At 43.7% G+C, this 106,083-nt stretch overlaps 2 protein-coding genes across 3 annotated transcripts in view; one reads left to right on the plus strand and one right to left on the minus strand.

Moving 5' to 3' along the window:
- The first annotated feature begins 4,340 nt into the window (after positions 1 to 4,340).
- Positions 4,341 to 76,771, plus strand: LOC121552921 (adhesion G-protein coupled receptor G6-like). Its single transcript, XM_041866027.2, has 26 exons — positions 4,341 to 4,583; positions 8,950 to 9,038; positions 31,311 to 31,658; positions 36,515 to 37,117; positions 38,332 to 38,379; positions 41,317 to 41,382; positions 42,868 to 42,936; positions 54,653 to 54,741; positions 56,517 to 56,569; positions 56,698 to 56,745; positions 56,943 to 57,085; positions 57,392 to 57,503; positions 60,964 to 61,052; positions 61,356 to 61,557; positions 61,813 to 61,978; positions 63,087 to 63,233; positions 65,214 to 65,330; positions 66,973 to 67,018; positions 67,112 to 67,218; positions 67,359 to 67,486; positions 67,651 to 67,919; positions 68,094 to 68,196; positions 68,426 to 68,715; positions 69,043 to 69,144; positions 69,613 to 69,768; positions 74,299 to 76,771. Coding segments are annotated over exons 1-26 (3,777 nt in total). The 5' UTR covers positions 4,341 to 4,581; the 3' UTR covers positions 74,484 to 76,771.
- A 21,679-nt stretch (positions 76,772 to 98,450) lies between these two features.
- LOC121552923 (endothelin-1-like) overlaps positions 98,451 to 106,083 on the minus strand; it is an 11,983-nt gene continuing 4,350 nt past the window's right edge. The window contains exons 2-4 of one of the 2 annotated variants that reach the window (XM_041866030.1): positions 105,959 to 106,083; positions 99,457 to 99,585; positions 98,451 to 99,355 (exon numbers count right to left, since the gene is read on the minus strand). The exon at positions 105,959 to 106,083 is cut by the window's right edge and continues 41 nt beyond it. In XM_041866030.1, the coding sequence (XP_041721964.1) occupies positions 99,247 to 99,355; positions 99,457 to 99,585; positions 105,959 to 106,083 (363 nt within the window). In that variant the 3' untranslated portion in view covers positions 98,451 to 99,246. Of the gene's footprint in view, positions 99,586 to 105,958 lie in introns of both variants that reach the window. The other variant, XM_041866031.1, reaches the window with a different exon arrangement.

Raw genomic sequence — 106,083 nt, forward strand, 5'->3', positions numbered from 1 at the left:
ATGAACAGGGATGTAAACAAATTTGTGCACAGAATTTGAGAGAAATAAGCTTTTTGTGCGTATGGAACATTTCTGGGATCTTTTATTTCAGCTAATGAAACATGGGACTAACACTTTACATGTTGCGTTTTATATTTTTGTTCAGTATATTTAACTAATTTGCTCTGTTTATTTACAGTGAGGGGAAAAAAGTATTTGATCCCCTGCTGATTTTGTACGTTTGCCCACTGACAAAGACATGATCAGTCTATAATTTTAATGGTAGGTTTATTTGAACAATGAGAGAGAATAACAACAACAAAAATCCAGAAAAATGCATGTCAACAATGTTATAAATTGATTTGCATTTTAATGAGGGAAATAAGTATTTGACCCCTCTGCAAAACATGATTTAGTACTTGGTGGCAAAACCTTTGTTGGCAATCACAGATGTCAGATGTTTCTTGTAGTTGGCCACCAGGTTTGCACACATCTCAGGAGGGATTTTGTCCCACTCCTCTTTGCAGATATTCTCCAAGTCATTAAGGTTTCGAGGCTGACGTTTGGCAACTCGAACCTTCAGCTCCCTCCACAGATTTTCTATGGGATTAAGGTCTGGAGACTGGCTAGGCCACTCCAGGACCTTAATGTGCTTCTTCTTGAGCCACTCCTTTGTTGCCTTGGCCGTGTGTTTTGGGTCATTGTCATGCTGGAATACCCATCCACGACCCATTTTCAATGCCCTGGCTGAGTGAAGGAGGTTCTCACCCAAGATTTGACGGTACATGGCCCCGTCCATCGTCCCTTTGATGCGGTGAAGTTGTCCTGTCCCCTTAGCAGAAAAACACCCCCAAAGCATGATGTTTCCACCTCCATGTTTGACGGTGGGGATGGTGTTCTTGGGGTCATAGGCAGCATTCTTCCTCCTCCAAACACGGCGAGTTGAGTTGATGCCAAAGAGCTCGATTTTGGTCTCATCTGACCACAACACTTTCACCCAGTTCTCCTCTGAATCATTCAGATGTTCATTGGCAAACTTCAGACGGGCCTGTATATGTGCTTTCTTGAGCAGGGGGACCTTGCGGGCGCTGCAGGATTTCAGTCCTTCACGGCGTAGTGTGTTACCAATTGTTTTCTTGGTGACTATGGTCCCAGCTGCCTTGAGATCATTGAGAAGATCCTCCCTTGTTGTTCTGGGCTGATTCCTCACCGTTCTCATGATCATTGCAACTCCACGAGGTGAGATCTTGCATGGAGCCCCAGGCTGAAGGAGATTGACAGTCTTTTGTGTTTCTTCCATTTGTGAATAATCGCACCAACTGTTGTCACCTTCTCACCAAGCTGCTTGGCGATGGTCTTGTAGCCCATTCCAGCCTTGTGTAGGTCTACAATCTTGTCCCTGACATCCTTGGAGAGCTCTTTGGTCTTGGCCATGGTGGAGAGTTTGGAATCTGATTGATTGATTGCTTCTGTGGACAGGTGTCTTTTATACAGGTAACAAACTGAGATTAGGAGCACTCCCTTTAAGAGTGTGCTCCTAATCTCAGCTCGTTACCTGTATAAAAGACACCTGGGAGCCAGAAATCTTTCTGATTGAGAGGGGGTCAAATACTTATTTCCCTCATTTAAATGCAAATCAATTTATAACCTTTTTGACATGCGTTTTTCTGGATTTTCTTGTTGTTATTCTGTCTCTCACTGTTCAAATAAACCTACCATTAAAATTATAGACTGATCATTTCTTTGTCAGTGGGCAAACGTACAAAATCAGCAGGGGATCAAATACTTTTTTCCCTCACTGTACCTAAGCTCTGAAGATGACCTCCCTCTCCAAGTCATTATCCCATAATGTCTCTTACTGCTCCTTGGATAAAGGTAATTTAACAGCCATTATTAAAATGTGCTGAAACTCTAACAGCAGATAATTGAGTGGACCTCACAGTGAAATATTCACTCTGCGGGCACATTAAAATAAACGCTTGAATGTGCAATTTGAGAAAATGAGACAAAAGGTGTGAACAATAATTTAGAATATTTATAATATCACCAGGCAGTCATTCCAAGAGGCATGGAAAATAAACCTGTAATGAACTACATGATTGCTGACTGACATTTTTGAGTCCTGCATTTCCAAAATACCACATATTTACTGTTTAGCCCACTTATACCTCTGAGCCCATTTTGTTTACTAAATTAATCCGGTTGCAGTGTTCCACTCCATTTGAGTGTCCTAAGCCCTTTACTTATTCAGGAAATAATCAATTAGTCGTCTGGGATCACATTTGGGTTTGCTCAACCTGTTCAAAGTGATTGTCATACCTAGTTTCTTGATGTCATCACGCTCATTGTCTTATCTTCATTGCCTGCCTATTGCCTTAAGAGTTATAGAAAGGGTATTGGCCTATCACCACCAGCATGTATTTTCCTGACTCCCTTCCTCCTTGTTGATGGGCATGGTGTTGATACAAATGAAAATCAGGTGGATTCCTTACACCTCTATTCTAGCTGTAAGGTTAATAGGGGAGAAAAGTCACGCGTCAGTTGAAATAGGTCATTCTCTCTCAGTGACCGTGAACAACAGTATCTTGAATCTGTGCACAATGTCATGTCACACATGGCAGTTTGTCCTCTGTAGTTTCTTGCATTAAGTATTGAAAGTATACCCCCCTTTACACACACAATTAATTTACATGAGATCAATACTGGCCCTACTGAGCTCACATGTGACAGTACTGTGTGGAACGTCAGCTGGGTTTGATAATCCCTTTCAGTCATGATTCATTGTTATGTACTGGTAGGAGAACAGCCACTTCTTTGGCTTTTGTGAAAGTTTAAAGCCTCTCCTCTCCGCCATATAAAACAGCTGTGCTGTCCCAGGCTATACAGGAAACCCACAACTGGAAATGGAAGACTCACACTTTTTGCCAGGCTATTGTTCATCATTCAGGGAATCAGACCAACCATACTTTAAAATTAGTTTATGACTATTTCGTCACTCCATAAAAGAGTCAATGTTCTATTCTTTTTTGGGATGTATTAGAAGATGGGATAAAATGCTTCCCATTAGTTTCATTCAAAGATCTCTCATGTCCATTCATCTTTATAGAACTCCCAACCCAATTAAGGAGCTGATAGAACTACAGTGACTTAATTGTAGTTCTATATACAATAGAAGACATGTCATTTTGTCTCTTGGCTGTGAATAAACCTCATCTACATAAAAGTGATGGCTGTGGAGACCAAAATGCTGAAAAAGTGGATAAGGCATGCAAATTCAGATATCCAACCCTGGTGAGAGTTATCACAAAGGAAGATCATCTAAACTGACATTGGAAGCAAATGATGGATCAAAGCCTACAAATCAAAGTATGTTTATTGAACAGACTACAGTCCAAAATATAACTTGTTTCAGTCTTGTCCTCCTCATTTCAATTTCACAATAGTTTCCAATAACAATAATATGTTTATTTCATTGTGGCATACACAAGTCATGGGCCTATTGTAAGCCAAACTTGTGCTGTAGCAGCACTAAGCACAGACCGAATACAAAAAATTAAAATGTCATGGGGCTAATACAGTGGTGGAAAAAGTACCCAATTGTCATACTTGAGTAAAAGTAAAGATACCTTAATAGAAAATGACTCAAGAAAAATGAAAGTCACCTAGTAAAATACTACTTGAGTAAAAGTCTAAAAGTATTTGGTTTTAAATATACTTAAGTATCAAAAGTAAAGCTATAAATAATTTCTAATTGCTTATATTAAGCAAGCCAGATGGCACCATTTTCTTGTTTTTTAAATGTATGGATAGCCAGGGCCACACTCCAACACTCAGACATCAGACTCAGACATTTACAAATGAAGCATGTGTGTTTAGTGAGTCCCTAGATCAGAGGCAGTAGGGATGACCAGGGACATTCTCTTGATAAGGGAGTGAATTTGACAATTTTCCTGTCCTGCTAAGCATTCAAAATGTAAGGAATACTTTTGGGTGTCAGGGAAAATGTATGGAGTAAAAAGTACATTATTTTCTTTAGGAATGTAGTAAAGTAAAAGTTGTCAAAAATAGAAATAGTAAAGTAAAGTACAGATACCCCAAAAAACTACTTAAGTAGTGCTTTCAATAATTTTTACTTAAGTACTTTACACCACTGGACTAATAACTGTTAATTTAAATGTCATTTATCCATTTTCAGTGTGATGGAGAATTCTGAATTCTGAATGATTTTGAGCGCATTTTCTTAAATGTTCTTAGCCCTAGGGGCTTGGTCTGGGGTGGGGCGCCAGCAGGAGAGAGACCGTCCTCCAGCTGTGTGCAAGGACACGGTCCTTGAACGGTAAAACTACTTTGCTGCTGTTTCAAGCATCTTGCGCGACAGGGGAACAGGTTCAACAAGCGATTTGAGGTTTCGACTTTGGGATAAGAGCGTGTTTTGCGTTTATACACTGAATGGTGGTTACCTGAATTAAGTTTTGAACCATCGGCTTGGCACGAATTTGAAGAAGTTGCCAAAAGTTTTCAAAAACTGAAAACTCCAGTCGGACGAAAGGGGAGTAGATAATATGATTATTCAAGGAGACCAGCTCCCTCTCCAATAAGATAATGTAAGTTATAAATGTTTTTGTTTTTTGTTGCTCATGGCGGTATTGTCAAAGGCTTTACTTTTCCATTGTCTTAGAGATGATTGACCTGAGTGTGACCAGAGGATCAGTGAATGTCACATTGTTACACTCAGTTTATGTGTTTATTTACAACGTTAGCCTATTGAATTTGAGAGTGGTCAACAACTTGGTCTATAGTTAATCCATTCGTAATGTAACGTCTCTGGCCATATTGCTAGGGTTTTCATTATGGAATGTTCAATAGCAGTATATCAAGACATGCTAAATTATTACATACTAAATGTATGTATGATACGACACAAAGTAAACTCAACTACTTTTGAGGTAGGCCTAGTGAAAGTAGCCAACCTTATAACGTTAGCTGAGGCACGCTAAACTCTTTTATCTTAAATCGAACAGAGTTAAGCGTTCCTCAGCTAACGTTACCTACATTACTGAGAACAGTTTTTTAAAGGGATTTTCCCCCTAGCTCAATTATTGAAGACACTATTGAACACTCCATCTTGTGAAATGCTTGTTATTCCATCTCTTTGGCTGCTGTATTGGTATGGGGTAGCCTATACCACATTTTTAAGTATCATTAAGCAATTTTACCTTAAATGCCATGAAATGTGTTAGCTTCTGAAGTGCAGTCAACGTGTGAGAAATTGTTGTTGAAAGAGTGGTCTTACTATGTGCTTACTTACTTGTGTTACACAACCTAGAACATGTTCATCCAAAAGTTGAATAATTACAGACTAAATTTACATTCGCCAGCCAGTTTCATCAGGTCCTAAATGTGGAACTTCTGACAGGACAGAAAATATTAGGAGATGTGAGATGAAGTCATAGAGAATCTGTTGAAAGGAAGATGAATAGCCTATACCTGCCCCAGGTGGCTGAAATCAGACACGCCACTAAACTGGGGGATTTAATGAAAAACAAAAGATCTGATGGCCCTCATATTCTGAGAACAGCAGCTCATTGATGACACTATACCATGCCTCCTGTAGCTCAGTTGGTAGAGCATGGCGCTTGCAACGCCAGGGTTGTGGGTTCGATTCCCACGGGGGGCCAGTATGAAAATGTATGCACTCACTAACTGTAAGTCGCTCTGGATAAGAGCGTCTGCTAAATGACTAAAATGTAAAATAAAGCATCCTCAAAGGAGAGCTATGTGAAGGTTGAGAAAGACAGGCCTTTACATATCATAAAGCATGTGTCTGAAGATGGTTCATGACTCCAACCATCTGGACAACTGGAGAGTTCTCTACAATGACTAATCAGTTATTATCATTTTTGTAATCCCAGTTTGAATATTGGTAATGGCATTTGTTAGTATGAGTGCCTGGCATCAATGGGTTTGATGGATATACAGTACAGTCCATCCACCCTAGCTACCAGATGAATCAAAGTCTTTATGTGGTCTCCAAGGGACTCGGAGAACTGACCTCTGCTTGTTTTGCATTCATATTAACATATTTTGAGAGAAACAACTCAACAAAGACCACATTTTTTCTCATGTCAGATATTGCATACATTTATGAATTTATGTAATAAGTGAGCGATTAATTGAGTTTGTTCTCTCAGCCCTAATGGTATAAATGATGTATAAAGTTGTAAATAACTTCCTTATGCAAAACATGTTCTAGATTGTGAAATACTGCTGTCTACTCTAATCTTTAGGCTACTAGCAAATTAAAAGAAACAATTGTTAGAAATTTACTTTTAATCCGTCTGTCTGGATATTTCAAGACAAGGCATATGGGGGTGTTGTGACATACCCAGTGGGCTGGACGATTCTCTTCTCATCACGCATGTTGAAAAAACATATACGAAAAACCTGGAAATCAATCAATCCACCATCATTAACACAATGGAAAAATCTAATGATTTATTATTGAAATAGCATGGGCGAACGAGAAAAACAAATTGGTACAATAAAGGACGTGGCAAACAATAATGCAGGCACTAGGGAAGGGGGTGTGAGCATGCGGGTCTGGGCAGATGAGATCTATTCGTTGTTTGTGTGCGTCTGTAAGTTGTTGTTTGTTTCTGGTCTGAAAAAAAATATGATAAAAAATTAATTGAACGTTTCTTTTTGAGGTTTCCATCCTCTGTAGAACACACAATCATGTCCAATCATTTCCAATCATTTCCAATAACCATATAGTGATCTATTTGAATAGTCCAAGAAACAATGGATGAATTTACAGGTATGAGAAAGTATAGCCTATCTGTGGCTTTTTTGTGTGAAATGTGAATAGAATATACATTGCTGTATTTATACTATTTATACTGAGTCTGTTTAGCAAGAATAATTACTTTGAGATAAGATTGTGAGTTATAAGGTCATGGAGTCGCAAACATGCCAGTACTTCACTACTGAGTATTGTTTTCTGAATGGCTATAAGGTTTTCCTTCCTTATCTCCATGAGGACAATGTTAGCTGGACTCAGGTTTCTCTTGATGAGAGCACCTCTCTTGATCTTTGTTTCCTGACAGCCATGATGAACATGATGAGCTAAAATACTGCTGTTGTCTGAATAAAATATGACTAGTGTTCATGGCCTTTGTGTATGGCCTATTCATAGCGCCATATCACTTCTCTCAGTGCTTCTTGTGCTTGCGAGGAAGTTGAAGTTGAAGTTGTCTAAGTTTGTGAACTTTGGAGGGCACACACTGAACAAAACAGAACAGGGATCAGACATGCAGGCCTATCATTATTCAATGGATGAAGTTTAGTGAATTGAATTATGTTATTGAAAAGTCTGCATAGAGGAGAAGGAGAGGGTCTGATATTTTTCCATACTCTGACGCTGTCGCTGCGAAGATGCTCCAAGTCATCAGGTTCACATTAATGTCAGGAAATTACCATCCCTTGAGTACAGTGATTGTTTCTCTTGAGGAATCATACAATGGGTGATACCTACTACCTTCTGAAAAAATGCAAATTAGAAAGACTGGGAAGCTGTGAAATGTTATTTTTAACCTTCCTCCAGCACCACTCACGGCTCAGGCTCAGGCAACACCTAGAGTAATTGGTATCAATTAGGCCCAGACCAGATGTGGCTATTGGCTAATGAAGGTAGTGTTTGCTGAAGTGGAAAAGCTGTCCGTCCAGTTCCCCTCAGTGTAGTGGAAATGAACAGAGGAGGCCCTCTCCTCTGTTCTCTAAGATGGAGGAGGAGAATAGGGCCTCTTGGCAGACTCTCCATCCAGTCCATATAGTTTGGGCCCACAGCAGCACAACCATATGATTAGCTAATAGCTCTGTGAAATGACTTGGGTTTGGAGTATACTGTAATTTACTGACTAAGAGGCTTGTTTATGTGTGTGGCCTTGAGTTGATTGGGAGACCGCAATTACATTTTGTGATACAGAAACGTTAGAACAAATTACTATTTTGATTGAGAAGCAGATTCAGATGGGGTCATGATCACGTATGAATTCAGAGGAAAATTACACCTAGAAACCAATGACAAGATGTTGACGAGGTTGATTTTGTATTATCTCTGTATTAACCCCACATAGATGTATCTGGAATGCAGAGACCCAGCTATAGAAATGTGTTGATAAGAGTGGATTGACTCTGGCTGCTATTTTTCTCTTCTCTATTCCCATCCCATAGAATTTTTCATTCCGTATTCTTACTGTAAACCTATTTTTAGATTTGTACTGTTTGATTGTTTTGTAAGTGATTTCTCCAATTCACTTGCGTAGTACAGGTTAGATAAGATTACAGGGAATTTATCCTGACTGGCTTCCATGTATCTATGCTGAACTCCACCCAGACAGAATTGGATATCAGACAATGTTGACAATGTCGTAGACAAGGCTTTTATCCAAGCCTAGTCATGTCATTAATCAAATTATATTCTTGGACTGTAAAGTCTACAGGCGAGGGGGTTGTATGTATTTTCCCAGAGATCAAAAAGACCACATTGGTTATTATGGAGGCATGACTAATCGTGGTAATTTGTATATTTTCCTTCATTATAATTTACATTTTTATGTTAGATTCAAACAAGGAGCATCTCTTTTAAGTCATTGTATGAACCACACTGATGTAGTCTGTCGGATACTCACCACCGGTGCTCTCTAACTCTGGAAGTCATTACAACTGACATGGGAGAATGATTTATCATTATATAACAAAACTGCATTTGCTTCACTGTGGTCCCTCTTTGTGCAGAAAGTATGTTTCCATACCACAAATACATCATTCAAACTTTCAAAGTAGACCCAAATTGCAGACACATCAGTATGAATAAATATGCTGTATTTGTGTACTTTGTGTGTACTGCATGTGTAAGACTGTACTATAAGACGTAATCTAGTATGTCTCCATCTTAATTGTGATTGACAGGGAGTCTTACATCCGCGGAGGATGGTGGCAATGGAAGTTCCGTAATGTCCTGCCAGTTGCCCTGCTGTGGATGACCCTGCAAAGACAAGGTACACAGTCTGATTTAACTATTGGCATCGATTGTGTTTTATTATGTTTTGAATAGTATGAATCATTAAATAAAAAAAGACAAATGGATATGAATTGAAAGTTTCATTGTTATACTGTATGCCATTGCTTTCTCTCAACATTGTGCTCCTTTTATTCTACCTCTTTCTTTCTATTTCATTGATTATGCTTGTTGCAACCTCTGCTTTCTCATGTCTGTGTTTCAGTTAACACTAGCACTCATTGATTTACATATGCACATTCAGAATGATTGGACACCTGAAGGCGGTTGTTGTCCTAAGTACAATAGTTTGATATCAAAGTAGGCCTACTTGATCAATCTGTGGCAAGTAGAACTACTCTCTGGTCAGAAATATTGGTGTTACCTTTTTATAATCTGTGATTTTGTAATAACTGATGGTAGATGTAATGAAAGTACAAGACAGTTTTGATAGCTGAACAAATGATGGTTTACAATCCATGAGAAATATATGTAGCAGTACCAGTGATAGATAAATGCAGTCAGTATACAGAACTGGATAGAATCACTTAAACAGCGATGAAAAGCCACTTTCAATTTACCACCACCAGGTAATCCCGAGAGGGGATTTAAATATGTGTTTCATTACACCAACAGACTCTGAAACAGGACGAATGTTTCCCAAATTACATAAAGCAAATCATTTTTAAGGACTTTGCTTTAGTTATTTTTTTCGTTGTGTGCCATTTTTGACAGCAAAAAGACAAACACATTAAACAAGCACACAGAACCAAAAAACTTCAGTTTTTATGATGTTGCCCAAGGGTGCCATTGGACGTTCTGCTAAGAGAGTTTTTAGGCTCAGCATGTGTTATATGTACTGGGCTAATGTGTTTACCACATGAACTAGCCCTCTTGAAGCCAGGAAAAGGCTTCTACTCTGGTCCAGTTCATACTTCATAAAGCTCGCACCACTTCTCTCACCTAGGAGATATAACATTGCACGTTTTGTGCATGTTCTATGCTTAACTTCATGTTGTAGAAAGCCTGACCGACTGACTGTTCTATTTTATGCAGTTATGTAACTGATGTATGTTATGTTAGTTTATTTAGAAAGCATAGTCTTTTTTTCTGTTTGTGATATGCCATTGCTGGCTGTGTTGGTTGGTATTGGCAGGCAGACCTGAATCAGAAACATTTATAGTTCTGGCTGGTGTTCAGATAAAGCTTGGATCATAGGAGATTCAGTGCTGGGAAACAGGGCAATTTTTAAAGTGTGTTTAGTGCCAGAGAGAGAATCAACAGAGTAATCTCACACTCTCATAACATGATTCTCATAAAATGCTGCCCCATTTTGACAATTAACAATAGAGCCTCTTATCACAAGAAAGAGGGCAGGTATGATTATGAATTACTGAGTAGAAGATTGAGATTGCAGGAGTGTCAGTACAGGACATTAGAAGGGGAATCCTCTTGACTCAGATACAGTTGAAGTCGGAAGTTTACATACACCTTAGCCAAATACATTTAAACTCAGTTTTTCACAATTCCTGACATTTAATCCTAGTAAAAATTCCCTGTCTGAGGTCAGTTAGGATCACCACTTTATTTTAAGAATGTGAAATGTCAGAATAATAGTAGAGAGAATTATTTATTTCAGCTTTAATTTCTTTCATCACATTCTCAGTGGGTCAGAAGTTTACATACACTCAATTAATATTTGGTAGCATTGCCTTTAAATTGTTTAACTTGGGTCAAATGTTTCGGGTAGCCTTCCACAAGCTTCCCACAATAAGTTGGGTGAATTTTGGCCCATTCCTCCTGACAGAGCTGGTGTAACTGAGTCAGGTTTGTAGGCCTCCTTGCTCGCACACGCTTTTTCAGTTCTGCCCACAAATGTTCTATAGGATTGAGGTCAGGGCTTTGTGATGGCCACTCCAATACCTTGACTTTGTTGTCCTTAAGCCATTTTGCCACAACTTTGGAAGTATGCTTGGGGTCATTGTCCATTTGGAAGATTCATTTGCGACCAAGCTTTAACTTCCTGACTGATGTCTTGAGATGTTGCTTCAATATATCCACATAATTTTCCTTCCTCATGATGCCATCTATTTTGTGAAGTGCACCAGTCCCTCCTGCAGCAAAGCACCCCCACAGCATGATGCTGCCACCCCCGTGCTTCACGGTTGGGATGGTGTTCTTCGGCTTGTAAGCTACACCCTTTTTCTTCCAAACATAACGATGGTCATTATGGCCAAACAGTTCTATGGACATTTCTTCAAAAAGTACGATCTTTGTCCCCATGTGCAGTTGCAAACCGTAGTCTGGCTTTTTTATGGCGGTTTTGGAGCAGTGGCTTCTTCCTTCGTGAGCGGCCTTTCAGGTTATGTCGATATAGGACTCGTTTTACTGTGGATATAGACACTTTTGTACCTGTTTCCTCCAGCATCTTCACAAGGTCCTTTGCTGTTGTCCTGGGATTGATTTGCACTTTTCGCACCAAAGTACGTTAATCTCTAGGAAACAGAACACGTCTCCTTCCTGAGCGGTATGACGGCTGCGTGGTCCCATGGTGTTTATACTTGCATACTATTGTTTGTACAGATGAACGTGGTACCTTCAGGCATTTGGAAATTGCTCCCAAGCATGAACCAGACTTGTGGAGGTCTACAATTTCTTTTCTGAGGTCTTGGCTGATTTCTTTTGATTTTGCCATGATGTCAAGCAAAGAGGCACTGAGTTTGAAGGTAGGCCTTGAAATACATCCACAGGTACACCTCCAATTGACTGAAATGATGTCAATTAGCCTATCAGAAGCTTCTAAAGCCATGACATCATTTTCTGGAATTTTCCAAGCTGTTTAAAGACACAGTCAACTTAGTGTATGTAAACTTCTGACCCACTGGAGTTGTGATACAGTGAATTATAAGTGAAATAATCTGTCTGTAAACAAGTGTTGGAAACCTTACTTGTGTCATGCACAAAGTAGATGTCCTAACCGACTTGCCAAATCTATAGTTTGTTAACAAGAAATTTGTGGAGTGGTTGAAAAACGTGTTTTAATGACGCCAACCAAATGTATGTAAACTTCCGACTTCAACTGTATATGTCAACATCTTCTGATTAAATCCACTTGGGTATGTGGCTCCACAGTGCAGATAACTCCCATTTCTGTTGTGTTTTTATTGTGATAGGATGCTTCTTTCAACCACAAATGAACAGAACATCAAGCTTGCCCCCATCAATAACATTTTGTGGAATGATAATTGATGGGGGCAAGCTTGATGTTCTGTTCATTTGTGGTTGGATAAGCTAAACTGTTGTGTCAGGCTCATTGCTTAAAACAGGTTTTTTTATGCTAGTGGTTGTATTAATTTGGGATCTATCGCATCTCACAACTGTCCCAGACTATGTTTGGAATATTTATTTCTCGCACAGAATAGAATAGGTCTACTTGGGGGATAGTAGATTGACATAGGCTAGTGCTTTTGCTGTTAGTTAGGCCTACTCATCTTGTTGGCTGACGAAAAGTAAATGTGGACAGTTATTATAATATCTTCAATTTGCGCCTCGGAATTGGATAAGGATGCGCGCAGTTGTGTCCCAGATGTTTCTGTCTTCATTTAGCCTGTGAAAAAGACCCGATCACTTGATGGAGAGCCATGTGAGTGAGTGGTGCTTCGGCAAGCAGCCGGGAGAAGGGAATTATAATTATTATATTCAGCCCAAGGGCACAATGGCCACTGGCCGCAAAAGGCATGGATTGGTTCGGGGGCATTACGGCCACACAAAGGGGATGTAGCCGGGAAATTCGAGGCATTATCAATTGCTTGTCAAACTGATGAAGAGTGTACAGCCTGCGCAAAAAAATACATAGCAGAGCAACTTTTTAGAGTCGCATCATGCAACCTTAGAATGTATTAAAAATCAAAACATATAGCCCAACATTTGTATCACAATTAAATTTAGCATATAGGAGTACCTGTTTCTTTGTTAACCACTCAACACAGAATAGCCGCATGTGCGCACTCCCTCAAATAGTTTATAGAAAATATCCTTTCTATTTTATTCAGCTATGTTCAATTGTATTCTTCATGCTATAAAATAATTCCACGGAATTCTAAGCAAATCTTGTCTGCTAAATGAACTAGTGTAGCCCACAGCCATATGGTATAGCCAGATCAGGGCAACTCAGAGTATGCTTATCTGTTCTTCTGAAATAGACTACATTTTCTTCATATCATGTTTCTTTAGACCTGTCTAAAATAAATAATGGATTTATTGTGATGGTGTAGGGTATATTAAATGCATTTATTATACTTTTTTCAATGTATATTGTAGGCTATGCGTGGAAGCCGGGAGATGCTAAATGTGTTTATGTTAATTAACAGTCAATTACCGTGAGTCCAGCAGTTATTTGCTTGACAATCACCGGCTGACAAAATGTCATGACCGCCACAGCCCTAAACACAACTCCTGTCTGTTAAAAGATGGGGTCATATGCGATTAAACAGAAAAATGTAAATTAATTAAATTAATTATGGTCATCAACCCCCCTCCCTTGCCTTCCCTCCTCTCCCCTCCTAAGGTATCACCTGAATGACGCACTTAATTAGCCCTCTCATGAAAACGGGTGTGACAGATACCTGCTGAGAGACAGGTAGCTGGTGAGCTGCCAAGAGACCAGGAGGGGGCCTCTTAAAAGCAGTAGAGTAATCTGGAGGATTAAACCTTCTCAGAGGTCCTCTATCTGAAATGGTCTCCTCTCTTCGTATCTGGCATTCCATCCCCTGGCACCATCCCACTGCAGCCTGCCATGCCGCCTTTCAAAGGAGCTTTCTGATCAAACCCTGTTTTTAAGGCACTCTCTTCACTGGCACCCTTCACATTTTCAGTCATGCTACAGTAACAACAATGTGAGAATTTCATTACAAGTCGGCGTCTTGAGGTTTATACAGCAACAATGGGGTTTTGTGTTCTTATGTTAATGTCTCCTTCAATACTTTTAATCACAGAAATATACAGTTTTCCATCTCTTTGACAGTTAAACGTATACACATGTTGCTCTTTTTCAACACTGTACTGTACACAATCACTTTTTGTAACCCACAATAATTGAACACATTGCCAGTCAGAATGGAAAAGGCTTTGAAAATGTAAAAACTAAATATGTATTTTTATTTAACATGAAATAACTTTCCATTAGTTGCTGAAGCTAGTTATTCAACATGTAGACTCTCACATGTAATTACCAGAAATTAGTTACAGTGATTATGTGCATTGACTTGTTTCTTAAACTGCATTAACTTAAAAATAGATACTTCGATGTGGGTCTAATATGGATAATCCTGAATGAATTTTGAATAATGATGAGTGAGAAAGTTACAGAGGCATAAATAGCATACCCCTCCCAAAAAATGCTAAACTCCCCTGTTATTGTAATGGTGAGAGGTTAGCATGTCTTGGGGGTATGATTATTCACGATTAATTCATGACTATCTGTAAAAATGGTAGAATCCACATGAATGTAGAAGTGTTTAGAAACATATTATATTCTTATTTACAATAAAAGTGACTCCAAAATGACACAATACATTTTTTATCATTCATTTCTATTGGGCACAAAATAATGAAACACAACCAAAACAAACAGCAAATGCATCCAACAAGTTTGTAGAGTCACAAGCAATGTACCCTCTAAACTGCTAAACTGCTAAACTGCACGCGTGTGCGGCCACGCACCTCCTCCAGGACTGCAGCGCAGAAGAAATGCTAGGCTGGGCAGAGACGCAAGAGATTGAACTTCACTGAGTTCGCCCAATTAGTTTGCACTATATAGATCATAGTTTTTTCTGTGATTGAGTCAACATTATATCAGCCCCTTTTCAATGCAACAAACCAAAAACAAATCTATCTTTGCAAGATCGAGTCTGGGATTTTGTTGAAGGCAGAGCCAGAGCGCAACGGAGTAGAATTCTATTTGTGGGGGTAGCCAACGAGCGATTGCGGTTTTCAGATCAGTTCATATCAGAGAGCAGAGTCGCGTGTGTACCCATTTGTTGATGTTCTTTGCTAGTTAGCGAGTTATTAGCCAAGTTATAGATAAGTATAGGTCAGCAATGGGGAGTTACTGCTTCCTACAAGAGCACAAAACGTGTAGGCTACATTTCAAGCTGTCTTTGAAAAGCCAGTCAGGTAAAAAGCATATGTCTTAATTAAAGGAGCAGTGTTTTAATGTGAGATAGGCTTGAATATGCAAATAAGCCAATAGGCAGAGGGGTAGCCTACATTGTCTAATTCTCTGTATGGTAATAATAATTAATTATAGTTTGCAAAGTGGTTTCTTGCATCATACAACATAATACAATGCAGTCACCTATTTGGCCCATGGTGTTACAGACCAAGTAAAAACTCATTAATTAATGTCAACCCTTTATAATGTAAAAACTTTTTTAAAAGTCTCATGCAATGTAGGCCTTCATTGAACACCCCGTATAGGCTACTGTAGGCTATATCATAAAACTATTTCCATGTGAACATTTTATGGGATTTGCTCCATTGGTTTTGTTGGTAGGCCTACATTATTCTATAGCCACAATAGCCTATTGGCTACTGTCTAAAACTGTAAGGGTACAGCCTCCGTGTTAACTGTAAACGCGTGCCGGAAGTGTCACGATCGTCGTATTGAATAGACCAAGGCGCAGCGTGATGAACGAACATGGTAACTTTATTATCTTTAGTGATAATAGAAACAACAATAAACAAAACAAGAAACGACTCGTGAAGTCCACGGTAACAATGACCAACACGGAACAAGAACCCACAAAGGGAAAACAGACAGTTTAAATATGGCTCCCAATCAGAGACAACCAACGACAGCTGACACTCGTTGCCTCTGATTGGGAGTCTCTAGCCAACATAGAAATAAACACAACTAGAACTACCAACATAGAAATCTAACACATAGAATGAACACACCCTGGCTCAACATATAGAGTCCCAGAGCCAGGGTGTGACAGTACCCCCCCCCTAAAGGCGCGGACTGCGACCGCGCCTCAACTAGAGCAAAACAGGGGAGGGCTGGGTGGGCATACCTCCTCGGCGGCGGTTCTGGCTCCGGCCTTGCCCACCACCCTCCAATAAACCCCCCATAGCGCCCCAGGTCCGGTCCCGCTGGCTGGAGCTGAACTGGACGTAGCAGGAGCGGTTAGCTTCAGCTCCGTAGTGGAGCAGTTGACCGGTACCTTACCAGGCACCGGTGACCCAGGCACGGGTTGTGCTGGACTGATGACGCGCACCCCTGGCTTGGTGCGTGGAGGAGGAATGGGCCTTACCAGGCTGACGACGCGCACCCCTGGCTTGGTGCGTGGAGGAGGAACGGGCCTTACCAGGCTGACGACTCGCACCCCTGGCTTGGTGCGTGGAGGAGGAACGGGCCTTACCAGGCTGACGTCTCGCACCCCTGGCTTGGTGCGAGTAGCAGGAACGGGCTGGACCAGGCTGACGACTCGCACCCCTGGCTTGGTGCGAGTAGCAGGAACGGGCTGGACCAGGCTGACGACTCGCACCCCTGGCTTGGTGCGAGTGGCAGGAACAGGCTGGACCAGGCTGACGACTCGCACCCCTGGCTTGGTGCGAGTGGCAGGAACGGGCCGGGCCGGGCTGGCGACGCGCACCGTAGCTTTGGTGCGAGTGGCAGGAACAGGCCGGGCCGGGCTGGCGACGCACACCGTAGGCTTGGTGCGAGTGGCAGGAACAGGCCGGACCGGGCTGGCGACGCACACCGTAGGCTTGGTGCGAGTGGCAGGAACAGGCCGGACCGGGCTGGCGACGCACACCGTAGGCTTGGTGCGAGGGGCAGGAACAGGCCGGACCGGGCTGGCGACGCACACCGTAGGCTTGGTGCGTGGAGCAGGGACAGGCCGAACCGGGCTGGCGACGCACACCGTAGGCTTGGTGCGTGGAGCAGGGACAGGCCGGACCGGGCTGGCGACGCACACCGTAGGCTTGGTGCGTGGAGCAGGGACAGGCCGGACCGGGCTGGCGACGCACACCGTAGGCTTGGTGCGTGGAGCAGGGACAGGCCGGGCCGGGCTGTGGAGACGGATAGGAGACCTGGAGTGAAGAGCGGCCACAACCCGTCCTGGCTGAATGCCTACCCTCACACACTCTGTGTGAGGCATCCGCACAGGACGTACAGGGCTGTGTACCCGTACTGGCATAACAGCACGTGACACTGGAGCAGGATATCCGGGACCGCGGAGAGGCATTGGAGACCACGAGCGTTGAGCCGGCACACTCCGTCCTGGCTGCATACCCACCTTCGCACGACACGTGCGGGGTGCTCGCACAGGACGTACAGGACTATGCCGGACCACTCGTGGTACAGTACGCCGCTCCGCATACCGCGGAACCTGCCCCGTCCCATGCTGCCATGCCTGAGTACGGGAAGTTGGTTCCGCTCTCCATCCAGGCTCCGCCAACCTGCCTTCTGGCCCCCCAAACCCGGTGGCCTCCTCTCCAAATCGCCCTGTGGCAGCCTCCTGCTGCCCAGCCGCCCATGCCGTGTGCCCCCCCCTAAATGTTTTTTGGGGTTGCCTCTCGTCCGTCCGACGATGACACTGCTGACGCCGCTGCTCCTCTCTCGCCAGGGCCTTAATCCTAGCCCATGGTCCTTTTCCCCCGAGCATGTCCTCCCAGGACCATACTTTGCCCACCTGGGCCATCGCCAACCTCTCCATCTCCTTTCCCGGCGCTTCCTCCCATGTCCAGTCTGCCTGCTCCTGGACACGCTGCTTGGTCCTTGTATGGTGGGTTCTTCTGTCACGATCGTCGTATTGAATAGACCAAGGCGCAGCGTGATGAACGAACATGGTAACTTTATTATCTTTAGTGATAATAGAAACAAATAATAAACAAAACAAGAAATGACTCGTGAAGTCCACGGTAACAATGACCAACACGGAACAAGAACCCACAAACACAAAGGGAAAACAGACAGTTTAAATATGGCTCCCAATCAGAGACAACCAACGACAGCTGACACTCGTTGCCTCTGATTGGGAGTCTCTAGCCAACATAGAAATAAACACAACTAGAACTACCAACATAGAAATCTAACACATAGAATGAACACACCCTGGCTCAACATATAGAGTCCCAGAGCCAGGGTGTGACAGGAAGTTGCACAAAATTCTCACAACGTTCAAGTATCCGCTCACAAGACCTCAAATTTGCTCAGTGCCCCAAAAAGGTTGAGGGAACATTGCTCACAAGCTTGATGTAATCATTACGTGCTTGGAATATGGTACCAAATTCTAAACTTTTGACTACTTTAATACCATATAAGTGAATTTGTCCCAATACTTTTGGTCCCCTAAAATAATAATAATAATAATATGCCATTTAGCAGACGCTTTTATCCAAAGCGACTTACAGTCATGCGTGCATACATTTTTGTGTATGGGTGGTCCCGGGGATCGAACCCACTACCTTGGCGTTACAAGCGCCGTGCTCTACCAGCTGAGCTACAGAGGACCACAAAATGGGGGGACTATGTACAAAAAGTGTTGTAATTTAACCCAATATGGATGAAAATACCCTCAAATTAAAGCTGTCAGTCTGCACTTTAACCTCACAGTCATTGTATCATTTCAAATACAAAGTGCTGGAGTACAGAGCCAAAACAACAAAAGATGTGTCACTGTCCTAATACTTTTGGAGCTCACTGTACAGTATATAAACCCATTGGTGTGTGTGTCCATGTGAGTGCAGGGTGGTACAGTACATAGGGGCCTGGTCAGGCCCATGGCAGCGTTCAGGGCTTAGTGTGTCTCAGAGGGATGTGAACAGGGACATTCAAACTGAGTAAACATCATTTGGCATGTTGTTTTTCCTCTTGCGCACCACACACACCACACCAGTGGCTGACAGCATCACACACACACATGTCTGTAAAACAGCAGGATATTCCAGTAGCATGATTCCGTCCAATAGTGATTTCACTCTCCTTTGCAAAACAGACCCAGTCCAGTTGTCAAACGTTGATCCCATGACTTGTTCATTTAAATCCTGACCATGAAGGGAGTTTGTTCATGCTGTTGTTTTTTCTCCGGACCCTGCCATATAATATATGAAATTGCCACCATTTTGTTGGGAGGGATTCTAGTTGACTCCACTAAATGGTAACCACAGCAGCACAACCACAGTTATGTTGGTATGCTTGTTTCCTTTAGTCCTCTGTTTAACTGTTGTATAAATGCTGAGGCATCACCCTTGTTGTTATCTAATGTATCTCAATGTTGTGGAAGTGAAACAGAGCTGGACTGTCGGGACATCCAGTCACTCTCTCCAACATGTGTTCACATTTTCAATAACATGATTTAATAACACAGAGTGTCTGTTTTGCATTAGCTCTGTTAATTCCTTATAATGAATGTTCAGTGTCTATTCTCATAACATGGAAAAAGGAAAAAAACATGTTCAAAGCAGAGTGGATCCAGGTAATTAATTTTATGGCAAACCACTGTGTTAGAACTCCCTACTGGTTGCAGAATCAGGAAAGATTCAGACTTTCCAACATGCTAAGTGGTACATTTAGAAACAAAGGGTAATAAAACAAATTACCTTTATTCTTTGCAGTTGTACTCGTTCCAAGACCGTCCAAAATCAGTATTTTCATATTTACTCACATTGCTTTTCTAATTCAGTCGTATTTTAATCTTATTCAAGTGCTGGCATGACATGCAGAAATAAATCAAACTGATACTGCATGTCAAATGTATTATTAAAGTGGGATGATTCTCATTGGCCAGTCTCCTATTACATAGAAATGTAGGGATACCAACTTTTTTACCTAGTTAGATACTGACAAGGCCAATTGCTTTGTGCAATTGGAACCACAGCAAATACCAATGCCTACATTCTGAGAGTAAATTTGCTAGGATACATCATTGATAATTGTTGGATTAAATGCTTGTGGGACTTAAGACAGACATTTACATTCAGATTTGTTTTTGTTTGGTTTACGAAAGAGATCATGGAATTTCATAGGGTTTAGAAATTATAATGAAGAATTAAAACGTGTCATGACAATGGTGTTCCCTGAACAATTACCTGCAGACACTGATCTGTCAGATAGCGATGGTGAAATGCGGTAGGCGAAGTCAAACGCAGGACACAGAGCTTACTGGAAACGTACTTTACTCGAAAGTAACGAGAGTAGAAAAACAATCTCCACATAAGGAGGAAATAAACAACCCGCACACGAACACTGCCGATGACGAATACAATAACACACAACACACAATGAACGACAGAGGGTTAAATAGGGAATACAATACAACATAATGGGGGACAGGTGTACACAATCAGGACAAAACAAGTCAAACACCGAAACATAGATCGGTGGCAGCTAGTACTCCGGGGACGACGAACGCCGAAGCCTGCCCGAGCAAGGAGGAGGAGCAGCCTCGGCTGATTCCGTGACAGTACCCCCCCTTGACGCGCGGCTCCAGCCGTGCGCCGAACCCGGCCTCGGGGACAGCCAGGAGGACGCGGAGCAGGGCGAGTCGGATGACTCCGGTGGAAGTCCCTCAACATGGAGGGATCTAGAATGTCCCTCCTGGGGACCCAGCACCGTTCCTCCGGACCGTACCCCCTCCCACTCCACGAGATACTGCAGGCCCCCCGTCCGATGCCTCAAATCCAAGATGGAACGGACTGAGTACGCCGGAGCCCCCTCGATGTCCAACGGGGGCGGAGGAGCCTCTCGTACCTCACTCTCCTGGAGTGGACCAGCCACCAACGGCCTGAGGAGAGACACATGGAACGAGGGGTTAATGCGGTAATTAATGGGAAGTTGTAACCTATAACATACCTCGTTCAATCTCCTCAGGACTTTAAAGGGCCCCACAAACCGCCAACCCAGCTTCCGGCAGGGCAGGCGAAGGGGCAGGTTTCGGGTCGAGAGCCAGACCCGGTCTCCCGGTGCATACACCGGAGCCTCACTGCGGTGGCGATCGGCGCTCGCCTTTTGCCGCCTGATGGCCCGCTGCAGATGGACATGCGCAGCGTTCCATGTTTCTTCCGAGCGCCGAAACCACTCGTCCACCGCAGGGGCTTCGGTCTGGCTCTGATGCCAAGGTGCCAGAACCGGCTGATAACCTAACACACACTGGAAAGGCGTAAGGTTAGTGGACGAATGGCGGAGGGAGTTTTGGGCTATCTCTGCCCAGGGAATATATCCCGACCACTCCTCTTGCCGGTCCTGGCAATATGACCTCAGAAACCTACCCACATCCTGGTTAACTCTCTCCACCTGCCCATTACTCTTGGGGTGAAAACCTGAGGTAAGGCTAATCGAGACCCCCAGACGTTCCATAAATGCCCTCCAGACTCTAGAGGTGAACTGGGGACCCCGATCAGACACTATATCCTCAGGCACCCCATAGTGCCGGAAGACGTGTGTAAACAGGGCCTCAGCAGTTTGTAGGGCAGTAGGGAGACCTGGCAGGGGAATGAGATGGCAGGCTTTAGAAAACCGATCCACAACGACCAAGATCGTAGTGTTCCCCTGGGAGGGAGGAAGGTCCGTGACAAAATCCACCGATAGGTGAGACCACGGCCGTTGTGGAACGGGTAGGGGTTGTAACTTCCCCCTGGGCAGGTGTCTAGGTGCCTTACACTGGGCGCACACCAAGCAGGAGGAAACATAAACCCTCATGTCCTTAGCTAAGGTTGGCCACCAGTACTTCGCACTAAGGCAGTGCACTGTCCGACCAATACCCGGATGACCAAATCAAATCAAATCAAATCAAATTTTATTGGTCACATGCGCCGAATACAACAGGTGCAGACATTACAGTGAAATGCTTACTTACAGCCCTTAACCAACAGTGCATTTATTTTAAACAAAAAAGTAAGAATAAAACAACAACAAAAAAGTGTTGAGAAAAAAAGAGCAGAAGTAAAAATAAAGTGACAGTAGGGAGGCTATATATACAATAGAATAAAGTGACAGTAGGGAGGCTATATATACAGGGGGGTACCGTTGCATAGTCAATGTGCGGGGGCACCGGCTAGTTGATCCACTACGATCTTGGTCGTTGTGGATCGGTTTTCTAAAGCCAGAGGAGGGTGACGTGTGAGCCCAGTATATCAAACGTTCGCGAACCTCGAGCGGCACGTACCTCCGACCCTCTGGACACTGTGGAGGAGTAGGGTCGGAACGTAACGCCCGCTCGATTTCCGCATCCACCTCCCACACCACCGGTGCCACTAAGCAAGACTCCGGGAGTATGGGAGTGGGCTCAATGGACCTCTCCTCTGTGTCATATAGTCGGGACAGGGCGTCTGCCTTAGCGTTCTGGGACCCTGGTATTTTATTTATTTAATTTTTTATTTCACCTTTATTTAACCAGGTAAGCCAGTTGAGAACACGTTCTCATTTACAACTGCGACCTGGCCAAGATAAAGCAAAGCAGTGCGATAAAAACAACAACACAGAGTTACATATGGGGTAAAAAAACATAAAGTCAAAAAATACAACAGAAAATATATATACAGTGTGTGCAAATGTAGCAAGTTATGGAGGTAAGGCAATAAATAGGCTATAGTGCAAAATAATTACAATTAGTATTAACACTGGAATGCTAGATGTGCAAGAGATTATGTGCAAATAGAGATACTGGGGTGCAAAAGAGCAAAATAAATAACAATATAGGGATGAGGTAGTTGGGTGGGCTAATTTCAGATGGGCTGTGTACAGGTGCAGTGATCGGTAAGGTGCTCTGACAACTGATGCTTAAAGTTAGTGAGGGAGATAAGAGTCTCCAGCTTCAGAGATTTTTGCAATTCGTTCCAATCATTGGCAGCAGAGAACTGGAAGGAATGGCGGCCAAAGGAGGTGTTGGCTTTGGGAATGACCAGTGAGATATACCTGCTGGAGCGCAGACTACGGGTGGGTGCTGCTATGGTGACCAATGAGCTAAGATAAGGCGGGGATTTGCCTAGCAGTGATTTATAGATGGCCTGGAGCCAGTGGGTTTGATGACGAACATGTAGTGAGGACCAGCCAACAAGAGCGTACAGGTCACAGTGGTGGGTAGTGTATGGGGCTTTGGAGACAAAACGGATGGCACTGTGATAGACTACATCCAATTTGCTGAGTAGAGTGTTGGAGGCTATTTTGTAAATGACATCGCGAAGTCAAGGATCGGTAGGATAGTCAGTTTTACGAGGGCATGTTTGGCAGCATGAGTGAAGGAGGCTTTGTTGCGAAATAGGAAGCCGATTCTAGATTTAACTTTGGATTGGAGATTCTTAATGTGAGTCTGGAAGGAGAGTTTACAGTCTAACCAGACACCTAGGTATTTGTAGTTGTCCACATACTCTAGGTCAGACCCGTCGAGAGTGGTTTCTAGTCGGGTGGGCGGGTGCCAGCAGCGTTCGATTGAAGAGCATGCATTTAGTTTTACTAGTGTTTAAGAGCAGTTGGAGGCTACTGAAGGAGTGTTGTATGGCATTGAAGCTCGTTTGGAGGTTTGTTAACACAGTGTCCAATGAAGGGCCAGATGTATACAAAATGGTGTCGTCTGCGTAGAGGTGGATCTGAGAGTCACCAGCAGCAAGAGCGACATCATTGATATAGACAGAGAATAGAGTCGGCCCGAGAATTGAACCCTGTGACACCCCCATAGAGACTGCCATAGGTCCAGACAACAGGCCCTCCGATTTGACACATTGAACTCTATCTGAGAAGTAGTTGGTGAACCAGGCGAGGCAGTCATTTGAGAAACCAAGGCTATTTAGTCTGCCAATAAGAATGCGGTGGTTGACAGAGTCGAAAGCCTTGGCCAGGTCGATGAAGACGGCTGCACAGTACTGTCTATTATCGATCGCGGTTATAATATCGTTTAGGACCTTGAGCGTGGCTGAAGTGCACCCATGACCAGCTCGGAAACCGGATTGCATAGCGGAGAAGGTACGGTGGGATTCGAAATGGTCGGTGATCTGTTTGTTAACTTGGCTTTCAAATACTTTCGAAAGGCAGGGCAGGATGGATATAGGTCTGTAACAGTTTGGATCTAGAGTGTCACCCCCTTTGAAGAGGGGGATGACCGCGGCAGCTTTCCAATCTCTGGGGATCTCAGACGTTATGAAAGAGAGGTTGAACAGGCTAGTAATAGGGGTTGTGACAATTTCGGCGGCTAGTTTTAGAAATAAAGGGTCCAGATTGTCTAGCCCAGCTGATTTGTAGGGGTCCAGATTTTGCAGCTCTTTCAGAACATCAGCTGTCTGAATTTGTGTGAAGGAGAAGCGGGGGGGGCATGGGCAAGTTGCAGCGGAGGGTGCAGAGTTGGTGGCCGGGGTAGTGGTAGCCAGGTGGAAAGCATGGCCAGCCGTAGCAAAATGCTTGTTGAAATTCTCGATTATTGTAGATTTATCGGTGGTGATAGTGTTTCCTAGCCTCAGTGCAGTGGGCAGCTGGGAGGAAGTGCTCTTATTCTCCATGGACTTTACAGTGTCCCAAAACTTTTTGGAGTTAGTGCTACAGGATGCACATTTCTGTTTGAAAAAGTTAGCCTTTGCTTTCCTGACTGCTTGTGTATATTGGTTCCTAACTTCCCTGAAAAGTTGCATATATAGGTGAGCTTAACTACAAAGCGGGAAAGAAACATTGACCACCTTGCCTGGCGAGGATTCAGCCTCCTCGCTACCCGGATGTACTCCAGGTTACGATGGTCAGTCAGAATGAGAAAAGGGTGTTTAGCACCCTCAAGCCAATGTCTCCACACCTTCAGGGCTTGAACCACAGCCAGCAGCTCCCTATCCCCCACGTCATAATTGCGCTCCGCCGGACTGAGCTTCTTAGAATAGAAAGCACAGGGGCGGAGTTTAGGTGGCGTACCCGAGCGCTGAGACAGCACAGCGCCGATCCCAGCCTCGGAAGCGTCCACCTCCACCTGAAATGCCAAAGAGGGATCCGGATGCGCCAGCACCGAAGCCGAGGTAAACAGGTCCTTCAGACGTTTAAACGCCCTGCCGCCTCAGCTGACCACTGCAGGCGCACCGGACCCCCCTTTAGCAGAGAGGTAATGGGAGCTGCTACCTGTCCAAAGCCCCGGATAAACCTCCGGTAGTAATTGGCAAAACCTAAGAAGCGCTGCACCTCCTTTACCGTGGTGGGAGTCTGCCAATTACGCACGTCAGAAACGCGGTCAATCTCCATCTCTACCCCTGACGCGGACAACCGATGTCCCAGGAAGGAGATGGACTCCTGGAAGAACAGACATTTCTCCGCCTTCGCAAACAGGTCATGCTCCAACAGTCTACCAAGCACTCGACGCACCAGGGATACATGCTCGGCTTGTGTAGCGGAGTATATTAGAATGTCATCAATATATACCACAACACCCTGTCCATGCAAGTCCCGGAAAATCTCGTCCACAAATGATTGGAAGACTGAAGGAGCATTCATTAAACCGTATGGCATGACGAGGTACTCATAGTGACCCGAGGTGGTACTGAATGCTGTCTTCCACTCATCTCCCTCCCTAATGCGCACCAGGTTGTACGCGCTCCGAGATCCAATTTTGTGAAGAATCGCGCCCCGTGTAATGACTCCGTCATACTAGCAATCAGAGGGAGAGGATAGCTGTATTTTATGGTGATCTGATTTAGACCACAGTAATCAATACACGGGCGTAAACCCCCATCCTTATTCTTCACAAAAAAGAAACTCGAGGACACAGGGGAAGTAGACGGCCGTATGTAACCCTGTCTCAAAGATTGGGTGACGTAGGTCTCCATAGCGGCCGTCTCTTCCTGAGACAGAGGATACACGTGACTACGTGGAAGCGCAGCGCCTACCTGGAGGTCTATCGCACAATCCCCTTGTCGATGAGGTGGTAATTGAGTCGCCTTCTTCTTACTGAAGGCGAGAGCCAAATTGGCATACTCAGGTGGAATGTGCAAGGTGGGAACTTGGTTCGGGCTTTCCACCGTCGTTGCCCCTACGGAAACGCCTACACACCGCCCAGTACACACCCTTGAGAGCTCTCTGCTGCCATGAAATGTTGGGGTCATGAGCTGTTAACCAGGGAAGCCCCAACACCACGGGAAACGCAGGAGAATCAATCAAATACAAACATACTATCTCCTCATGACCCTCCTGCGTTTTCATCCGGAGAGGCGCCGTGACCTCCCTAATCAATCCTGACCCCAACGGGCGGCTATCTAGGGCATGAATGGGGAAGGGCACATCAACAGGTACGATAGGAATCCCTAACTTATAGGTGAACTGGCGATCGATAAAATTCCCAACTGCGCCTGAATCTACTAGTGCCTTATGCTGGGAGTGAGGAGAAATCTCGGGAAACACCACTTTAATACACATATGATCAGCAGAGAGCTCTGGGTGAGTTGGGTGCCTACTCACCTGGAATGACTCATCAGTGCGTCGCCCACTGCCTCGATTCCTAGGAGACCCTCCCCAGCACCGACCAGCAGTGTGTCCTCTGCGGCCACAGTTGGTGCAGGGGACGGCCTCCCTTCTGGTCTCCCTCCTGGTCTCCCTAGCACCAGCACCCCCGAGCTCCATAGGGGTCGGCTCGGAAGTGCTGGGGGATGGAATGGACGGCCCCCGAATCCGGACGTCCGCGGGTAGCCAACAGGGTATCCAGGCGAATCGACATGTCCACCAGTTGATCAAAGCTGAGGTTGGTGTCCCTGCAGGCCAATTCCCCGACGCACGTCCTCCCTCAGGCTGCATCTGTAGTGGTCGATGAGGGCCCTCTCATTCCATTCCGTGTTGGCAGCTAGCGTCCGGAAGTCCAGCGCGAACTCCTGCGCGCTCCTCCTCCCCTGTCTAAGGTGGAATAGACGCTCACCCGCCGCTTTACCCTCTGGGGGATGATCGAATACTGCTCGGAAGCGGCGGGTGAACTCCGCATAGCTGACCGTAGCGGCGTCTATCCCACCCCATTCGGCGTTGGCCCACTCCAGCGCCTTGCCGGACAGACAGGAGATGAGGGCGGACACGTTCTCGTATCCCGAGGGCACCGGGTGAATGGTTGCTAGGTAGAGTTCAACCTGGAGTAGGAAACCCTGACACCCGGCCGCGGTGCCATCATAAGCCCTCGGGAGCGAGAGCCGAATCCCACTGGACTCCGGAGATGGAACGATGGGTATGGCTGATGGTGGTGGTATCGTAGGAGGAGGTGTGGGCAAACCTCCACTCTCCCATCGCCTCAAGGTATCCATCACCCCTTGCATGGTGGTGCCCAGGTTCTAGATCATGGCCTCTTGGTGGATTACGCGCTCCTCCAGTGATCCCCTTGGCACCGCCGATCCTGCTGACTCCATGGTGGTGTGTTATTCTGTCAGATAGCGACGGTGAAATGCGGTAGGCGAAGTCAAACGCAGGACACAGAGCTTACTGGAAACGTACTTTACTCGAAAGTAACGAGAGTAGAAAAACAATCTCCACATAAGGAGGAAATAAACAACCCGCACACGAACACTGCCGATGACGAATACAATAACACACAACACACAATGAACGACAGAGGGTTAAATAGGAAATACCATACAACATAATGGGGGACAGCTGTACACAATCAGGACAAAACAAGTCAAACACCGAAATATAGATCGGTGGCAGCTAGTACTCCGGGGACGACGAACGCCGAAGCCTGCCCGAGCAAGGAGGAGCAGCAGCCTCGGCTGATTCCGTGACATGATCACACTTTTGTTATGGCAAGTAATGAAAAAATACCGTTCTGTCATCAATGATGCTTAAAAACTCAGCTGTTTCTCCTTAGATCAATCTAGGAACCATTTTGCAAACCCGACCACAACTCCTGAGCTCAGAAGTGCACACCATTGTAACCTTAATTCTCTTTTGACATGTCTCCTATCAATGGTTATCACGGTCATAATTTGCCTTGGTGTTACTTCCTCACCAGTGTTTGCTCAGAGCCTCTCACTGTTCCTTTTGTCTCAGTTTTTCTCATTGTAAAACCATACATATGTAGGATCTTAATTTGATCACCCTGTTGCAGGAGAACTTTCCAGCAATGCAGGACATTGAAAACTTGTGGTGTATATGAGGTTTAAAAAGGCTTCTAAAGTTTGTAATTTCCATTTTGACATTTCAAACTTGATTTTCCCTTACGAAAAATGTATCAACCGTTTTCAAAAATGTCCATTAATTATAATCCACATAATAATTCACATTTCCTCATGCTGCAGGAGACTGGCTCAGATTAAGATTCTACATCTGTATCACATCACAACACCCAACGTCCTCCCTCGTATTTCTCTCTGTTTGCACATAGATGGTAAATCACTAGCGATTCTAACTGCTTAAAAGAAGATACCCAGTAACTTTATTACACCACATATCTTATATTTGACCATGTGTTGCCCTGGGCTGTAGAAATGTTCTGTGTCTTTTTTGGACTGGGCTATGGCCCTGATAAATCATAGAGGCAAATGAGAGGGGCTGTCGCTCGCTCTGCGTTTCATCCTCCACTCAGACACTCCTAATGAAACCAGTGCACAGCACCAGTATGCCACACTCAATTATGTCTAGGCCATTAATTGGACTGTTTGGTAATCCCTCACATCCATAAGAGTACAATAGCTTTCACTTCGAGTACTATAATTGTATTGATCTATGTTTATTTTTGAATAGAAGTGTGGCTGTTACTTAGAATAATTTGTTTATTTTTGATGGATAAAAAAAGACAAGTGGATAATGTGTGCAGTTAGCTTCATATTTAGATGACAGGTGATGTGGCATGTTATTGAGTGCAACCTGAATAGAAGACTGTGCTGTTAATGTTGTATGAGAGTTGCTTGTCAGTAAGGACATTCCCCATAGGTAACTCCAGACACTCTCTTTCAATAGATTTATTATATCTAAAGGTGGGATGTTTGCAGTGGTGGAAAAATTACCCAATTGTCATACTTGAGTAAAAGTAAAGATACCTTAATAGAAAATTCACCCAGTAAAATACTACTTAAGTATAAGTCTAAAAGTATTTGGTTTTAAATATACTTAAGTATCAAAATTAAATGTAATTGCTAAAATATACTTAAGTATCAAAAGTAAAAGTATAAATCATTTCAAATTCCTTATATTAAGCTAATTTAGAGATAGCCAGGGGCACACTCCAACACTCAGGCATCATTTACAAACGAAGCATGTGTGTTTAGTGAGTCCACCAGATCAGAGGCAGTAGGGATGACCAGGAATGTTCTCTTGATAAGTGTGTGAATTGGACCATTTTCCTGTCCTGCTAAGCATGGAAAATATAACGAGTACTTGTGGGTGTCAGGGAAAATGTATAGAGTAAAAAGTACATAATTTTCTTTAGGAATGTAGTGAAGTAAAAGTAAAAGTAGTCAAAAATCTAAATAGTAAAGTACAGAACCCCAAAAAACTACTTAAGTAGTACTTCAAGTATTTTTACTTAAGTACTTTACACCACTAGATATTTGGATAGTTGACCTTTAAATTGTACACTGTCTATTTATAAACTTCAGGTTTGTGATGAGGACATGCAAGAGATCAGTCATTCATTCATTGGTATGGTCATTGATCTCCTGAAGAAGATATCGCTTTTCCTTTCTTTCTGTGCCCCCAAATGTTTGGATATACTTGTAAAGTTACCAGGTTGTTAGCTAGCTAGCCAATGAGGTAACATGACAGAACAAGGTGTAAACAAATGGTTAACGACGTGTGAGTAGTTTTAGAACGGCCCATGAAATGGTTTATGAAAGTAAAATCCAGTCCTGGCTATCCGCTATAGGAAGATAAAAATGTTGCGCCGGTAATATGGGTCAGATCTTTTGACCTGGTTGGGCTAGAAGCAAACCGTTTTCGCTATCGAATCTGCATTATTTTTTTTCTTTAGGGCTCTAGGAAACAAATGTACAGCGAAGCCTTATCATTACAACAATAATGATCTGGGAGATGTTTTTCCAAGTCGCACGGTGCTCCCAAAATAAAACTCCTGGTCGCACAGCAAAGTATTTAATTGCATATGCTACCAAATTGGTCGCACTTTAGAGCCCTGAATATGTATGAGAATGCTTGAGACTCATGTTGCTGGCAGTAATAGTTTGTTCTTTGACTGGGCCTCACATACAGTATTAGGCGTTTTTGGACCAGGAAAAGGAACAGCCACTCTAAGCTGTAATTCGGTCAGCTTGAGTGAGTGGATTTAGTTTTTAAGGCCCTCTTGACCCTCTCGGCTGAGAAGAGGGCATATGTTGGGAGATATAACAGTGCCACAGGAGGACCAGGCTGTTATCTGACCCTGCATCAGCCATCCATTGTCCCGTGTAGCTCAGTTGGTAGAGCATGGCGCTTGCAACGCCAGGTTTATGGGTTCGATTCCCACAGGGGGCCAGTATGAAAAAATGTATGCACTCACTAACTGTAAGTCGCTCTGGATAAGAGTGTCTGCTAAATGACTCAAATGTAAATGTAAATGTAGTACAGTTCTAGAAGACTGTATTACTTGACTGTGAACAATTCTGAAAGGGATCCCGTCATTATGCCGACTTTGAGTGTTTTCTGGCTACACTAGGTATGTACTTGTTTGAGTTGAGCTTATGTTTAGATGTCTGCAGACCGCTCTCATTACTATTCACATTTAATGTTTATTTATGCTAAATAGAATAGACGGTCTTGTACTTTGTGTTGGATGCCGATCAAGAACGGCACTTAACACATTTTCATTGCTCCGCAGTGGGATTTTGCTCAAATGTTTCTGCCTGACTCCAATGTTTGCTGTGGTTTTGGCTCACACATTAGCCTGGCCTGGATAAACAGAAGTAATTGTTTTCTGAGTGAAGGTTTCTTTCCAGCCCATAAAAAATGTTCTCTGTGCATAGTCTTTAGGTGACCTTTAAATCATAGCTCTGGTATGTTATAATCTCAACATATATTTTTCAACTGCATAAGTAGTATTAGTGCCTTTTTCCAATGACTGACTCATGACTCTTTGCTACTCCTAATCTAAATCTCCTCTAAATCTAAACTTGAGATGGTCCCTGTTGTCTGACTCTGTCTATTGGTCCACTAACACAGTCTCTCTGACCTTGGCCTTGCACTGGCCTTGCACTGTTGCACTACTGACCTGACTCCTCCTCCACTGCCTTACCTGTCCTACCTGTCCCCTGTCCTGTCCTGGTGTCCCCTGGTGTCTCCTGGTGTCTTCCTGTACTCCCTGGTGCTGGGGTGTAGTAGTGACAACATGTCCATGTTTTGCTTCAGCAGTGTCGAGCTGTAGTAACTCCAACTGCGTTGTGGTGCTCACGGACTCCCAGGGTACCTTTACCTCCCCCTGCTACCCCCAAGAGTACCCCAAAAGTCAGGCCTGCAAGTGGACTCTGCAGGCCCCGGCTGGATTCATTGTGCAAATAACCTTCCTCTACTTTGAGCTCGAGGAGGCCCTGGGGTGCATCTACGACCGCGTCATTGTCAACACCGGCAACCAAGATGTGAAATTTTGTGGCTTGACAGCCAACGGACTGACGCTAAACTCCACCGGCAATGTGATGGAGATGTCATTTAACTCAGATTTTAGCATCCAAAAGAAAGGATTCAGTATCAGTTACAGGCAAGGTATGTTTTAAAGCGGGCAAGTTTTTACAGGTATATTATTATGTTTATTATTATTATTATGATTCTTCTTATGTTTTAGTTTTAATGTTTTTACTTGACATTTTATTTTCTATTTTGAACGTGGTAGTTTAGATGTTAGTGTTTAGCCATGCGCTATGACAGTAAGCTTCAGGTATTTAGAAGTCATTTCCCAAGTCATTTTAGCATCAAACATCTCGGTCATTATACTAACCAAACAGCAACAACATGGCTTAGGACAAACATGTCTTCCATCCACTATGCTAACTTAAAAAAGTACACTTTTTTTCTTATTTCTGACACACAGCACTGCTTCTGCCTTTAACATACTCAGTTCCTTTTTCTCAAATACCAAAAGCGCTAATAACGCAAATGTTGAATTCTCAATGTAGTAGTCAGAGAAACCTATGACAGGGTGAGTAAATGATTTATAATAACATTGGTCGTTTTATAATGTATAGCCTATAATAGTGTATGTTCAGTTTATAGAATCCTAGTCCCAGCCTTTATCTAGGCACCACATGTAAACCCTGCACATCAAAGAGTTACTGTAAGTGTATTCACACATAGCTCCCACCACCCCGTTATCCCTTTAAAGAGCACTAATCCATCAAAATCTATCCCAGCTTGAACAGAACCTCTGATTTACACGAGTCCAAGTGTCAGGGACTGGTGCTATAGCTGTCCAACGCCTTCACATTATTTAAAAACATTTTCACAAAATTCTAGAGACCAATTTTACTGTGAGAGACCACAGGACAAAAAGTTTCAGCCAGTCATGTTGGAACATGGTATGCTTTGTAATATGCAAGCAATCTTTCTGTTGCTGCTTCCACAATGCTTGGTTCTGGTTGGCTCCTTTGCCGTCCTCATGCTTTGGGTATCAATTTAACGCATGGCTGTCAGATGAGCTAGAGTTGTCAGCGTCTATCATTTAAATTGAATAATTCATACAGTGCATCAGATGATCCTTTATTCTCCAACATTCATCAGTCTTGTGGTCTAAGCTCGTATTGGGTTTAAGCTCAAGGTGATATTCCTACCGGCAGGCAACCTATTGAACTTGGCTTTCAACTCTGTCGGCAGCCCAACGTCCTGCCTGGAGCCCTGGAATCATATGATGGTTTCACAGTAAGCCCTGGCCTTTCTGTACGGCTCGCAAAGCAGATCGGAGAACAACAACACAAACAGAGCCCTGCAGGATCTATCAAAAGGGCCTCTCAACTATGTCAAATACTGATACCACATTCAAAGCTGAGTTTTTCCATTCCAAATTGGGTGTCACTCTGGCAGTGGGATGGCCAACAGCAACAAACCCGCCGACCAAATCTGAGCTTCATTAAAATGAAACGTGTCAGAAAGTATGGAATGAACATACAGTATACAGTACATTTAAAAAGAACAGAAAACCCTTTTTTCTTCCTGAAAAGCCTCATTGATTGGTTGGAATGTGGAGTGATAGTTGACATTTAATCTTAGTGATAAGAGGTAGGCCTGAGATGTTACCTGCCTAACTGGCACTGTTCATCCTCTGGGCTGTGGAACACTCTCTGCAGTCATATAATGATGATGTGGAAACGGTGTCTCATTAAATGAAAAAAGTGAGTAACGACAGACAGTAGGAGAGTGACACATGAAGATTATTCAATCTGTTAGCCTATCATTTAGATGTAATAATTTATACAGTGCATCACAAGCTTTTATTCTCCCACACTCATCAGTCAATGAATTAGCCTTCAAGCATTCAAAAGTCAGAGTATGACTGAATAGCAGTAATGGCAGGCATGAGTCAGGTAAATGGTGAGTTTACCCAGACATACAGTACCAGTCAAAAGTGTGGACACACCTACTCATCCATGAAAAGGATACATGAGAAAAGAAAACATACTGTTATATGCTGAAAGGACACACTAAATCAGATACAGTACCAGTCAAAAGTTTGGACACCTACTCAGTCAAGGGTTTTTCCTTATTTTTACTATTTTCTACATTGTAGAATAATAGTGAAGACATCAAAACTATGAAATAACACATATGGAATCATGTAGTAACCAAAAAAGTGTTAAATCAAAATATATTTCATATTTGAGATTCTTCAAAGTAGCCACCCTTTGCCTTGATGACAGCTCTTGGCATTCTCTCAACCAGCTTCACCTGGAATGCTTTTCCAACAGTCTTGAAGGAGTTCCCACATATGCTGAGCACTTGTTGGCTGATTTTCCTTCACTCTGCGGTCCAACTCATTCCACACCATCTCAGTTGAGTTGAGGTCGGGTGATTGTGGAGGCCAGGTCATCTGATGCAGTACTCCATCACTCGCCTTCTTGGTCAAATAGCCCTTACACAGCCTGGAGGTGTGTTGGGTCATTGTCCTGTTGAAAAACAAATTATAGTCCCACTAAGCGCAAACCAGATGGGATGGCATATCGCTGCAGAATGCTGTGGTAGCCATGCTGGTTAACTGTGCCTTGAATTCTAAATAAATCACTGACAGTGTCACCAGCAAAGCACCCCCATACCATCACACCTCCTCCTCCATGCTTCACGGTGGGAGCCACACATGCAGAGATCATCCGTTCACCTACTCTGTGTCTCACAAAGACCGGCGCAGTGGTCTAAGGCACTGCATCTCAGTGCTTGAGGCGTCACTACAGACCCCCTGGTTCGATTCCAGGCTGTATCACAACTGGCCATGATTGGGAGTCCCATAGGGCGGCGCACAATTGGCCCAGCGTTGTCCGGGTTTGCCTAGTTAAATAAAGGTATAAAAAAAAAAGACACGCCGGTTGGAACAAAAAATCGCAAATTTGGACTCATCAGACAAAAGGACAGATTTTCTAATGTCCATTGCTCGTGTTTCTTGGCCCAAGCAAGTCTCTTCTTATTATTGGTGTTATTTAGTAGTGGTTTCTTTGCAGCAATTTGACCATGAAGGCCTGATTCACGCAGTCTCCTCTGAACAGTTGATTTTGAGATGTGTCTGTTACTTGAACTCTGTGAAGCATTTATTTGGGCTGCAATTTCTGAGGCTGGTAACTAAATTTCGAGTCTCATAGCAAAGGGTCTGAATACTTATGTAAATAAGGTATTTGTTTTATATTTGTAATACATTTGCAAACATTCCTAAAAACCTGTTTTCGCTTTGTCATTATGGGGTATTGTGTGTAGATTGATGAGGAAAAAAATAATTACATATATTTTAGAATAAGGCTGTAACGTAACAAAATGTGGAAAAATGAGAGCCCATGAGCTCATGTTGCGCAACATTTCAATAGGCTATGCAATTGCGTGAGAAAACAGAGTGATGGCCTCTATTAAAAAGAGGAGGATCCCATCAGCTTTCTATAGGCTAGGCCTACTATATTTATTTCTCAACTTTCCTAATATTAAGCACATTGCTTCTCTTTACAACAGGAGTATAGCCTACCTGGCTGGCATGAAAATGAACCACGGAAAAAGCGTCCTCCATTCGCTATTTAAGTGCATAGATGACATGTATTGTTTCGAGACAGGTGCGTGATAATGGTCCATTATAAATGAAAAACAAATTTCACAAATATATGATTTAGTATACACTACCAGTCAAACGTTTGGACACACCTACTCATTCAAGGGTTTTTCTTTATTGTTTCTTGGCCCAAGCAGGTGTCTTCTTCTTATTGGTGTCCGTTAGTAGTGGTTTCTTTACAGTAATTCGACCATGAAGGCCTGATTCACACAGTCCCCTCTGAACAGTTGATGTTGAGATGTGTCTGTGACTTGAACTCTGTGAAGCATTTATTTGGGCTGCAATTTCTGAGGCTGGTAACTCTAATGAACTTATCCTCTGCACGAGAGGTAACTCTGGGTCTTCCTTTTCTGTGGCGGTCCTCATGAGAGCCAGTTTCATCATAGCGCTTGATGTTTTTTGCGACTGCACTTGAAAAAACATTCAAAGTTCTTGAAATGTTCCGTATTGACTGACCTTCATGTCTTAAAATAATGATGGACTGTCGTTTCTCTTTGCTTATTTGAGCTGTTCTTGCCATAATATGGACTTGGTCTTTTACCAAATAGGGCTATCTTCTGTATACCACCCCTACCTTGTCACAACACAACTGATTGGCTAAAACACATTAAGAAGGAAAGAAGTTCCACAAATTAACTTTTAACAAGGCACACCTGTTAATTGAAATGCATTCCAGGTGACTACCTCATGAAGCTGGTTGAGAGAATGCCAAGAGTGTGCAAAGCTGTCATCAAGGCAATGGGTGGCTACTTTGAAGATATTTTTGATTTGTTTAACACTTTTTTGGTTAATACATGTGTTATTTCATAGTTTTGATGTCTTCACTATTATTCTACAATGTAGAAAATAGTAAAAAATTAAGAAAAACCCTTGAATGAGTAGGTGTCCAAACCTTTGACTGGTACTGTATGTGCTATTAGTTGACGAGATGTTCTGTACAGTTTTTTTGAGCTGACAGTCATCTAATGCAGTGGTTCTCTAATGTAAGCATTTCACTGTAATGTCTGCACCTGTTGTATTCGGCGCATGTGACCAATAAAATTTGATTTGATTTTGATTTGATTCTCAATTGCAATCCAGGAGACCCACAGTGCTGGTTTTTGTTCCAGTCCAGCACTAACACAACCGATTCAACTGATCAAAGGCTTAATGATTACTTGATTACTTGATTAGTTGATGACTTGATTAGGCAGGTAACATTTTTTATTCTTGTATTGGAGTCAGCTCTGCCCCGAAGGAATAATTATTGTGATTGTTTGACTCAGCAGTTGAATTAGGCCTTGAAAAAACGTTATTCTCTAATGCTCTTCTTTCTACTTGTGTGCTGTAGTTGCTGTGGCGCTGAGGAACCAGAAGGTCACATTGCCCAACGGCAATGGCAAAGTGGTCAAAGTCTCCAATTCAGTGACCATACCAACCCTTCAGCAGTTCACCGTGTGCTTTGAGGTAGCCCGCTCCAACCAAAATAACAAGGAAACCATCTTCTCTTATACCCGGCAAGAGGACAGCAGCGGTGCCGAAGCCCTAAGTTTCGGAAAGAACCAGGATGGAATGGCACTGGTCATGAGTAACGAGACATGTCTGGTAGACTCTATCCTCAACGCTTCAGACTTCACCTCCACCATGAAGCCATTCTGTCTCACATGGGACTCCACCACAGGCAAGGTGACCGTCTACTACAACAGCAACTACCGGGCCAAGACCTGCTCTAACACAAGTGGGCGCTTGGTGGGGGCCGGGGGCCTCTTCAGGCTGGGGGGCCAGAATAGCTTCGATGGGACCATCTATAACTTCCGCCTGTGGGATAACGCCATGAGCATGACGCAGCTGGCCGCCCTCACCTGTGATGCCGCTGGCAACGTCATTGACTGGGACAACAGCTTCTGGGACATCCCCTCTTTGCTGGCACAGACAGACAGCACTCTGAGCTGCAGTGAGTATCCCAATAAAGTAATATCCTTTACACACTGGTATGTTCTATTTATGATGACTGATTTCCAGTCAGCAGAATTTCAAAAGAGTTTGACTGACAGAAGTCTGTATATTGTTATTGGGACAATTTCCTGGTTCATTAGTATCAGTTCATGCAATATTATTCCAAGTTATATACTAGTTATGAGAGAGCCTAAAGTGGCGTCAAAATCCTAAGTAACTCAAACAGTCCAATGTTATCCAAACTGCTTAGGAAGATGAAAGCAGCAGCAGCAGGACAAAGATATGCTCAATGTCTCTACCTATGAAAGTATTAGGAATCTGTTTGTAGCGATAGGAGCGTAGCCACAGCGAAGGAGCCAGGGGTGTCGGGAAATGTCTGCCGATCGCCCGGTGCCCACTAGAGAATGGTGCTGTGTGTGGTTTAGCTGTGGAAAGTACGAAGTGCAGAATCATGCAATTCTCCAACCCATTATGAGTCTCACAGGAACACACACACAGGCCCCATGGCTGAGGAAACTCTTTTTACTTAGCCCCATTCCTGAAACACTATCTGCTCTGCTACAGCTTGGGCCTGAGAGCCTGTGAAAGAGAGTTTAGCTCAGAGGACTTTTAAGATCAAATTGTAGGAGTTCCCTTCCTGACGTTCTCCCTTTCACAGAGGTGCACAGAGAAATATGTCTGTCTCTCTGAACATTCCCCTAACTCGTGTGTTAGTCTTGAAACTGCTCATGGGTGTGGATGATCTGGAACAACCAACTCTCCCTTGGGTACTTCGAGCAATGTTTCTAAATTTCATAACCCACCACACCACAGTTTGAGTTAAGATCTCTGCTGCTGCCCCAGTTCAAAATCATACATACCAGATGTTAAAACAGATAGAGTCTAGCTCTACTATACTGTAAACGATTTAGAATAGGAGTATGGTAGACAATATAATGTTGTTCAGAAGTATATCATCTCTGTTATATATTTATATGTCCTTGTGTTCTTTTTTGTATTTACATAAACACACCTCCATGTTGCATTGTGGTCCATTAGATTATTAAATGTTAATTCACTTATTAATAAGTAAATATGTTTGTCAAGACAACAAATGCTTTGCTTTGCCCACAGGAGTTTGTTTCCATGTCACTGGCTGATGCAGCTGCTGCTAATTAAATGCCCATGGCTGACTGTTGTGATACCTACTCATGTCAAGTCTTCTCCTTACAGTCTGTTTCCCACATTGCATACACTTAACAACAGCTGCTCCATCTAGTGGTGAGTGTGCTGCTAACAACCTGATTGCTTTGTGAAAGTTGCTTGCTTGAGTGCTTAGTGCCATGGGAGATGATGCATGTGAAATACAGTGTTAACTAATATAACGTTTAAACTAATGGTTCCAGGAAACAGAGAGTTGTATCAGTTATATTATGGATGAACTTTCTACCTAGACTCTGGATGTAACATGTCAATGATAAATCAGGTCCCAGTTTGAGTCATCTACGGTCAATATGCCAAATTTATACACAGATAGATGATTATTAGTCTTGCGTCATACATTGAAAGCCTCAACTCAAGACCAACCAGGTAAAGTTATTTTTCTGCTCACAGACTTTGTGTCACGAGATAACGAGACTCTGCATGACGCAAGTCTGTCCCTGCTTTGAATAACATTAATGTATCTGTCAGCCTCGTCTGTCCAGGGCTTCTAATGCAGGAAGCACATTAAAGACCCCCTGATGATGTTGTCAGGAGGCTGAGGGGCCCAAACCTTAGGTAGTCTGGTAGGTAGTCTGGTTGGTAGTCTGGTAGGTAGTCTGGTAGGTAGTCTGGTTGGTAGTCTGGTAGGTAGTCTGGTTGGTAGTCTGGTAGGTAGTCTGGTTGGTAGTCTGGTAGGTAGTCTGGTAGGTAGTCTGGTTGGTAGTCTGGTAAGTAGTCTGGTAAGTAGTCTGGTTGGTAGTCTGGTAGGTAGTCTGGTTGGTAGTCTGGTTGGTAGTCTGGTAAGTAGTATGGTAAGTAGTCTGGTTGGTAGTCTGGTGGGTAGTCTGGCTGGTAGTCTGGTAGGTAGTCTGGTAGGTAGTCTGGTAGGTAGTCTGGCTGTTACTCTGGTAGGTAGTCTGGTTGGTAGTCTGGCTGGTAGTCTGGTTGGTATTCTGGTTGGTAGTCTGGTAAGTAGTCTGGTAAGTAGTCTGGTTGGTAGTCTGGTAGGTAGTCTGGTTGGTAGTCTGGCAGGTAGTCTGGTAGGTAGTCTGGTTTGTAGTCTGGTTGGTAGTCTGGTTGGTAGTCTGGTTGGTATTCTGGTTGGTAGTCTGGTAAGTAGTCTGGTAAGTAGTCTGGTTGGTAGTCTGGTAGGTAGTCTGGTTGGTAGTCTGGCAGGTAGTCTGGTTGGTAGTCTGGTAGGTAGTCTGGCTGGTAGTCTGGTAGATAGTCTGGTTGGTAGTCTGGCTGGTAGTCTGGCTGGTAGTCTGGTTGGTAGTCTGGTTGGTAGTCTGGTTGGTAGTCTGGTAGGTAGTCTGGTTGGTAGTCTGGTTGGTAGTCTGGCTGGTAGTCTGGTTGGTAGTCTGGCTGGTAGTCTGGCTGGTAGTCTGGTAGGTAGTCTGGCTGGTAGTCTGGTAGATAGTCTGGTTGGTAGTCTGGCTGGTAGTCTGGCTGGTAGTCTGGTTGGTAGTCTGGTTGGTAGTCTGGTTGGTAGTCTGGTAGGTAGTCTGGCTGGTAGTCTGGCAGATAGTCTGGTTGGTAGTCTGGCTGGTAGTCTGGCTGGTAGTCTGGTTGGTAGTCTGGTTGGTAGTCTGGTTGGTAGTCTGGTAGGTAGTCTGGTTGGTAGTCTGGTTGGTAGTCTGGCTGGTAGTCTGGTAGGTAGTCTGGTTGGTAGTCTGGCTGGTAGTCTGGCTGGTAGTCTGGCTGGTAGTCTGGTAGATAGTCTGGTTGGTAGTCTGGCTGGTAGTCTGGTTGGTAGTCTGGTTGGTAGTCTGGTTGGTAGTCTGGTAGGTAGTCTGGTAGGTAATCTAGTTGGTAGTCTAGTTGGTAGTCTGGTTGGTAATCTGGTTGGTAGTCTGGTTGGTAGTCTGGTTGGCCAACAGTCTGGTTAAGGCACGCAAGGCTGTAGCTGTAGTCTACCTAGTGTAAATTAGCTCTGGGCTAATTATCAGGCTTGTGAAGAGGACTGGCCCCAGTGAAGCTCTTTGGCCCTTTCATCTCTCTGTAAGGTCAGTGGGGGAGTGACTGTCTGCATGGCTACACTATGTTAGAGATCCACTTTCCACTGAGTCCTCAAAGTCCTCACAGTCCTGGCCCAGGCATGATGGAGTTGTTTACTCTTGTTAGTCTACTAGTCTAGATATGTGGAATAGCACTAGCCATTCATCCACATCACCTATGGCACAAGGCTTTTTGGGTGGGCGTTATGGGTACTGGCCTGGGAGTGACAGAAGAGTCGTTTCTGAAGTTTCACATCTATGATTTGGACTCAGCAGTGCATGAGGTAATTGTTGAAGACTGATTATTGGAATCCACCAGCCGCCAGAACGATGGGTCACTGGACCATAGGACAGTGTCAATAATGACAACTCACATCCACTAAATTATATTAAAGATGCCCTCTCACCTCTGACATGTCATTACTTTTCATTGCCAGCGATTATCATATTGATTAGCCATGTCCATCAAGTCCAGATGGGCCTGTCTCGCTGTGTTCTCCTCTGATCGCTCTTCTGTATAACAACATTAGAAAATATGCGAGGGGTGCAAACAAAGCAGCATTCATCACTGTATCACAAAGTACTGCATGTTTTATACAAGAGAGGAGGTGTTGGCGGTTGGACTGGGCACAGCTTCAGAACAGTGGGGAAAATATCAAAATCGTCGCCCTTTTCAACAAGATGATAAGTATTTAGGCTTATGAAATTCCAACATTTATTTGGCAGATCATTCTGATTATTTATTGACATTTCTGGGTCCCATACCAGCCTGAGAGCATGTAGCTAGCTGAGCTGAGCGGCTGCTGGGAAAACTGTCAATCCTTTTACAATGGAGGTGCTTAATACCCAGCCCGTAGTCGTGCCAAATATTAATTTTGTATGAATGTATAATGTGTGGGACTGTACTGAAATTAACATAATACTGCATAGACTTGTTTGTGTTCTTTTTAATCACTCACCATGGGAAATGTTGTTGATTATGGTGATTTAACATGTTTATTTCCAATCCGCTTTGAAGGTACCTCTGTACCCGTCTATACATCACAGACCACCAGCTGTGCCTCTCCTAGACTGGACTGCCCAGGTAGGAAACCAATGACTGTTACACATGTCAATCATTTACAACAGACAGTACAATGATTATCAAGCATCACACAATAATACATTATTCAATTTGGTTGAATATTGATTAACATACTTACAGACATACCATTTTACCCTTCTTCCATGTGTTTGTGTGTAACCTCCCTGTTGTGTTTTATTCATGTAATTTTTTTGACATATTTACATACTGCCAGCATTTTAATAGGCACACAGTACTTCACTCTTTCTACGTCACTTTGCATTCATGACCACGGTATCGAGTCAATGCAGATTATGGCGTAATTCCTCTGTGGAATCACATTAAAAACTATACCTCTAGTGCATAAACCATTTATCCCATGCATGCAGTAGTGTGTACACTGTAAACATACTCCCTTGTTAAGGGAGCCCCAAACCTTGTCGTTTACCATAAAGCTTCCCAAATCAACTGAAGAACCATGAGAAGTAGACCTTCCATTCCATGGGGAGAGAGTGAGAGTAGCGGGGAGGAAGGGAATGGGGAAATGGGTGTTCCTGTCCAGTTTGACCCCTGTTCTGGATAAGATGATGCAGGGTTAATATGGCCTCTCCTCCCCATAGACATCAGCCACAGCTAGATGTTGACTGACAAGTGACACTTTACAAAATGTCAGTTCTCACACTGTGAGCAAACTGTCTATGGTGGATTTATTTGAAGGTCAACTCTTATATACTTTGCTTATAAGAAACACCTGTAGCACTGTGCTGGAGAATCAACAAGGTGATTGGATGAAAATAAATGAGACACGGATGAAGCCCATCAAAGGATAGATAGCCTCCGTGGCATGTGATGGCTTAGTGCAGGGTTTCCCAATAGGCGGTGGGTGATTTTATTATTTGGCCCACCAAGTTTTATGAAGAAAAAAAATGAAAGACTGTAAAATCATCAGGAAATGAGCTCAACGTGATTTTAATCTAGGACATCTGTCCAAGTATTCACATGCATAAATAGAGAGACATATGCTGTCGTATCCCAATGTAATCAAGGTTTGAAATGATTCTGTTTTTCTCAAATACTATATCTGTTTGGGATTCTTGCGGTCAATTTGCAGTGTACAAATTATTTATAACTATGTTCCAGCCCCCCGACCATCTGCTCAAGGAATAATTGCCCCACGGCTGAATGTAATTGGGGACCCCTGGCTTCATGTGTTTGTTTTACAGAATAAATAACTTTCAACTCTAAACCTGTTGATCCTATCCTGGTAGAATCCGTATGTTTACTGAGTAAATATTAAAACTGTCTTTCATAGGCGTGCTAATCATCGCTTCTAAAGCTACTGCATTACAAAACTGTACAAGATTTCTCTGCATATTTGTATTTATATTCCTCATGCTATGCTTCATTGCACCATCAGTCATCTTTTGTGGCTGGTGCTTTTGTGTCGTCTCACTTTACATCCAATTAATGCATATGTAACCTTTCTCCATCCATCCCTGCAACCAGCAACATTAACTCCTACCAGCTCATCCATTGTCACCACTAACATGATTGCTACTAATTCAACAACCCACGGTAAGCATCCATCCCTCCTCCACATTATTTGTAAAGAGCACATGTTATTTTCAGCCTGTCTGTTGTTATGAAGGTAAGCCAATACTATCTACTTAAAGGTAGAATCCTTAGTTGCTACATCCATTTTTTGACTTATAAATGAATGATTCTTGAAGAAAATAACTTAGAAATGCCTCATAAGCTTAGTTCAACTATCATACGCCATTAGAATCCAAAATGTAAGCTTGATTTACTCCAATGTTTGTAAACAATGTAAATGTAGACAAACACTGGATAGCCTCACAACATGGTTGAAACTATAATCTTGATATCATGGATGGTCAGTCCTTGCATCCATAGCTCTGTCTATGAATTTGAGAGTGGTTACATTTCTCCAGGCCCATCCCTCAGCTTTTTTCCAAAACAGAGGCGGGTGACCTGCTTTGTTATTGTTTAAATTAAGGACTCTAGCTTTAATGCAGTTTGCAGCTGATGATTCACCCCTGTTTTAATCAATATGGAAAATGCCACTCTGACTGGCCGAGGGGATATTGACAGGTGGCCCATTAAACTAGAGTGATTTCGGTCTTATCCCAAAATGGTCTCTGTTATTGCTCTCATGGCTCCCTCTCAAATACTGCATAGCCAATTCCAATCTATTAAACCCACTTAATACTAACTCCACTGTTAGGCATGGAGGTGCATTCACCGAAACTTCTACCTAACCTAAGAAAATTAGTTTATAAAGGAAGTTTATGATTTGATTAACTGTCAATGGCACATCTGAAACGCTTGGTTAATTTCTGAAATAAAATTAATTTCCAAGCCCCAAAAAAAGAAAGATTTGTGAAAAGCAGCCACCAGTTTAAGCAAGTAGGATTCTGTAATCAATTTTTAACATTTGTTTGTTACACACAAAAAAATATTTTGCATCTTCAAAGTGGTAGGCATGTTGTGTAAATCAAATGATACAAACCCCCAAAAATTCAATTTTAATTCCAGGTTGTAAGGCAACAAAATAGGAAAAATGCCAAGAGGGGTGAATACTTTCGCAAGCCACTATATATTGTCAAAGAAGTGTGGATCATCATTATTTGGTCCGTAAAGGTTAATGAGCCATTTCTGTTTATGGTCCAATAACATATTTAAAATCATCCATCTACCTTGCGGATCTGTTTGGACAATTTGCACATTTGGATCAAAATTACTGTTAATTAATATCATCACCCCTTTTGAGTTTCTTTGCCCATGGGAGAAGTTTATTTCGCCCTCCCAGTCCTTTTTCCACACAACTTCATCTAGAATTGTTGAATGAGTTTCCTGTAAACAATAGATATTATATTCCTTCTCTTTGAGCCATGTAAATATTGTTCTTCTTTTGTTATTATCTGCTAAGCCATTACAATTTTAACTGGCTATACTTATTTCACCACTTACCATAATGAGATACAGCTTTCAAATCTATTTATCATAATATATCATTGTAAATGTACCTATAAAAAATACCATAGTGATTGAGTGTCCATATACAGTGGGGAGAACAAGTATTTGATACACTGCCGATTTTGCAGGTTTTCCTACTTACAAAGCATGCCAGCACTGAAACTACCTGGGTGGGGGTACCCCACCGGAATCCCCACCGGCTAGGTACAAGGTCGTCAAGGTTCTCATTAGCAGCTTTGAGAATTTCCTTGTATATTATGCTCTCCCATCATGGGGCTCTGGCTTTGTTGGACCAACCCTGCCAGGCAGGCTCAGAATCTTGAGGGGGCAGCGCTGCTCTAGTAGGTCTCTGACTGCATTTATCTTTCTGTTTTCGCTGCATATAGGTAACTTACAGCAGGGCCATAAAACAGATGGGGACTTTTCTTTGGTGTATGGGTTGCTCAGGTGGGTGTCTAGGATATAGGGTGGGGGACCGTTCCATCATGATAGGACAATAAAATAATAGATTAGATGTATACTTTATTTTAAAATGTATATCCCTCATCTGCACAAAATTGAAAGCTCTCTCTCACAACCCCTGCTCACAGACACACGTTGGTTCTGGGATATGCCACCATTTCCTTTCTCATTCACTTAACGCCACACTTTTCCAAACACAAAAACGCACACCACACCTTCCATCACAATACATCCACACATACCCACATACTGTGCCTTCTATGTCTTCTGTTTACTATGTTTTTATCTCCACTATGTTGATTGAGTATTTTTTTCATTTTAGCAGACATTCTTATCCAGAGCGACTTACAGTTAGTGAGTGCATACATTTTTTCATACTGGCCCCCCGTGGGAAAGGAACCCACAACCCTGGCGTTGCAAGCGCCATGCTCTACCAACTGTTCTAATTAGTTATATTTGAAGATTTATTATTTTGCTTGTTATCCTTTCTTTTAATACCGTCTTATCCCTTTGTAAAATACTATAAATACTATAAAAGTGTTTTATTATTACAATCCCTACCATGGCTAGTATTGGGTGTTCCATTATTTGACTCCTCTATTAGAACTTTCAGAATAGCCATGGAGTAGTCTTTGTGTCGCAGAACATTTGGTTGTCAATATACAGTTTATCCTTTTTAATCTATTTTCCTTGAAGATTGGGTACAGAACTTTGCGCCGTTCTGCAATCTCCCTCGTCTTTTACCTAGGCTTTTAACCATTACTTTATCCTTAAAGAAAGCAAATTTGGCAACGATTGGACACTCATACAGTGGGGAAAAAAAGTATTTAGTCAGCCACCAATTGTGCAAGTTCTCCCACTTAAAAAGATGAGAGAGGCCTGTAATTTTCATCATAGGTACACGTCAACTATGACAGACAAATTAAGGAAAAAAAATCCAGAAAATCACATTGTAGGATTTTTAATGAATTTATTTGCAAATTATGGTGGAAAATAAGTATTTGGTCACCGACAAACAAGCAAGATTTCTGGCTCTCACAGACCTGTAACTTCTTCTTAAGAGGCTCCTCTGTCCTCCACTCGTTACCTGTATTAATGGCACCTGTTTGAACTTGTTATCAGTATAAAAGACACCTGTCCACAACCTCAAACAGTCACACTCCAAACTCCACTATGGCCAAGACCAAAGAGCTGTCAAAGGACACCAGAAACAAAATTGTAGACCTGCACCAGGCTGGGAAGACTGAATCTGCAATAGGTAAGCAGCTTGGTTTGAAGAAATCAACTGTGGGAGCAATTATTAGGAAATGGAAGACATACAAGACCACTGATAATCTCCCCACGATCTGGGGCTCCACGCAAGATCTCACCCCGTGGGGTCAAAATGATCACAAGAACGGTGAGCAAAAATCCCGAACCACACAGGGGGACCTAGTGAATGACCTGCAGAGAGCTGGGACCAAAGTAACAAAGCCTACCATTAGTAACACACTACGCCGCCAGGGACTAAAATCCTGCAGTGCCAGACGTGTCCCCCTGCTTAAGCCAGTACATGTCCAGGCCCGTCTGAAGTTTGCTCGAGTGCATTTGGATGATCCAGAAGAGGATTGGGAGAATGTCATATGAAACCAAAATATAACTTTTTGGTAAAAACTCAACTCGTCGTGTTTGGAGGACAAAGAATGCTGAGTTGCATCCAAAGAACACCATACCTACTGTGAAGCATTGGGGTGGAAACATCATGCTTTGGGGCTGTTTTTTCTGCAAATGGACCAGGACGACTGATCCGTGTAAAGGAAAGAATGAATGGGACCATGTATCGTGAGATTTTGAGTGAAAACCTCCTTCCATCAGCAAGGGCATTGAAGATGAAACGTGGCTGGGTCTTTCAGCATGACAATGATCCCAAACACACCGCCCGGGCAACGAAGGAGTGGCTTCGTAAGAAGCATTTCAAGGTCCTGGAGTGGCCTAGCCAGTCTCCAGATCTCAACCCCATAGAAAATCTTTGGAGGGAGTTGAAAGTCTGTGTTGCCCAGCGACAGCCCCAAAACATCACTGCTCTAGAGGAGATCTGCATGGAGGAATGGGCCAAAATACCAGCAACAGTGTGTGAAAACCTTGTGAAGACTTACAGAAAACGTTTGACCTGTGTCATTGCCAACAAAGGGTATATAACAAAGTATTGAGAAACTTTTGTTATTGACCAAATACTTATTTTCCACCATAATTTGCAAATAAATTCATAAAAAATCCTACAATGTGATTTTCTGAATTATTTTTTCTCATTTTGTCTGTCATAGTTGACGTGTACCTATGATGAAAATTACAGGCCTCTCTCATCTTTTTAAGTGGGGGAACTTGCACAATTGGTGGCTGACTAAATACTTATTTTCCCCACTGTATCTCTGTCCTCTGTACACATTCCAGTTGGATTTTATCGACAGCATCGAGTTGGATTTGAAGCGCTGTAAGAAATAAGTCCTTCACAATTTTTTCGGTAACCTCTCCTTATTTTTCTTGGATACCCGTAAGTACTAGATTTTCTCTCATCGATCTAGTCTGTATGTCTAGTAAGGCTTCTCTCAGAAAGTTGTTCTCCCTTTTAAGTTCCTTAACGTCCGTTTCTATGTTAGTGACTGTCCCTTTTAGCTTTCTCCATTATCGCAGCTTTTTCGTCACTCATTTCAAGACTCGCCTTCAACTCTTTTACATCCTTACTGACCAACTCTAGTATGCCCAGTTTGTCATTTATCGACTTCAATAGATCGCTTTCCACACTTACCAGTCCCAGTGGTGAAAAGCATAAATAATCTGTATCCGTCGAGGAGTCACGTTTTCTCTTGGAGATTGATTCTCCTCGTTTACCCTCCGTCATGTTTGAGTGTTGCTTGTTGTTGTAATATTTGTCGAACCCTTTTTTATAAGAGTGTAGGTTAGGCCCTATCCAAAACAGAGTACAATGGTTCATTTGACAGTCAAATGTGTAACTGTCCTGTCCTCATGACCAATTCATACCCATCTACATCTATGATCTCAACCTCAGCTGTCAATACTTCACCATCCTTTATTCATCTAATCTCATACTGTCTGCTATCCATCCTTATCACCAGTTCTCTCTGCTACCACTGCATCTGCCACCACTACTAGCATGCCTCTATCTACCAGCTCAACAACTGGTAAGGTACCATCTTTACTTCTCAACATTATTTTCCCTCTAAGAGATGAGAGCCTCAACCATTAACCACTTTGTTATTATACATTATTTTTGCTGTCTTGTGCTGTAAATGTCACCAGTTCAAACCACTACCACGATCACTACTGCACCTAAAACTAATGTGCCAACATTATTCAGCTCAACCACTGGTAAGGTATCTCTCCCAATGGAACTGATCGCAGTTTATGCAAATTGTATCTGATTATAGTTATAGTGCAAATTGCATTTTTTCTGCATGTGTTACTTATAAGCCCTTCATAAACACTTCAATTTGGTACCTTCATATAATATGTCTATTTAGTTTAGTCTGATTTCCCTCTCATAACATTTAGCAAACACATGACATTTGGCAGTCACTGCATTGTCATTTACCTTCAGGAAAAAAGGTAAAGATGAGAGCTCTTGCCAGTGATGTTGTAAATGGCATGGCCACATGTTGACCCATATAACCCCATGCATACTCTCTAGCGCATTGCTTATTGTTTGTGTGTGTGTGTGTGTTCATTTCACTCTTTCAAACAATTTAGTTCACATTTGCTGTCCTTGTCACCAGTTACTCAAATCGTTATCCCATCTGCAGCAGCCACTACTAACAGAACTCTATTCTACAGCACAACCAATGGTAAGATGTGTATTTTTTTTTTCTTGTTTTGTACTCATGGAAAAATCGGCTTGTGGCAGGTTTCTTTATGTGTGGGGAATGGGTTTGAAAGCAGTGCTATCCTTGACCAACTTGGAACTTTCCACATGGATTAGGCTGGGAAAGCAATTGTCATGGCTTCTCAATGGGAGTATGTTTGCCCATGTAGCTTCCTTTAAACAATGGACTCAGCAGTGAATACTGTCTAAGTGGTTCTTGACATTTTGGAAACACGTATAGTGGCGCTGTATCGTGTGTTTTGCCGTTATTGCCTTCCATTTTATTTTCTAACCGTTTTTTAAAAATTTTCCACCCATGTTCTACTAGCACCGACAGCTTCTGCTACAACTATTGTTTCAAACCCAGCTACGACTAACTCACCTACCACTAACAACACAGTGCATGGTAAGACAGTCTACTTTCCCTTTTTGCCTGTTAGTGACTAAGGACTGATTGGGGACAATTCAATATCAACTGTGTATTTTCAGGATTTTTTGTTCCCTTTTTTCTCAAGTGTCTCTCTTAATTGTGAATTTCATTTTCTATCCCTTACTCTTGCTAACAGTGACAACTACTCCCCTACTACTACTAACACACCAGCTAACATCACTACTACTACTAACACACCAGCTAACATCACTACTACTACTAACACACCAGCTAACATCACTACTACTACTAAAACACCAGCTAACATCACTACTACTACTAACACACCAGCTAACATCACTACTACTACTAACACACCAGCTAACATCACTACTACTACTAACACACCAGCTAACATCACTACTACTACTAACACACCAGCTAACATCACTACTACTACTAAAACACCAGCTAACATCACTACTACTCCGAGTAAGACACATCTGCTGCTCGTGGTCTGGCTGTGTTTGTTCTAAGGCTTTGCAGAAAAAAAAGATACTGTGTACCTTTGTTCAGTACACCTTGCCTCTGTCACTGTAACTTTCAAGCACATTGTGCAAACAAATCTCAAAGTGTAGTCTGAAGACATGGGGTGTCTATTTTTCTATGTTTTGCATCCATGATACAACTATAGAATTACTAATATAATCAAGGTAGACTAGCTGTCACAAGGGTTTAGTACGTGTTTATAAGTATTTCAGAAGTAGTTACTATACACATCTTTAAAATGAGACACTTGAGTAATCACATACTATTTCTATCTTCCTCTTCTTCAGTAGTTGAAGCTTTTACTTTGTTGTTGGTTTCTTCTACTATGGTGTCCTCTGTCATTGCACCGATTCCGCTCAGCTGGGTAAAACATACACTTAGGACATCATGAGATGCTCTCTTTGCTGACTTAGTTGTGCTGTCATTCTTGCTAACAGTGTCTGAAGCTACTACACCACCGTCCTCGACTAACCTGTCTTCTACTGGCTTGTCCACTAACATCATTACCCTGGGTAAGACACACACTTGACTTGTCCTTGGCTTGTTTGTAGTGAGACTCAGCAGCTTCCTTTGGCAAGCTGTTCTCTCTCAGCCTGTTTTCACCTGTCCTCTCACTCTCACTCTATCCTGTCCTCAGCCAAGATACTGTTTACAATATTGGGGAAAGATCTGTGTCATTTCTGTCACCTCAAAATGAAGGTCTAGTTAACTGCCGAAAATCTAGGTGATCCTAATACTGTATTCTTCCATGCAGTCTGCCTAATGCCTATGGAATAAGATCATAGGCTACTATTTTGTATTTGTTTATTCAGCTACAGTCTATTCTGGATGTCAGTGTGCATTTAAAATATGTAATCTGCTTTGACCCCTCCGTTTTTACATTGACTGGACTGGGGCGCCACATACAAGGAGAGAACGGTGTATCTGTGGTCTGTGCTCCAGCTCACCCCCCAGCCTCCTCCACCCCCCACGCCAGGCCTCACGTCCTGCCTGGCCCCCACAGCTCTAAAACCTCCCTGGGCTACATCTCCACCCCCCTCTTCTGGCCCTTGAGGAAGAAACCTGAGGCCACTGTCACCCGCCTCCCAGTCAGACCCATCCTCTATCCGAACAAGCCTCCTCCTGTAGCAGCAACACACATGTCCCCTGGGCTCAAGGTGACCACAACAACAACAGCGCCGGTGGCCAGGAAGACACACGCCGTATCCAGGGCCACGACCAGTCCCCAGGGGTTGTTCCCAGGGAGACCGGCGGATGTTGGGAACAGTAGTGATGTAGAGGACCTGGAATTTTTCCCAGCAGTGGCATCAGCATCACTCAGCAACCGTAAGAAGAATAAGCCCATGGCCGCACCCCACTGGGTCCCACTGAGTCCCAGCAGAGAGAAAAGCAGCAGCACTGTGAACTGGACTGAGCCCCTGGAGGAGGACACATCAGGCTTTAAGCCATTCATTTACGACCTGGACCTAGGGGACGACCCCTTCAGCCTCTTCCAATATGACTCGCCCTACTCCCTGGATGAAGGCCTGGCTCTGGCCGCCTCCGGGCAACACAACCTTTCCCACGCTGGGGCTGGAGTCAGCACTGAGGGCCCAGATCGTGTGACTGTGAGCGACCCTGTTACCGCCAGGGGAGGAGGGGAACATTTACACAATCAATCAGAGCCCAGTTTGCCCTGGGAGGCGTTGGCAGGAGGCACGCTGGCAGAGGCTGGAGGAGAGGCTGGGACTGGGGAGCAGGGTGGGGTGATGGCAGCACACAGCTGCTGGACTCAAATCCCTTCTTTCAGCACGGCTCCAGAGAGAACAGGTCTGCAAACGGATCAGTCCCGACCAAGCAGCGGCTTCAGTGAGCAAACAGCAGCGGCTTCAGTGAGCAAACAACATCGCCACACAGTCTCCCTCATTATTAACAGTACCAGAGCTCAAGAGTCTCTAAGAGGGTCGAGATGATCTCTGAAAGTGACCTCACAGTGGAGATCTCCAGACCTACAGACTACTATACCCTAACTCCTACTCCCATACCTACCATGTCTGCTACACTGCAGCAGCTCCAGCCTCCAGATAGCCTATGGGCAACTGTGATCACAGATATTATATCGGCCCCTAACTCCCTCCCCTCCACTCCAACCATACCTCTCCCAACCTCTCCCTACCCTGCGTTGGTGATGTTAGTCATTCAGGACACGTCAGGCGAGCTGCCTCTGAGACAGAGCCGGTGCTCTCAGAGAGTTCACAGGCGAGTGTGCTGCAGCCTTCCATGAAGGTTCAAAATGATTTATTAATGCGGGAGGGCACAAGGCCCAGTCCACTGTCTCTGTCAGTCCTTACTACAGCTCTGACACCTGTCCTTGAGGAAACACACCTCTCTTCCTCTGACAAACACCACAGTGACCTGGTTTTACCCTTTGAGGAATCAGTTGAGTTCCTTCTCAACTAACTCTCATCCTGTCAACAGTAGGGTAGCCAGTATGATACTAAGTGAGAGTATTGCTTCTGAGTCAGGTAGCCAGACTGAGGGGATAAGGTTAGATTCACCTCTGGATCTGGAGACATCGTTGTATATGAACGGTGTATCAGACAGCAGTGTGTTGGGCAGCACAGAGGGGCAGGAGGGCTTTAATCCATTCAGTTCTAATCTGAGAGGTTCGTCATGTACATCCCATCTAACTGTCACTCCTATCACAGAATAACCACACCATCAGGCCCTCCTCCCAGCCACCATGACAGATGAATGGTCCACCTCTCAGTCCTCACCTCCTAATACAATCTCCCCAAGCAGACAGGAGTGGGTGGATGTATTGCCCACCACGTTCAGCTTGGTCTCTCTCAGCTCTGACCTCCTGTCTGAGACAGCCTTGCCAGAGAAGCTTCATATCACAAAGGTTACTGAATGGGAAAGTACAGATGGGATGGAGAGACACTCGGCTCCAGAGGAAGGAGAGGAAGTCCACATGTCACCCGTAAGTGGCTCTTCCTCCTCTCCATCTCTGATCTCTCTCTTCCGCCCCAGCACACAGAGCAACCTGTCTGTATCCCAGCTTTGACACCACGGGACCTTACACAACTATCATGATGGATCTGAATATGTCTCCCAGACCAGCCATCTCCTCTCCTCCTCCATGCTATCCCCCTCTCCCTCTCCGGCCCTGCCAACGCCACACATCAGCAGCACATCGTCAGAATATGGCAGCGTCGTAACCCATGAACCCCAGTGGCAGGCATATATGCATGAATTAGGCTGGCCACGGCCGGTCAGCGGTCTTGGCAGTGTGATTCACACAGACACACACACCTCAGTGTCTGAGGGACTCTCCACCGTGACCTCCAGGTCTGACCAGCTCATGTCAGATGCTTCTGAATCTCCCTTATTCCACAGGCCGATGACAACAAACCCTCCTCGTATTGGAGAGGAGAGGCTACCCCCACCTTCACCCCTACCCCCCCCTCTGAGAGTGACATTTTCTCCTGGAGCGACCAACACGGTGGATTCAGGAGCTGGCGCCTCCATGCCCACCCGACCAATGGCTGCATTCCAGCAATCCTCTACGCTCACTGGCAGCCAATCAGAGCCCACTCAGCCTGCTGGAACTGATGGAACACTGGCCTGGCCTAGAGAGCGCAGAGAGAGCACAGCATCGCCCGCTTCCCCAAACACACAGCTCACTGCTGTTGCCTCTGGTAACCTCACCATTAGTGCTGCAATTATACAGCCCACTGCTGTTACCACAATTATCCAGCCTTTTTCTGCCCCAAACACACAGCCTGCCACATACACACAACTCATCACTGCCAACAAACAGCTAACTGTTTTCCCAAATATCCAGTCCACCTATACCTCCACCAGCCAGCCTCTTACGGCCCTAAACATCTACCCTGCTGGGGCTGGCCCTGTATCAGTCCCCTGGAGGGCCAACCACAGTGAGGACACACAGGGTGATAGACATGGACCGGCCCTCATCGAACGCACATCCTCCACTGCTGCAAGCACGTCAGTAAGCAGCTTGGGCCCTGGCAATAATGTGACTGTGAATCAGAGCACCGTCACAGACAGAGAGACAGCGAGACAGACAACTCCCATGCCACTAGCCATCATTGACATGGATCAGCAGTGTTTTGTTCCTACAGAGAGCCCCTCCTTTCCTCTTACCACTCCACATACAGTGGGGGAAAAAAGTATTTAGTCAGCCACCAATTGTGCAAGTTCTCCCACTTAAAAAGATGAGAGAGGCCTGTAATTTTCATCATAGGTACACGTCAACTATGACAGACAAAATTAGGAAAAAAAATCCAGAAAATCACATTGTAGGATTTTTAATGAATTTATTTGCAAATTATGGTGGAAAATAAGTATTTGGTCAATAACAAAAGTTTCTCAATAATTTGTTATATACCCTTTGTTGGCAATGACACAGGTCAAATATTTTCTGTAAGTCTTCACAAGGTTTTCACACACTGTTGCTGGTATTTTGGCCCATTCCTCCATGCAGATCTCCTCTAGAGCAGTGATGTTTTGGGGCTGTCGCTGGGCAACACAGACTTTCAACTCCCTCCAAAGATTTTCTATGGGGTTAAGATCTGGAGACTGGCTAGGCCACTCCAGGACCTTGAAATGCTTCTTACGAAGCCACTCCTTCGTTGCCCGGGCGGTGTGTTTGGGATCATTGTCATGCTGAAAGACCCAGCCATGTTTCATCTTCAATGCCCTTGCTGAGGGAAGGAGGTTTTCACTCAAAATCTCACGATACATGGCCCCATTCATTCTTTCCTTTACACGGCTCAGTCGTCCTGGTCCCTTTGCAGAAAAACAGCCCCAAAGCATGATGTTTCCACCCCCATGCTTCACAGTAGGTATGGTGTTCTTTGGATGCAACTCAGCATTCCCCCACCCACATTTCTTATCCGTGGAATAGCAGCCTGTCAACATCATTTGTCCTATGAAATTGCATTTTACATAACTCAATTATGTCACAACCCCTGCACGCCTGCACTGTTCCATTGAATGTTGTAAATTAACTACGTCAAATATAGATCGATGTGTTTTCTTTTCAATTCCAGAGGGTCTTTTCTACAGGATCTCCTTTCTTGTCAATGACAAGGAGGCCCAAGTAACAGAGTCTGATGTTGAGAAAACTGTTGCACAATGGGTAAGGCTTCTGGTCATGTTAAATGTATCTTGTATCAAATCATCAATAGAATACAAGATGAATTGAATGAATGACATTTATATTTTAGTCATTTAGCAGACGCTCTTATCCAGAGCGACTTACAATTAGTGCATTCATCTTAAGATACAGTGGGGAGAACAAGTATTTGATACACTGCCGATTTTGCAGGTTTTCCTACTTACAAAGCATGTAGAGGTCTGTAATTTTTATCATAGGTACACTTCAATTGTGAGAGACGGAATCTAAAACAAAAATCCAGAAAATCACATTGTATGATTTTTAAGTAATTAATTTGCATTTTATTGCATGACATAAGTATTTGATACATCAAAAAAGCAGAACTTAATATTTGGTACAGAAACCTTTGTTTGCAATTACAGAGATCATACGTTTCCTGTAGGTCTTGACCAGGTTTGCACACACTGCAGCAGGGATTTTGGCCCACTCCTCCATACAGACCTTCTCCAGATCCTTCAGGTTTCGGGGCTGTCACTGGGCAATACGGACTTTCAGCTCCCTCCAAAGATTTTCTATTGGGTTCAGGTCTGGAGACTGGCTAGGCCACTCCAGGACCTTGAGATGCTTCTTACGGAGCCACTCCTTAGTTGCCCTGGCTGTGTGTTTCGGGTCGTTGTCATGCTGGAAGACCCAGCCACGACCCATCTTCAATGCTCTTACTGAGGGAAGGAGGTTGTTGGCCAAGATCTCACGATACATGGCCCCATCCATCCTCCCCTCAATACGGTGCAGTCGTCCTGTCCCCTTTGCAGAAAAGCATCCCCAAAGAATGATGTTTCCACCTCCATGGTTCACGGTTCGGATGGTGTTCTTGGGGTTGTACTCATCCTTCTTCTTCCTCCAAACACGGCGAGTGGAGTTTAGACCAAAAAGCTCTATTTTTGTCTCATCAGACCACATGACCTTCTCCCATTCCTCCTCTGGATCATCCAGATGGTCATTGGCAAACTTCAGACGGGCCTGGACATGCGCTGGCTTGAACAGGGGGACCTTGCTTGCGCTGCATAGTGTGTTACTAATGGTTTTCTTTGAGACTGTGGTCCCAGCTCTCTTCAGGTCATTGACCAGGTCCTGCCGTGTAGTTCTGGGCTGATCCCTCACCTTCCTCATGATCATTGATGCCTCACGAGGTGAGATCTGGCATGGAGCCCCAGACCGAGGGTGATTGACGGTCATCTTGAACTTCTTCCATTTTCTAATAATTGCGCCAACAGTTGTTGCCTTCTCACCAAGCTGCTTGCCTATTGTCCTGTAGCCCATCCCAGCCTTGTGCAGGTCTACAATTTTATCCCTGATGTCCTTACACAGCTCTCTGGTCTTGGCCATTGTGGAGAGGTTGGAGTCTGTTTGATTGAGTGTGTGGACAGGTGTCTTTTATACAGGTAACGAGTTCAAACAGGTGCAGTTAATACAGGTAATGAGTGGAGAACAGGAGGGCTTCTTAAAGAAAAACTAACAGGTCTGTGAGAGCCCGAATTCTTACTGGTTGGTAGGTGATCAAATACTTATGTCATGCAATAAAATGCAAATTAATTACTTAAAAATCATACAGTGTGATTTTCTGGATTTTTGTTTTAGATTCTGTCTCTCACAGTTGAAGTGTACCTATGATAAAAATTCCAGACCTCTACATGCTTTGTAAGTAGGAAAACCTGCAAAATCGGCAGTGTATCAAATACTTGTTCTCCCCACTGTAGCTAGGTGAGAACTTGACTGATTTACTTGTTCATTTACAGCTCAATCAAACATTCCAAAACTGGACACACGCGGTCTATGTCGCTAATGTCAGGTAAGCAATTAGATCTTTGTACCATCATAAAATGCAGCTCCATGTCCATTCTATTTATAGTTCTTTAGAACTGTATTACAGGTCAATAATGATGATCCCCCTCCATTTCCCTTTCATCTCGTTCCCAGTATCCAGCCTAACAGTGACTTACAGCTAGAGAGGAGTGTCAGTAAAAGGTGAGGACAATATTTAATATGGTATACTGTAGTAGGTAGGGAGTTGTTCCTGACCACGTCACGTGACTAGGGAAAACTCTGGGCCCTTACAAGTCAACCGTAATCATAAAAGAAGAATGGTAATTCACTAGGTCTGCCTTTCCATGTGAATGAAGTATCCTGCTACTCTTCTTCCCTCTTCCTTCTCCCCCCTCCAGATATACCTGCCTGGCCCTGCTAGTCTACAAGACCACCACCAACCTGACCCTTGGAGAAGCTGCCATCTCCACCAGGATAGGCAGAAGCGGCGCCAGCATCGGCAACGGACTGGAGCTAAACACTGTTGCCGTGCAGTCTGTCGGTAGGACATGATCTCAACCAGACCCGTTTAAATCACTTCAATGCCTCCCTTCTTACTGCAGGAAGTGACTGGGGCAGCGATCCTCGCCAAGATCACAAAAACATGACCCTCACACAGCCCAGAGAATGAACCCAATTTCACAGTGCACAGTCACACATCGACTCTAAAGCACCTCCTAATTAGATTAGGTTTGAAATGTGAATTCCTCGAAGGTTTCTGAACTTATTCTTGTAGTCATTGGATCTTAATATATTGTAGTGTGCAGTGTTAAAAATGTTCTGCTGCATGGTTTTCTCTGTCATTCAGAGAACTGCACGGGGGAAACTCCCCTCCATTACATCTGGCCAGAGAGCAGACCAACTGTCACTCAGTATGTCCCCTGTTTCCTCAACAAAGACCAGAACGCATCCAGAACATGGTGAGACTGACACATTCACTATATCAAACTATGTCCCATCTTTATACAAACAATCAGAAAATTCATTTTCATTTTCAGGAATATTACAACACTATTTTCCAGGGATATCAATGGGATTCATTCTGCTTTTAAAATATCTAAGAACTTGACATTACTGATATTCTGATAATGTACGCATGAATTTGTTGAGGTAATTTACAGTGAGGGAAAAAAGTATTTGATCCCCTGCTGATTTTGTACGTTTGCCCACTGACAAAGAAATGATCAGTCTATAATTTTAATGGTAGGTTTATTTGAACAGTGAGAGACAGAATAACAACAAAAAAATCCAGAAAAACGCATGTTAAAAATGTTATAAATTGATTTGCATTTTAATGAGGGAAATAAGTATTTGACCCCCTCTCAATCAGAAAGATTTCTGGCTCCCAGGTGTCTTTTATACAGATAACGAGCTGAGATTAGGAGCACACTCTTAAAGGGAGTGCTCCCAATCTCAGCTTGTTACCTGTATAAAATAACCTGTCCACAGAAGCAATCAATCAATCAGATTCCAAACTCTCCACCATGGCCAAGACCAAAGAGCTCTCCAAGGATGTCAGGGACAAGATTGTAGACCTACACAAGGCTGGAATGGGCTACAAGACCATCGCCAAGCAGCTTGGTGAGAAGGTGACAACAGTTGGTGCGATTATTCGCAAATGGAAGAAACACAAAATAACTGTCAATCTCCCTCGGCCTGGGGCTCCATGCAAGATCTCACCTCGTGGAGTTGCAATGATCATGAGAACGGTGAGGAATCAGCCCAGAACTACACAGGAGGATCTTGTCAATGATCTCAAGGCAGCTGGGACCATAGTCACCAAGAAAACAATTGGTAACATACTACGCCGTGAAGGACTGAAATCCTGTAGCGCCCGCAAGGTCCCCCTGCTCAAGAAAGCACATATACAGTGGGGAGAACAAGTATTTGATACACTGCCGATTTTGCAGGTTTTCCTACTTACAAAGCATGTAGAGGTCTGTAATTTTTATCATAGGTACACTTCAACTGTGAGAGACGGAATCTAAAACAAAAATCCAGAAAATCACATTGTATGATTTTTAAGTAATTAATTTGCATTTTATTGCATGACATAAGTATTTGATCACCTACCAACCAGTAAGAATTCCGGCTCTCACAGACATGTTAGTTTTTCTTTAAGAAGCCCTCCTGTTCTCTACCCATTACCTCTATTAACTGCACCTGTTTGAACTCGTTACCTGTATAAAAGACACCTGTCCACACACTCAATCAAACAGACTCCAACCTCTCCACAATGGCCAAGACCAGAGAGCTGTGTAAGGACATTAGGGATAAAAATGTAGACCTGCACAAGGCTGGGATGGGCTACAGGACAATAGGCAAGCAGCTTGGTGAGAAGGCAACAACTGTTGGCACAATTATTAGAAAATGGAAGAAGTTCAAGATGACCGTCAATCACCCTTGGTCTTGGGCTCCATGCAAGATCTCACTTCGTGGGGCATCAATGATCATGATGAAGGTGAGGGATCAGCCCAGAACTACACGGCAGGACCTGGTCAATGACCTGAAGAGAGCTGGGACCACAGTCTCAAAGAAAACCATTAGTAACACACTATGCCATCATGGATTAAAATCCTGCAGCGCACGCAAGTCCCCCTGCTCAAGCCAGCGCATGTCCAGGCCCATCTGAAGTTTGCCAATGACCATCTGGATGATCCAGAGGAGGAATGGGAGAAGGTCATGTGGTCTGATGAGACAAAAATAGAGCTTTTTGGTCTAAACTCCACTCGCCGTGTTTGGAGGAAGAAGAAGGATGAGTACAACCCCGAGAACACCATCCCAACCGTGAAGCATGGAGGTGGAAACATCATTCTTTGGGGATGCTTTTCTGCAAAGGGGACAGGACGACTGCACCGTATTGAGGGAAGGATGGATGGGGCCATGTATCGTGAGATCTTGGCCAACAACCTCCTTCCCTCAGTAAGAGCATTGCAGATGGGTCGTGGCTGGGTCTTCCAGCATGACAACGACCCGAAACACACAGCCAGGGCAACTAAGGAGTGGCTCCGTAAGAAGCATCTCAAGGTCCTGGAGTGGCCTAGCGAGTCTCCAGACCTGAACCCAATAGAAAATCTGTGGAGGGAGCTGAAAGTCCGTATTGCCCAGCGACAGCCCTGAAACCTGAAGGATCTGGTGAAGGTCTGTATGGAGGAGTGGGCCAAAATCCCTGCTGCAGTGTGTGCAAACCTGGTCAAGACCTACAGGAAACGTATGATCTCTGTAATTGCAAACAAAGGTTTCTGTACCAAATATTAAGTTCTGCTTTTCTGATGTATCAAATACTTATGTCATGCAATAAAATGCAAATTAATTACTTAAAAATTATACAATGTGATTTTCTGGATTTTTGTTTTAGATTCCGTCTATCACAGTTGAAGTGTACCTATGATAAAAATGACAGACCTCTACATGCTTTGTAAGTAGGAAAACCTACAAAATCGGCAGTGTATCAAATACTTGTTCTCCCCACTGTACATGCCCGTCTGAAGTTTGCCAATGAACATCTGAATGATTCAGCGGAGAACTGGGTGAAAGTGTTGTGGTCAGATGAGACCAAAATGGAGCTCTTTGGCATCAACTCAACTCGCCGTGTTTGGAGGAGGAGGAATGCTGCCTATGACCCCAAGAACACCATCCCCACCGTCAAACATGGAGGTGGAAACATTATGCTTTGGGGGTGTTTTTCTGCTAAGGGGACAGGACAACTTCACTGCATCAAAGGGACGATGGACGGGGCCATGTACCGTCAAATCTTGGGTGAGAACCTCCTTCCCTCAGCCAGGGCATTGAAAATGGGTCGATGATGGATATTCCAGCATGACAATGATCCAAAACACACGGCCAAGGCAACAAAGGAGTGGCTCAAGAAGAAGCACATTAAGGTCCTGGAGTGGCCTAGCCAGTCTCCAGACCTTAATCCCATAGAAAATCTGTGGAGGGAGCTGAAGGTTCGAGTTGCCAAAAGTCAGACTCGAAACCTTAATGACTTGGAGAAGATCTGCAGAGACGAGTGGAACAAAATCCCTCCTGAAATGTGTGCAAACCTGGTGGCCAGCTACAAGAAACGTCTGACCTCTGTGATTGCCAACAAGGGTTTTGCCACCAAGTACTAAGTCATGTTTTGCAGAGGGGTCAAATACTTATTTCCCTCATTAAAATGTAAATCAATTCATAACATTTTTTACGTGTTTTTCTGGATTTGTTTGTTGTTATTCTGTTTCTCACTGTTCAAATAAACCTACTATTAAAAGTATAGACTGATCATTTCTTTGTCAGTGGGCAAACGTACAAAATCAGCAGGGGATCAAATACATTTTTCCCTCACTGTATCTTGCCTCAAAATACCAGATCTCCTTTTGTGTGTTTGTTTGTCCCCAGTGTGATCAGCCCCCTGAATTACACAGCGCTTTGGGGCGCCCCAGACCTCAGTAATTGCATTGATATCAATTCCATCAAAGTGTCAGCAGGTAGGCCTCAGACATCTTCACACTCTCTTAAATCACTTTATTGACTCCACAGCAGATAAAATCAAAACATCTGCCCGAATGAATACTTGAGATGTGTTTGATCTCAACACGCTGCTCTTAGAGACATAGAAGGACAGAGATGCCCACAGAGATGCAATTTTAGAGATACAATGTGTGTAAACACCTTCACCATGGCAGAGAGTGGGCAGTCAGCAGGCAACTGATAATAAGTGTCTATTGACAGCCCAAGGAGAGCTCTCATCTAGTTGTTTATCTGTCTCTGTTCTAACTTTCTCCAAACAGAGAATGCTGCCGAAGTCGCTGTCCAGCTTGATGACATCACCAACAACGAGCTCTCCACAGACGAGGTGTTCAAGGTGGTGGGAAAGGTTAGGGAGCTGGTCAACGTGGCCAAGATCAACACCCCTCTGGCCAAAACTGTAGTTAGCATCATCTCTAACATGATGACCAGCTCCGTATCAGCCCTGGCTGAAGCCTCAGAGACGTAAGATACTCCTCTCTGCTCCCATTGCCACTGTCTTTCCTCTCCTCAGAACCCACCTCTTACTGTGTGTCCAGCATGCTGGGAGTGACACATACATGAGTGATGACTATATGTCCCAGGTAGATGTACTGTATGGTGTCTTTGTGTGGTCTCTTTGTAGCAACCAAACTACCAAAGCACTGTGAGACTCTAGTGAAAGTCACTGCCCAGTCCATTATTATTATAACCCCTAAATGTCTCTCTATCTGTGTGTAGGACATTGAAGATGGTGGATGAACTGGTTCAGAAGATAGAATTTGATGGGCCTACAGAGAACATAACCTCAACAAATCTGGCACTGGGAATTTCAGCCCTCAACTACAGCAAGTTCAATGGGACCTCCTTCAGTGCCTTCATACACCCCAACACCACAGACCTCCAGGTACTCACTAAACAGTTAGGGTCAGTGTTATACACAAGAGTTATAGAGACATCAGTATTATCTGCTGCACTGTACTGTACTGGGCAGTGTAGTACTTTATATCCAGGGACTCCTTGCTCTGCTGTGCACAAAGCTCATAACATCCATACCTGCCAGTTGTTGTTTCATTCACAGTCAATGTGCCCTGAGAGTAAATATGGGATGTTATGCCCCATCACTACTCCTACTGTGTGTGTGTGCCAGTCAGCCAGTCAGGCAGTCAACCAGTCAGGCAGTCAACCAGTCAGCCAGTCAACCAGTTAGCCAGTCAACCAGTCAGCCAGTCAACCAGCCAGTCAACCAGTCAACCAGTCAGCCAGTCAACCAGTCAGCCAGTCAACCAGTCAGCCAGTTAACCAGTCAGCTAGTCAACCAGTCAGTCAGTCAACCAGTCAACCAGCCAGCCGGGGCTTCCAGGAAAGCCTTCCTGTGGAAACTCTTGTTCTGTGTTAAAGGTGACTCATAACCCATCAGACCTGTTAAGTCAATTTAACATAAATGGCAGGATGTATATTTGTTTAAGTCATTAAGAGTATTTTCTGTACCCACAACACCTTCACAACCTTGTGATGCACATGGAGTCCTGTTATTCATAATTATGCAAGGATCATAGAGTTAAGCAAACATGATTCAGCTGACTAACATGCAAGCTGAGTCCACCACAGCCTTCCCTCTCTCTCTTGATTTCCTGTGTTGTCACTTTGGTTCATGTATTTTACCCTATGCCTTTGCTTTACGTGCTAATACTGTGTCAATGCTGTGCCAATGCTATGCCAATGCTATGCCAATGATATGCCAATGCTATGCTAATGCTGTGCTAGTGCTGTGCCAATGCTGTGCCAGCAGAAAGGGCACACTTTAATCATACTCCACCACATGTTGTGGATCATGTAGAGGATGTGACAAGGCACGTGTGGTGGCATGTCAAGGCACGGGGACACCAGAGGTTTGGAAATGACCTCCAGATGGTACAGCAGGGAACTCGTTATATAATCAGCATAATAGTCAGCAGGCAAATCAAATACTGTCACATAGGATTGTTTATGGTAACAAGCTTCTCTCCCACCAGATTGCCTTTACGTCGGATCAGCTGAACCCCCTGGCTCAGGTCACACTGCCAGCTACTCTGCTCAAAAACCTGACCCTGACCGATGCTGAGATCGCTGCTGTCTCCAGGATCAACTTCATGTTCTTCCGCAAAACAGGACTATTCCAGGTTTATACCTCTTTTAGATGGAATGTACAGTACCAGTCAAAAGTCTGGACACACCTACTCATTCCAGGGTTTTTCTTTATTTTGACTATTTTCTACATTGTAGAATAATAGTGAAGACATCAAAATTATGAAAAAACACATATGGAATCATGTAGTAACCAGAAAAGTGTTAAACAAATCAAAATATATTTTATTTTTGAGATTCTTCAAAATAGCCACCCTTTGACTTGATGACAGCTTTGCACACTCTTGGCATTCTCTCAACCAGCTTCATGAGGTAGTCACCTGGAATGCATTTCAATTAACAGGTGTGCCTTGTTCAGAGTTAATTTGTGTAATTTCTTTCCTTCTTAATGCGTTTGAGCCAATCAGTTGTGTTGTGACAAGGTAGGGGATAGACATAAGACAGCCCTATTTGGTAAAAGACCAAGTCCATATTATGGCAAGAACAGCTCAAATAAGCAAAGAGAAACGACAGTTCATCATTACTTTAAGACATGAAGGTCAGTCAATCCGGAAAATTTCAAGAACTTTGAAAGTTTCAAGTGCAGTCGCAAAAACCATCAAGCACTATGATGAAACTGGCTCTCATGAGGACCGCCACAGGAAAGGAAGACCCAGAGTTACCTCTGCTGCAGAGGATAAGTTCATTAGAGTTACCAGCCTCAGAAATTGCACCCCAAATAAATGCTTAAACAGAGGTCAAGTAACAGACACATCTCAACATCAACTGTTCAGAGGGGACTGCGTGAATCAGGCCTTCATGGTCGAATTGCTGCAAAGAAACAACTACTAAAGGACACCAATAAAAAGAAGAGACTTGCTTGGGCCAAGAAACACGAGCAATGGAAATTAGACCGGTGGAAATCTGTCCTTTGGTCTGATGAGTCCAAATGTGAGATTTTTGGTTCCAACCGCCGTGTCTTTGTGAGACACAGAGTAGGTGAACGTATGAGCTCCGCATGTGTGGTTCCCAACGTGAAGCATGGAGGAGGAGGTGTGATGGTGTGGGGGTGCTTTGCTGGTGACACTGTCTGTGATTTATTTAGAATTCAAGGTACAGTTAACCAGCATGACTACCACAGCATTCAGCAGCGATACACCATCCCATCTGGTTTGCGCTTAGTGGGACTATCATTTGTTTTTCAACAGGATAATGACCCAACACACCTCCAGGCTGTGTAAAGTAGTCCCCTGTAGCTCAGTTGGTAGAACATGGCGCTTGCAATGCCAGGGTTGTGGGTTCGTTTCCCACGGGGGGCCAGTATGAAAGTGTATGCACTCACTAACTGTAAGTCGCTCTGGATAAGAGCGTCTGCTAAATGACTAAAATGTAAAAATGTAAATGTAAGGCTATTTGACCAAGAAGGAGAGTGATGGAGTGCTGCATCAGATGACCTGGCCTCCACAATCACCCAACCTCAACCCAATTGAGATGGTTTGGGATGAGTTGGACCGCAGAGTGAAGAAAAAGCATCCAACAAGTGCTCAGCATATGTGGGAACTCCTTCAAGACTGTTGGAAAAGCATTCCAGGTGAAGCTGGTTGAGAGAATGCCAAGAGTGTGCAAAGCTTTCATCAAGGCAAAGGATGGCTACTTTGAAGAATCTAACATCTAAAATAGTAAAAATAAAGAAAAACCCTTGAATGAGTAGGTGTGTCCAAACTTTTGACTGTACTGTATCTGATTTAGTGTGTCCTTTCAGCATGTAACAGTATGTTTTCTTTTCTCATGCATCCTTTTCATGGATGGTGACTCATATGTCTGGTATGTAAATCTATAGTTATGAGTGACATTTCCAGGTTTATAGCTCTTTTTGATGGAATTTAACAAATTTGGTGTGTCTGTTCAGTGTGTTGTAATTTATTTTCTTGCTTCTTACTAATGCATGGTGATTCGTATGCCTGGTATGTGAATTTATAGATTTGAGGGCCATGTTTTTATATTTCAAAATGAAACTTTTCTTTGATCATTCTCAGGATAAACAGGACGGGCTGTCTCTTAACAGCTATGTTGTGGCCAGCAGTGTGGGCAATTACTCCATCAGTAACCTGCACGACCCCGTGGAGATCGAGATAGTACACCTGAACTACCAGGTAGTCTACCCGCTCTCCTCTCCTCACCTCTCCTCACCTCTACTCACCTCTGCTCTCCTCACTTCTCCCCTCCTCTCCTCTCCTCTCCTCTCCTCTTAGGTTGGAGTCATTAAAACTCGTTTTTAAACCACTCCACACATTTCTTGTTAACAAACTATAGTTTTGGCAAGTCTACTTTGTGCATGACACAAGTCATGTTTCCAACAATTGTTTACAGACAGATTATTTCACTTATAATTCACTGTATCACAATTCCAGTGGGTCAGAAGTTTACATACACTAAATTGACTGTGCCTTTAAACAGCTTGTAAAATTCCAGGAAATTATGTCATGGCTTTAGAAGCTTCTGATAGGCTAATTGACATCATTTGAGTCAATTGGAGGTGTACCTGTGGATGTATTTCAAGGCCTACCTTCAAACTCAGTGCCTCTTTGCTTGACATCATGGGAAAATCAAAAGAAATCAGCCAAGACCTCAGAAAAAAAAGTCTGGTTCATCCTTGGGAGCAATTTACGAACGCCTGAAGGTACCACGTTCATCTCTACAAACAATAGTACGCAACTATAAACACCATGGGACGGACCACGCAGCCGTCATACCACTCAGGAAGGAGATGCGTTCTGTCTCCTAGAGATGAACGTACTTTGGTGCGAATCAATCCCAGAACAACAGCAAAGGACCTTGTGCAGATGCTGGAGGAAACAGGTACAAAATATCTATATCCACAGTAAAACGAGTCCTATATCGACATAACCTGAAAGGCCGCTCAGCAAGGAAGAAGCCACTGCTCCAAAACCGCCATAAAAAAGCCAGACTACGGTTTGCAACTGCACATGGGGACAAAGATCGTACTTTTTGGAGAAATGTCCTCTGGTCTGATGAAACAAAAATATAACTGTTTGGCCATAATGACCATCATTATGTTTGGAGGAAAAAGGGGGTGCCTTGCAAGCCGAAGAACACTATCCCAACCGTGAAGCACGGGGGTGGCAGCATCATGCTGTGGGGGTGCTTTGCTTAAGGACAACAAAGTCAAGGTATTGGAGTGGCCATCACAAAGGCCTGACCTCAATCCTATAGAAAATGTGTGGGCAGAACTGAAAAAGCGTGTGCAAGCAAGGAGGCCTACAAACCTGACTCAGTTACACCAGCTCTGTCAGGAGGAATGGGCCAAAATTCACCCAACTTATTGTGGGAAGCTTGTGGAAGGCTACCCGAAACGTTTAACACAAGTTAAACAATTTAAAGGCAATGCTACCAAATACTAATTGAGTGTATGTAAACTTCTGACCCACTGGGAATGTGATGCTGAAATAAATCATTCTCTCTACTATTATTCTGACATTTCACATTCTTAAAATAATAGTGGTGTTCGTAACTGACCTAAGACAGGTAATTTTTACTAGGATTAAATGTCAGGAATTGTGAAAAACTGAGTTTTAATGTATTTGGCTAAGGTGTATGTAAACTTCCGACTTCAACTGTAGGTAAAAAAAAATAAATCTGTTACCACCCAGTTGATAATATTTTATTCCTGATGGTACTTCCCAGTTAAAATAGAAGGCCTAAGTACAATACAAATTGCCACCTGGAACGTCTGCCTGTAGTCAGACAGTGATAGAGTGTGTCGGTGTCTTTCAGCCAAAGCTAAAGCCAACCTGCATGTTCTGGGATTTCACAATGAAAAGTAAGTCTGAATAAAATATTTTTGATTTATTTTAAAGAAAAGATATGGCTCCAAATACAATTGTAGAATATACTGTATCTTTGTCTACACAAGATGGTTCAGGTGGCTGGAATCGTGAAGGCTGCAGGGTTAGTCCTATGTCCAATGGAAACAAGACTATCTGCCTCTGTGACCATCTCACACACTTTGGCATCCTAATGGTAAGACTCGTGTTCAAAATAACCCAATTAGAGGCTCTTCCCTCATGTAAATGTAACTCTGAATAATTTAAAAAAGGTGTGTTTCCTTGTATAGAGTAAATGGGCTAGTGTGTCTAAGATTTTCTGTCTTCTCTGTGAAGGATATCTCTGGATCCGCTTTACAGATTGATGAGAAAAACACCAAGATTCTCACTTTCATCACCTACATCGGATGTGGCATATCGGCCATCTTTTCTGCTGCAACGCTTTTGACTTATATTGCCTTTGAGTGAGTGTGTTTCCATCCATATTACATGTGACCAGGAAATACTCCTATAACTAGTCTTCTGAATCTACGTCACCTGGACTCTTGGTCCTAGTCATTGGCCATGATATTATAAGACAACCAGAATTGTAGTCGTCACAGTGTTATTCAGTGTCTGTCCTGTACAGGAAGTTACGTCGTGACTACCCCTCTAAGATCCTGATGAACCTGAGCACATCGCTGCTGTTCCTCAACATGGTGTTCCTATTGGATGGCTGGCTGGCTTCCTTCGATGTGGAGGGCCTGTGTGTAGCCGTGGCCGTCTTCCTCCACTTCTTCCTGCTCACGTCCTTCACCTGGATGGGCCTCGAGTCCATACACATGTACATCGCCCTGGTCAAAGTCTTCAACACCTACATTCGGAGGTACATCCTCAAGTTCTGCATCGTCGGCTGGGGTAAGTGCCTCTAAAGTTGGATAAAGTAATTGTTATACAGTATGCTGAATGTGTCATATTCTTACTTCCTATTGAAATGCATAGGAGCATGAATTATTTACGCTATACACTGAATTTTAAACTTAGTTTGGATCGTGGTGTACCTGAATTGTTATCCCCATGTCTCACTTCCAGGTCTGCCTGCTGTGATAGTGGCCATAGTGGTAGCTTTTGACAAAAACTCCTATGGGAAAATTGAGTATGGAAAGGGGAAGACTGGACAAGGCTCTTCTGAATTGTAAGTCCTGCATCAAGTTCAAGAGATAGGATAGAAAACATAAGGTATGTAGATGGAGTATTAGAGTTGAGTAATCCAAGTGTGTGTTTTCCCATATGGCAGTCATAGGACCAGGACTAATGTATGTATACAGTATGTTATATAGATCCAGCCTTCCGGCTAAAACATTTAAGTTGACCTATGGCAACCAATATTACTAATGCCCCCCCTCCACCTCTCCTCCTCCCAGCTGTTGGATCCAGAGCCAGAGCCAGGTGGTGTTCTATGTGACGTGTGTGGGCTACTTCTCTGTCATCTTCCTCCTGAACGTGGCCATGTTCATCGTGGTTATGATCCAGATCTGCGGTCGTAACGGGAAGCGTAGCAACCACACACTGCGTGAGGAGATGCTGAGGAACCTGAGGAGCGTCATCAGTCTCACCTTCCTCCTGGGCATGACCTGGGGCTTCGCCTTCTTCGCCTGGGGACCCGTCAACCTGGCCTTCATGTACCTCTTCTCCATCTTCAACTCACTGCAGGGTACAGGGCCTCCCTATGGTGTGCTGTGCACCCTAAATATAGTACACAGTAGTGTTGATTACTAATTAAGGATAATTGAATGTTTTGATAAAAGGTGTGTCTTTTTTAACTCTTGTACAAAGCAGTTCTGTATTGTATTATATGTTAAGAATATAAGTCATTGCTTCACTGCCATGTCATGTACTATTTATTCCACCAGAGGGCTCCTTGGTACGACATCTGCTAGCTGAAAGCCAAACCAACCCAAGCTCTCTTTTGTTCGTCATCTCTGTCATCTTCATTGTTATTTAACAGCTTTTTCCTCTATTGTTCATCTCTGGCCAACAGGTTTATTCATCTTCATTTTCCACTGTGCACTGAAGGAGAATGTCCAGAAACAGTGGAGGAGATACTTGTGTTGTGGCAGATTCCGCCTGTCAGACAACTCAGGTAAAGATCTGACAACAAATAGACTCCTCTTACTCTCAGGTAAAATATCTAGCCTGATATTCAGAACCGTTATCATACTACCATCATATCAGGCTTTAGAATGAGAGGGTGGAAATTACTGTACTTGCACATTGCTAATAAAAGTCAGATGTGATTATGTGATAAAGATTATAAGATAATAATCTTTTTTTATATTTAATATTGTCCAATGTTAATAGAATTCCTGTTGAAATTAAACTCATTTCTAGTTAGCTGCACAGGAGTCCAGTAAAAGTTCCCTGTAGACTCCAGATTTCCAAAGTAACAAAGAACAGTGGTTATAAAACCTGAGAAGTCTTCGCTTTATAGGCAATCAAATACACAGAAACTCCATAAAACCCTAACCCTGGCCTAACAAAAAGTAACTTCACTCTTTATATGAATTTTTCCCAAATAAGCATGTGTGAAATGTGTCTTGTTGAATGGCAGACTGGAGCAAGACAGCCACTAACAACACCAAAAAGGCCAGCTCAGACACCGTGAGGAAGTCCCTGTCCTCCAGCTCTTTTGGCTCCAGTACAGCAAACTGGACTTCCAAGGCCAAAGCAACTCTAAACCCCTTTGCAAAGCGCAGCAGGAATGCAGGTAAGACACAATGAGAGGGTCTAATATTGAGCCACACACAGCTGTTTGTCTACTTTCAGTTGGTCTTTTTCATTGACCCACATTTCATTCATACAAAAGTTTACTTTTTGTAGTTATGAAAAGAAGGATACTTTACTTAACTCTGGACACTTTTTCCTTTTTCCTCTATTTTTATTAGCAGGACTGTGTGAAACGTTTATTTTCTTGCTTTTCTGTGTACAATATGTTATTCCTGGACTACATAGTGGCTGATCTCCTGTATGTATTTATGTTTGTGGTGTGTAGATGTAGCCCACCAATAGCACGAAGGAGAACCTCCTGAGGTAAACTGAATTGCATCAAAGCCAGCCTGACTCCATGCTTTCTTACAGTGTGATGTGATGTTGTGTTATTGGCCTTTCACCTTTAGAACATGAAGGCCTGGATTCAACCTAACAGCTGTTGGTTGCACTTATCCTTAACACTGGTGTGTCTAACAGAACAATGCAACATTTAATAGTTTGAAATATAAAAATTGTGTGACATCTTGGAATTAACACAATGTTGAGGATAAAAATTGGCATGTGTGCATTTGGTTTCAATGCCAAATGCTAGCTTTGATGGTTAGATTGAATCCAGATTGAATGGTGACATGAAGAGTCTGTAACACAAAGAGCTCTATTCTGCCATTGCTCTCTCTGAAGTCATTGAAAAACATCTCAAGATTTTAATCAAAGATAATATACTATAACAACATTGATGTTTAATTTGGTTCTATATAAATACAGTTGTAATTACATTTGACTGATCTGACCAATGAGAGAGTTTGGCAGGTGTGCTCCTTTGCCTTCTCAGTGGTTCTGGATGTCACTCATACCACACTAATTCTGCTCCCCTAGGATGCCTCTGTTTTCTGCTAGCAGCAATGATACCACAGTAAAACACACAGCTTGCATTTTTAGCATTCCACTGTCACATGGGTAATTGTAGACGTGTGTGTGTGTGTGTGTGCATCCCTGACCCACGGTATGGAATGAAGATCACCCTCACACACTGTACAACCAAATGCACAATTCAAGCATGATGTTTGTGCCTTATTACCTGCTTATACACAGACCTTGTAATGATTAGATGGTGAATTACCTTGGCTACCTGAGGATTTTTGTTGTGACCTTCATTATTTAGCACGTTTAAAATCTGATATGTTCCGACTGTAGTCAGGCACTATAGAATATCCAGTGAGGGACCGTCACTATTATAGTACATATGGAAATGGTTATGATGAAGGTATAGACATCAAGACATGCAACAACGTGTTACAACATGTTCTTATCATAAGGGGCTTCATTTCACAGAGATCTCAGATAATGTGAAAGATAATTTGTCAGCATCCACATGGATAGATACTCCTCTCACTATTCATTTGCCTCGCTGAGGTAGGCCAAGGCTTCAAGAGAAAATCATTGCGCATCCATGTCAGGCGTGCAGTACGTTCTCCTATTGCTTCCAGATGTGTGTCTTAGTGAGATAATCTGCAATTACCTGTGATGTTGTCATATTGGACTGATCCAACGATTAATGGCATCCCCCAGCTAATGGACTAATTTAGTCTGACAGCATATAAATCAGTGGGTGTCACAGCCTGAGAAATTAAGGCTATCGTGCGTGAAGCACACTGCCAACAATACCCTAATTGACATAGCAGCTCATGGATTTAGCAGAATATACATATTGATTTATTGTGTACACACTTTAAAGGCCCAATGCAGTCGTTTTTATTATCACAATATCATATCATTTCTTGGTAACAATTAAATTGACAAAAAATAGCTTTTTAGCAAAAAAACTATTTCTCAACCAAGAATTTGATGACACCAGGCAAGCTGAAACTACCGCCCATGCAAACAGGCTGATTAGAAGGTCCCGTGTAGATTGTATTTTCAACCAGCAACTATCAGGAAATAACACTAAAATTGTTCACAGTTTTACAGTGTTAGTTTCATCAGCTGTTGTACAATATGATACAAAACACAGGATAAACTTAATTTTGACTGCACTGGGCCGATGACCTTACATTACTTTACGATGGACACTTGCAATGTAGTGAGGAGTAATGACTCTATGAGACAAATTGATTATTGGTTTGGTTAAAGAAACTGTTTTGTAGGATCAAAGTGAGGATGACATTTAATGATTAATATGTGATAGTGATTATAGCTGTTTATCTCTCAAACTGAAAGCAGACATATATAGTCATACAGAAAGTATTCAGACCCCTTCCCTTTTTCCACATTTTGTTACGTTACAGCCTTATTCTAAAATGGATTAAATAAAAAACGTTCCTCATTAATCTACACACACTACCCTATAATGACAAAGCGAAAACAGGTTTTTATAATGTTTTACTTATTTACATAAGTATTCAGACCCTTTGCTATGAGACTCGAAATTGAGCTCAGGTGCATCCTGTTTCCATTGATCATCCTTGAGACATTTCTACAACTTGATTGGAGTCCAATTGATTGGACATGATTTGGAAAGTCACACACCTGTCTATATAAGGTCCCACAGTTGACAGTGCATGTCAGAGCAAAAACCAAGCCATGAGGTCAAAGGAATTGTCCGTAGCGCTCTGAGACAGGATTGTGTCGAGGCACAGATCTGGGGAAGGGTAGCAAAACATTTCTGCAGCATTGAAGGTCCCCAAGAATGCAGTGGCATGGAAGAAGTTTGGAACCATCAAGACTCTTCCTAGAGCTGGCCAAACTGAGCAATCGGGGGAGAAGGGCCTTGGTCAGGGAGGTGACCAAGAACCCGATGGTCACTCTAACAGAGCTCCAGAGTTCCTCTGTGGAGATGGGAGAAACTTCCAGAAGGACAACCATCTCTGCAGCACTCCACCAATCAGGCCCTTATGGTAGAGTGGCCAGACGGAAGCCACTCGTCAGTAAAAGGCACATGACAGCCCGCTTGGAGTTTGCCAAAAGGCACCTAAAGGACTCTCAGACCATGAGAAACAAGATTCTCTGGTCTGTTGAAACCAAGATTGAACTCTTTGGCCTGAATGCCAAGCGTCACGTCTGGAGGAAACCTTGCACCATCCCTACAGTGAAGCATGGTGGTAGCAGCATCATGCTGTGGGGATGTATTTCAGCGGCAGGGACTGGGAGACTAGTCAGGATCGAGGGAAAGATGAACGAAGCAAAGTACAGAGAGATCCTTGATGAAAACCTGCTCCAGAGCGCTCAGGAACTCAGACTGGGGCGAATGTTCACCTTCCAACAGGACAACGACCCTAAGCACACAGCCAAGACAACGCAGGAGTGGCTTCGGGACAATTCTCTGAATGTCCTGGAGTGGCCCAGCCAGAGCCCGGACTTGAACCCGATCGAACATCTCTAGAGAGACCTGGAAATAGCTGTGAAGCGACGCAGAGAGGAATGGGAGAAACTCCCCAAATACAGGTGTGCCAAGCTTGTAGCGTCATACCCAAGAATATTCAAGGCTGAAATCGCTGCCAAAGGTGCTTCAACAAAGTACTGAGTAAAGGGTCTGAATACTTATGTTAATGTCATATTTCAGTAAAAAAAAAAAAAAAAAAATTACCAAACATTTCTACAAACCTGTTTTTGTTTTGTCATTATGGGGTATTGTGTGTAGATTGATGAGGGGAAAAAACAATTTAATCAATTTTAGAATAAGGCTGTAATGTAACAAAATGTGGAAAAAGTCAAGGGGTCTGAATACTTTCCGAATGCACTATATGTGTTTCTGACTTTACTCTCGATAAGTCAAACCGTTAGTCACACTTTTTCCCATACATGGTGAGTTGACAGTGGGGTGAGGAGGCAGCCAGAAGTTCTGTCACTGAAGATGCCAAAGTCTTTGCATTGCAAAGCCTGTGTTATTCCTGAGTTGACCGATTAAAATAATTGAGTTTTGATGGATGTTTTTGCTGTGACATTATCAAATGGCAAAGACCAACCAAAATATTTCATCACTTGGCAAACAAAACAAGAATAAGACAAAAACAGATGAAAATGGTTCAAACATTTTGGCTAGATACACAGAGTTATGCATAGTTGTCCGTTGTGGTGGAATTTTAATGTTGTTTGAATGTGCATGTGTGTTTAGGAATGATTTCCACAAGAATGCACAGATGCATGTGAACTGTTCCTCAGAAAATATTGGGACTCAATTTAAACAGTAACTAGACATAAACCTAAACCTCAAACATTTTCCAAGATTAAGAAACAGGCTGTGTTGCACAGCAATCACAGGCAAATCATCTTCGCAAAGCCTATGCATTAGAATTGTTTAAAATGAGTGCCACATATTCAACCTACAATCATATATACACAATCATATATTGATTTATATCTACTTTGTGTATGTGCTTAGTGATGTGTTTTTCACTAGCTTATTTTTCAATTTTGGGTCATTGTGAGTTTAAGAAAAACAAAAAAATGTGCACTGCAGTATTGTTGAAGATAACAAAGATCATTGTGTTCTTTCTTAACCATGACCTTGTCACTCCTTACCATTGAACAGGTAAAGGTTACTCCAACCAGACCAATGCTAAAAGTGTCTCCTCAGAGGGTGAGGCCTCCTCCTCCTCCATCATCCCCGTGCACCAGGTCATTGACAAGGTCAAAGGTTACTGCTCGGTGCGCTCCGACAACTTCTACAAGAACATTATCATGTCGGACAGCTTCAGCCACAGCACCAAGTTCTAGACCACCCAGCACTTCTCTTCTTCCTCCTCCTGCTGCTGCTAGCCCCTAACACGTGGGGATCTCCCCCAGTCCACAATGTCACCCCAGGGTTATAGCCTCCAGAGTAGCAGGATGGTAGCTAGTGGTATGAATATGTGTATACTGTACAATATTTGACTTAATCAGCTGGTCCAGTCAGTACCGAAAAGGGAAATGGGGAAATGTATAGTTCTATAGAAAAGGAACGGGAGAAGCAGAGAATGGATTTTGCAATGTACATACTGTGATGCTAATCTTCAACTGGCTATGTGTTGTGTAAATATTGATGGTATATCTAATATACCCCCTATAATTGCTTCTCAGTTGATGTTGCCCATGCCTTGGGTTCTCAGCAGGGTCACCTTTCCTGTACAGAAATATTATCAATCTTAACTGTTCCATTCTTATTATGCAGTTTGTAGAACAGCAAGGAAGGAAAAACATCCAATCTGGACCAAGTGTTCATGCATAGGCCTATATTTCAAACCCAAAGACTAACATGAGGGAGTTTTTAAAAGCTGTAGCATTGTCAATGTGTGTTCAAAAGGAACAGGTTTAGGTGTAGTTCTAATTTTAGTCGTCTATTTGTGAATCTTGTGTGTGTGCTTTTTTTGCTGGAAAGCAATATTATGCTCCTTTACAATGCCTTACATGAGGTTGTTTTGCATAAAGTGCTTAGTTTATCTGGGTCAGCCTATCAACATCATCATCAAGACTATGATGAAATGATATATTTGTCATATATATGTTTTAAACATTAAGCTTCAGATGCTCTACTACTGAATAACACATGCAGAAAGGAATGGATAGAATTGGTCCATTCATTTCTACTTCATTTTGGTCACTTCGACCTAGGACAACTTTTGTGGCTGATCTGTGTGTCAAGTGTAATTTCTCTGACTGTTCTATGGATAGAGGCTACCAGCCATTAAACCTGGATATGGTAAGATAGGTCTAGATTCAATCCGTATCGTGGAAGATCCGCGCTATAGCTCCAATGAAATTTAAAGGCAATGTTTCGGCGTTCGCGGAGACGGCATTCATGGTAAACACTGCATGTGTTGGCGCAATCGGAAATGACCTTTACATTTTACCTGCGCTATAATGCGGATCTTCTGCGATACGGATTGAATACAGCCTATAGTTTCAGAAACATTCCACATTGAATCATTCCACAATACAGCAACTCACAACACAACATATAGTACATTACTGATTAAAAAGGGACTACAAACACTGACATTATTTCTTCATCCAAGTTTAATGCCAACATTTGTAAATAGCTAAATGTTAATCTGCTCTTCATTGTTGCTTTAGTTCACTTAGTCTTCTTTTCCCACCAATAGGGGAACTGAATATATTGCAATGTGTTAAATGTTGCTGTGTGAGCTATTTTTGTTTTGTGTTTGTGAAGCGATGGAACAATCTTGTTGTTTTACCGTATCTTTATATTTATTTCTATAGAGCTTTTTACATTTGTTGTTCATCTTGAATCCCCAATGCCAGTGGATCAGGACTATGCCCCTGGATAGATAGATAGATAGATAGATAGATAGATAGATAGATAGATAGATAGATAGATAGATTTGGAGAGATACAGCTTGGCGGCAAAACAAAGCATTGATCTTGACCTGGGCAGGCGAACAGCACCAGTTGTATTTTGGAAGCAGTCAGTGCTCTCAATTGTTATTTTCCAGCATCAAGAAAATAATTTAAACATCGCTGAGAAATTCCATCGGGACGAATTTGTTATGATAGAAACATTGTTTGGAAAGGTTATCTAGTGTTGAACAGATTTGGGGTCTTCAATTCAAGAATGTTTGGGGAGGGATTATAAAGTGGTTTGAGCTAATACAATGGAGTTCTCATCTTTACTATGAATTAGATAATGACTGTGCTGCCATCTTTACAGATTTTTGCATAAGATATTCCAAATGATCCTCTAAGTTATATCTTATCTAGAGCTGCATGATGTTCTATCAATGCAGAGGGAATCTAGAAATGTTTTTTTTCTGATTAATTTGTACGTCTTTATTAATTGAATAGGGACACAGAGCTAAGAAATCACTATGGCTACATCCAAACCAACACTGTACCTTAGATGTATCACTCTGATGAATATGGCTGGTCTGGCTGTATTCGAAAACCTTTTCCAGACCCTGTTATTTGTTTTTCCACAACTCCTGTCAATAATATATTTTCATGAAGCTGTCTCTATGTCTCAACAACATTGACGAATTGTGTCTCACCAATAAAGGGAATGAAAAATATGGAAATGTATAAAAGTGACTCTAGCTAATTCTATTAATCATAAGCCTAATATTTGTCATGGCAAGTCCTATGTACCAGATTAATTTGCTCCAAGACATAACAATTACAAAAGTCATTTTCTGGACTTTTTAATTAATTCTCTATTTACACTTACTGACGGTTCTTCTCTGCACAGTCGACAAGTCTTCACAATGTGGTTTACTCAGAATATCCAATATGTGGTTTGGTGCATATGTGCTGGAAAGCAGAGGTTGATATTCTAGTCATGCTTGCTGCCAGAAGTCAAAGAGGGAAACATAACGTTTCAAAACATTTTTCACACTCAAACATTGAAATTATATGGTTTCCCCTTCTTGACTTCTGGAGCTGTGTTTTAATGCCACATAATCTGGGAAGCCACGGTGGTCCAGTCTTAGAGAGATGTGATGCCTCATCCCTGCCAACATTTACATTTCTATCATTGACGAACTTCACTGTAATCATAACTGACCTGACAATTTTGACCAGAAGGGTTCAGGCTTCCCACCATTCTTGCTACGTCTGCCTCTCACAAGCTTAGATACCGCTGTCATATTGTATTACATCAGATTGACAGACCATAGCATTTACAGACTATAGCATTTACATAATCTTATATAAGAAAAACAGAGGCATCCTAAAGATATATTTTATACTATCCTATTTACAGTACATGTGGTATTGATGCTTATACAAAAGAACAGACGCCCATCCAGGTACTTTCTGCAGGTGCTGGAGTTGTAGGAGAACTCATGGAAAACAGAAAGGAAAACGCCACACACTGCTTCTCATGCTCCCAGGTGATTTTATTATAACATTTTTGATGCTTGTTGTCCCTCAGACTTTTGTGTAGAGACGTACTTCACAGAAAAGGATATTACAAGCATCATCAAATGCATAGATGTGGCACTCATTTTCATTTTCATTTGATCAAAATATATAATAATGTACTGCATGACAGTAAAAAAGAATCACCTCAACCTAACCAACATCCCTTGGTAGAGCTCATCTGCATTTATAAAGAGTGAGGAGCCATCTATTTCCAATACTGATTATTCCTGTCCTTTGGGAGCTGTAATGCTGAATTGTCTATTGTCAAACCCACTCATGTATCAAACATAAGGGAACGTGTCCATGTTAGAAAGGATATTCCCCACTGGGCACAGACGTCAATTCAACGTCTATTCTGCGTTAGTTCAACGTAATTTCATTGAAATGATTTGGAAAGAATGTTGATTCAACCAGTGTGTGCCCAGTGGATCCTGATCAGATGCTACAGTTTGATTTAGTGACCAGTTGACTTTCAAAGCAACAATAGTTGGAGAGCGATGTTTCTGTCCCCTTGGCCAGCCACACCTATTATGATTTATGGATTATATTTGCAGATTGCTTCGAACAGACAGATCCATTAAAATCATTCCATTCAAGCATTTTGGCTTGTTTATAGGTACATTTTAAAGGGTATCTAGAGAACAAAGTTTCACGCACTAGCCTATTGTACAAATAGATTCACATTTTTGCCTGTGTTTTATACAATACATACTATGTTCTACATAATTTTTACCCATATCCTTCATTCAATGTGGTAGATATGATCAGATGATTCACTTTCATCATACATTTCCAATTCACGCTAACTGATGTTTTGGTTACAAACAAAGCCTGTGTCGTGTGTTGTTAGGCGGTTGATGCGTCAGGTCTGCTCTCAGCAGATGTGTGTCTGGTCCGGGGTAACAGGGGTCAGGTAAGGTAATGTGACCCCAGTGATAACCTCACAGGATGTAAACAGACTTATTCTCCATAACATGGCTCAGACCTTGCATAACAACAGGTGGATCAGAGAAAGACAACTTCTGGAGAGATATTGAACCTGCTCATAACCTGTAGTGGCTACATTCATTTAGTTTTCTTTGAATTTAGACGTAATCAAATATTGTGTCACAAAATCAGATTATTGCAAAGGCAGAATCTAAAACAGTTAGGGTTTGCTCAATGGGCATTGTCGCTGTTGAAAATACCAGTGCACTGTTATTCACTATCATGTTGTTTGTTTGTTCGGTTCGAGTTCCCAATGGAATCTATTATGAAAAATTAAGAACAGATTCACTCAACTATCCATTGACACTGCTTTTGGAATGATCTGGCATGGAATTTACAGTTGATCTGATGATATATGACTTCTTCTGAGCACAAAAATGTCAAACATGAAGTTTCAATAAGCAAAACAGATAAATATTTTTTTATCATCAGGAAAAGATTACTCAGCATCTGGTGCCATCGTGATATGTGTTGTGAAGAAATATACACACTTTCTCTGGAGATATTGTATGAATGAACTCGGTGCTCTATAGAATTGGATCTAAAGTAAATCATCATAGATGAAGAGATGAGATCTACAAAGATTTCAAAATGGATCCCTGTCGCTCCTACTCCATGATATACATTTTCCTGACATGAATCCCTGAATGTGAGGTTTCCCTTCCCTTGTTGGATTGAATTGACAAGCCACACTCTTAGATACAGTAAAAGGGACTTCAAAAGGGTTCTTTGGCTGTCCCCATAAGATAACCCTTTTTGGTCACAAGTAGAACCCTTTTTGGTTACAGGTAAGAACCCTATTTGGGTTCCATATAGAACCCTCTGTGGAAAGGGTTCTACATGGAACTCAAAATGTTTCTACCTGGAACCAAAAGGGTTCTACCTGGAACCAAAAAGGGTTCTTCAAAGGGTTCTCCTATGGTGCATGTTTAACGTTTACAAGCTCAGAGACAGTCTTTACAGGGCCCTGTTTAGGCCTGATGGGGAAGTCTGTTGGCTGTTCACTTCACCACTGAGGAGAAGGTAGAGGCAGAGATAGAGTATTTGTTCTTCCCCCTCTCTGGGTAAATGAAAGCCCCACACATTCCTCCCAGAGGTTTCCTGCAGAAACCTTCCTGTGAGGTAAACCAAACACGTTCCTGGGGATGCTGGAAATGGAGGAAGAGAGGGAGGGAGGGAGGGAGGGAGGGAGGGAGGGAGGGAAGGAAGGAGGGAGGGAGGCACTGGCAGCCACACAATGATAAGGGGGGAAGCCATAGCAGCAGTCAGATACTAAACATTATAAATGAAGGTATAGATATTAGTAACATACACTACTAAACTTTCATACATGTACATGAGTATGGGTGGCCTATTTCTCTCCAGTTATCTCTGCCTGTTGACCAGACTGTTTTTACAGTAGACTACCTCAGACTGGAGTGTGGCACACGGAGAACAAACAACAACAAAAACAAAAGGCAGAGTCAACATTGTTGGGTTTTAAAATAGCTACCTAGAGCTGTGGAAACATTCAGCCTTCCTCATTAATCTCGACCATAATCATGCTCCTGTTTGATGCCAGGGCTCCTTGGCACAGACACTTTTATCGGCCTGCCTCCCCTCCCCTCCCCTCCCCTCCCCTCCCCTCCTACAGGAGACTCACAATGATGTGGAGACAGGGTACACTCACAACAATTATCTGGAATGAATGCATTCCCCCACATCTTCCAGTGGCAGGGTGGATATATGACAGTGTCTGTTGTCTGTTCTTCCCCAGACATGGCACTGATGTGGTAGGTGCAGTCAGGGTCAACAAAGTATCAGCAGTCAAAAAACACCCGGGAAGAAAGGAACCCTTCAGAGAAATGGAAGGGTAATTACACTACCAGACGATTGGGCCATTTAGAAACTCTGTCTGGCTAGACAGGCAACGTAAGTGGTTAGACTGATCTGCAGGTCACATGTGCAACTCACCTGGGTTACTACAATTGTATTTACCAGTTGTAACATTCTTGTGCTATTTATCTATAAATAGCTTAGCTGTCTCGAGAGGGCATCGCCTTAGCTTCACCTAAGCTCCCTGGGCACACTAGATCTGACCCTCAAGACCCATCTGTAAAACATATGCCCCCTCAAGATTCTGAGCCTGCCTGGCAGGGTTGGTCCTACAAAGCCTTTGCCCCCTGATGGGTAAGCATAATATACAAGGAATTTCTCAAAGCTGCTAATGAGAACCTTGACGACCTTGTACCTAGCCAGTGGGGGATTCAGGTGGGGTGTGCCCACCCAGGTAGTGGCAGTGCTGGCAACACTAGCTGCAGTAACCCATTGGGAGGGGGTAACACTCGGACAATCAGAGAGGGGGCAAATTACTGTGGCCCTGGTGGCACGGAATGATCAAAGGTCTGACTGCACAGAGATGCTTGGGAAAATGGTCACAACGGGGGACCAGCATGTTTGTGTTTCAGGGGAAGGGGGTGCACCTGATCTCCAACAGCTAGGACTTGACTTTTTTTTATTGCTCAATTTTGCATGCCTTCTCAAACAGCTGCAACTGTATATGCATTCGCACATCAAGTCCTTTCTTGAGTTGGGCTCGGGGATGGAACAACTGTTGAACATCTAAGCTTGTGGTTGTTTGTGAGGGAGAGGGGTCGAGTGTGTATGAGTACAGTGGCTTGCAAAAGTATTCACCCCCCTTGGCATTTTTCCTATTTTGTTGCCTTACAACCTGGAATTAAAATTGATTTTTGGGGGGTTTGTATCATTTGAATTACACAACATGCCACCACTTTGAAGATGCAAAATAACAAGAAATAAGTAACTACCCCCCCCCCAAGTCAATACTTTGTAGAGCCACCTTTTTGCAGCAATTACAGCTGCAAGTCTCTTGGGGTATGTCTCTATAAGCTTGGCACATCTAGCCACTGGGATTTTTGCCCATTCTTCAAGGCAAAACTGCTCCAGCTCCTTCAAGTTGGATGGGTTCTGCTGGTGTACAGCAATCTTTTAGTCATACCACAGATTCTCAATTTGATTAAGGTCTGGGCTTTGACTAGGCCATTCCAAGACATTTAAATGTTTCCCCTTAAACCACTCGAGTGTTGCTTTAGCAGTATGCTAAGGGTCATTGTCCTGCTGGAAGGTGAACCTCCGTCCCAGTCTCAAATCTCTGAAAGACTGAAACAGGTTTCCCTCAAGAATTTCCCTGTATTTAGCGCCATCCATCATTCCTTCAATTCTGACCAGTTTCCCAGTCCCTGTCGATGAAAAACATCCCCACAGCATGATAGCATGATGCTGCCACCACCATGCTTCATTGTGGGGATGGTGTTCTCGGGGTGATGAGAGTTGTTGGGTTTGCGCCAGACGTAGTGTTTTCCTTGATGGCCAAAAAGCTCAATTTTAGTCTCATCTGACCAGATTACCTTCTTCCATATGTTCGGGGAGTCTCCCACATGCCTTTTGGCAAACACCAAACGTGTTTGCTTATTTCTTTTTAAGCAATGGCTTTTTTCTGGCGACTCTTCCGTAAAGCCCAGCTCTGTGGAGTGTACGGCTTAAAGTGGTCCTATGGACAGATACTCCAATCTCCGCTGTGGAGCTTTGCAGCTCCTTCAGGATTATCTTTGGTCTCTTTCTTGCCTCTCTGATTAATGCCCTCCTTGCCTGGTCCGTGAGTTTTGGTGTGCGGCCTTCTCTTGGCAGGTTTGTTGTGGTGCCATATTCTTTCAATTTTTGAATAATGGATTTAATGGTGCTCCATGGGATGTTCAAAGTTTCTGATCTTTTTTTATAACCCAACCCTGATCTGTAGTTCTCCACAACTTTGTCCCTGACCTGTTTGGAGAGCTCCTTGGTCTTCATGGTGCTGCTTGCTTGGTGGTGCCCCTTGCTTAGTGGTGTTGCAGACTCTGGGGCCTTTCAGAACAGGTGTATATATACTGAGATCATGTGACACTTAGATTGCACTTTATTTAACTAATTATGTGACTTCTGAAGGTAATTGTTTGCACCAGATCTTATTTAGGGGCTTCATAGCAAAGGGGGTAAATAAATATGCACGCACCGCTTTTCCGTTATTTATTTTTTAGAATTTTAAAAAATCCATTTAAATGACAGGTTGTAATGCATCAAAATAGGAAAAACGCCAAGGGGGATGAATACTTTTGCAAGGCACTATATGTGTGTGTGTGTGTGTGTGTGTGTTTGTGTTTGTGTTTGTGTGTGTGTGTGTGTGTGTATGTATGTATCCCACATCTGTTGCTATGGGATTATGATGTTAGGGACAATATAGGATGAATCACAATAAATGTTTGCTAAAATAATAATTGCTTGCCAAAAATGTAACCTTTGTAATGGCAATACTGGTTATAGGTAACAATCCTTCGCATGAACTGCCTACATTATTACGCATATTATTTGTGAATTGTGGAAATTAAGATATGCAAGATTTTTTATATATTTATGTTTTGATAACTATATATAATACAATTTGAGGTGAGGGCATTGGAAATGCTTTTGGCGGTCGATCTGCTTCTGTTCTGTAGGTGGATGGGTCCCGGTGTCACGGTTCAGACAGACGACAAGAGGACCACAATTGCGTCACACCAGAAAGTTTATTAAAACTTAAGGGAAAAGGGAAGTAGGGAGTGAGTGAAGGCTCCAGGGGTTATCCCGTCCAATGTGCTGGGTCTGTGCCCCCCCCCAGTGGCAGCGATGCGTCCGATGACGCCGGTGGTTGGTGGTCCCGAAGTCCGGGGTCGAAGAGTAGTCAGGAGTCGTAATGGCAGAAAGCAGGTCTGGTTTTCCTGGGGCAGAAGAGTATCCAAGAATCAGGCAGGTCCGGGGTCACAAAACAAGGGTGAGCCAGAAGCGCGAGCACACAGGTTCCGGGTGTGAGCTTTGCAGACGATCTGACAAAGGAGAGCTGAAAGACAGGACTTTAAATACTGGGAGAGGTTAGTGGGTAATGCAGCGCAGCTGGCAGAGTAATTAGAGCCGAGCAGAGCAGGGACAGGTGGAGCTAGTTAGGCTGAGTAGAGAGAGAGAGATGAGCAGAGTGGAAGATAGTGGAAACACATTAAGGTGGTAACCCGGTAGAGTGAGAGGGATCATGACATCCGGTCTCTTGAGTGCCTTGGGATCCGGGGGGACAGAGGTGGTCTGCCAATCACTGGGATGACAACCCAACTTGGAATGGGGGGAGGGAGGGGGGGTTTAGCGGGTGGAATAGTGGAGGACAATTGGAGGTTTACTTAGTAGAAATGCAAATATCATGGTACAGCTATGTGGACACTCAATTACTATGGCACTTTTTAATGGTAAGTTTACAAACATATATGATAAATGATATGATAAATAGAATTGAAACTTGTATCTCATTAAGATAAATGGTGAAATAAGTATAGCCAGCTATAATTGTAATGGCTTAGCAGATAATAAGAAAAGACAATCAGGATTTACCTGGCTAATATACAAGGAATATAATATCTATTGTTTACAGGAAACTCATTCAACAATTTTAGATGAATTTTAGATGGGGGGGGTGAAATATACTTCTCCCATGGGCAAAGAAACTCAAAAGGGGTGATGATATTAATTCACAATCATTTTGATCCGAATGTGCAAATTGTCCAAACAGATCCGCAAGGTAGATGGATGATTTTAAGTATGTTATTGGACCATAAGCAGATATGGCTTATTAATCTATACGGTCCAAATAATGATGATCCATGCTTCTTTGAAAATATATATAATAATTTATTAAACCTATAAGCAATACAAGACTATTATTATGGTGAGAGATTATAATACAGTTTTAAATACCTCAATGGACCATAAAGGAAATCACACTACAAACTATCACCCTCATGCACTTATATATATTGGAACTAGTGGACATATGGAGGCTTAAATATCCTGACCTAGTGAGATATACATGGCGGAGACTCAATCAAGCTAGTCGTCTTGACTACTTTCTTATGTCATTCTTGCTGGCACCAAAAGTTTCAAAAGTGTTGATAGGGGACAGAATGCGGTCGGACCATCAAATAATTGGCATATACAGTGAGGGAAAAAAGTATTTGATCCCCTGCTGATTTTGTACGTTTGCCCACTGACAAAGAAATGATCAGTCTATAATTTTAATGGTAAGTTTATTTGAACAGTGAGAGACAGAATAACAACAAACAAATCCAGAAAAACGCATGTCAAAAATGTTATAAATGTATTTGCATTTTAATGAGGGAAATAAGTATTTGACCCCCTCTCAATCAGAAAGGGCTGAGATTAGGAGCACACTCTTAAAGGGAGTGCTCCTAATCTCAGCTTGTTACCTGTATAAAAGACACCTGTCCACAGACGCAATCAATCAATCAGATTCCAATCTCTCCACCATGGCCAAGACCAAAGAGCTCTCCAAGGATGTCAGGGACAATATTGTAGACCTACACAAGGCTGGAATGGGCTACAAGACCATCGCCAAGCAGCTTGGTGAGAAGGTGACAACAGTTGGTGCGATTATTTGCAAATGGAAGAAACACAAAATAACTGTCAATCTCCCTCGGCCTGGGGCTCCATGCAAGATCTCACCTCGTGGAGTTGCAATGATCATGAGAACGGTGAGGAATCAGCCCAGAACTACACGGGAGGATCTTGTCAATGATCTCAAGGCAGCTGGGACCATAGTCACCAAGAAAACAATTGGTAACACACTACGCCGTGAAGGACTGAAATCCTGCAGCGCCCGCAAGGTCCCCCCACTCAAGAAAGCACATATACAGGCCCGTCTGAAGTTTGCCAATGAACATCTGAATGATTCAGAGGAGAACTGGGTGAAAGTGTTGTGGTCAGATGAGACCAAAATGGAGCTCTTTGGCATCAACTCAACTCGCCGTGTTTGGAGGAGGAGGAATGCTGCCTATGACCCCAAGAACACCATCCCCACCGTCAAACATGGAGGTGGAAACATTATGCTTTGGGGGGGGTTTTCTGCTAAGGGGACAGGACAACTTCACCGCATCAAAGGGACGATGGACGGGGCCATGTACCGTCAAATCTTGGGTGAGAACCTCCTTCCCTCAGCCAGGGCATTGAAAATGGGTCGTGGATGGGTATTCCAGCATGACAATGACCCAAACCACACGGCCAAGGCAACAAAGGAGTGGCTCAAGAGGAAGCACATTAAGGTCCTGGAGTGGCCTAGCCAGTCTCCATACCTTAATCCCATAGAAAATCTGTGGAGGGAGCTGAAGGTTCGAGTTGCCAAACGTCAGCCTCGAAACCTTAATGACTTGGAGAAGATCTGCAAAGAGTGGGACAAAAATCCCTCCTGAGATGTGTGCAAACCTGGTGGCCAACTACAAGAAACGTCTGACCTCTGTGATTGCCAACAAGGGTTTTGCCACCAAGTACTAAGTAATGTTTTGCAGAGGGGTCAAATACTTATTTCCCTCATTAAAATGCAAATCAATTTATAACATTTTTGACATGCGTTTTTCTGGATTTGTTTGTTGTTATTCTGTCTCTCACTGTTCAAATAAACCTACCATTAAAATTATTGACTGATCATTTCTTTGTCAGTGGGCAAACGTACAAAATCAGCAGGGGATCAAATACTTTTTTCCCTCACTGTATATTACTCTTACAGAATTTCCACGTGGGCGAGGATATTGGAAATGTAACCAAAGCCTATTGGATAATAATTTGTTTTTAACTAGAACAGAATAATTTATAAATGACTTTTTCCAACATAACATAGCAGATCCCCTTATTGTATGGGACAATTTTAAATGTGCCTTTAGAGGCCATGCAATTCAGTACTCATGTAACAGTGTACGCTGGGAGTCGGGAAGCAAGTACAGGAAATGCATTTAATGATAAATAAACATGGAACAAAACAAGAGTAACGTACAGACATTAACACAGGAACAGAATCAATAACGCCTAGAGAAAGAACCAAAGGGAGTGACATATATAGGGAAGGTAATCAGGAAGGTGATGGAGTCCAGGTGAGTCTAATGAGGCGCTGGTGCGCGTAACGATGGTGACAGGTGTGCGTAATAAAGAGCATCCTGGTGACCTAGAGGCCAGAGGGGTATACGTGACAGTACCCCCTCCCTGACGCGCGGCTCCAGCCGCAGGACGTCGACCAAAGGGACGATCCCAGGGTTCAGGAGCGGACCGGTCACCTCTGCTGAGGCGCGGGAGCCTGACGAGCCGGACGAGGCGCGGGAGCCTGATGATCCGGTTGAGGCCTGGGAGCCTGACGGGCCGGCTGAGGCTTGTGATCCTTACGGGCCGGCAAAGGCATGGGAGCCTGACGGGCCGGCTGAGGCATGGGAGCCTGACGGGCCATCTGAGGCATGGGAGCCTGACGGGCCATCTGAGGCATGGGAGCCTGATGAGCCAGCTGAGGCATGGGAGCCTGACGATGCAACCGAGGCTTGAGAACCTGTCGAGCCAGCTGAGGCATGGGAGCCTGACGAGCTGGTTGAGGCATCCCTGGTAGCTTCGGAAACGGACCCTTGACGAGCCAAACAAGGCTTGAGAACCTGTCGAGCCAGCTGAAGCATGGAAGCCTGACGAGCCAGCTGAGGCATCCCTGGTTGCTTCGGCAGCGGCACCCGGACCCGATGTCACCAACAAAAACAACAACAACAAAAAAACAGTCCCTGATGCTTCCCTTCAGTGAAGCGTTATTCTGTAACAATGTACGCTGGGAGTCGGGACGCAAGTACATGAAGTGCATTTAATGATAAATAAACATGGAACAAAACAAGAGTAGCATACAGACAGGAACAGAGTAACAGAATCAATAACGCCTAGGGAAGGAACCAAAGGGAGTACAATATATAGGGGAGGTAATCAGGAAGGTGATGGAGTCCAGTTGAGTCTGATGAGGCGCTGGTGCGCGTAATGATGGTGACAGCTGTGCGTAATAAAGAGCTGCCTGGTGACCTAGAGGCCAGAGGGGGAGTAGACGTGACAACTCATCTCTAAAACAAAATCAATTTAGATCAAAAGAGTCCATATTAACAAAGGAAATGGTAGGACTAATAGTACAGATAGATAGCAATAAAAACTGTGCCATAGAGGCACAGAATAAGTTAGAGGAAAAACAAAAATAAATGGAGGAACTTCTTCAAGAAAGATCAAGTGTAATATATTATAAAAAATAAAGCGAACTGGATGGAACATTGGGAAAAATCTCACCAAATTATTTTTTTATCTTCAACATAGAAATGCTACCAAAAATAATTTACTGAAACTTGTGACAAATGATGGAGTCACCCATGATTCACCAAACTATATTTTGAAAGAGTACATGTTTTCGTTTCAGTCTCCTCCATCGCCACTAACCGAAGATAACTGTATGGATTTTTTTTTCTATTAATAATGTTAAATGAACAGCTGTACAGAAAGACTAATGTGAAGGCCAAATTACAGAGGAGGAACTTCTTGATGCAATTAAAGCATTTAAGTCCGGGAAAACTCCAGGGTTGGATGGCATACCAGTGGAGGTATACCAAACCTTTTTTGATATACTCAGAGGACCGTTATTAGCAGGTTTTAACCACTCCTACAAATATGGTAGATTATCATAGCTGACTTTGAAAATGCTTTTCATAAAGTACACCTGGAATTTGTATATTTGTACGCTTTGTATATACAGTGGGGGAAAAAAGTATTTAGTCAGCCACCAATTGTGCAAGTTCTCCCACTTAAAAAGATGAGAGAGGCCTGTAATTTTCATCATAGATACACGTCAACTATGACAGACAAATTGAGAAAAATAAATCCAGAAAATCACATTGTAGGATTTTTAATCAATCAATCAATCAATTTTATTTTATATAGCCCTTCTTACATCAGCTAATATCTCGAAGTGCTTTACAGAAACCCAGCCTAAAACCCCAAACAGCTAGTAATGCAGGTGTAGAAGCACGGTGGCTAGGAAAAACTCCCTAGAAAGGCCAAAACCTAGGAAGAAACCTAGAGAGGAACCAGGCTATGAGGGGTGGCCAGTCCTCTTCTGGCTGTGCCGGGTGGAGATTATAACAGAACCATGCCAAGATGTTCAAAAATGTTCATAAGTGACAAGCATGGTCAAATAATAATCAGGAATAAATCTCAGTTGGCTTTTCATAGCCGATCATTAAGAGTTGAAAACAGCAGGTCTGGGACAGGTAGGGGTTCCATAACACGAGGCAGAACAGTTGAAACTGGAATAGCAGCAAGGCCAGGCGGACTGGGGACAGCAAGGAGTCACCACGGCCGGTAGTCCCGACGTATGGTCCTAGGGCTCAGGTCTCTCAGTTGGCTTTTCATAGCCGATCATTAAGAGTTGAAAACAGCAGGTCTGGGACAGGTAGGGGGTTTCGTAACCGCAGGCAGAACAGTTGAAACTGGAATAGCAGCAAGGCCAGGCGGACTGGGGACAGCAAGGTGTCAGCATGCCCGGTAGTCCTGACGTATGGTCCTAGGGCTCAGGTTCTCAGAGAGAAAGAGAGAAAGAGAGAATTAGAGAGAGCATACTTAAATTCACACAGGACACTGGATAAGACAGGAGAAGTACTCCAGGTATAACCAACTAACCCCCAGCCCCCGACACATAAACTACTGCAGCATAAATACTGGAGGCTGAGACAGGAGCGGTCCGGAGACACTGTGGCCCCATCCGAAGAAACCCCGGACAGGGCCAAACAGGAAGGATATAACCCCACCCACTCTGCCAAAGCACAGCCCCCCGCACCACCAGAGGGATATCCTCAACCACCAACTTACAATCCTGAGACAAGGCCGAGTATAGCCCACAGAGGTCTCCACCACAGCACAAACCAAGGGGGGCGCCAACCCAGACAGGAAGATCACGTCAGTAACTCAACCCACTCAAGTGACGCACCCCTCCTAGGGACGGCATGAAAGAGCACCAGCAAGCCAGTGACTCAGCCCCTGTAACAGGGTTAGAGGCAGAGAACCCCAGTGGAGAGAGGGGAACCGGCCTGGCAGAGACAGCAAGGGCTGTTCGTTGCTCCAGAGCCTTTCCGTTCACCTTCACACTCCTGGGCCAGACTACACTCAATCATATGACCTACTGAAGAGATAAGTCTTCAGTAAAGACTTAAAGGTTGAGACCGAGTTTGCGTCTCTCACATGGGTAGGCAAACTGTTCCATAAAAATGGAGATCTATAGGAGAAAGCCCTGCCTCCCGCTGTTTGCTTAGAAATTCTAGGGACAATTAGGAGGCCTGCGTCTTGTGACCGTAGCGTACGTATTGGTATGTACGGCAGGACCAACTCGGAAAGATAGGTAGGAGCAAGCCCATGTAACGCTTTATAGGTTAACAGTAAAACCTTGAAATCAGCCCTTGCCTTAACAGGAAGCCAGTGTAGGGAAGCTAGCACTGGAGTAATATGATCAAATTTATTGGTTCTAGTCAGGATTCTAGCAGCCGTATTTAGCACTAACTGAAGTTTATTTAGTGCTTTATCCGGTAGCCGGAAAGTAGAGCATTGCAGTAGTCTAACCTAGAAGTAACAAATGCATGGATTAATTTTTCTGCATCATTTTTGGACAGAAAATTTCTGATTTTTGCAATGTTACGTAGATGGAAAAAAGCTGTCCTTGAAACAGTCTTGATATGTTCGTCAAAAAGAGAGATCAGGGTCAAGAGTAACGCCGAGGTCCTTCACAGTTTTATTTGAGACGACTTTACAACCATCAAGATGAATTGTCAGATTTAACAGAAGATCTCTTTGTTTCTTGGGACCTAGAACAAGCATCTCTGTTTTGTCCGAGTTTAAAAGTAGAAAGTTTTCAGCCATCCACTTCCTTATGTCTGAAACACAGGCTTCTAGCGAGGGCAATTTTGGGGCTTCACCATGTTTCATTGAAATGTACAGCTGTGTGTCATCCGCATAGCAGTGAAAGTTAACATTATGTTTTCGAATAACATCCCCAAGAGGTAAAATATATAGTGAAAACAATAGTGGTCCTAAAACGGAACCTTGAGGAACACCGAAATGTACAGTTGATTTGTCGGAGGACAGACCATTCACAGAGACAAACTGATATCTTTCCGACAGGTAAGATCTAAACCAGGCCAGAACTTGTCCGTGTAGACCAATTTGGGTTTCCAGTCTCCCAAAAGAATGTGGTGATCGATAGTGTCAAAGGCAGCACTAAGGTCTAGTAGCACGAGGACAGATGCAGAGCCTCGGTCTGACGCCATTAAAAGGTCATTTACCACCTTCACAAGTGCAGTCTCAGTGCTATGATGGGGTCTAAAACCAGACTGAAGCATTTCGTATACATTGTTTGTCTTCAGAAAGGCAGTGAGTTGCTGCGCAACAGCTTTTTCTAAAATTTTTGAGAGGAATGGAAGATTCGATATAGGCCGATAGTTTTTTATATTTTCCGGGTCAATGAATTTATTTGCAAATTATGGTGGAAAATAAGTATTTGGTCAATAACAAAAGTTTCTCAATACAATACTGTTTTCTGTAAGTCTTCACAAGGTTTTCACACACTGTTGCTGGTATTTTGGCCCATTCCTCCATGCAGATCTCCTCTAGAGCAGTGATGTTTTGGGGCTGTCGCTGGGCAACACGGACTTTCAACTCCCTCCAAAGATTTTCTATGGGGTTGAGATCTGGAGACTGGCTAGGCCACTCCAGGACCTTGAAATGCTTCTTACGAAGCCACTCCTTCGTTGCCCGGGCGGTGTGTTTGGGATCATTGTCATGCTGAAAGACCCAGCCACGTTTCATCTTCAATGCCCTTGCTGATGGAAGGAGGTTTTCACTCAAAATCTGGCCTCATTCATTATTTCCTTTACACGGATCAGTCGTCCTGGTCCCTTTGCAGAAAAACTGCCCCAAAGCATGATGTTTCCACCCCCATGCTTCACAGTAGGTATGGTGTTCTTTGGATGCAACTCATCATTCTTTGTCCTCCAAACACGACGAGTTGAGTTTTTACCAAAAAGTTCTATTTCGGTTTCATCTGACCATATGACATTCTCCCAATCCTCTTCTGGATCATCCAAATGCACTCTAGCAAACTTCAGATGGGCCTGGACATGTACTGGCTTAAGCAGGGGGACACGTCTGGCACTGCAGGATTTGAGTCCCTGGCGGCGTAGTGTGTTACTGATGGTAGGCTTTGTTACTTTGGTCCCAGCTCTCTGCAGGCCATTCACTAGGTCCCCCCGTGTGGTTCTGGGATTTTTGCTCACCGTTCTTGTGATCATTTTGACCCCACGGGGGTGAGATCTTGCGTGGAGCCCCAGATCGAGGGAGATTATCAGTGGTCTTGTATGTCTTCCATTTCCTAATAATTGCTCCCACAGTTGATTTCTTCAAACCAAGCTGCTTACCTATTGCAGATTCAGTCTTCCCAGCCTGGTGCAGGTCTACAATTTTGTTTCTGGTGTCCTTTGACAGCTCTTTGGTCTTGGCCATAGTGGAGTTTGGAGTGTGACTGTTTGAGGTTGTGGACAGGTGTCTTTTATACTGATAACAAGTTCAAACAGGTGCCATTAATACAGGTAACGAGTGGAGGACAGAGGAGCCTCTTAAAGAAGAAGTTACAGGTCTGTGAGAGCCAGAAATCTTGCTTGTTTGTAGGTGACCAAATACTTATTTTCCACCATAATTTGCAAATAAATTTATTAAAAATCCTACAATGTGATTTTCTGGAAAAAAAATCTCAATTTGTCTGTCTTAGTTGACGTGTACCTATGATGAAAATTACAGGCCTCTCTCATCTTTTTAAGTGGGAGAACTTGCACAATTGGTGGCTGACTAAATACTTTTTTCCCCCACTGTATATTTATATATTTGGATTTCATGTAACTGACATACACAAAATAGTCCAAATTGGTGAAGTGAAAGGAAAAAATAACCTGTTAAAAAAATATGTATTCACCCCCTTTGCTATGAAGCTCCTAAATAAGATCTGGTGCAACCAATTACCTTCAGAAGTCACATAATTAGTTAAATAAAGTCCACCTGTGTGCAATCTAAGTGTCACATGATCTGTCACATGATCTCAGTATATATACACCTGTTCTGAAAGGCCCCAGAGTCTGCAACACCACTAAGCAAGGGGCACAACTAAGCAAGCGGCACCATGAAGACCAAAGAGCTCTCCAAACAGGTCAGGGACAAAGCTGTGGAGAAGTACAGATCAGGGTTGGGTTATAAAAAAATATCAGAAACTTTGAACATCCCACAGAGCACTATTAAATCCATTATAAAAAAATGGAAAGAATATGGCACCACAACAAACCTGCCAAGAGAGGACCGCCCACCAAAACTCACGGACCAGGCAAGGAGGGCATTAATCAGAGGCAACAAAGGTACTCTGGTCAGATTAGACTAAAATTGAGCTTTTTGTCCATCAAGGAATACGCCATGTCTGGCGCAAACCCAACACCTCTCGTCACCCCGAGAACACTATCCCCCACAGTGATTTTTTTTCATCGGCAGGGACTGGGCTTAGAGAAGATCTTATGTCAAGTGTTATTGAAGTATTGTGGTTGCAGGTTCACTTGCCACATCTAAAGCCTTTTCTTTTGGGGTGTTGCTATAGGCCACCAAGTGCGAACAGTCAGTATTTAAATAATATGTGTGAAATACTTGAAAGTATATGTGATGTAAACAGAGAGATCTACTTTCTTCGGGACCTGAATATTGACTGGTTTTCATCAAGCTGTCCGCTCAAGAGGAAGCTTCTTACTGTAACCAGTGCCTGTAATCTGGTTCAGGTTATTAATCAACCTACCAGGGTGTTTACAAACACTACAGGAACAAGATCATCCACATGTATCGATCATTTTTACTAATACTGTAGAACTTTGTTCTAAAGCTGTATCCGTACCCATTTGATGCAGTGATCACAATATAGTGGCTATATCCAGGAAAGCCAAAGTTCCAACAGCTGGGCCTAAAATAGTGTATAAGAGATCATACAAAAGATTTTGCTGTGACTCATATGTGGATGATGTAAAAAATATTTGTTGGTCTGATGTGATTAATAAGGAGCATCCAGATGCTGCACTTGATGAATTTATGAAATTGCTTCTTCCAATTATTGATAAACATGCACCTGTTAGGAAACTGACTGTTAGAACTGTTAAGGCTCCATGGATTGATGACGAATTGAAAAACTGTATGGTTGAAAGAGATGGGGCAAAAGGAGTGGCTAATAAGTCTGGCTGCACATCTGACTGGTTGATTTACTGCAAACTCAACAAAAAGAAGAATAAACTGTATTATGAAGCCAATATCAATGATATAAAGAATGATGGGAAAAAAACTTTGGAGTACTTTAAATGAAATTATGGGTAGAAAGACAAATTCAACTCCATCTTTCATCGAATCAGATGGCTTATTCATCACAAAACCATTTGATGTTGCCAAATATTTTAATGATTACTTCATTGACAAAGTGGGCAAACTTAGGCAGGAAATGCCTACAATGAACAGTGAGCCATCATATTCATGCATTAAAAAACAAATAATGAAAGAAAACATTGCCCGTTTGAATTTTGTAAAGTTAGTGTGGGAGAGGTGGAAAAATTATTGTTAACGATCAATAATGACAAAGCTCCTGGCATTGACAACTTAGATGGAAAGTTACTGAGGATGGTAGCTGACTATAGCCACTCCTATCTGTCATATATTTAATCTGAGCCTAGAGGACAGTCTTTGTCCTCAGGCCTGGAAGGAAGCCAAAGTAATTTCGCTTCCCAAGAATGGTAAAGTGGCCTTTACTGGTTCTAACAGTAGACCTATAAGCTTGCTGCCAGCTCTTAGCAAACTGTTGGAAAAATTGTGTTTGACCAAATACAATGCTATGTCTCTGTAAACAAATTAACAACAGACTTTCAACGTGCTTATAGGGAAGGGCACTCAACATGTACTGCACTGACACAAATGACTGATGATTGGTTGAAATAAATTGATAATAAGAAGATTGTGGGAGCTGTACTGTTAGATTTCAGTGCAGCCTTTGATATTATTGACCATAACCTGTTGTTGAAAAAACGTATGTGTTATGGCTTTTCAACCTCTGCCATATCGTGGATTCAGAGCTAGCTATCTATCTAATAGAACTCAAATAGCTTTCTTTAAAGGAAGCTTCTCTAATGTCAAACACAGGGCAGCTCTCTATGCCCTCTACTCTATTCTATTTTTACCAATGACCTGCCACTGGCAATAAACAAAGCATGTGTGTCCATGTATGATGATTATTCAACCATATACGCATCAGCAACCACAGCTAATGAAGTCTCCGAAACCCTTAACAAAGAGTTGCAGTCTGTTTTGGAATGGGTGGCCACTAATAAACTGACATGCCACCAGGGGTCTTTTCACAGTCCCCAAATCCAGAACAAATTCAAGAAAGCATACAGTATTATATAGAGCCGTTATTGCATGGAACTCTGTTCCATCTCATATTGCTCAAATAAACAGCAAACCTGGTTTCAAAAAAACAGATGAAGCAACACCTCACGGCACAACGCCTCTCCCCTATTTGACCTAGATTGTTTGTGTGTATGTATTGATATGTAGGCTATGTGTGCCTTTAAAATTGTTTATGTAGTTCTGTCCTTGAGCTGTTCTTGTCTATTAATGTTCTGTATTATGTCATGTTTCATGTTTTGTGTGGACCCCAGGAAGAGTTGCTGCTGCTTTTGCAATAGCTAATGGGGATCCTAATCAAATAACAAAAAACCCTCCTCTTCCGCTCGGTGTTTGATCATCCTGTGGAGGGCCGAGAGGGGGGTGAGCGTCTACTCCGACTATGCCAGGGATCTAGGACCGCCTCGGAGTTCGCCCTGGAGTTCCGGACCATCGCAGCCTCCACCGGATGGAACGATTCGGCTCTGGTCACCGTGTTCTGCAGCGGACTGCAGGAGGAGGTACAGATGGAGTTAGCCTGCCGTGATGACAACCTGTCACTCGACCAGCTCCATCAGCATGGCAATCCGAATGGACAACCTCCTGCGGTCCCGACGAAGACCTGCGCGGAATCCGGAGCCCATGGCTACACCTGCTCCGTGGCTAGAGCCGATGGAGGTGGGCTCTGCACGTTTGCCCGAGGCAGAGTGTGGGAGAAGGAGGAATCTGGGCCTCTGCTCCTATGGTGGAGAAAGGGGTAATTTCTCCCCGACCTGCCCTCTATCCACTAATAGGCAAGGAGGTGACAAGCCAGGGAAATTCCCCTGCTCCAAACCAGGTAGAGGAGAGGTAGGAAGAGGAGACCCCCATCATCCCTCCATTCTGTATCATCGCGCCAGTGGTGTGGGACCTGGACGCCGACATACGGCAGGCTCTGCGTACGGAATCCACACCTGCACAGTGCCCAGAGAACCGTGCCTACGTGCCCACGGGTGTGCGGGACCGCATCCTTTCCTGGGCGCACATGGCGCCTGTGTCGGGTCATCCTGGGATAGGCCGTACCATCACCTGCTTGACTGAGAAGTACTGGTGGCCCACCTTGGCTAGGGACGTCCAGGTTTACGTCTTTTGCTGCTCCATCTGTGCCCAGTCTAAGACACACATATACCTCCCTTATGGAAAGCTCCTTCCCCTGCCGGTTCCACAACGACTCTGGTCTCACCTCTCGGTGGACTTTGTCACTGACTTTCCCCCCCTCCCAGGGGAACACCACCGTTCTCGTCGTTGTGGACCGGTTTTCCAAAGCTTGTCGCCTCCTTCTTCTGCCTGGGCTCCTGTCGGCCATGCAAACCGCAGAGGCTCTTTTTACGCATGTCTTCCGGCACTACGGGATCCCGGAGGACATTGTGTCAGACTGTGGTCCTAAGTTCACCTCACGCGTATGGAAAGCGTTCATGAAACGCCTGGGGGTCACGGTCAGTCTCACCTCCGGGTACCGTCCTCAAGCTAATGGGCAGGTGGAGAGGGTCAATCAGAAAGTGGGCTGGTTTCTGAGGTATTACTGTCAGGACCGGCCGGGGGAGTGGGTGGATTTTCTACCTTGGGCTGAGTACGCGCAGAATTCCCTCCGCCACTCCTCCACTAACCTCACTCATTTCCAGTGCGTGTTGGGGTATCAGCCGGCCCTGGCACCTTGGCCTCCGAGCCAGACCGAGGCCCCTGCAAGTGGTTTCGGTGCGCTGAGGAGATCTGGAATGCTGCGCACACTCGTCTCCAGCGGGCCGTGCGTCAGCACAAGGAACAGGCAGACCACCTGTTTTCTCTCTAGACGACCGGGTCTGGCTCTCCACCCGGAACCTGCCCCTCCGCTTGCCCTGCCAGAAGCTGAGCCCGCAGTTGGTGGGGCCGTTTAAAGTCCTGAGGAGGGTTAATGAGGTAACATACCATTTGCAACTCCCTGCTGATTACCGCATTAACCCGACTTTTCATGTGTCTCTCCTCAGGCCAGTGGTGCTTGGTCCCCTCGCTGAGGCTGGACCCAGTGACGCCCTGCCTCCTCCTCTGGTCATCGAGGGAGGTCCGGCGTCGTACTCGGTCCGTGAAGTCCTGGATTTGAGGCGTCGGGCGGGGCGTCTCCAGTACCTCATCGACTGGGAGGGGTAAGGCCCAGAGGAGCAGTGCTGGGTTCATGCGGTGGACATCCTGGACGCTTCGCTGACCAGGGATTTTCACAGTCGGCGTCCTGATCGACCCGCACCGCGTTCCTGTGGTCGTCCCCGAGGCCGGTGTCGTCTCGCTGCTGGTGCAGTGCGTCGGGGCTCCGGAGGTCTACGTCACCGGCCTTCTAGGCGTCACTGATCTGGTTCATTACCACCAACCCCGGACTGTCTTGTCTCATTAAGCACACCTGGTTCCCATTCCCCCTGATTAGTATGTGTATATATGTGCCCTCTGTTCCCCATTGTCCTTGTCGATTATTGTCGCATGTCCGTTGGTCTCGTGAGTACCGTGTATTGTTCTCTTGTAATTACGGGTCTCGTCCCGTGTATTGTTTAGAGGTTTACACCTCGCTCTTTTGTTTGGGTTACATCCCTGTGTTGTGTATATATATATATATACCTGTTTGTTTTGGGCTTCGTCCCCGTCGTTGTTCATGACGTACCTTGTGTTGGGTGGAGAAAATAAAACCCCTATTACGTATTCCTGCGCCTTTTCAAATCCTTATACAACGTGACATGTTGTGTGTGTAGAATTGGTCCATTTTGTTTTTCCTCATGGGATGGTTGGATGTGCCACAGTATTCTAAAAGAAAACCTTGCAAACAACACTGTAAACAATAATAGAGCATAGTCAAGGAAATTGGAGCAACAGAAAGCCACAAGTCATGCAGCGAGGAACCATAGCCCATTATCCATCGAAATAGAGTTATTATCCTCTGAGCGCTGAGCACAGCGTTGTGGGAGAAGATTAGATAGGGTTGAGGCTGTAATCATTTTCAATCCAGCGGTGCTGCGGGCTTCTTCATGCTGGCAGAACGACGCTCCGCAGGGAGCACAGAGAGGACACTGATCCCCAAAGCAACGCTTGACCTGACCGCAAGGTGACCAGAGGAGAGAAGAGATATGATGATTGGCTGACAGCCACTCTCCTTCTGATCCATAAATGCGGGACAGGCTAGGGCGTTCAGCCAATGAGTGTTCCTCCATTGTAAGGGATACATACTGTACATACCACACACACTTCTTAGTCTGTGCCTTGAATGAACATTTCACAGGCATATCTAAACTCAAAGGGTTGATGGAAGATCACAGTAACAACCAAGGGACTATTGTAATAAAACCACACTGAGACAAGGATCTTGTTTAGATTTGAATGTATTAGCTATAAAATCATCTCTCAAACAAAATAAATAGTTATTTGATAAACTTTTAAACAAGACTGGTGCTCAAACCAACCTGCATAGCTAGTTATGAGATAATACGTCAATACAGACTAGCTTTATTCCCTGTAAGAGATAGTAATACTATATGAAATGGGTTTTTCTTCAGCGGTCTGGTAGCCTTGCAGGTTTGCTTGAATATCAGCCCTAGTCTGAAATCCATGTCTTGGTAGCAATGCAATTTTAATTGTAACACTGGTATTCAAACTTTTTCAGCAGGGACTATTTTGGCAACCCCGACTTTGGATACCACTGCTGTAACATGTAAACTCTACTTTTATACTTTTGGATATATGATACATTAAATCACCCACCTGTCCTAGATCACACAGATGATTCCCTGTCTGGTTTGGCACATAACTCACTGCTAAGAACCATGAACTGCATCACTTTGCATCTCTAGCACGCATGTCTTTCACATTCAAACTTTATGACAGCAAACATGGATGCAAGGGGCCAAAACATTGTAACATGACAGAAACAATATTGACAGAGATACAATACATTTCAATTTAACATCTTAATACTGCTAATTTCTGCATTACTGTAACTATATAACTGCATCTGATTTCAACATTATTTATGTACTGTATGTTGTAAAGTAGAAACATTTATGTACAGCAAATAAAACATTTGAGAATGATTCACAATCATTAAAAGACGGCAAAGTTACGACATAATTTCATAAATACATTTCAGAAGTGGCCCACCATTGTACAATGTTCTTTTGCATCATATTGTAAGAGAGACCAATCAAAGTAGATGACTTGAAACTAGGGTGATGAAACTAGTGTCCATTCTCTTCTTTCAGGTTTCTTGCATTAGTGTTTGTTGGATCCTTTTATTTGAGATTTCAGCCTTATATCTCTTCTTCAACTTTGTCGCAAATCTCCTCTTGACCAAATAATTTTCACCTCTATGAAAATAATGAAATTATGACAATGTTTTTCCTCCCAATATTTCATATGGGATAGCAATGATATTAACACATTTTAAGTGTGATTCAAGAACACTTACTCTTTGAGTGTATCCAAGGCAAAGCAAAAGTGAAGACACTCAAAGTCATTTCTCTTCACGCAGAAGCACCGTCCCACCTCTCTCCTCAGTCGAACAGGGAAGGAGCCCACTCCATATGGCACTACCTGACTGGAGAGAGTTACGGGAATGATGAGTTCACTATTTACATGCACTGATAAACACAACAGCTTTTAATTGAATGTTCGTCTTTGTCAACTTACAAAGGGAACTTAGTGTTTTGTTTTATTTTATTACAGCACAGGATGTCAGGAATTAATTTTTCAAGTGCTCTTAACCTTCTAGAGTCCAAGCCCTGTCTAAGCCGGGGGAGGGGAGTGGGTTCTAAGCTAACATATGGAATTGTATTAAGATGGTCATACCAAGGATCATTTAGCAATTTTATTTTGAATTAAAATTCTATAAAACAATCATTGGATGAAACATTGAATTTGCCATTACTGTTATTAGTCAATAGAAACACATTGAATAACAAATTCACAACATGGAACAACAGATAGTTCCACAAAAAATCTAAAGGAAGTTTGTTCTGAAGTGTCTGTCCTATATCTGAGAAATATAAGATCAGGAAACTATTTTTGTTTTATTTACGTATTTATGCCCTTAGTTTAGTGTCTAAAATATCTCTATATATACTTCCATTCATTTTCTAACTAGTACCGGGACCTTCAGATGAGTCTTGTGAGGCTTGTGTGTAGCCCAAACAGTTCAGATGCTACAGACAGAAGCTATCATGTTTATGAGAGTCTCAACTTTCAATAGAGTGGTCATAATACTTTATAGGCCAAACTGTTCGGGCGCTACAGACGTTTTTGTGAGAAGAGCAATTTTCGGGACATCTCACGGTCTGACAAACACCGCTCTAGCTCTGCCACCTATCACCGCAAATGCGGAAGGGTGATATTTACATTTGACATTTTAGTCATTTAGCAGACGCTCTTATCCAGAGCGACTTACAGTTAGTGAGTGCATACATTTTTCATACTGTATGATATCGGCAGATGCGGTGGATTGAGACACAGCCCATGCAAAAAACTGATATCTCCCACTTTGGTGGGAATTATTTTATTATGTTAATTTATTTTGGGCTAAGGGGCGCTTAATAGCTCAATATCCTATATTATATCTCTATTGGCACTCACAAAATGCTTTTACAGAACCAATGAGGCAGATCATGTAAAATAAAACTGTAAAGCTGAGCAGACACTGGTGTCTAGTGAGTCTCGAGGGTATAATGTATTAAACCTGACTTACAGAACACAGAGAGGACGCCAGTCTACCATAACACATTTATATATCCTAAATCTGCTGCTTCATTGCTCTGGATATTAACCTGATCCTGAAGCCAACCAGAGCCAGTCTGCCTGCCCGACATGATGGCTTGTTGCCCATCTCATGCCTGGGACATGTTAACAAGACCACACAGTGAACTGATTCCATATGCTATGCATGACTCAAAACATCCCCATCAAACAGGGTCACCTCCTCCCTGTGTTCTCCACACACCGTCACACACATGCACACACACACACATGCACACACATGCACCCATCTGTCTGCCTGTCTGTCTGCCTGTCTGTCTGAGCAGCCAAAACATCTGCATTCCATACTGTGTTTTTGGCAGCTGTTGAAAGGTGACCCTTTCATTTTCCCCCTTCGTCTCTTTCTCTCTGTTGTAGTTTAACCTCAGTATTTTTGGATGGTGAAAGCCTGTCTCTTTAGCTGCCAGTAAGTGTCCTCTACTCTTTATGAACTGTGAACTGTCTTAGTTGCAAGAGTTGGCGTTGGAAGTAGATAGCTTGAGTCAACAGAATTGAGTAGAAACCATGCAAGAGTCTCAGAAGATCCTATGCTCAGTTTGGAAATGAATGATCATTTGTGAACATTAATGTGAAATGCAATATCAGTTCCTAACTTCTGATTTCCATTCTTATGTTTAAGTATGTTTGGTAGGAGGAACTGTGGTATTACCGATGATATGATAAGTGCATGTCATGGTTCCACCTGTCACCAGAGGGCGACAGAGACCGTCCTAGAGACTATTATGACACTCAGGTGTTTTCTATTTTCTAATTACGAGTTCCCCTTTAAGAGAGGTGTGTTTTCTGTTTCCCTTTGCAGTAGCTTGATTAATTTGTCATGTGTGTTTGCCTCCTGAGTAAGTTCTCTAGTGTTTGATGTTTTCTCAGCGTTACTGTAATCCTGCTGCTACCTATTCTCAGTAAAGTATTTATGTTTACTTTTACCACTGATTCCTCGTTTGGTCTGTTCTCTGCTCCTGGGTCCAACCTCATCATGTCACAGCAAGCTACTGCCACCAACATGGACCCAGCAGAGATCACCCTCATCAAGAATGTTATAACCCACCAAGGAGCACTGTTGAGACGGCAGCAAGAACAACTCTCCTAAATATCTGAGACCCTTCAGGCACTTATCAATTCCCTCCAACCCCAACCCAGGAGGAGCCAATGCCCAAGTCTCATCGCCCAGTACTACAGGTGTCGCCATAGGTCCTCCAGGGAACCTGCACCGGGAACCCAAGATCCCTGCCCCCGAGCGGTACGACGGTCACCCGGGAGGATGCAAGGGATTCCTTACTCAGTGCTCTCTGGTGTTCGAGTTACAGTCCTGCTCGTTCCACACCGATCGAGCCATGATCGCCTACATCATCTCTCTACTCTCGGGCAGGGCCCTGGCATGGGCTACGGCGGTGTGGGAACAGCAGTCACCATCCTGCAACTCCATATTGGCCTTCCCTGCCGAGTTGCGACGAGTCTTCGACCACCCAGTCGGTGGGCGAGGTGCAGCAAGCCGACTGTTCAGACTCCGCCAAGGGGCCAGACCAGTGGCTGACTTCGCCATTGAGTTCCGCACCCTCGCCGCTGAGAGCGGGTGGAATACGGAGGCACTGGTTACCGCTTTCCACCAGGGTCTGTCTAACCCCATCAAGGATGAACTGGCCGCTCAAGAACTGGGAGAGGACCTTGAGTCACTGATAACACTGGCAATCAGGCTTGACAACCGCATCCGAGAACGTGTGAGACAGGTGTTTTATACGCAATTTTGGTGCGGTGGCAGGGTCCCAGACCCGTTTTTGCTGTACCCCCGAGGCTGACAGGGCATTTGTGGAGCTCAAGGGACGTTTCACCTCAGAGCCCATCCTCGTTCATCCTGATCCTACTCGTCCCTTCATGGTGGACGCCTCAGACACCGGAGCAGGGGTGGTCCTTTCATAGCGGAACGAGGAGGACAAGAAACTGCACCCATGCGCCTTCCTCTCCAAGCAGTTCTCGCCAGCGGAACGCAACTACGATGTAGGCAATCGGGAGCTCTTGGCAGTAAAGTGGGCTCTTGAGGGGTGGAGACACTGGTTGGAGGGGGCACCTCATCCTTTCGTGATCTGGACAGACCATAAGAACTTGGTCTCCATTCAAGAAGCCAAGAGGTTGAACTCTCGCCAGGCTAGGCGGGCTCTGTTTTTTCACAGGTTCAACTTCACACTAGCCTATTTCCCGGGATCCAAGAATCAGAAGGCAGACGCCCTGTCCCGTCAGCACGATGTCTCTAACGAGGAGAGGGGCTCCGAGCTTATCATCCCCAGTTCCCGCATTGAGTATTGAGACCACAGTCCGACATGCCCAGAACCGAGAACCTGACCCCGGTGGGGGTCCCGCTAACAGGCTCTATGTTCTGCGATCAGTCCGGTCCCAAGTACTTAAATGGGGACACACCTCTAAATTGTCTGGGCACCCAGGGGTTAATTGGACACTGGAGTTCCTGAGGCGGAGATTCTGGTGGCCCAACATGACTGAGGATGTGATGTCCTTTGTGATGGCCTGCTCCACCTGTGCCCAAAGTAAATCTTCATGACAGCGACAGGCTGGATTGCTCCAAACTCTGCCCATCCCCAGCCGGCCCTGGTCCCACCTGTCTGTATCACAGGGTGACCTCCTTCCCAAGGGCTGACCACTATCCTGGTAGTCATCGATGGGTTCTCCAAAGCAGCCTATTTCATTGCTTTGCCCAAGTTGTCCTCAGCGAGGGAGACCACTAATCTCTTGATTACCCATGTCTTTCGACTACACAGACTTCCCCAGGACATTGTCTCGGATCGTGGGCCCCAGTTCGTGGCGCGGTATTGGAAAGCCTTCTGCTCCCTGTTGGGGGCGTCGGTGAGTCTCTCCTCGGGGTTCCACCCACAGTCGAATGGGCAGACTGAGCGGGTCAACCAGTAGCTGGAGAAGTTCCTCCGCTGTTTTGTCTCTTCTCAGGCTGTCAACTGGAGCAAATTCCTCATCTGGGCGGAATATGCTCACAACACACTGCCAAACTCATCCACTGGACTGTCGCCGTTCGAGTGTCAGTTCAGGTTTGCCCCCCCATATCCTGAACAGGAGGCCGAAGTGGGGGTGCCATCAGCCGAGGCATTCATTCGCCGATGTCACCGCACCTGGATCAGAGCGCGATCCACCTTGCTCTGCTCCTCTGTCCGACATCAGCACCAGGCAAACCGACACCAAAGGGCTCTTCGGCTCCTCCGACCGGGTCAACGGGTATGGCGGAAGCTCGCTTGCGGAAGCTCGCTCCGCGCTATGTTGCACCATTCAAGATCCAGAGTCTCATCAACCCAGTCACTTACCTTCTCCAGCTTCCCAGGTCTATGAAAGTCTGTCCATCCTTCCATGTTTCCCGACTCAAGTTGGTAAGAACCAGTCCCTTCTCTCCCCCCACACCTGCCCCTCCGCCTCCTCGACTTACTGAATACTGCCAGGCCTATACTGTCCGGCGTCTGTTGGAGGCTCTTCGGGTCTGAGGTGCCCTGCAGTACCTGGTGGACTGGGAGGGTTACGCTACCGAGGAGCGGGCGTGGGTGCCTGCCAGGGACATCCTGGATCCGGGACTGGTTCGGGAGTTCGCCCTGGCTCCGCAGCTGGAGCCGCTTCTAGAAGACGGGGGTACTGTCATGGTTCCACCTGTCACCAGAGGGCGACAGAGACCGTCCTAGAGACTATTATGACACTCTGGTATTTTCTAATTGAGTTCCCCTTTAAGAGAGGTGTGTTTTCTGTTTCCCTTTGCAGTAGCTTGATTCGTTTGTCATATGTGTTTGCCTCCTGAGTAAGTTCTCTAGTCCTAGTGTTTTTTTTTTTCTCAGCGTTACTGTAATCCTGCTGCTACCTATTCTCAGTAAAGTATTTATGTTTACTTCTAACACCGATTCCTCATTTAGTCTATTCTCTGCTCATGGGTCCAACCTCATCATGTCACAGGGCAACAACAAAGGATCACATAATTGCATACTACTACTGTGATTCCATGTTTAAACATAGCACAGGACCTACACTGTATAGGTCTTGGTCTTTAGTAGCTGTTTTGGGCTAACCATTGGAAAGTATATTGGCAAACTTATAGAAACCTTGTACTTCCAGAACACATATGAACGCCTGAGGAAACAAGGAATTAACAAGAGAGGCCAGATGCCCTAACCGCTCCTCCAACTAATTGGATGTGGGATATTTGGCTCAGGAAGTACTGTATGTTCAGATCCAACTTATTGTGGGTCAACTGTAGTGTTGAAGTTCACTGGTATTTCGTGTTGAACAAGAAACTTCAGCAGGAAAGAGTTGAGAGAGAAAGTCTGAGTTGATGATAGACAGTAACTGTCTCTTATTTTAAATTAAATCCTTGACACTGTGGTTTTGAGTTTTACGAAGTACCACAAATCATCCAGCTCATTACACTCTGATGTGATAATAAATCACGAAAAACCCCTGTGGCTTCTCAGAACACTGTCACAACATACGATGACTTAATATGCAATTATAAACTGGGTGGTTCGAGCCCTGAATGCTGATTGGCTGACAGCCGTGGTATATACCCGTATACCACGGGTATGACAAAAGTTTATTTTTACTGCTCTAATTACGTTGGCAACCAGTTTATAGTCCTGTGTATCTCAGTTGGTAGAGCATGGCGTTTGCAACACCAGGGTTGTGGGTTCGATTCCCACGGGGGGCCAGTATGAAAATGTATGGACTCACTAACTGTAAGTCCCTCTAGATAGGAGCGTCTGCTAAATGACTAAAATGTAAATGTATTAATAGCAAAAAGGCACCTCTGGGTCTGTGATATATGGCCAATATACCACGGCTAAGGGCTGTATCCAGCCACTCCGCATTGCGTCATGCTTAAGAACAGCCCTTAGCTGTGGTATATTGGCCATAAACCCCCCCCGGCCTTATTTCTTAATTATACTGTACTGTACAATATGGCTCAATACGCAAATATGATACAGTGTGAGAATTGATCATTAAAATGTTATGTATCTCCACCTTTGCAATCTGTCCAACTAAACTAAGTATAGACAAACTTCTCTGTTTTCACAACACATATATCTCTGTCTTAGAGATCTTTCTAACTACGTTTTGTTTATGAGAGGGTGAATTCTATTTGTGCTGTGAGATGTTGTTCTTGATGGACTCACCTAGGAGTGTTGACCCAGACGATGCCAATGTGGCAGAAGTACACACATTCTTTATCATTCAGGTTCTCACAGGAACAACGCTTCTCCCGCCGTAGGGGCCTGTGGACGAGCTGCATCACGGGGCC

This window comes from Coregonus clupeaformis, chromosome 36 (genome assembly GCF_020615455.1).
Source record: "Coregonus clupeaformis isolate EN_2021a chromosome 36, ASM2061545v1, whole genome shotgun sequence".
Classification (NCBI taxonomy): domain Eukaryota; kingdom Metazoa; phylum Chordata; class Actinopteri; order Salmoniformes; family Salmonidae; genus Coregonus; species Coregonus clupeaformis.

Excerpts from the sequence above, each read along its gene's own strand:
- LOC121552921 (XM_041866027.2), top strand. Across the intron at positions 56,746-56,942 it reads GAGAGGAGTGTCAGTAAAAG|ATATACCTGCCTGGCCCTGC; the intron begins GTGAGGACAATA and ends TCCCCCCTCCAG. Across the intron at positions 65,331-66,972 it reads TAGTACACCTGAACTACCAG|CCAAAGCTAAAGCCAACCTG; the intron begins GTAGTCTACCCG and ends GGTGTCTTTCAG.